The sequence below is a fragment of the Prosopis cineraria genome, unplaced genomic scaffold (genome assembly GCF_029017545.1).
Source record: "Prosopis cineraria cultivar Desert tree isolate PC_DT_omini unplaced genomic scaffold, ASM2901754v1 PC2, whole genome shotgun sequence".
Lineage (NCBI taxonomy): Eukaryota > Viridiplantae > Streptophyta > Magnoliopsida > Fabales > Fabaceae > Prosopis > Prosopis cineraria.
The window spans coordinates 26,995,859-27,140,037 of record NW_026555333.1 but is presented as its reverse complement, the minus strand read 5'-3'; the positions used below and the strand labels follow the sequence as shown (position 1 = coordinate 27,140,037).

The 144,179-nt window shown below is 31.8% G+C and overlaps 1 long non-coding RNA gene and 8 pseudogenes across 2 annotated transcripts; 6 read left to right on the top strand and 3 right to left on the bottom strand.

The window, feature by feature from the left end:
* Nucleotides 1-50,699: 50,699 nt before the first annotated feature.
* Nucleotides 50,700-51,331, top strand: LOC129302690 (50S ribosomal protein L2, chloroplastic-like; annotated as a pseudogene).
* Nucleotides 51,332-51,647: 316 nt separating this feature from the next.
* LOC129302689 (30S ribosomal protein S3, chloroplastic-like) lies at nucleotides 51,648-52,743 on the top strand (annotated as a pseudogene).
* Nucleotides 52,744-57,296: 4,553 nt separating this feature from the next.
* LOC129302688 (photosystem II CP47 reaction center protein-like) lies at nucleotides 57,297-81,587 on the bottom strand (annotated as a pseudogene).
* A 624-nt stretch (nucleotides 81,588-82,211) lies between these two features.
* Nucleotides 82,212-82,858, bottom strand: LOC129304215 (ribulose bisphosphate carboxylase large chain-like; annotated as a pseudogene).
* Nucleotides 82,859-83,468: 610 nt separating this feature from the next.
* On the top strand, nucleotides 83,469-85,089 carry LOC129303098 (ATP synthase subunit beta, chloroplastic-like; annotated as a pseudogene).
* A 13,070-nt stretch (nucleotides 85,090-98,159) lies between these two features.
* Nucleotides 98,160-99,225, bottom strand: LOC129303929 (photosystem II D2 protein-like; annotated as a pseudogene).
* A 7,572-nt stretch (nucleotides 99,226-106,797) lies between these two features.
* LOC129303634 (DNA-directed RNA polymerase subunit beta-like) lies at nucleotides 106,798-109,960 on the top strand (annotated as a pseudogene).
* Nucleotides 109,961-112,755: 2,795 nt separating this feature from the next.
* Nucleotides 112,756-114,015, top strand: LOC129302082 (DNA-directed RNA polymerase subunit beta''-like; annotated as a pseudogene).
* Nucleotides 114,016-129,413: 15,398 nt separating this feature from the next.
* Nucleotides 129,414-141,236, top strand: LOC129302866 (uncharacterized). 2 transcript variants are annotated; one of them, XR_008591334.1, is made up of 5 exons: nucleotides 129,414-129,757; nucleotides 131,296-132,082; nucleotides 140,101-140,340; nucleotides 140,531-140,686; nucleotides 140,770-141,236. It is a non-coding gene; the product is annotated as an uncharacterized LOC129302866 (long non-coding RNA). The 2 variants fall into 2 exon arrangements; XR_008591333.1 differs by lacking the exon at nucleotides 131,296-132,082.
* Nucleotides 141,237-144,179: the final 2,943 nt, after the last annotated feature.

Genomic DNA, 144,179 nt, shown 5'->3' with positions numbered 1-144,179 from the left:
ATCACATACATATTCATATAAATAATTATTCTTACACATATCATTACATTAATCTTAACACATCATATAAAATTACTCATACTACCAATATTTACATCAAATATCGATCTACAAAACATTACTTGGTTTTCAAAAAGTTCATTTAAACATATAATCAAATCACAAGTAAATGCATAAACTAAATTTTTTTCAGTTATCTCAAATCTTTGAGAGGTCAAAGGTTTATCCCTTATTATCTCTTGCTTCCAAGCTAAAGTCAAGCTTTCTAGTGCTTCATAAGGTTAGTCTATAATGAACATTAACACCCATCACTAATAACCATCAAAATCACCACTTCCAACATCTAATTTCATACTTTAGTGATCAAATTTTTTAATTACAAGATCAACCTCACATCCAATGAGTTTCTTAACTCCCATTAACTTCATTTAGCTCTCAACAACTTAAATAATCACTAATATATTATCTAACAACCTAAAATTATCATCAATATTACAAATTACTCACTTCTACCTCTCAAATTTCAACATTTTAATCACCAAAAACTGTCAACTCTTGAGTTTAATCACCATATAAGGTTTATTCACTCCCATTAGCTCTAACTAACTTCATTAAACCCATCTATTACCATTAATGGCTTCCAACAACCTAAACCTTCATCATTAACGGCACGTTAATGCACAAATTCATCCATAATTGAAGATCTACTCTCATAGATATATAAAACTACTGTATCTAGGCTTAGATTACTTAAATAACTCTTACTAGTCCTATTTAGACTAATAGTTTAGATTTATAGTCCTAGGTTCGAAAATCCTTATTTTCCAACCTCAAATCTTACTTCCAAAACATACAGAGAGAAGAATAGATGAGGAATGCATACCTAGGTGAAATCAAGCTCCAATCACCTTTAAAATGCCTAAAAGTTGATACTCTAGCAGAGAGAATATTCTCTCTATCACCCTTTCTCTGTTCTATGATGTTTCTCTTTGTTTTGAATAGTTTTCATGTTTTAAAAAATTGATTTTGGAAATTATACTGCAATATAAATTTTTCTACTGCAATATATTGCACAATAGGCCAAAATCCAATTTTCTCTCTAAAATTTGAGCCTGGATGACTCATTTCACTTCTGAACCCAATCTAAAGGCTAAAGCCAAATCTAATAGCTATCTCTAACCATTCTCAAACTCATTTATACTTAAATTTACATAATTACCCTCTATTAAGTTAATTGATCAAAGGAATAATTTTTGTGATGTTACACACCCAAGTTTCAACAATTAAATTTGATAAATAATTAATTAACAAGAACCTATATAAACTAAATTTCTTTTAATTGCCTCAAACCTTTGAGCTCTTAAGCTTGAATGGTGCCCAAGTGGTTAGTCTATAATTTAGCCATAAAGATAATCATTAATATTGTTATTTGAATAATTTTCATACTTTAATCAACCTTCCAAAATCACATAAATACAACTTCTCATTTTTCAATATAACCATTAGGTTTACTTGATCTTTATAGTCCACATTGTCATTAATAAGCCATGAAACCACTATAATGGCTTCAAAATACTTCCAACAACTCTCATTATGACCAATTTTTAGACATTAATGTCTCTTACCAACCAAAGACTTGTAAAATCATCAATATTAGATTTAAATAACTTAAACGACTGTAATTAGCTCTATTTAAGTTAATGGGTTCAGACACATAACTCATATGAACCTTAAATCATTATTTCAACTCAAGCCCTAACTTAACTTTTCAAGAAGAAGAAGAATAATGAAGGAAGAAGGCATAAGAGACTTACTCTTTAGCGTTTGGAGGCTTCAAAACATTCCTAAGGATCCTCAAACTCAAACCCTAGTAGAGCAAAAGGCGTGCTCTTCATTTCCTCTTTATGTCTTTCTTATTTTAAACACTAACACATATTGGTTTTAGCAAAATTTTGACTATGCACCATGACGTATACACCACATACAGCAGCATATGGCATAAGAGGTCATTCCTTCATTATGTGCCATCTATGTACTGCGACTAATGTGTTGCATATCACATTATGTAGCACAGAGATACTCCTTTTATATATTTTTCTCTTTTTAGATATTTGAGTGACCTGACTTCACTTCAGGCTCGTGTTTAAGGCCAAAATTACAATTAAAATTACTCGCTAGACCTTTTTGGTCACGCACCACACTAAATTACTTAATTACTCTCTTTAACTTAACTTAATTCTATTTGACTTTTCCTAGATGTTACATTCCACTCATAAGGTATTGCTCAATCAAGGCTACTACACTCACTTGTGAGTCACAGTTTCACCTAATATTAATAACTATGAGGTATTATATCCCTAATCTAGTCTCCTCATAAATCAGTGAAACCTAGTTAGGTTTGAGTTTCTTAAAGAACAAGTGAGATGGTCCCTTAACAATAATAGGACAATGCTACTTTTTGATTTCAATGGTTGATAGCTAGGCTAGCTTTCGATTCCAAAGATAAGCAACCGATACCACGTAAATTTAATCACTACTCCTCTCTCTAGGCAAACTTCTACCATAAATAGTGATGCCATACACATAACATCAACACGTAGCATGCAATTTTACTGACATCAACCTATTCATATCATGCTCATCACTTTTACCACAATCATGCTCAACACGTATCTCGATTTGTAACTAAATCGCATATTGCTCATTTCTATGAATACATGCTTTTACTCAATAATAACAATCATGTAAAAGTGTGTGTGTGTGTGTGTGTGTCTATAAATCATTTTCATCAATTTTATGTAACATCCTTAATTTTAAACCAGATTAATTAAGCCCAATTAGATTGATTAAGTATATTAGCGATGTATGTGGCCAGAGAGGCCTAACAGGCATATTTGAATGTGGTTTTTAGCCTTAAACATGGGTTTGAAGGAGAATCAAGTCACCTAAGAATGAGAAGAGGAAGAAATTTGAAAGGTAAGGTTCTGTGCCAATGCCATGACTTACGGATCAGGCCGCCACGACGCACATGTCCTGACACGCTTGGAGGGATGCTCTTTGTGCTAGGCACCACGACACATTATACGTCCTTCGTGGTGCATTGCACGTTTGCCGTGATGCATGAATACTTTTTTATAGTAATAAGATTACAAAACTAATGCAACAGAAGAGATAAACGAAAAAGAGGTAAAGAGAGACGGAAAGAGCAGTGCTGGGACTTGAAGAATCAAAGTTTTAGGAGTATTTGGGGGCTCCTAAACATTAAGATAAGCTTCTTACACCTAAATCCTTCTTCCTTATTCCATTTTCTTAGCATTAAAAGTTAGGGTTTGGTTGATAATGATAATTTTTAGTTCATATAGGCTATGGGTCTAAACCTATTGACTTAAATAGAGTTGATAGAAGTAGATTGACTTATGAAACTTGATATTTATGAAGTTATGATGATTGGTTATTGAGAAGCATTTAATTCGAAAAATTTCCATAAAGAAGTTGGTTAAGAACAATATGGTCTTATTAATAATCATTAAGAAGCTCAATGATGTTAATGAGGGTTAAAGGAAGCTCAATCATGTTAATGAGTAGAAAATTAATCTTGAGTATAAAGAAGTGTTGAGTTTCTAGTGAAAATTAGCTCGAAAGTGGTTATTCATGAACTTTATTGTGAATGCTTGTAGAATGACTATCTTTGGCACCATTCAAGCTTCTTGGAAGCTTTAGGAGTGAGTAATTGAGGGGTGAAACCGTTAAGCTCTCAAAGGTTTAAGGTAACTGAAAAAATTCTATCTTGTACTTTTGTGTGTTAATTATTTTATTGATTGATGTTTGATAATTGAATTGTATAAGATTGATTGAAATGCAAATGTGGTATGAATTGCTTGAAAATCCACTATGATGATTTTTGCACAAAAATGTAATGACATGTTAAATGCAATCTTTTGAAACCATCTTAGTGGATTTTTGTGTTAAGATTGCTTAGGAGTTCAATGACTATAAGTTAAGTGGAGTAAATTGACTTGATATGTGAATGAAATCGAAATAGTAAAGTTCAACGAAATGTGAGGTTGAGGAGTTCAATGAATTTGTGAATGAGAAGTTCAATGAAATAGATAAGCGGAGTTCAATGAATTGATTGGGTGTGTATTGTGTGATTGTCTTATTTATGATTAGGTACAATGATGAGGAAATGTTTGCTTGCAATAATGCATATCTATACATCGCATGATCATGAGAAGTGGGAGTTCACTGAGAAAGAAGAGTAGAGAATTAAATCCACGTGGTATGACTCTCATCTGAGTTGATGGCTTGTTTGAATTATTTATATACATACTATCCCACTTGTTCAATGAGGAACTGTCCTACTAATTCAAGAAGGGACTCAAACCTAGCTAACTATCCACTGGTTCAACGAGAAAGCTAGTTTAGGGAGTATGACACCCCATAGTATAAGAAAACCAGAAAAATTTTAGGTTAGGAAAATCCTAAAGTACAGACTATTCTAGTGTATTATAGCCCACAATTTCATATCAGAGGAATAAGAAGGATATAAGGGAGGTATGATCATGCATATAGTAAAAAGGGCACGTGATTGTATATATTATAACCTAATGTTAATATTACAAGTATAACTTGGTTCTATGAGAAATTATATTGATAGAATATGTAATTAGTTATTCTCTTGAATGAGATGGTGCTCACTAATTATGATCTTTTGAGCATATGCATTTATGCTTGATAATGTGGATTTTATGTTCCAAAGAATGATTTGTTATTTGAAATCTTCTTATAATTAGCCATTTGCATTTAAATTAATTGACATATATTAGTATGAGCTAGTTGGACCTTGATTATTGAGTGGTTGTACTCACCCCACTATCTTTAATATTACAAGAAATAGCTCAAGAGGGCTAGACAAAGGAAAGCAATTAGAGGGTTAGAATTGCAATCCTATTTAGTAGGTTTGGGCCCCATGGAGTGAGTTTATGAAATGTGATATATGTGATAGGGCCAAAATATTAATGCAAGTAAGAGTTGAGCATACCGTGTGATGTTTATGAATTATTTGATGAAAAAGGTACTTAAACTCCCCCTTTAATGTTTTTCGAATTAAAGGGTTGAGTACTGAAATTTTGAGTTATAAGTGTTTGATATGATGTGGTGTATTAATCCCTATAATATATAAGTGATCTACATCACTTATCATGACAAATAGCATTAATGAAGACTATAACTCATACCATATAACTTGAGTTAATGAGTCATAATCCATCATAATGGTCCATATATTAAACTAACCATTTACATAGTATCACTTAACCACCAAAACCATTTATTAGCCATCACTAGGCTAATTTTCAATTTATATAATTTTTAATCTATTAAAAACCTTCACTTAGTGTCACCAACTTTTACCATTAGCCCTTATAATGAAAACCAAACCTTAATTTAAATCTTATTGGGCTCAAATGGCAAAATTATAGCTAAATCAATAGACTTAAATCATTGAAGAGCAAAACCCAACCTCTTGGGGTTTGATTTGTGCCCAAAACACCTCTTTTCATCCAATTATCCACTCAAAACATTAGAACACCATATAAAAACTCAAAACATCCTCCCTATAACCTAAGGAAACTAAAGCTTACAAAAATAAAGCATTTTGGATCAAATTTCAAAAATTTCCTTTTCCAAAATTGAGAAAAACAAAGAGGAAGGGAAGAGGATTGAAGTAGGGAGTTTACCTATCGCGTAGTCGAGCTCGCAACGGCCACAAAGCCTCCTAAATCTGAACCTAACTCCCTCTTTTTCTTCTTTCTTCTTTCTCTCTCTCTCTCTCTCTCACATTCATTTCCTTCTTTTCCTTGTTTCCTTTTCTATTTCTGCGTCTATTTTCCCTTTTAAATTGCTGATATTAGACTTTGAGGAAAATTACAATAAAGGGCCCAACATTTTTTATTATAACACAAAAGCCCGGGTCAACTTTGGTAATTTTTCCATAATTAAAAATCAAATAAAACCAAACTTTTTCTTAGTAGAATTCAAACTTTGGACCTCTATTAAATTATTTTAAATTTTAATTTAATTATAGATATTTTATTTTATTATTTTTTTATTTTTTTATAAATTCGAGTCTTAAAATTTCGGGATGTTACAGAGAGTTAGAAAAGAAACTTATCAAATAGAAAAACTGATATAGGGAGGGTGTGGGGTTTTAAAATAGGCTTTCCGAAGAACTCAAAATACAAGCACTTTGGAAAGCTCATTTAAAAGTGCTTTGTCTTCAATGCTCTAAAAGGTAGAGCCTTTTGAAAGACCAAATAATTAAGTCTCTTAATGCTTATGCATAATTTTCATAAGACTAACATTATTTCATACCTATTTGAAAGACCACAATACCATGTTAACCAACCATTTTGACTGGCTTACCTAGTGGTTATTGAATCATCATTACTAGTAACAACATTGATAAGGAACACGAAAAAATGATAATATCTCATTAAAATATTAATATTTTAATATATTTATATATATATATAATTAAATATTATTATTTTAATTTACAAATCAGTTAATGTGAAACACATTCTTCTATAAATCTCATATATACTACTTGAATTGTTAATTTTTGAAACAAGATTCATCAATTTTGGGGGAATATTTATAAATAAAAATATGTAAATTACTAAATATTAAAGTATTAGTATTTGAATGAACAAAGTGCTACTAAATGTTAAAGTATTGTTAATTTAAGAACAAACTGTGAAAACCTTGAAGGAACCAAGAACATCAAAAAATAAAAGTGTAGGGACTTAGAATATTGAAAAAAAAATGTAGGGACCTATAGCAAAATAAGAGCAAAGTGTAGAAACCTGAAGTTATATTTTTTCAATTATATTTCTTAGTACATTTGTGACCAAATCGTTAAAAGTCAACAATGTTGACCATGATATTGTGAATATGAAATTTAATGATTTGATTATAGATATACTGAAAAAATAACTTCACGGGTAGTTTTGTAATTTTCCTTACTTTAGACTACTAAATGCTCGTAGCCAAGTTAAATTTGCTAGCTTTTCCTAAAGTTTCCATCTATTTTCTGCTAATTTTTACAACTTAAATTTGTAGAGCTATATAATACTCCGTGGCATAATGTGCTTATGTTGTAGCATGAGACACAGTGAGCTCAGTCTCATTCATATCATGCCATCTTATCCAGATCTGACCCAACTTCAACCCTAGCCCTTCCTTAGTGTTATTCAATGATCCAAAATGCCAATTAGCAATTCAAAAATATGGTTAACTTAATTAATTAAGATATAAAACAAAAAAATTGTTAGTGATCAATGTAATAATCATTATTAAATCTCTGACTAAGGGCATGCATAGAAAATAAAGGAATACAAATAAAATGCAAAATATATAAATTCATAGTAGCATCAACAATTCCAACAACCTTTTCCTCTTTAATGACCTTGACTAACATTTACAGCATCAGTTGAAACATATGTGCTATAAGATTTAGCTGATAAGATGAAAAAGAAGAATTTTTATCACAAACTCATTTTAATTTCGACCAAGCATGATTGCAGGTAAATATCAACAATAAATCTGGATGATCTTTAGCTTAAGAATTAACCATGGCATCTTGGTAATTTTCAAGCAAATACCTAGGACCACCCACAAATGAAGATAGCAAAATAATTCTCTTACAAGTTGTGACAGCATTATCTTCACCTCTCAATATGGCATTAGACAAACTATTATACTTATCAACCCACAATTTTTCCTGATTTGATTGAATGAAACAAAGTTAATCAACTTCAATCATAGTATGCCCATCAATAATAAATTGCTATAATAATTTTTCCAAATTTAGTAAAGTAGAATGCTCATTAACTCTGTTCATAAATTGGTGTGCTAAAAACTCCCTCATAGACACCAGTTTTTCTTCCTACCAATATATATAGATTGATGTGCATGCTTAATATTATATTCATACCTACCAATTCTAAATGGGAATAATAGTAGGTATTAAAGAGGTAAATAGGACACATGAAGCTCATGAATCCTCATCAACTCACCAAACTATTTTTTCACAATAATATCCCTAACATGATAAGAATGGTTAAAATCTCCAATTATAAGTGCAACTACCTTAGAAGGCATAGGTGAGTCATAATTCCTACAGTTAAGTGACCTTTAACTAATTGGTTGGATCTTGACATCATCATGACACCTTTTAGAAATAAAGTTAGATGTAGATTTGTATATCTGCATCAAGCAATTAAAACTATCAGACAAAGACATCAATCTCTCTATAATATCATGATCTACTCAATCTTCCTTATCAAGTCCCCTACAAAATGCATTAAATTTAATAATAACACATATTAATAAAAAGTCATAACTAATTTCATGCAATATATATATATATATATATATGAATGATTAAAATTCCTTTAAATTACCTCACAATAGATATCCAATTATCAATCTATTTTTCAGTGTCAACAATATAAAGTTAAGAGGACACATGAATAGATCCATTTTCAAGTGAAAGACTTCCAATATAATAATAATTTTGCCACCTAATGTAAAGGAATAAGGACTTTGACTATTATGATTCCTTATTTTCTCTCCTATAGATGTAAAGGAAAGCATATTCTTATAAGATCTTATATTCTTCAAAAAAATTTTGCAGTCAATTAAATCTCTATCAAAAAACAAATGCTTCAATCCCATAGGTGGCTTCATCTAAGGTGGTAATTAACTTGATATTCCCTTGTATGCAACAAATTGAAAATTGCAACAAACGAACAAAAGGGCTATGTGATAAGTCATATTTGTTATACACTTTTCTTAGGCATTTAGGACCATATTTTATGATAGAAAATCCTAAAATATGCATTCTAGTTGTTAAATTAAGGTTTTGTGCCTCGGTGAGTAAGTGTTCATATTAGGGGTAGTTTGGTCATTTTTGCACTTTCTTGGCAATTCAAGGGCAAATTGGGAATTTTATGTGTGAGTTAGTTTTAGGCTAGTTATATATTTTAAGAGTCTCCATATGCATTGATATCACATTCTTAGTGCAATTTTGTCTAAGTGTTTAAATACATGCATTAGGGGTAATTTGGTCATAAAATGCACTTTTTCACCAAATTAGGGTTAATCTTGAGATTTATGTCTTTTGATGAGCTAAGATGATTGGTTTGATTAGTTTTTATTGATTCATCCTAGGTTGAGATTTATTAGGAAAAGACAACATTTTAAGGTTGTTTCCTCAAGAATTTCTAATTAGCCTTTGATTTTGGTTTAAGTGTGTACTTGTCTACACTTGAGTTTTATGAAGCTTTCGTATTCATTTTCCTTTAGTCATTTTAATACCTTAGATGAATTAAATATTTCCTATCTTAGTCTACTAAAATAAATGTCACACTATGGTTATTTGATTATTTGATTTAATTGTGATTTAGGTGAATAAGTGTGACAAATAAAGACATAACTCAATTGGCACATGGGGAAGCTTGATCATGAAATTTCAGACCTGAATAGGTTTCAAAATGGTGTGATTTATCAGGTATAATAAGGCACACATGAAGATTCCGTGCACTTGCACATAAGGGATCAAGTTGACTTGTTAAAGCTCAAGTTAATTGCAATGTGTTTGACAAGCTTGGAGGCAAATTTCATATCTAAATTTGAGCTTCATTTGGAGTGAATTCCACGGCAATTAAGGGAGCATAAGAACTTATCATATCTATGCACATGTGGGATTAGAAGAGCAAGCATTGGAATTATCACCCAAGTGACTTGCAACCTTGACTACCCTTAACCTTACTTGACCTAATGACTTGTAATTAGTTTTATGGCAACTTGTTTAGTAGGTGAACATTATATTTTCGTCCAATAATGCATTTAGAGAGGATTAAGATCAGTTTTTCAAATCATTACTCATATTTTCAGATTCCAAGCTTCATGTTCTTCATTTTCTCTCACTTCTCTCTCTATACTTTTACTCTCTCTCCGCCATATCTCTCAATTTAACCATCTAAATTTCACCAAACCACCACCATTCTTTTCCTATTTTCTTCTTCTACATAATCTAATAGGTTTCATTAGGATCAAACCAAGCTATCTTTAGACAAAATCATGGTGAAAAAGACCATAATCTTAGAGCTTCATTTTGTTCATCACTTGAAGATGCAAGACTAGATTCTTGAAGGAGCTACTATGTGGAGGAGGAAATCTTGAGTTTATATTATTTTTTGGTTAGATTTTAATTTCTTCTCTCCAATTTTATCTCTCTAAAATTACAAATTTGTATGACTATTTGATGTTGTAATCTCAAGTGACGATTCATTTGATTCAGAGAAGCTTGTTACAACTTGAGTTTTATTATATTTAATGCATAATTTTAGCCTCTTCAATTTGATTCATAATCTTGGCTAGCTTGATGATTTTAACATGTTTTCTTGCTTATCATAATCTTGCCAACTTGAATGCATGTGAATATCTTCATGAATCATAATCTTGAGCATGTTGATTCCTTCATATGTGCTTGACCTAATTGACTCATATTTGTAACACTTTGGTTAGGCTTAATGCTAGCTTTGATTTGGCTCATTCTAAGATCATAATCTTGGATTGGGGTTGGTCAAGGTATTAGCTAAGTTTTAGTTAATATAACTAAGTTACTAAAACTAAAGAGAAGAGAGAAGAAACCAAACTAGCTAAGTTATAACCAAACAGGGATAGGTGACTAATTCCACATATGAGTTCCTACTTCTATTAGGTTTACACATACCCACTTCATTCACCTTATAAGTAGGTTTATTAGCTCATTTAGTTTTAAACTCGAATCTATCTAAATCATTTTTTAACTTGTAACACACTTTACTCTAGCTTGTCCAACTAAGCCTCCTCATAGAAATTGATCTAGGTTTACACTATCACTACACTAGTATAACTTAGTATTATTTTACTAGGGTAGCGACAACCTTAGTCACCATATTTCACCCTTTCATTATACTACATCAAAGCACTAAATTCACCACAACAAAATATTGGATCTCCCTCACCACGATAACTTGCAAGTAAAAATAGTCATTCAAAATAACCCACATGATTAAACAATGTTTACACAAACAAGTTCATAAATAAGTTCCAATGGAATACTATACAACCATCATATTTGTAGGAAATTGATTGATATTCTTTTCTACGTAAGGATATGAAATTTAGGTATCAACAATCATCGCTATTGAAATTGAACATGAAAAAATTCACTGATAGTTAACTTAAAAAATATCTAATTATCAACATGACTACCATAAATAACATTTCAACTTCCATTAAATATCTAAATACTATTACCTTCATGAACAACACATTATAAAAACAATAATGACTCACTTTATAAAACAATTGGGTGAGAGGCATAAATAAGGCTTCTTCTACAATTTAACCTTAAGATACTACTACCTTTGTGAATGAAAAAACTTAAAAACAATAATAACTCACTGTCTGCAACAATAGAATAATTTATATTATAGTCTTAACTATATCTTTCCACTCTATAGTTGCTTCTTTTAGCATTTCAAATAATATTTGACCATATCTCTATACAAATAAGGAACAAAATTAATTACATAACTACACAAACAATCAGGGGACAAATTCTAAGCATTCAATATATAAGAGAACCAAAATACCAACTAGCATTGTTGATAATTGCACCACAACCCAAATTGTAGCTTGATTCACAAACTTTTTTCTTTTCACCTGTTGATACCTGTTCCACATTATTCAATATTCAAAATCTCTTTAAGAAAACCAAACATATAACTTCTCACTAATAACATGAAAGAAACAAAACAACACGTTTAATAGGCACAAACCTGGTAACATACTAAGATTGAGTAAAAAATCATCATGGCTACTCACTTTTTGTTTCCTATGGTGTTAAGATATATCATACAATTAGCAACCACATAACACACTATCTAAAAAACACATCCTTTCAATGATAAAGACAAAACAAATATGCAAATCACTACAACAAACCTCAACTCAAATAAAGGAATGTCATTTGAAGACTTCCCTTGAGTTTGATCTCAATGTTCACTGTATGGGCCCTGAAGTATACCTTACAACTGAAAATCATAATGATAATTTACAACTGAAAATCATAATGATAATTCAAAATTCATTTAAAATGAATCAAATATGTCGTTACAATCTATACACCATTCAACTAATCTTTCATTGTATCATATCCAATTGTTGACGTGGTAGACTATTGCCATATGATATTGACTTGTTATCAACTTGTTAGGCCAATTTTTTGTCCAATGAAAGGAATAGTGAACACATGATCTCCCAACATTATAGGAATCTAACTTTGGATTTGTTTCTTTCTCTAACTTTCTCCCGTAATAGGAAAGAATGACTGGCTTTTATGGCTATCCATTACCATCAATCTACAGCAATAATAATTATTGATTAATTGACTTATTCTTGACAATAATTTACTTACAATGTAGCGAATTAATTAGGATAAAATAGACCAATTTCACCAACGCAAAATGAGGTAAAAATTCCATTGAGACAAATCATCAAAATCTTGAGTACCATACAAAGAAATCTACAACTCACAAGGCGGTAGCTAAGAAACCATGATTAAATTTAGCATACGTACATGGAGTGAAGATGATAAATATGCTATTGTTCAAGTTCACATTAAAATAGATGAAAGCAATTTATCACTGTAACAATGTATGAAAATGCAAACAACCAACAAAATGAAATAAAAATTCCCTAACCTTCATCAATGGATTGACCAAATCTTGCCCCTCCAGTTAGTGCTTCACCAGATTCATTACCCGACGAACTTAAGGACCTAGCAAATTCAAGTCTAGTGCAACCTCTGGAAGACAACAAACTACACGAGGCCTCATCATCCAATTAAATTACAGCAAGATAAAATGCAAAACCCCTATCTTATACATCCCATTTATCAAGGACTGAACCCACCTTAAAATTTCAAAACCAAAATTAAAACAACTATCAGGATAATCAAATTCATTACTGATGCTCGCCAAAAAAATCCTGCATTCAAGACACCAACAAAATAAAATGTAAACCCATTGATAGGTGATTAACTACGAAAATGACCAACCTCAAAAAAAAGAAAAATTACTTGTACAGGCTTCCAAAGATGAACCTATATTGGTAACACATCAATGAAATTTAAAATCTCCTTTCACACCACAAGACACTTGCAACATTCTAACCGAGAAAAAATGGGATCCTGTCAATCAGACATAAATTGTGATATCAACCAAACATAAGAAAATGACATTCCAGAGTATTCCAATAATGAAGGCACATTAGAGTCATATAGCCAAAATTAAAAATGTCGTCCAGCACCAGCCAATACACCAACAAAAGCAAGCATGAACTAACGGGAGTTATAATTGAAATGGGCCAAAAAAGGAAAAATTAGCCTAATGAACACTTACTTGAATGGAACCCATGGCCACAATAAAGTATATAATGCACACACAAAGAAACCAATAATGAGACCTATAATAAGTTAAGATACTTTAATATTTAACATATTTATTAGGGTATAATATAAAAGGAAGATCACTGTAGATGACCAGTTCTATAGTGAAAATTTGATGGGCTTTAAGTAATGTAAAATGCACTAATATACAATACAAGTATAAATATTTACGCTATTGTAGATGGATAACACACATGTCACTCACCCACACTCCATTTAGAAAAATAACTATTTTTTAAATTTTAACTTATTAAATTCATTAAAAAAATTTTGAAGATGAATTAGTATTTTAATTTTTTTATTTTAAAAAATTAATCCTCAAAATTTGCAAAATTACTCTTCATAGCTAAGGTATACAATATTTATAATTAAGTGGATAATTGAAATATTATGTTGAATAAATCATATTGTATTTTTTAAAAATTAAATAAGGAAGATAGGTATAATTAACATATGCATTTTAAAAAAACTAAATAATGGATAGGTATTTTTAATAAGCTAATTTTCCTTCCTTTGTTATTTAACTAATAATAAAATACTAAACCTTTGTGAAATCATAACATAATTTGATTTTATAATTAATAGGGAACTGGTAAATGTTCAACCATTCATACATGGATATCACAAAAACTAAATTAATGGGCAAGATAATGTGTAAGCCATGGTAAGATTTGATTATAATATTCAAGAATTTTATTCGATGATAATATTAACCATTATGTAAGATATGATGGTTACCTAAGAGAGGATAAATTGGGTGTTTTCCAATTTTTCACTTAGAGCTCTTGACCCTAGAAACTTAGAATGTGAATGATGAGAGAATAAATAGAGTTGATGAAGATGAGGGAAATTATAAACTAATACATAGATGATTTATCATGATTCAGTGGCTCAATAGCATCCTGTTCTTCCAAAATATGACAACTTATGGTGCCATATGCCTCAATTATCCCTGTTTAACATGTTGCCTTTGTTCAATTCAATGACTATGTTTTTTGTTACCATTCTTGGTTTTGATATGAAACTATCCCACATTAATAGTTTTCTATATTAAACCAAGAATAAACTACTAATGAGAAATATACAATATTTTATATTTGTATTATTCTTTATTATAATGATAACAATACTATTAAGTCAACAATCAGGTGGTTATGTTTGTATCTTGATAGAACACATTTGTTACCTACTTTTATTTATCAATTAGGACCCTTTTATTAATGATTTATCATCTTCAAGTTCACACATTGCATTAGATTTGGAATTTTACCTAACTTTCTAGGTTCAGTACACAAGGGGTATATTGATCCAAAAATTAAGATTTTAAGCAAATGTACAAGAAAAATTGAAAAAGTGCATTTTATATCCATTTAATGAGTGGTGAATTTAGATTTTTAAAATTTATTTTAGTTTGGGAGTAATTAAATAAAAAAGTCAACACTTTCTTAAGTGCGTTAGTTTGACCTCGGTTCACCTTTATGTGGAAACTTTTATATAATTTTGGGCAACCTGAAACTTAGTTAATTTAATAAATTCTCCCTTTTAATTATGAATTTAATTCTGGACATTAATTAGATTTTATTATATCACATGCCATTTAATTGAAATATGTAATTTATGTGATATAGGTGGCATGTGACTTGTGCATCAATTGGGCAATTGAGGTCAACATTCTTTAAGGTCAATGGCTGATCATTTGCATGTGAATTATGATTACTTTGAGGGATTAAATTAGCTTAAATGATGTGGATGACACATGAAAAATTAGGAACACATTGGAATCATCTACAAACCAATAGGAGGGTGCCACCTTACAAGTATGACAAGGCTCCCATTTTCTTTTTATTTTCTTGTCCCATTTTTCAATTAAGTATTCAGCTGATGGGAAACACTTAGGAGCACGTCTATTCACCCCAAAATTCAGATCCAACACTCATCTCATTCATCTTCCACAATTTCTCTCTCTAATTCATCTTGTTCTTCATTTTCTCCACCTTCTCTCTACTTTCTTCTTTTTTTCAGCACCCTTAACTCCACATTCAGCCATCAAATCTCTAAAAAACCACCACTATTCCATTCCTCTTACTTGGATGAACCTATCCCTATCACTTGTAGGGAGATTCAAAGCTTGATTCCACCATTTTTGTAGAGCTCTACTTGGCCATGTCTAGTTCTTAGAGGAGTAAGATAGTTTTGATGTTTTCTAGCTAAATTCTCTATGGAATCCTAGGGAGGATTTGATGAAAGAGGAGTTTTGAAGTCTTCATTTGGCTAAGATCAATTATTTCTTCATCTTGTTTCAATTTCACTAGAATACTATGACCATGGTTAATTGTAATTCAATTTGACTTTAGTTTCATGATTGGTTGTAATTGTTAGTATTGAAACAAGATTGTTGACTTGAATTTCACTTCCTTTTGTTGCTGAAAATTTCTACACTTAATGATTTTGTATTGTAGTATGTGATTTAATTTGTTGAATGTCTTGTATTAGCCTAACATGTAATTGTATGGTGAATACTTGATGAGTTGCTTGAGCTTTCATAGTTTTAAACTTTGGTACAACTTTGGCCAGTGGCAATTGGAAATGAATTTTAACTAAACACTTGGTTAATTCTTAAGCTAAGTTAGTGAGGTTACCTAAGGGCCTTGTAATAGTACTTAGGGAATTGAATTAGTGAAGCAAGGTTGCTTGAGATAGTTATCTTAAATAAATACATTTTTCAGCTAAGGAAGAAAAGTTGAGTGAGCTGCCATAATTAATTAGAGGCTAAGATTCTTCCATTAGCAACACTTTAGGGTTCCTACATTAAAAGAGAAGTCCATTCCATTCATAATTAGGTTTAGTTTTCTAGTTTAATTCACTAGATAATTGGTTTGGTAACTAAAGTCCTTCAAATTTGAGTGATTTATTCTACTAGATAACTTTAATTTAGACTAAAACCATTCCTTGAGAAATAACCTAAGGTTGGCCCTATATTGCATTAGGGTTAGTTTTAGTTTAAATTTTGAGGATAAATGAGTAAATCCCTATCAAAATTTTGGTGTCATTGCCAGACAGTGGTTTAAGTTTAATTCTAAGGTTGTTTAGTACTTATTTTATATATTTAGGGTTCTAAAATTTTTTTAAAAATCATAAAAATTTGTGTTGTGTTTTTTTTAGTGTTTTTGTGTGTTTTGAGTGTTTTTGTTCTATTTTGGAGAAATAAAAAAAAATTAGTGCAATTTTTGTTGGTTTGGTGTAGAGCTTAAAATATTCTGTTTCTAGTGTCTCTGTCTGAAATTGAAAACTTAATGGGGAACAAGTCTGAGGGAATTTGAACTTGATGTTTATTTGATTGAAAGTTATATATCTTAGCTTCATGTTAACATTTTTTTGGTTAATTTTGGATGTGGGAAGTGTCCTATGGAAATTTTAAAACCTAACAAGGTCCAGGGAGCCTTTATAGAGGATTTCCAAAACCTTGTTTCAACTTTGAGTTGGCATATCTCCCTCTATGTGTGCCCAAATTGATTGATTCTATCTCATTTTTCTTATCACTGTATTATGTTTGTTTCTTATGTTTATAATTTTTTTTTAATTTTTCCATTTTCCTATTTGAAAGTTTGTTAGAAACTCTGAAGGTCTTTTGGACAAAATCTTGTTTCTCCAGACTTGTAGATCAACTTGTAAGAAATTATGGGAACGATTAGGAAGGATTTGTAGTCTGAAAGTTTTATATAATTTTCCTATATATTATTTTGTCTCTCATAAAATTTTCAAGAGAGTTGCTCATGTGGATTGGCTGATAAAAAATCCACAAGTTCACTATCTCCAGATAGCCTACTGTGCAAATTCTAGAATTGCTAAAGCTTCTTGATTGAGCATTCTAACTCTTTCTGCTTGTTTGGTGTTGTTTTTGATTTTTTTATTTTCATTTTGATTTTTGTTGAGTCTGATAGAAAATTTTTGCTTGGATTTTCACGCATACACTTACATAGGATATATCATTTGAGCTTCCTTAGTCATTGCATCATTTTGAGCTTGAATTTGTATCATTACTTGTGGACATAAATTTCATTGCATTTTATGGCTTGGTTTTATGATCATGATTCATTCCATCATTCATTTGACATGCATTCCTATCTATTTCCAGCACTTAACATTGATCATACATCTCATTTCCATAATCAATTTTAATAATATAATTTTGATTATCCACCCCCATATTATGATCATTTCCATCCAAGTCACAATTATGAATTTTTCAATCCCATAAATTTTGAATCTAATCTAAGCACTCACGTTGAGCATACACCATCCATTGGCATTGAGCATCTAGAAAAATTATATGCATAAAGGGGTAAATTTTATTATGTGCATTGTGAGGCTACCTCCCACTTCTATTATCATTGTCCTATTCTGAAAGGATATTGTGAACCACATGGAGTAGCCTGAGCCCCACAAGAGAGAAATTATATGTTTCAAGTTGAAGATACACAAAAAGTTGCTCATGAAGCTATTGAGAACATAAATACACCTCAAGCTGCTCAATCTCCAAAAGAAAAGGAGTCAATCCAACCTTTACTTCAAGAGGTAATTACTCCTACTCCTATTAAGGTTGATTCTTCTTCACATTTGACTTTGTTTAATGATGAGAATAATGATTTAAATGATGATGACATAGATGAAGAAATTATAGTTGAATCACCTTGGATGTTTGAGCATGAATCATATTGTAAAAAAGTATATCCTTGAGAGAAAAATAGTTTAAGTTCACATGATAATTCTCTTGATTTAAATTCAAATATCATTGAAAGTGTTGATTCTTTACTTAGCTTGAATAAAGCAAATGAGATGGATGTTGATGGTAGGGATGATGTATCTTGTGTGGTTGAAATTCTAATTTCTTCTTGTGATATTATTAATAGTGCACATGCACTTGTTCCTTCTAACCATGATGTGTTTGGGAAAGGTTGTTTACCTTCTTTTGTAGGTGAACAAGAGATAGTGACTGAACTACCTCTTAATTGTAATGAGGAACTTACTTAACTTGAAGAAGCCATGGACTTGAGTCAAAATTCTGCACCTTTCCCTCCCAAAACTGTGCCAACTATGGAAGAAGAGCATGAGAAATCTAAGGCCAATCATGAAGTAAAAGAGGCTAATGTTCAAGGCTTACATGAAATTGAGGACAAGTCACAAGAAGAAGAGAGTTTGGAGGACTTAAAGTATGAGGAAATTAAAGTTTAAGGAAATGACTTTGCAAAGCCTAAAGGTAAATTGAATGATGCTGATCTTATGATTGAAGAATTTAGTGATAATCTAGCCTTATTGTCTAGTATTGATTCATACTTTCGTACTTCCATATTTCCTTGTACTTGTTTGAATCATTTTATGTGCCAAAATTGTTTAGAAATTGATCAGTACTTGTATGAAGGTGATACATCTTCTCATGAGTTACTTGATGATAATAAAATGTCTACTATACTTGAGCTTCATGGGTATGAGAAGGGTATTTTGTCTTGTGATGTAGGTACAAACACTAAAGGAGTCAATTTAAAAGAATTTTCTCCACTTGAGCTTGATGTCCATAAGGTTCCGAAGTTATTGGAGGAAAATTCTACACTTTTTGTACCTTTGACCATCAAGATAATAGAAGAGACCGAGAGCTTACATGATGAGAAAGAATAATCCACACCATACATCTTAGAGCCATTACAAATTAATCTTAAGCCTCCACCTTAAATGCTTGGAAAGAAGACCACAATGAGTAGTTTTATGCTACTCCTCAAAAATAAAAATTTTAACTTCAAGAGCTTATGGAGATTTAAATTAGGTTATATCTTCTTCACCCTTTCTTTTTACTTTACTTTTCTTTATGCTTTGATTTTTTGATTTGGTAAATTGCAAGTGTAGGGGAGATGAATCTAGTAAGAAAAGGTAGAATTTAAATTCTTCTTGGTTGTTTGTTTTGTTTGAAAAAAAAAATTCTGCACCACACCTTTGTTATGCATGCATCCATATTGATCTTACCTTATTCTATCATTAGTCTATGCATACATTGAGAACAATACATGATTTAAGTGTGGGGGAGAGAAATAAATATCTTGTTTTGGCTTTTGAAAAAAAAATATTCAAAAAAAATTTAAAAAAATTGATTTGTTTTGTTTTGTTTGAGGTTACTTAATGACCTAGCTCTCGAATGGATATTCTAATGCTTGAGATGTGATAATTTTTAGGATTAAATTAGTGTGAAGTGAACATTCTTTTACCTTGAATTAATGGATTGGAGTGGCACATTATCCTTTCATGAAAGAGGCTAAACACTCATGTGTGATTAATTCCTTAGTGATGTTACCCTCTAGAATTTGTTTCAGTTGTTAATTGAGACCACATGTCTTGCACTTATTTGATAGGAGATGAAAGATGGCATTCATAAAAAATAGCCAAGAGCCAAATAGCCAACCCATTATTATTGATTATCCTTTGTTAGCCACTTTGAGCTTTTGGTTTAATTCTCAAAAATAATTAGTCACCCTATTTTTTCCAAGGAATGCATGTTACACTTTTATCTATCTTTTTAATATTTATTACATATCCTAGATCAAGTAAGTGGATGCCTATTATCATTTTTCTATCAATTACTCTTGATCCTTTGTTGCTACACAATTACATCCATTACTTTCATTGTTTTCAAAGAGTTAGGGGCAACCAAAAGGAAAAAAAAAAAACAAAGAAAGATTTGACAAAATATAGCCAAAAAGAAAAGAAATAAAGTTTCTAGAAAAGGAAATAAAAAGAAGAAGAAAAGAAGGAGAAAAAGAAAAGAAAGAAAAGAATAAAAAGTTGCCTAGATTATCCATTCTATTTGTTTTATTATTTCATGTCATTTCTTTCCATCCTCATTGTGTTAAGGTGTCCACTCAATTGAATTAGGTTGTGCTTTGTATATTAAGGGGATATATCTTGACTTTAGCATTATCTTGATGCTAACCTTATTTTTCATACATGCATTTCTCAAAAATCCTTTCATTACCCATATTACAACCTAATAAAATCCACTTGATTCTTGATTGCAAGTGCTAATTTAGTGGTGGAAATGTAGAAGGGTTACAAACTTATGGTAGGGTATGTCCTAAGAAATTTTGAGTGAAATTTAATACCTTATACACTTTGAATGATGAGAGCAAACATTTAACCTAGAGATACTTACTCTTTGACATTGATTCTTAGTAAGGGTTTGTTTATGATATGCATAATTCTTTCTTAATTATTTCCACATTGATTGATAATTTATAAAAGTTCATGAGCTAATATTTTAGTGACTTTGAACATTGTTTTTCTCTTGTTTCTTTGTCTTATAATTGCTTTTGGGACCTTTTTCATTTGATTTTGCCCGGAATGCAAAAGTTAAGTGTGGGAGAATTAATAGAACACATTTTTTACCCACTTTTATTTGCCAATTAGGACCCTTTTATTAATTATTTATCACCTTCAAGTGCACACATTGTATTAGATTTGAAATTTTGCCTAACTTTCTAGGTTTAATGCACTAGGGGTATTTTGGTCTAAAAATTAAACTTTTGAGAAAATATACAAGAAAAATTGACGAAGTAAATTTTATGTCTAGTTGATGAGTTTTGAAATTATATTTTTAAAATTTATTTTATTTTGGGAGTAATTAAATAAAAAAGTCAACATACTTTCTTAAGTGTCTTAGTTTGACCTAGTTTTCACTTCGTGTTTGTGTGGAAATTTTTATATAATTTTGTGCAACCTAAAAATTGGTTAATTTAATAAATTCTCCCTTTTAATTATGAATTTAATTCTAAAAATTAATTATATTTAATTATATCACATGCTATTTAATTGAATTATGTGATTTATGTGGCACAAGTGGCATATGACTTATGCATCAATTGGACAATTGAGGTCAACACTCCTTAAGGTCAATGGCTGATCATTTGCATGTGAATTATGATTATTTTGAGGGATTAAATCAGCTTAAATGATGTGGATGACACATGAAAGATTAGGCACATATTGGAATTATCTATAAACTAATAGGAAGGTGCCACCTTACAAGTGTGACAAAGCTCTCATTTTCTTTTTATTTTCATGTCCTGTTTTTTAATTGAGTATTCAGCTGATGGGAAACACTTAGGAGCACGTTCATTCACCTTAAAAATCAGATGCAACACTTATCTCATTCATCTTCCATAATTTCTCTCTCTAGTTCATCTTGTTCTTCATTTTCTCCACCTTCTTTCTACGTTCTTCATTTTTCCAGCACCCTTAACTCCACATTCAGCCATCAAACCTCCACAAAACCACTACTTGTCATGCCCAGCAATATGGGAGTGACTGGCATGGGATATGCACCTAAGCACACATCTCTTGAGCCTAATTCAAGAAATATTTTATTTTAAAAATACTTTTCTTTTAAATAAAGCCTTAATATTTTTGCAAAAATTCTGACAAAATCTCGCTTAAAAATAGAATCTTCCTAAGATTCTATAACGCAATAATTTTACATAAAAAATAATATCAATTAGGAGCTAAAGCTCCTTCCAACTAGCAGATAACGTATATCAAATTAGAAACCTAGCTATAAGCTATGTGGAGCAACTAACCTTACTTTCAAGACAAAATACATGAGTTCAAATATTGACATTAAAAGGAGATAATGCTAGGCAAAACTCCATCCAAAATAGATGTATGCCCTTCAGAGGTAAGCAGTGATCGTCAACTACTAAATCTGAGACCAAAATAATTTCCAGTGAATAACATCCCAATAATAAATAATTACATATGAATAAAAGAAAAGTTAAAAAACAATAATGTAAGTTAAAAAGACAGTGATCTCCATAAAGATTCAAATAAATGCAGAATAAAAGGATTCTATATAACTTTAAATGAAATCTTGAACCATTAAATTATCATATCAAATATTGTCATAACTTAATTTTAAGGAAGCATATAAACAAAATAAGTAATTAAAATATATTGCTAATTAAAACCAACGAGATATGAAATCATTAAATAATCAAATTCATATCTATAGGGACTTATCAGAACAATTAACAAACATGGACACACAATCCACGAGAGCAAATAACCAAACGTGGCTTATGCCACGAAAACAAATGTGGACACACAATTCATGAAGGTAAGTAACCAAATGCAGCCAAAGCTATGAAACAAATGTGGACACATAGTCCACGAGGGTAATACAAACCTAGCGCGGCCAGAGCCACAAAATAAACGTGAGTACTATGCTCACGAATAACCATCCATCCATTCTACGTGTGTTGGCCATCGCACGGGGCTAGAACCTCCTATAAACACCCTGCTAGCTAGGTGAACCATGGCGTGCCAAGGGCTAACGAAACTGCCATTAGCAACTAGTGTTTCTTATAAAGTCCCTTTTTAAAACCATTTTCAAACATGCAAGAAAATCATCACTTTCAAGATACAGTTCTCATTTTCAAAATCAAACTCGCATGAATCATTCTCTGTATCAATCCAATGTTCGATAGAATGAAATCTCATAATCAAATTCCAAACTTATATTTGTCAATTAATTAAAATTTTAAAACTAATAAAGGTAATTTCACAAAATAAAGAAGTTTAATAAATAAACTAATCAATAACCACATCGTTATTACTAAAACAATTTTGCATAAAAATATACTATTGTAGTAAAGGAAATATTTATTGAAAAATTAGTTGGGATGCTATTCACTTACCTGTCATTTTCAGAATTCAAATTTTTCCTCTCAACTTTAATCAAATTTCTTCTCTTCCTAACACCCTATAAATCATATTAAGATTTTATTCAATGCTTAGCCATCACAATAATTCCTTTTCCAACCTCACTCACCACCAATATTAAACTATAATACATTTGAAACTTTTGAAAAAACCTCACTGGTACTTAGTCAAGGCACCAAACATACATCATTTCTAATCCGCTCATAAAAATACTAGCATTCGATATTTCATCAACAATTATCCATCTCCAACAACTAAAAAATCATATTATTAATTTCATAGGCAAATATTCTTTTCTAATCCCTTCATAACAACTCTAGTATTAACATATTTTCTTAACAAACTATCGATCTCTAAAAATTCTAATAGTCACACATATTTTTAATTTTGATAGTCAAATATCCTTTGCAACATCCAAATTAATATTCATACTTCCCACAAGAATTAATGAAACTCCATGAATATTCAAAAATCAACTTCAATTTCTTCTAACAAGTACTTCAATGACCATCCTATAGTCATCATTTCTCAAGTTACATATCTCATGTTTTTTTTAACTTAATCCTAACCAAATCTTCACTATCAACCAATTTAAACAAAATGAATTTAACTCAAAAGTTGACCCATATGCATGTCATTATCAAGCTTGAAGATAATTTCCAGCTTAACTTTGAATTTCCTCCTCTCTACCATAGTATGGCAACAATAAGACACAACACAAAAATTTGTGACCTCATGCACAATAACAAAGCACACTCATACTCACAACAAACTGACAATGAAAAAGTTTGAATCTCCTCACCTCAACCCAGCAAAAATAGAACAAAAAAAGAACATCATGGGCAGACCTTGTGCAACCAAACTGAGAAGAGGAAAGGAAAGAAAATCTACAACACCAATAAGGAAATTTGAACATCTATCTCAAGAGAGCAAAAGAAAAGGAGATGAGGAATATCGATGACTAAAGGAGAAGAGAAACTCACGCTCAAGTAACAGACGAAGCTATGATACCTCACCTCGGCAATGATCAACAATAATGTCAATCAAAATTGAAATGAAACAAAAACGGAGAAGAAGGATGCACAGAAGGAAGATCTAGATCTGTTTAGCTCTCTGATAGCAGAGCAAGATTTTGAGGGCGATAGAACACCCCCAGCTGCATTTTATGGTGACTTAAAGCTATAAAGAGAAGAAAAATTTTGTGCTTCGTATCTTGTGCATCAAGAGCCAAAATTACTACTCACGTAAGTCAATGATGTCTGGAAAATGGTGGAGGAAGAAATGAAGGAGACAATGAAGGTTCTAGCTTCCCCTTCTCTTTTTTTAGCATGCTTTCTCCAAAAGAAAAGAATGAGGATAGGAAAATATCAGATTAAGTAGGAGGGGTATAATGGTAATTTTAACAGATTAATAGGAAAATAAGAATTCTCCTTTTGTCTCCAGATAGTTCAAACCTAAGACCTCTCTAAAGTAAGTCTAGTTTAGCTACCACTAAACCAATACTCCTTCTCAGTAATTCTAATCTAAGATTAATATAAGTACTAAAACTTATATATATCTGCATTTTTAAAATTTACTTGAATTATTCGGTTATTACACCACCATTCTATTCCTCTTACTTGGATGAACCTATCCCTATCACTTGCAAGGAGATTCAAAGCTTGATTCCACCATTTCCATGGAGCACTTCTTGGCTATATCTAGTTCTTAGAGGAGTAAGATAGTTTTGATGCTTTCTAGCTAAATTCTCTATTGAATCCTAGGGAGGATTTGATGAAAGAGGAGTTTTGAAGTCGTCATTAGGCTAAGCTCAATTATTTCTTTATCTTGTTTTAATTTCACTAGAATACTATGACTATGGTTAATTGTAGTTCAATTTGACTTTAGTTTCATGGTTAGTTGTAATTGTTAGTGTTGAAACAAGATTGTTGACTTGAATTTCACTTCCTTTTGTTGCTGGAAATTTCTGCCACTTAGTGATTTTGTATTGTAATATGTGATTTCATTTGGTGAATATCTTGTATTAGCTTAGCATGTAATTGTGTGGTGAATAATTGATGAGTTGCTTGAGCTTTCATAGTTTTGAACTTAGGTACAGCTTTGGCTAGTAGAAACTGAGAATGAATTTTAACTAAACACTTAGTTAATTCTTGAGCTAAGCTAGTGAAATCACCCAAAGGGCTTGTAATAGCATTTTTAGGAAGCTAGGTTGCTTGAGATAGTTGTTTTAAGTAAGTACATTTTTTAGCTAAGGAAGAGAAGTTGTGAGCTGCCATAATTAATTAAAGGCTAGGATTCTTTCATTAGCAATACTCTAGGGTTCCTACATTAAAAGGAAAGTCCATTTCATTCATAATTAGGTTTAATTTGCTAGTTTAATTCACTAGATAATTATTTAGGTAACTAAACTCCTTCAAATTTGGGTGATTTATTCTACTAGATAACTTTAATTTAGACTAAGACCATTCCTTGGGAAATGACCTACGGTTGGTCCTATATTGCATTAGGGTTAGCTTTAGTTTACATTTTAAGGATGAGTGACTAAATCCCTATCAAAATATTCCCACATTAATTCTAATAAAACTATTATCATCTATAAGGAAAATTTTACAAATATTTTTATAATCATTATATTTTCTCTTAAATGACTCATCACGTAAGAGGTCCCACTCAAATGAAATATATATATATATATATATATATAAAGCAATAGAAGTCAATTATAATAAAAATTAACATGCTTCATATACATCATAAATCAAAAATGGTCTTAAAACAATATAACATGACAAATCACTAATTCTGGAAAAACAAAAAGATACGTTACAATTTTCAAGGCCTAGAAAGAAAAAACTTAATTATCTTTATATTTTTCTTGCACTCTCATCCCCTTGATGGCTCTATTCTATGGAGGATTTTTGGAGTATGACTTGTTTTACTTATTACATTGCATGAGTTTTTTCCTGAGTTGTTTGAAAATTTTCCCAACAACTAGGGCTTCTTCTTCTTAGGTTATGAAGCTTGAATATTTTCTTGCGATTAGAGAAATATGATCTGGCTTTTTAATTTTTTTAACATCTCTCTTAGCTATGTTTTCAATCACTGAGGTGTGAAAGATTGTTCCAATATCTTCATCTTTATCTTGAAGATTTTCATCACCCTCTAATTTTGGTCCCAATATCATGCGCACCTCTTTTGGCTCTTCTGACAGCATATCTTTAAGATCGACATTAGGATCCTCATCGGGATCAAAATCCTCACTTTGAGGTTTATACTTCTTTTCCTCCTTTTTGAAAGGTTTCAAATCTAAATCCTTACTAAGAGGCTTATAATCTAGCTCATCCAGATATTCAATACTAACGAAATAATTTTTTAAGTTATCAGTACTGTTAGAAGCCTCTTGCTTCATATTTTTCTAACAAGAAAAAGAAATAAATTTTTCAAGAATTTTTAAAATGATTAAACTTATAAAATGAACTGAATAGCTTAAAAATAAATTATCAATTTTCCTTAAATATAGGCACATAGCATATCAAAATGAAGATCTCAAATTTAAAATTTTTTTTAAAACAAACTGCATCTCAAATAGATGTCTCACATACCACAAGAAGCTTTATAGATAAAAATAAAATTCTAGAGAAATAAAAACCAGATAACACACATTCTTAGAGGAGGCATGTGCACTTCACGTACCACCTTCTCATGCCCCAGTGATTACACTAGCCAATCCACGATGCTCCATACTTTGCAAGCTTCTAAGTAGGGTCCATCACACACCTATAAGGCCTTCTAGTGGGCCCCACATGCCTGTGTCCATTTATGTTATAAAAATGGTTTTTTTAAAAAACTTGAATTTTTTTAAAAAATAATGATTGAAACTGGGTTAGGTTTTATGTGCCCAAGCTGTGGACCCATCCTCATCACTTGTTTTTTAATAATATATATATATATATATTAGATTTGGGCTTGCCAGCCTAATAAAAAAATTCTTTTTTTTAAAATGGGTTTGGGCTCACAGCCCAGAATGAATTTTTTTTTAATAATGGCTTTTAGGCTCACTAGCTTAGAAGAACTTTTTTTGTTTTGAATGACTACAATGCACCGTTTTAATTGTCCCTGACTTCTAGTCAAGTCTCTCTGACTCAGCTACATTGTGGGTTGGGGCCGACAGACCTAATTCTTTTAAGGGTGTTTTCTCCATCGTCCAACATTCATTTCTCGTGTACTTGGTGTCCTTTTCTTTTTTTTTTCAAGATCTACATGTTTATGCCATCCATTTGTTTAAAAAACTCTATTTTCAAACACCCATTTTTTTAGTTTTTTTACAATCAATGTTTTCAGCACCAAAACTCTCACGTACAATTTATGGATAACATGTAAAGCCTCATATAATATATATATATATATATACACATCATCAAGAAAGCAAGAAAGCATAATCTTGCAATAAAAAATATGCATGAAAAACGAATAGAGGGAGTCTTGACATCTACTAAATAAAAAATGATAAAGTAGATATGCATGTATGCATAGGATAAGCAAATCATCATATTCTCTTTAAACATGGGGAACACAACCTAGGATCAAGTGTCACTATGATACCAATATAAGGATTTGGAGGAGGAAAGCATATGTTAGATGATGTATCGGTGATTAGAATTGTCGCTTACCCTTAAAATTAAACTAAAGTTAACTCTAATGCAATATAGGGCTAACCTTAGGTCATCTTCCAAGAAATAGTCTTAAGTCTAATTAAAAGTTATCTAGTGGAATAAATCACTTAAAGTTGAAATTTGATTATCTAATTATCTAAACTAGTTACCTAATATGCAAATAATCAAATTGCTAGCTAAGGTGAGTGAAATAAACTTCCCTTTTTCATAAGAGTAGAACTCTAAAGATTAGTTTATTTTGGACTCATTTTCTACTCATGATTAGGCTAAATTTAGCATTCCTTTCCTCTTAACCAAAGCTGTCATGACTTAAGAAAATTATCCTAAGCCAATTATCCTAATTAGCTAGCTTCCCTAGGTTGTAGATTAAAGTTCCTAATTCAATTAATCAATTAGTGTAAAAATTAGTCAAGTGATTCACTCAATATTCTCCCTTAAGTGCCATGGCCAAACCAAGGAATTAAGTAACTATAAGATTATGTCAAGCTACTCAACAGCTCAAGCATTAATATAACAATATTATGCATCATTAACACAAGTAAATCACTAAATGGAAAGGACAAAATTATGTGCCAATCAAGGAGTGACTAAATTCATCATTGTTGTCCAAGGAAGAAATTAAATGAAATAATCTTCTCTCTTTACATCAGCATTAAATTCAAATTAAAATTTATAAGTTAAGATGATCAAACCCTAGATTAAGGAATCTAACCATTTAGTAAAAATAGAAGAGGATATGAAACAAAAGAAGATAGCTAATTTTAATCTCAAGACTCATCCTCCATCTTCATCTCTCTAGGATGCCATCAAGGAACTTAGCCAATCTTCATCATCTTTAAGAACCCTAATACTTGCTTGTGAACGCCAAACTTCATAGCTCTTAAATGATAGAAATGAGCTTCAATCCTTGAGGAAATGGTAGGGATGGGATGAGATTCAAGAGATGAGAAGAATGGTGTATGTATTGTGGAGGTTTGGTGGTTGGAAATGGGAGACAAGGTACTAGAAAATAAAGAACACTATGAACAAGAGAGAGAAAGTGGAGGAGATGAAATGAGAAGAATGGATGATTTGAAATTGAGTGAGAATGATGTGATTCCTATTGTTTCCCATCATATGAAGCCTACTTAAAAATAGGAAAATAAAAAAAAATGAAATGGGAGCCTTGTCATATTTGCAAGATGGCATCATCCTATTGGCATGTAGATGATTCCAACATGTGTGTAATTTTTCATATGTCATCCACATTTTCAAACTAATTTAATCCACTAAATAAGGAAGAAAAATGTCCAAGCATTAGCCCTTTGACCTCAAGGGGTGTTGACTTCTCTTGCCCAGTTGATGCACAAGTCACATGCACTTATGTCACATAAATCACATAATTCAATTAAATAACATGTGATAAAATTGAATCTAATTAAAGTCAAAAATTAAATTTAAAATTAGAAGATATAATTTATTAAAATAATGAAGTTTTAGGTTGCTCAAAATTATATAAAAATTTTTTACATAAAGGCAAACAAAAAACTAGGTCAAAATATGACACTTAAGAAAGTGTTGACTTTTTATTTAATTACTCCCAAACTAAAATGAATTTTAAAAATATAATTTGACAACTTATCAACTAGACATAAAATTTACTTTGTCAATTTTTCTCGTACACTTTCTCAAAAGTTTATTTTTAGACCAAAATACCCCTAATGTACTAAACCTAGACACTTAGGCGATTTTCTATTTCTAATGCAATATATACACTTTGATGTGAGAAAATCTTAATAAAATGGTCCTAATTGACTTAGGTAAGTGTGCAACAAATGTGTTCTATTAATCAAATGAAAAATATTGTATGCAGGAGCAGAGTTATGCAATCAAACTCGGACCTTGGTCTTCATAGCAAATATACTTTTGAAAGAGAAGTTTGAATTCAAAAACCAAATGCAAACAAATTTTTGCACTATGTTATATTGAACTCTTAACTAAGCCCTACACATGCATCATTTTTGAATATGGGAGGTTGTAAAAACTATTCCCACCAATTTAACAAAATTGAATAATAGGGATATTTGCATACAAATACTTAGAGCATACTATGCTTAGAACTTAGACTTTTCCATATTCATGGTAAAGGCCCATGGGCTTATATATTAGGCCAATCTACTAAGTGTGGATAATCTAACAAAATCTATGGGTAATCTTGATGGATTAGCAGGTAAAAAGAAAACCTAGATCTAGAGAAATAGACATAAATAACTAGGTTAAGGATAGTTCTAGAAAGTTATTGTGACCTAAACTATAGATTTATAGTTTAATCAGTTGTTTGAATATCGTGGGAATGAATTCAACCCTAATTAAAAAGTGACTAATAATTCAGGAGAATATTAGGATACTTTAGGAGTAATTGTTACTATAATTGATTAAAGAATCAACTCAAAGGGTAGAAACTAGAAACCTAGAGGATGAATCCTAAACCCAACACTTCAAGTTATTATATTTTTGTAACATCCTAAACTTTTTTAAGACTCAAATCTATTTTTAAATAAAATACTTATAATTAAATTAAAATTAAGAATAATTTGATAAAGGTTCAAAGTTTGAATTTTACAAAGAAACAGTTTTATTTTTTTTATTTTTAATTATGGAAAAAAATACCAAAGTTGCTCAGGACTTTTGTATTAAAAAAAATGTTAACCCTTTCTTGTAATTTTTCCCAATATGTTTAGTTCAATTTTTTAAGAGTATCGCAAAAACAAAAATGAAATAAAGAACCAAGAAACAGAACAAAGAGCGAGAGAGAGAGAGGGGGAGAGAGAGAGAGAAGAGAGGAGGAAGAGAGGGAACTAGAGAGGGGATCTGGGAGGCTTTATAGCCGTTGCGAGCTCAGCTACATGATAGATAAACTTCCTACTTTAATTATCTTCCTTCCCTCTTGATTTTCTTGAGTTTTTAAAAGAGGTAAGTTTTAAATTTTGATCCCAAAGGCTTTATATTTGTAAGCTTTGGTTTTCTTGGGTCTTAGGGTAGTTGTTTTAAGTTTCTATATGGTGCTCTAATGTTTTGAGCAGGAAGTTACACTAAGAAAAAGGTTTTAGGGAAAAAATCAAATCCTAAGGGATTGGGTTTTTATCTTCAATAATTTAAACCTATTGATTAGGTTATAATCATGCTATTTGAAGCAATGAGATTTTAATTAAGCTTTGATTTTCATTATAAGGGCTAATTATAAAAGTTAATAACACTAAGTGAAGGTTTTTGGTTGATTAAAAATTGTATGGCTTGAAAATTGGCCTAATGGTGGCTAATAAATGGTTTTGGTGGTTAAGTGGTATTATGTGAATGGTTGGTTTAATATATAGACCATTAGGATGGATTATACCTCATTGTTGGTCTTTAGGTCTGTGGATCTCAGTGTTCTCATCATCGTGGGTTAGGTAGCTTCTCTCTCTCCCTCCCTACTAAATTCTGGTTTATACTTTACTTCTCTATTTATTCCCAATTACTTGTTTACTTTAATTAATAATCACTCTGTATTCTAGTGATATGGGGCTTAAGTGTCTTGTTGATAAATGTACTCTATTCTATTTCATAAATAAATAAAGAAGGAGCAAAAAACTCTAAAATTAATGCCTTTATGTTTATTTTAGTTTAAGCATACCTACTTCATTTGTTTGAAACTAGTTAAAAGTTAGGTCATTATACAACTGCGAGCATTTTTATTTTTGTCACAAGCATTTACTCTATCTGATCATTGAAATATTCTACTTTGATGGTCTTCATAAGTTGAATAATTTGATTTTAATTGAATTCAATGTGTTTGATGCTTTTTATTTATGTATGTTGGATCATACAATGAATAATCTAACTTAAAGACTGGCATCCCAAAATTTCCTCTCTTTCTCTCTCTCAACTGACATCATCATCATCTCCTATTTTGTTCTTGGTTCATGTTCATATCATTTCCTTAGTAGTGTTCTTTTCTATAGCTATTCAAAGGTTGGTGTTGGTGAAAAATGTATGTTAAGAAATATCATCCTCCTTCCTAACAGAGAGCACAGTGCCTCCTTTCGTCCTCCATTACCAATCTGAAGCTTCAAAACTGATAGCAAAGTACACTATTGTTTGCTTTTGCCATTCAAATTAAGTATTGTTCGTACTCGCTATTCATATCTGGGTTCACACTGCTGTCTGCTTCTCTTGTGTTATTCTTAAGGTTTGATTTACTCTTCCTTACACTCTTGGTTTGATTTTTGTTCTGAGATCTAGAAAAATTGGATCCAAGGTTTGATTTTTGCTCTGATTTTTCTTTTTAATGACTGAGTCCCTATACCTTAGTTTTACTAATGTCTTTTTCTTGAATCATTCAAGCTCTGCATTTAAATTGACTTATTTTCTTCTTTTAAAGCTCTTAATGTCTTCTGGTCTGATTTTAGTTTGACCTCAAATTTAATTGGATAAAAAATTGAAATGTTCAGCTTTGCATTGTCTGCTGTTATAACCACGAACCTATCCTTGTGTAAATTGTTGTTTGAATAATTTAGCTTCACTATGATATGTGACTAACTATCATTTAAATCCTTTATAATCATAATAAGCTACATGGAATGCTAACTCAAACTAATGTAAGTAGCAAGAGCTTTCATTACACAATTGAGAGGTTGGGTTCTTGATTTTTAATCCTTGTGCAAATCTAATTCAAAGGTGTTAATATTCTTGCCCTTGCCTTAAAATAGGTCATGTTCTTTGATTGATATAGGTCGAATGATTGAAGCTGTGGCTCTTTTTTCTTTGGTTTTTGGTACTAAGTTCTAATACACTACAACCATACAATTAAATCTGCAATTCTACTCCTCCTCAAGGACCCCAATTGCAACAAGAAATTAATGGCATGCTATTGATTGTTATCTTGTTAGTTGTATTGTGTTGATATTTTCATTGGTTATATTGTTTTAATATGTTCTATTGTATTGCTCTATAGACTATTATTAATATGATGATCATCTAGACTATAGAGTTTGTATCTTAGATGTAACTATTTAAAATAATTTTTATTAGGATTTATTATAGGTTTTAATTATTATAGAGCACGTCCCTTGAATTTGCTTGTCAATTTATAATATTAATTGAATTTGCTGTAATAGATGTAGTTTTTATATGCGTGAAATTAGAGACATGATTGCTGAAGTTGAACTATGCAGAGAAGAGGCATTTGTAACAGCCTGAATCTCCTTTTTGGCAATCAATGAAGTGGTTTCCCTCCTTCCTAAAATGAATGAAGTGAAGTATTGTAAAATTTAGTTGCAATTGAATGCTTTTGTTGGAGGAAGAAGAATGAGAAACTAAAAGGAATTTTCAGTTTGCCTTCTTTCAAAAAAGAAAAGAAGGAAGAAAGGAATTTTCAACTGAGGTCTCAGATTGATTAGCAAGTTAGAACAGTTTAGATTTTGTTTCAAGATACAGAACATGATGTTTTGAATTGGTAGAGAGCTAGTAGAAAGAAGGTGGAAACAACAACAAGGCAAGGGCCAATAGAGAGAGGAATATCATATTCATTTTTTATCCTACAATATTCAACCATTATTAGCCCAATCATGGTTGTTTTCTAGAGAGCATGGAAGAAGGTATGAACTTTATCTCCTCCCAATATCTAGTGAGATTGATTTGTTTAAATGCTTTGAATCTCAATTTGAAAGTGTTCCCCGCGTCATCTGTTCATTATCAACATTACGTTAAGCACCATGCCTGTTCTCTTGCTTAGTTTTACATTTTTTATTCATTTTGATTAATGGATAGATAAAAAATTGTATGAGTGTTAGTATTGCCATTCTTCAATGGCTTGAAGAAGTTGCCTGATTCAATTGGCTTACTAAGAAAACCTTGTTAATGTATTTGGAACAAAAATTAAAAGGGTCTAATTTCAACTATGCATATTTCAAATATTCAAGTAGAGATAGATTCAAATGCCACTACTCAGTGTAATATAGGCCAACTTATGCCTCCATTTGTGGCACCCAATAATTAAACTATTAGGAGTATAGCAATGTGCTTTGTGTCATTTTTAGTTGTGTATTTCCCTTTAAATTTTTCTCATGGATATGTGCTAGAAGTTTTATTTTTGTGAAATTGTATGTTGGAAATTTTTATTATGTACCTTCCTATCTCATGATTAATGTAATGTTACAGCACCTTAAAGAAAATCTGAGTCTATGAGGTGATCTTTACGTTTGATCTTTTTTCTTTCATCAATTTATTTTAAAAATAGAAAAATGATATATTTTGATTTTCAAATGGAAAAATATATTTTTGCCAATTTATTTTTCATTTCTCTTCTATTTCAAATTGATCTCTCTCTATATGTGTACGCACGCACCCGCTCAAACTATTTTCTTCACATATGATGATTTATCTATTACAAGTTGAACATTTTTGTGATAAATTATTGTTTATTTAGAGAGAAAAAGAAAGCATTTATAGAGTACAAGAGATATGATAATAATAATTTCATATTAGAAAAATAAAATCTAATCCCTAATATCATGCTAAAAAGATAATAACAAATAATAATAAATCTAGGATTAATGTAACAGCCCTCCGCTCACCCCGCCTCCCCGAGGTCTTTTGCGGCGCTAGACACTCTCCCCCCAGGCCCCACAATAGGGCGACCCCACCCCTTATGGTGAGCATCAGGAGACAAAGGCTTCCCCGCAGTAGTATGCGGATTATTCCCCTTGCGGAGAGGCTCCGTAGGTTCGATCCTCCAACCTCTCCTACATAACAAAGTTGAGGCTGAACCTGGTACCATTGAACTAAGTGACTCAATGGTACTAGACTTCGCCTCAACTTCGCTAAGGTGGTAGAGGTTGGAGGTTTGAGTCTGGGGAGGTTCTAAAAGACCCCCGTGAGGGTGGGGTGAGGAATAACCACTGTACCACCAGTGGGAAAGCCGGCAATCATGTGGTGACATGTGTGTTGTCCAGCGCTGGGAAAAGACCCTGGAGAGGCAGTGGTGACCCAGAGGGCTATTATAATTAAGATAACAAATAGGCCTAAGACCTATCAGCCCACTTTCAACACTCCCCCTTAAGATGGCAAATAGACATAATGGAGGCAGTCAATCAATATAGATTGATTCGAAATCTGATTCAAATCTAATATAGCACCTATAGGTACATAAAAAATGTATTGAATGGATTCTTTTTAATGAATCGATCCGATCGTAACTTTAAATATGGAATTCAAAGGTATCAAATAGGAAATGATACTCTGAATCATAGAACTATAATGCAATACACAAAAAAAAAACAAAAAATGAAAAATTCTTCTATTCTTAAATACATTTTAATAAATTTTATAAGATTAAATAAAAACTTAATTAATCATTTGATATTGATATAATTGCTATGCTTAGTGCGTGACTTGTTATGTTGGTTTATTGTTTTAGAATGGTTAGAATTCAATAAAAAAATAAACTAACTTGTAGTATTAATTAATTAACAACTATAGAACTAATAACTAGCTCATCGCTTCGCATTATCTGGATCTAAAGAACCAGTGAAGACATAAGTAAGGATAAAATATATTGATCTTTTTTATTCTCGAAGAATGAGGGGCAAAAAGATTGATTGAGAAAGATTTCTTGTTCTTATTAGAAGATCATGATTGGATCCACATATGTTTGGTAAAAAGAAGAATATTCTCCTTTGAGAATAATCAAAAAAGGAAAGTGTTCAATTGGAACATGAAAACATGACTGAATTGGTCCTAGTTACTCTTTGGGACAGAGTTGAAGAAAGGGGGATATTCTCGAACGAGGAAAAGGATCAAATAACTTTGAAAGAATTGAATGAGGAGTCGTATGAGGTGAAAATCTCATGTACGGTTTTATAGAGTGGCAATAAGCATGACTTGTCTGTCAAGTTTTCCATTATCACCCCTAAAAAACCAAACTCTGCCTTACATAAAGTTGTCAAAGTACGCTTAACCTCTGGATTTGAAATCAATGCTTGTATACCTGGTATTGGCCATAATAAACAAGAACATTATGTAGTTCTAGTAAGAAGGGGAAGGGTTAAGGATTTACCCGGTGTGAGATATCACATTATTTGAGGAACCCTAAATATTGTCAGAGTAAAGGATCGTCAACAAGGGCATTCTAATGCATTGTAGATTCTTATCCAAGACTTGTGTCATTTGATGATGCCATGTGAATTGCTAGAAACAAGTAAAGTGTATGGCTTACCCAATAACGAAAGTTTCGTAAGGGAACTAGAGCAAGCTACCTTGAGACAAAAGATCTTCTTTCTGAAGAGATTCGATTTGGAACTATGATATGTCTAAGGTCCAATATTGAAATAATTTTAAAGGCTTTCCTTGACTTTGTCTATGCTAACAAACAATTCAAAATGCCTCAACTTTTTTAGAACAGGTCCGAGTCAAATAGCAATGATTCAAAGCACTTCTTTTTACACTATTTTAGAAACCTAAGGACTCAATCGTATGAATATGTAAAATACAAAATTTCTAATCCTAGCAATAAAAGGAGGGAAATAGATACTTAATTTTAAGTGAGTAAATAAAATTCCATACTCAATCTCATAGATATATATAGAATTCTATGGAAAGCCATATTCGATGAAAGTCATATATATAGCTTGGAGGGAGATATGAAATATCTTTCGAGATCCACCTTACAATATGGGGTCAAAAAGCCAAAATAAATGATTTTAGTGCTTATAAAAAGAAAATGAATTCTTGAACTCTTTTCATGCTCATGTCATGTCGAGGTACTGCAGAAGAAAAAACTGTAAAATCCGATCCAATTTATCATATTCGATTAGCTAACATGTTGGTTAACCATATTTTAAAACATAGAGAAAAAATCATTGGATTATTAAATTATCTATTGAGCCATGAAAAAGATTCAACAAGAGACAAAAATAAATCCACTATCTATTTTATGTCAAGCAATACGTGGAGTAACTCTTGATATAGCAATACGTGTAGGCAGATCAACTCAAGTTCCCATTAAAGTAGGATCCACACAAGGAAAAGCACTTACCATTCGTTGGTTATTAGGGGCATCTCAAAAATGCCCGGGTCAAAATATGGCTTTCAAATTAAGTTTCAAATTAGTGAATGCTACCAAAGGGAGTGGCAATACCATACGCAAAAAGGAAGAGACTCATAGAATGGCAAAGGCAAATAAAGCTTTTGCACATTTTCATTAATCCATAAACAGGATCTATATAGACACATAGACCTATGGATCCATACATCTCAATTGGAAAAGAATCAAAATTGATTGATATATCTCTCAAAACAAATGAAAAGAAAACAAAAGACGAAACATAAATTATGGATCAACTAAGCCCTCTCGGGGACTTGCTTAAGAATAATAAAGATGAATCCTATGTAAATACCATAGAATAAGGTTTAGTCCTATTCATGGGGATTCTATAAATATTCCATTCTAAAAAGAGAAAATTTAAAACAATTAGAATTTTTTTGGAGATTAGATGTAGTTACTAATTCATGATTTGGCATGTACAGAATGAAAACTTCATTATTGATTCTACGAGAATTTTTATGAAAGCCTTTCATATGTTCTCTTAGATAGAAGTTTTATTTTCCCATAATGTATCCAAATTTTAGGCCTAATTCTTCTTCTGATGATCGATTTAACCTCTGATAAAAAAGATATACCTTAGTTGTATTTTTTCTCTCCAACAAGTTTAGTAATGAGCATAATAGCCCTATTGTTCTGATAGAGAGAAGAACCTATGATTAGCTTTTTAGGAAATTTTCAAACAAAGAATTTCAATGAAATCTTTCAATTTCTTATTTTATTACATTCAACTCTATGTATTCCTTTATCCGTAGAGTACATTGAATGTATGAAAATAGCTATAATAGACTTTTTGTTATTCGTATTAATAGCTACTCTAGGAGGAATGTTTTTATGCGGTGCTGACAATTTAATAACAATCTTTATAGCTCTAGAATGTTTCAATTTATGCTCCTATCTATTATCTGTATATACCAAGAAAGATGTACTATCTAATGAGGCTACTATGAAATATTTACTCATGGGTGGGGCAAGCTCTTTTATTCTGGTTCATGATTTCTCTTAGCTATATGGTTCATTTAGGGGAGAGATCGAGCATCAAAAAATAGTGAATGGTCTTATCAATACATAAATGTATAACTCTCTAGGAATTTCAATTGTACTTATATTCATCACTGCAAGAATTGGGTTCAAGCTTTCCCCAGCCCCTTCTCATCAATAGACTCCTGATGTATACAAAAGAGTGTAATTCGTTCAATAAATTCCTGCCTCTCTATCTATTTATGAGATGTTTAGATTTTTCAAAATTCTATGGACATGTAGAAGAGAAATGCTTTTCCCACTTAGACCAAGACATAACTTTACTTATTGAAATAACAATTAAGGTGAAGTAGAGTCAGGAACAATGACTCCCTTTATGATAAACAGATTCATTTTACAAGTTCATTATTATGGGTAGTTCCTACAAAGGATCGGATTAATGACGTATACAATATTTGAATTCTTGATGAAGATTCTACATAGTTGGTTCTCATCCTTCAGAGACTATGAGTGTAATCAGAGCATCTGTCAACAAAAGGACCACCCTAAGATGATTATCTCGTGGCTATTGAGAATGAATCAAATCATATGGTTCTATTTATCATTCTTTTCAACCTCAGTTTTGTAGGAGCAAGTCATAAAGATTGAGAAAAATTGGTCATTCACAACCACTGATGAAGGATTCCTAAAAAATTTAAGGATTAGTAATCCTTTTTAAAATGAAAAATCGAATGGATTTGGTCTTATACATACACGAGGAAGGTAATAAAAAAAGAAAGAACTCATCTTCTTTCTTTTATCACTTAGGAGTCATGTTATATATTTATTATATAATATATTTAAATAATATATATTTAAATAATATATTTAAAAACATTATTCAATATTGGTATTTCAATATCAATATTAAAAATGAGAATAAAATTCAAAATATAAGAATAAAAAAATAGAAACAAAGAAAATCCTATTTCTTACAAAATAGGATTCTCGGGATAAGGAATAAACAAACTATAGATAAATCTAAGCGACTCTTTCTTAAATCTAAGCGATCTTTTCGTAGACGTTTGCCCCCAATCCAATCAGGGGATCGAATTGGACTAAAAAAGGGAAGGAAGAAGGCGAGTCAGTATGCTAATTACTCACCCTCAAATCAGCCCTTCCCGTGGGTTCTTGTCTGAATTTGAATTAATAAATAATTATAGAAGTAAAATCTTAATAGGATTCGAAAAAGCAAAAGCAGCAAAGCAAGTCCACGAAAAAAAATATATGTATTTGATTTGTATTTTTAGGATTAAACAAAAGGATTCGCAAATAAAAGAGCTAATGCTACAACCAGCCCATAAATTGTTAAAGCTTCCATAAAAGCTAGACTAAGCAATAAAGTATCCTGTATTTTTCCCTCTGCCTCGGGTTGTCTCGCGATCCCTTCTACAGCTTGACCTGCAGTAGTACCTTGACCAACCCCAGGTCCAATAGAAGCAAGCCCGACGGCCAACCCAGCAGCAATAACTAAAGCGGCATAAATCAGTGGACGTCTAAAATAAATTAGTAAAAAAGAAACAAAAAGTATGAAACTCCAATATTTTTTTCTTATCTTAAAATAATAGTATAATGGTAAAGAATGTTAAAGTAAATACAAAATGGATGTATCAAGAAAAAGACTACTAAAAAGTAAAGGAGCAATATTAACCCTCTTGATAGAACAAGAAATTAATTATTGCTCCTTCACGTTCAGTTTAAAAACTCGTATACATTAAGACCAAAATCTTATCCATTTATAGATGGAGCCTCAACTGCAACTAGGTCTAGAGGGAAGTTATGAGCATTACGTTCATGCATAGCTTCCATACCAAGGTTAGCTCGGTTAATAATATTAGCCCAGGTACATGATTTTGAATGAGAGAAAGAAGTGGGGAATCCTCTTTTCGACTTTAACTCTCCCACTCTAGTCATTGCTTTTCTTTCTGTTACTTCGAAAGTAGCTGCTTCAGTTTCAGCCACTCAAATTTTTAATATTCCTTTTTATTTCTCATCAAACAAATGGCATCTTCTTCTGAAAATCCTAGGTATTCTTAGCATGATATTGGGGAATCCCATTGCTATTACCTAAACAAGCATGAAACCTATGCTTACGTATTCGTCCATAGGTTAAATCGGATATATAATTATTGGAATAATTGTTGGAGACTCAAATGCTGGATATGCAAGGATGATAACTTATATGTTGTTTTATATCTCCATAAATCTAGGAACTTTTTCTTGCATTGTACCATTTGGTCTACGTACCAGAGCTAATAACATTTGAGATTATGCAGGATTATACATGAAAGATCCTTTTTTGGCTCTCTCCTTAGCCCTATATCTCTTATCCTTAGCAGGTCTCCTCCACTAGCAGGTTTTTTCAAAAAACTTCATTTATTCTAATATGGATGGCAGGTAGGCCCATATTTCTAGGTTTCAATAGGACTCCTTACGAGTGTTGTTTCTATCTACTATTATCTAAAAAGAATTAAGTTATTAATGGCTGGACGAAACCAAAAATAACTCCTCACATGTAAAATTATAGAGGATCCCATTTAAGATTAAATAATTCCATCGAATTGAGTATGATTGTATGTGTGATAGCATCTACTATGCCAGGAATATCAATAAACCTAATTATTGAAATTGCTCAGGATACCCTTTTTTAGCTTCTAGAATCTATTTCTTAGTTCAAGATCCCTCTTACTAACTGGAATCAAAGAATTAGTAGATCTGTTTCGCCTAAAATGGGAATGGGCTAGGGTTATGAACTTATAATCTATAATCTAATGATTGAGTCGATTCCATGATTATAAGTTCATTCCATACAGGACCAGACCTAAATAGGGTTATATACATTCTCATTATGAGAAGGGGTCATTCACGTGTATCTAAATAGATATTATGTTTACATATAGGTCCCTGCATCGTTCCATTCCATTCCATATAGGATTAAGAATAGGCATAATCGAACTTACTTTTTATATATCTCTCATTATTTGGAAACCTATTCACCTCTTTAGGCTTCTATTGAATCGAGAAATAGGTTTGATTATCTATCTTTGTGATAGAATATATATAAGGTATCCTTTAGATAATTCAAATCAAACCAATTAGATGTTCGACTTGGGCCTATATGACATGATCGATTAATAAAAATACTCTAACACTCCACCTTTGTCATATATTCCATACATCACACTAGATAGATATCATATTCATGAAATACAATTCACTTTCAAGATGCCTAGGTAGTGAAATAGTAGACATGTGAGACTTAAAATCTCATGCTAAAGAGCATGGAGGTACGAGTCATCTTCAAGGCATAATATTGAGATCTCTTATTGAATTGGAATAAGTTCAATAGCGAATCATGAAATCTTAGTGATTTTCTCTATCTATAGAATGGGGAGTCCATTTTGAGATCGTCTGCCCTACACCCATCCCTATATGCTTCAATAGGAATCACACAAGGGTAGATTGATTTAATAGAAACCTTGGGTAAAATGCCCACCTATAACCTAATAGATAAAGTACATTACATAGTCCATTTTAGGGATTAGCGACCTACCAATTCAATGACTTTGGCACCGAACGTTCCCAAAATGGGTACTGTACTCTCGGGTCGGGTGAATTCAATAATAGATTCCTATTGGCATTCTAGCCTTCCTTCTCCTTTCAAGGCCTATCCGAAAGGAAAGAGAATTCAGTACTTCTTGGTCGTGAATATTAGAATAGGACAAACCGCCCGTGGATATCTTTGCTTCAAAACAAAATAATTAGAATTAGGCTTAGTTAACTGGAATGTGTATTATCCATCTAGGGGATCTTTCAATTGAGAAGATCTATCGACCTGAATGTGTATAATTAATTAGAATTAGGCTTAGTCAACTGGAATATGTATAAATAATTAGAATTAGGCTTAGTCAACGAAGAGAAAAAAAGGTCTATCTATTTTATTTAGTTATTTAGTTAAACTAATGATTCATCATTAGAGTAGATAGCAACAACCATTTCATCTAGCATACATATTTTTGATTTTCCAATGGATTTACATCTTTCATTAATGAAAATTTTTGATGTAGTAGGTAATAGCTTTGGTTGTTCGCTCTTCAAGAATTCTTGTTCAAGTAGTTCATACCATCCATACATAATATTTTGATCTAAGATTTCAATTCTTCCACATTTCTGCAATAGCATATTGTTCCATAGAGCTAAGGTCCAAAATATAGAAGAAACAGGTGTTTCCATGACTGTACCACCTAGTCAATTCTGTTTCACTTAATCCATATTTTATGGCCATATATCTCTCCAGCTAAGGAATGGGAAACTCTTCTTTTGTTACATGAAACCTATTTTCATTTCATCCGAGAAAAGCCATCTTTTTCTTAACAATGTCTTTGTCATTTGATCCAATAGTATTCTGTTAGATAGGAACATATTTGATAAATATTAATAACTCTTGAATAGAGTATTAGAATAGAAAAATCCATTTGATAATGAACTATTGGTTCTAAACCATCTCTAGTGATGAATTAACAATTTGAAATGCTTTTCTTGCATATTCTTGATAAACCAATGTTTAGACATAGATGTAGAAGGATCCGTTTAGGAAGTAAGAAGCCCTCTTGACATCTCTTCATTTGTAGAGAACTCTTGATGTGAAAACACAGAGACAAAAGGTTGATCTTTGAATAGGAAAAAGAGTGGATCCACAGGGTCCCAAATGAATTGGCTTATTTAAAAAAAGCCTTGTTCTTTAAAAGGATCTATCCTGTGTCTGTATTGCATGGTTCCACTCTGTAAGAACTTCGAATCATTCTCTTGAAGCTCATCTTCTTCATCATAAATGATCTGCTTGCCCTAAAATGACCTGGCCTAATAGGGAAATCCTAATTCATTGGGCCTTTCGATATACTCAAATAGAAGGTCCTAAGGGCGCCATATTCCAGGAGCCCAAACTATGTGATTAAATAAATCCTCCTTTATTTGTTATGGGTCGAGGACTCCTTCCCATTCTTCAAACTTTGATTCATATTTTTCATAGAGAAATCTCTGATCAATGATAGAACAAGATCCATTTTAAATCATATTTAAGGGTTTCCTTAGTTCAGGCTGAAGAAGCAATGTCACTCGATCATTATCAAACTAGCTGCGAACTTTTTCTGTCTGTGAGGATCCTACCAGAGTGCATTCTACTTCTAATAGGCCATGAACTAGATCAGAATCATTCTCAACGAGTCCATAAGAAGTGATCCCATTTTTTCATCAAGTCCGGGTAGAGACTAAAGGTCTTGAGCGACTAATCCAACAGAACAACTTAAAAGATAAAGATGTATCATTAATTTCTTCATGCTCATTCCAAGTTCGAAGTACCTTTTATACAAATAAGAATCCCCCTCATTACATGATTTCTTCTTTATATAGATGGATATAAGATCTATGGAGCAATTACTTAGAAGTACATTTGTGAAATAGCCCTTCCTATTTGATAGAAATGAATCTTATGATCCTGAACCAATCTTACCTGGGATTGCAAATCCCAAGTTGTCTATGAAGAGCAAATCTAATTAGATTAGTGCCCATAATTGATTTCTTTTGTATAATACTAATTGATAGGGCCTTATTAGTAAGTGCCACAACATCTCGTACATTCGAACCTATAGTTATAGACCCAAATCCATTAGTATGGAACATTTTATTTTCCAAGTGAAATCCCCTAGTATATGAAAGAGTGAAAAAGTGCTTTCATTGTTATGGAATAAGAAGCCTTCATATCTTAATGCATGTATTTAATTTATTCAGAGCTATTAGAGCGGGGTTTCAATTTTTGGGGAATATGAGTCGAAGCAATAACAAGAATATTTCTAGTGTAACATCTTCCACAATCCCTAGAGAGATAGATCACTAATAGATCGAGGGATAAGTAATTCAACTCATTCACATCTAGATCATGAAAGTTTGGAATCCATATTATGTAAGGAGACATTGCTTTTGCTAATTTGAATTAAAGGGTGATATAGATAGAAAACTAGTATTTTTCCAGCATTATATCCATAATTAGTGCATTCATCATAATTAGAAGCTCCAACTCCATATCAATGTCACCATCATTAATATCGTCACTATCGTCAATATCAACAATAAGAAAACCCTTAGGCTTATTATTCAGGAACTTGTTGAAAATACTATAATGAAAGGAATATAGGAGTTTGTCACTAGTTATTTGACTAAATAGGATCATCTAGTTCTTATAGAACCTATCACTAAAATACCCTTAGGGGGGATAGGGCTAAGTAGAGAGAAAAGGGTTTTCCATGAGATGGAAAATGAAAACTATTAGCCCTACATGAGATTTGTGAATAAGTGATTGTCTGATAATGAGCAAGGAATATCTATCTTTACTAAACAGGATGTATTGAACTCATAATTCATTAGATACTTTTTATGAATGTCAACTAAGTATCATAAGAAAATTACTCCAGGTTGTTCAATCATTTGATAACCAGAGTCATTCTTTGATAAATAATCACTATGAGTCAGACTCAATAGAATTTGATCAATCCTTTTTTCTCTCGTTAAGGTAGAGAACTGAACCAAGAATTCTCTTTCTTTATCATCAATCAAATCACTGTTTGAGACCCAAGATTCTATTTTATCATCAATCCAATCACCATTCACGTTTTTTCTTTTTCTTATCAAGGAATAGATTGCTTTACTTGTATGACTTAAATGTCTCATATTTCTCAAAAAAGCAATTCAATTGATAGGATGGTATGATACTTATGAGATCGATGAGACTCAAATATTTCTTCTTAGAACGTATTGATTTGACCCCATAAGTAGGACCACCACCCAATAGCATGTTGCTGCCAAAAACAAAACCCCATATTTTTTCTAGAGAATCTCCTAATTATTTTAGAGAAACTAGAAAGAGATTCTTTAACTAAAAAGAATTCAGTTCAGATATAGGATACCTATCCAGAAGTTTTTGCAACTCAATCATGTATAATGGAATCATCAAAGATTTGACCTTTTCAAACTCTGTCTGTAACTCACTATAGGCTGGAGAAACAAAGAGAATATGTGTATGAATGAGATATCCAGGAACAAGAAGAAGGAAAAGGATTTAATAGAGGAACTCTCGAACATTTAGCGATCTCAGATGTGTCGACATCAATGGTGACTCATTATTTCAATGAATAATTTCTTTGGATAGAAGAAGATTATGTAAACACTTACTCAAAATCTCACTTATCAGATTCCATTATAGAAGACACAATTTTTTTTGAAGAATTTGCATGATATATCCGATCCATGCATAATATCATGAAAAATGGATACAAATTTTTAGCTGCTACTTAGTATTGGCAATAGGTCTGAAAAATTATCTAAAAATAGAGATTTTAGATATTTGTACCCTGTCAAAGTAAGGAACCATTGTATATATATTTGGAATAGATTCCATTTTGAGAGAGTTGAAAAAGCACTATCTCGTTGAAAGGTTCTAAACATCTACCCTTTCTTAAGGCATTTTTTTAGATAAAGACTCCAATTTTTCCTCTTTTTGAATGGTAAATATTTCTCAAAACATAAAGTGTGAATCAAACCCATATTTGAATTGAAATTGAAATACTGATGCAAGTTCTTTCCTTCTAAATCAAATAGATTCATATCTGAAAGAGGTTTTGTCACTTTGTTAGAGGTGTTCCAAAAATGTTCACGATCAAGTAAATAGCTCTACGAACGAATGGATCGGATCGAATTAGAAAATGGAAAGATTTGTACAAGTTATACCTTTCATCACCACTTTGCAGAAAATTGTTAGGTATGAATATGTTAGATACCTATGGCTCGATTGGTGAAATAGTTTCTCTCTCCAAAAAAGCATTTTTTAACTGTCGCATAAAGAAAATATTTTATTGTGAATGAACAAGATATTAAGGAATTGTCTATGCGTAAAATCATAATTATTGATGGAGGCCTTTTCCACAAAAAAAGGAATCTTTTGTTACACTAGAAGCAAAAGTGATGTCGATTATTCAAGAATTGAAGTCGATTTGCTTTAAAAAAAGAGAATATCAATGAACTTCTATAAAATGGTTTCGCGGAATTCAGCCAATTGTCTTGATTGCAGGATATCATTGAGAAATAGGAATTCATGTTATCAAAAGATTTCCTGTAATTCTTTCTAGTATGGAATGAGTCAATCATCTACTTTGGTATCTTATTAAACAAAAATGGTGATATTGTTCCTTGATTGATCAAGAATTTTGATTTTTGGGGAAGTATCATTGTCATCCAATAAGAAGGGTTTCCATTTTTTCAAATGAACAATTTAAAGACTCATTGATTCTAACAACTAATTGCAGAGTTGATCATTCGAACCTTTCAATTCATAGATGTAGATCTCTGACCTATGAATAGGGATACTCCTAAAACTCACAAAGAAAAAAGGAAGTGAAAGACAAAAAGAGAAGAAACTTGGACAAAAAAAGAAGTAACTTGGACAAAAAGAAACAAAGTAACTTAGAGAAATCTTATTGTTGATAACCTCAAATCAATCAATCAAAAATTGATTAATACATAATTGATTAAACACTACTTGAAAACAGCTATTCTACTTAAAAATGAAATGTTCCAAATGTTCCTAGAAATTCTTACTCCCATTGGACCATTTGTATCTATATGTATTAGGATCCTGATTCATGGATCTCTTAGTTTGAGAAATCAAATAAGAGGATCGAACCATTTCTTTTGACTCTTTTTCAAATTTGATAAATGTTGGTTGATCGTGTATTTCATTATAGTTCTATGATTTAGAGTATCATTTCCTATTTGATATCTTTAAATTCCATATTTGAAGTTGCGATCAGATTGATTCATTAAAAAGAATCGATTCAATACATTTCTTATGTACCCATAGGTGCTATATTGGATTTCAATCAGATTTTGGATCAATCTATATTGATTGACTGCCTCCATTATGTTGTTGCTAGCAAATACCACTCTTTTTGGTTTTATATCTTCTAAATCATTCTCGCAAGAGATCCAGATCCATTTTTTTTCGGATCCTTCGATAAAAGATTCATTCTCTTCATAAAAAATAGGAGGTAAAACTAATAAAGAATTCTTTTTCAATTCATCCCTAGAATTGAAAACCTCATTCAAGAATTGTTTTGATCCAATCTGGAGGAATCAATAGGAAAGGTAAATCCCTTATGATATACCAGACCCGGCTCAGTTATTGGTAGAGTGAATAGATCTATCATTTCTTGAAATCTCTCTTTTAATTTAAAATCATTTGTAATGTGTATCCCCCCTGTTTCGGTCACAGAATGGATGAAATAAAATAAAAAATGATTTTTTGTTCAAGAATAAAATCTTATTGGAACTGTCCAGTTCATCCTTTGGGACCATATCACATCCCGGATCTGATGAAATAGGATGAATTGAGATGGTATTTTGTAAATACTTAATCTTCTTGAATATATTAATTATTTCTTTATTTTCTGATTGCCTAGAAAGAAGAAAAGAAACATCTTTTCTTTCTTCAATAATTTCTAATCTCTAATGGACCTTTCAGTAGGATTCAAACCCAGATGAAGTTCTAACCATCTTTCAGAGAAAAAAGAATGAATGAATCTTGTAGGATTCCTTAGAGATTCTTCAATTTCTTCTAGAAGCAGATGATCACATTCTGTGAATAGCCGAGACGTTGAGGAACATCCAGAAAGGCATTTAGGGAATCGCTCTGATTCTTTCTCTATTTATTCCATTTGAAGAAAGGAAGGATCCTAACAAAGAATCGATCTTTCTTTTAGTTGTTGAATCTCTCTTTGATTGATCAATGTGTGATATTCTGAATCCTTATTGCTAATAGAATCAAAATGATCTCTGGATTTATCAGAAGATCTTTTCAATTGGCTAGAATCTATTACTTGAATGAAACTAGATCTTGTGGAATCATATTGAACATTTGACGATACATTATGTACCTTGCTAAAAAATCAATCCTTGTTTAACAACCAAACATTGTCTAACCAAATCCAATTCTCTCTCAAGATATTCCTTAAAAAATCTGATTCGTGTGGATTCTTCCCCTAACTAACGAAGAGGTATTGGCAGAATTGCCACACATGAAATTAAGCACAATTTTGCAACGAAATAGCCCACTGGTTTCTCAAGAAGAGATGGGAAACTTGCTCAATATCATTTGATTGAATAGTTGACCCAGCTCCTTGTTGTTATAAGAAACCCTCCACTTCAATTGGTATTTTTTCATAAAAAGCAAACATGAGATAATAAATCCAGTCTTTCACTAAGATTTTGAATAGCTATCCTAAATTTAACTTGATTATGTTTCACCTTTTCCTCAAAGAAAGATGATCAAACAATTCCCAATCATGGTCCTTGCGAATCAGATCATCCATATAATATACAAAAAGAAACTCCAGATATTTGATATCTTTCTCTTTAATTGAGATCTCAATTCTAACAATGGTTTCATTAGATATCTTACAACTAGAATCCCTCTTTTTTTTTATCCAGTTCCTCTACCACTGCGAACCCCAATTAAATTAAGGCATGATACACTTATTAGTTATTAGGAGAACCTAAGTACTCTCTTTCGGATCCAGGAAAGAGCTCTCAGAGATCTTTTTTCCTTTTAGAAGATATAAGAGTGAAACAATCAACTTATTGATATTGGAAGACTCAAAAGATTCTTCCAATATATCATTTCTGGGTCTGATGGAATTCATAGGTGTAGGAAAAAGCCCTGTCAAATAGAGATTTCTTCTTTCGACCATCTTTCAATTGTTAATACGATATATAAGGACCGCTACTATAAAGAGTACTACACCCTTGATCGTGAAATATCGATTACTTATTGAACCCTATGAATTGCGTGAAAGTAGGATACTCTAAATTCGGGAGTCTATGAGTTTTATAAAATGCTCTTGATGAAAAAAATGTGAATGAAATATCCGACTGAATTGAATTAGGTCCATAAATCTAAGAAATAGTGAGAATTCTTGATCTCTCTCAATTCAAAAATCTAGGATTTGAATTGATGTCCTTTCATTAAGTCCTCCTAAATTGCATTGATTTATCCTAAAGATTTCATTTCAATTGGAATTTGGTTATTCACCATGTATGAGGATCCCTATTAAGCATTTATGGCTGAATGGTTAAAGAACCCAACTTATTATTGGCGAATTCATAGGTTTAATTCCTACTAGATGCACGCCAATGAGACCTTCCAATAAGGCTATTGGAATTAGCTCTGTATCAATGGAATCTTAGCATCCATACATAACGAATTGGTGTAGTATATTCATAATATAATATATGAATAGAAAGAACTAGCATTCTTATTGAGACTAGAACTTATGGGATAGAAAATAGATTTATGGATGGAATCAAATATGTAGTATTTACAAACAAAAGTATTCAGTTATTAAGGAAAAATCAATATACTTCTAATGTCGAATCAGGATCAATTAGGACAGAAATAAAGTATTGGGTTGAACTCTTCTTTGGTATCAAGGTAATAGCTATAAATAATCATCGACTCCCAGTAAAGCGTAGAAGAATGGGACCTATTATGGGACATACAATGCATTACAGACATGATCATTATGCTTCAACCGACTTATTCTATTCCACCTCTTAGAAAGAAAAGAACTTAAATCAAAATACTTAATAGCATAGCGATACATTTATACAAAACTTATACCTTGAGCACATGCAATGGAGCCGTAGACAGTCAAGTGAAATCCAATCCATGAAATAATTTGATCTATGGATAGCATCATTATGGTAAAGGTCATAATACTAGAGGAATCATTACTGCAGGGCATAGAGGGGGAGGTCATAAGCATCTATACCGTAAAATCAATTTTCAACGGAATGAAAAAGACATATATGGTAAAATCATAACCATAGAATACGACCCTAACTGAAATGCATACATTTGTCTCATATACTATGGGGATGGTGAGAAAAGATATATTTTACATCCTAGAGGGGCTATAATTAGAAATACCATTGTTTTTGGTACAGAAGTTCCTATAAAAATGGGAAATGCCCTACCTTTAAGTATGGTTTGAACTATTGATTTACATAATTAGAAGTAACCAATTAGGTTTATGGCGAAACCTAGAAATCAATCACTGATCCAATTTGAGTACCTCTATAGGATAGACCTCAACAGAAAACTAAAGAGTAACAGCAGTAAGTGATTGAGTTTAGTAGTTCCACATATAAAATTATTGACTCTAGAGATATAGTAATATGGAAAAGACAAAATTGTTTAAAGCACTGACAGAACCAGAAGCGCCCCTTGTTTTAAAGAGGGAAGGATGGGTTATTCATATTTCATTTGGTGGTCAAAGGCAAATTGAAAGCTAAGAAGTGATAATTCTAAGGATTCCCCAGGGGGAAAAATAGAGATGTCTCCTACATTACTCATAATATGTGGTTGTACCGACGTAATTTTATAGAGTCATTCAGTTTGAATGCTACATGAAGAACATAAGCCAAATAAAGGAACAAGAAGACCTAGGATGTAGAAGATCATAACATGAGTGATTCGACAGATTTGGATTCCTATATATCCAATCATGCGGTACTTCATTGTACGATATATATATATATATATATATAAGATCTATTTGTATAGATATCATCATCTACATTCAAAAAGCCGTATGCTTTGGAAGAAGCTTGTACAATTTGGGAATGGGTTTTGATTGATCAAAAAGAAGAATCTACTTCAACCGATATGCCCTTAGGCACAGCCATACATAACATAGAAATCACACTTGAAAAGGGTGGACAATTAGCTAGAGCAGCAAGTGCTCTAGCAAATCTAATTGCAAAAGAGGGGAAATCGACCACTTTAAAATTACCTTCTAGAGAGGTCCATTTGATATCCAAGAACTGCTCAGCAATAGTCAAATAAGTGAGGAATGTTGGGGTAAATTAGAAAATTTTGGGTAGAGCCGAATCTAAATGTTGGCTAGGTAAGCGTCCTCCAGTAAGAGGAGTAGTTATGAACCCTATAGACCATCCCCATGGGGGTGGTGAAAGGAGGGCCCTAATTGGTAGAAAAAAAACCCGCAACTCTTTAAGGTTATCCTACACTTGGAAGAAGAAGTAGAAAAAGGAAAAAAATATAGTAATAATTTGATTCTTCGTCGCCATAGTAAGTAGTAAATAGTAGAGTAGAGAAAATAGAATTTGTTTCTTCATCTTTACAAAAAAAAATAGGAGTAATGGACTGTGACACATTCACTAAAAAGAAATCCTTTTCTAGAAAATCATTTATTAAGAAAAATAAGTAAACTTAACACAAAAGCAGAAAAAGAAATAATAGTAACTTGGTCCAGAGCATCTACAATTATACCCATAATGATTGGGCATACGATTGCTATCCATAATGGAAAAGAGCATTTACCTATTTATATAACAGATCATATGGTAGGACATAAATTGGGAGAATTTTCACCGACTATAAACTTCCGAGGACATGCGAAAAATGGTAATAAATCTCATCGTTAATTTAGTGATTAAGAGATTACTAAAATACTAAAAAATAATTCATTAAAATTTGATTTATATATTAATATTCTCATCTTAATTTTAGAATTTATTAATATATATATATATAATATTCAATATAATATTCAAAGGAAAATTATTCAAATATATTATTTTTATTTATTAATAATAATTATTAATAAATAATTATTATTTTGAAATAAAATAAATAATAAAAAAAAGAGTCAAGTCAAACCTTATGAAAATAAATATAAATATAAATATAAATAGAAAGAAGTATACCCTTTGGGTCAACATATATGCATGTTTGCTCATAACACAAACTACAACACAAATAGTAATTGTTGAAATTCGTAAAAAGTACATAGATACAAAGTGTCATTTTATGTATAATAGTGGGGGATTATAGGACAAAAAATAAATCTACTCAGTTTCAAACTTGGTACAACTCAAAGTCATCATTTTGTTTGGTTTGCACAACCAAAAATTATTCCAAGAGTCTACAAGAAGATGAAAAAAAACATGAGATTGTATCAAGAATTATGTACAAAAAAATATGAGAATATCTTATAGTATCGAGGGAATTACATGGATAAAAATTCAAAAAAGAATCGATCTGATTCAAGTCATAATCTATATAGGATTTCCAAAGTTATTAAGAGAAGGTAAACCTCAAAGAATCGAAGAATTACAGACGAATGTGCAAAAAAAAACTTAATTGTATGAATGGAAAACTCAACATTGCTATTACAAGAATTGCAAACCCTTATAGACACCCTAATATTCTTGCAGAATTTATAATCAGACAATTAAAGAATAGAGTTTCCTTTCATAAAGCAATGAAAAAAGCTATTGAATTAACTAAATTAGCAGGTACAAAAGGAGTTCAAGTACAAATTGCAGAACATATTGATGGAAAAGAAATTGCACATGTCGAGTAGATCAGAGAAGGTAGGATTCCTCTACAAACCATTCAAGCAAAACTTGATTATTGTTCTTATACAGTTCAAACTATTTATAGGGTATTAGGCATCAAAATTTGGATATTTGTAAATGACGAATAATAAACTTTGCCTTATCTTTAACGTTCTATCTAGCACAAAAAAAAAAAAAAAAGTGAAAAATTCTTCTATTCTTAAATAAATTTTAATAAATTTTATAAGATTGAATAAAAATTTGATTAATCATTGGATATTGACATAATTGCTATGCTTAGTGTGCGACTCGTTGTGTTGGTTTATTTGTTTAGAATAGTTAGAATTCAACAAAAAAAATAAACTAACTCGTAGTATTAATTAATTAATAACTATAAAACTAATAACCAACTCATCGCTTCGCATTATCTGGATCTAAAGAACCAATCATGATATAAGTAAAGATATAATATATTGGTGATATCATTATGCCAACTAAAATATTGCATAAAAAAGAAAAATGAATCTGATTATGAGTTGTGAAGCAATAAGAATATATGGATAAATGAAAGGTTGAAAGAAAGAGAGAAAAAGAATATCAATTATATAGAATTCTAATATGTAAGGTCTATAAGTCATGTTATAAAAGGTAGTGTAATAAAGCATCAATATTAATTAATTCATAATTAGATGACTATATTAATTGAATAAACAAATCAAGAGCCCTAAGTCACTAAAAACTGAGAAGGTTGACTAAAGACAAAATGGAATTAGAGGCTCCATTGTACAATTGAGACGTAACCATTAAGCGAGAAGCTATGGGAACGACGGAACCTGTGAATGCCTAAGATTTTATTAAAAACAAATCTTAATGATTCATTAGGTGGGATGGCGGAAGGAACCAAAAACTAATCCATTTATTCTAAGGAAGCTTGTTCTGAGGAGTCATGGGCTAACCCTACATCTAAAATAGGTAATGAAAGAGTAAATATTTTCTCACAAAAATCTTGATTTTATTGGATTTCTAAATAGGTGCCAATTTGATATGGTAATAAAAGGAAAAACAAAATAAAGATTCGTTAGAACCTTATAACATAAGAAAACAACATTATCTATTCATATCTAGACAACAAGAATTTTCTATAATAGAAAAATAATATTTGTTAAAAGAATACTTATTTACTTATATATGAAAACAAGATATACAAATTTCCAATAAACTAATAGATTAGATTAAATCTCAAAAAGTCCCACCACGATTCGATATATTATTATTTTCATGAAATCCATGTATATTTATATTCTATTTTAATTGTTTCATTCGCGAGGAGCCGTATAAGGTGAAAATCTCATGTACAATTCTATAGTAGAGATGGAATAGAGAAAAAACCATCAACTATAACCCCAAAAAAACCAGATTCCATAAACAACATAAAGGAAGAATGAAAGGAATATCCTCTTGAGGTAATCATATTTGCTTTGATAGATATGCTCTTTAAGCACTTGAACCCACTTGGATCACATCTAGACAAATAGAAGTAGGGTAGCGAGCAATGTCATGAAATGCCCGCCGCGATGGAAAAATATGGATACACATATTTTCAAATAAGCCGGTTACAGTAAGACCTACAGAAACACATATGGGGCTAGGAAAAGGATCTCCCGAATATTGGGTAGCTGTCTTTAAACTGAGTAGAATACTTTATGAAATGGGTGGAGTTACAGAAAATATAGCCAGAAAGGCTATTGCAATAGCAGCATCCAAAATGCCTATACGAACTCAATTCATTATTTTGACATAATAATTAGAACCAAAGGAAAGAGGTCTTTGGGATGAAAAAAAAAACAATTGAAATTGTAGGTTTTTTTTATACACAATATTTCTTGTTTTTTTTACTTCACCCTTTACACTGAAAGAACAGACAAAAAAATGATATGATTCAACCTTAAACCTATTTGAATGTAGCTAATAATAGTGGGGCCCACGAATTGATGTGTATTCGATTTTGAATCATAGGAACTGGTAGTTGATGATATGCCTATATTGGTGACGTTATTGTTACTGTAATCAAGGAAGTAGTACCAAATACACCATTAGAAAGATCAAAAGTGATCAGAGCTATAATTATACATACTTGTAAAGAACTCAAACGTAACAACAATATGATAATATAATATGATGAACTACAGTTGTCATTGATTAAGAAGGAAATCCAAAAGGAACTTGAATTTTTAGTGTGATCGCTCAGGAATTGAGACAGTTAAATTTCACTAAAATAGTTTCATTAGCACCCAAAGTATTATAAGATGAGACTATGAGATATATGATATATTTATAGAATTTGAATGAAATAGATTAATTAATAGATTGATTATGTCTCACACATATATCTTTTCTTTTGTAATTATTATAAAAAAGGAATTCTAAATCCAAATATTTCAATATTCAATTTCAAATAGAATTCATAAATATAAATAATAATTAATAAAAATATAATAAAATAAATTAGAAATTAATAAATTAAATAATAAGAAATTGAATATTATTAAATTAATAAAAGAGCATGTTGATTATATCAAAAGTCAAAGGCAACAATCATTTTAGTTTATCATGGGTAAGGACAACATTGCTGACATAATAACCTCTATACAAAATGTTGACATGAATAGAAAAGGGACGGTTCGAATACCATCTACTAACATCACTAAAAAAATGGTTACAATACTTTTCCAAGAAGGTTTTATTCAAAATGTGAGAAAACATAGGGAAAGCAATAAATATTTTTTTTGTTTTAACTCTATGGCATAGAAGAAATAGGAAAGGGTCATATAAAACTATTTTGAATTTAAAATGAATCAATAGACCAGGTCTATGAATCTATTCTAATTATCAACAAATGCCTAGAATTTTAGGAGGGATGGGGATTGTAATTCTTTCTACTTCCCAAAGCATAATGACAGATCGAGAGGCTTAATTAGAAAGATTTGGTGGAGAAATTTTATGTTATATATGATAATCTTTCAGGTATCCAAATTCTATAAAAAACTTACATACATTTTTATGCAAAAAGAGAGAGAAAAAGTGAGCTTCTAATATCACTCCACTCCACATATATTAGTTAATACAGGAAAAGGGTTTTAACTGCAATAGAAAAAATTAGGAAGGTTTAATTACTGAACCACTTCCCAATGGTATGTTCTAGGTTTGTTCCTTTAATGAAAATAAGATTCTAGATAATGAAAATATGGATTCTAAGTGGTCATGTTTCTGGAAGGATTCAACATAGTTTTATACGGGGAGAAAAAGCAAACAATAAAAGTAAATCATTTTGATTCAAACGGAGGATTGTAGATTCTGGAACAAAAATTCAAATGATTATACTTTTTTTCAAATTCAACATTCTTTTTTTTTATGGAGATACAATTAGAAGTTAAAAATTTCAGAAAACTCTATTCTCTTCCAATAAATAAATTCAAAATTCAATTAAGGAATAACAAATATGGAAATAAGGGCCTCCGTTCGTAAAATTTGTGAAAAATGTCAACTAACTTGTAGACGCAGACGAATTATAGTAATTTGTTCCAATCCAAGACATAAACAAAGACAAGGATAATCTTTCTAAAAAAACAAATCCAAAAAAAGAAAAGGGGAGCTTGACTGGATGCACAAAAAATGAAAAAAAAATGAAAAAATTATCTTCCAATTTAATTTGGAATATATTTGAATATTTGTGAATATTTGAATATTTTAGATATATTAAGATATATTACTTTCAAATATATTAATATATAATAATATATTTAATATTTTTAATATTTATTTCATTTTTTTAATTTCATATTTTATTTATATTTCCTTTTTTTGATTTTTATAAAAGAAATAAAATAATATGATATTGAATTAAATTCTATTTTTTATTTTATATTTAATAATTAAAAATTATTGATTAATTAATAATAATATAATTAATAATAATAAATATATTGAAATCAAATGAAAAAATTAAAAAATAGAAAGAATCTGCTTTTGACATGAAATGGATATATCCATATATCTCTGACTTATATTTATGAGATAATAAAATATGAAAAAAACCTATACCAAAAATTGATTCACATAAGAATGAGCGTAAAATAACAAAGGGAGTTATTCATGTTCAAGCTAGTTTTAATAATACCATTGTGACTATTACAGATGTATAGGGTCAAGTTATTTCTTGATCCTTCATCGGTACTTGTGGATTCAAGGGTACAAGAAAGGGGACACCTTTTGCCGCTCAAACCACAATAGGAAATGCTATTCGGACAGTAGCAGATCAAGGTATGCAACAAGCAGAAGTCATGATAAAGGGTCCTGGTCTCAAAAGAGATGCGATATTAAGAGCTATTTGCAGAAGTGGTATACTATTAAGTTTCATATGGGATGTAACCCCTATGCCACATAATGGATGTAGGCCCCCTAAAAAAAGACATGTGTAAAAGGAAAAATAAACATTGAACAGATTTCAAGAGAAATAAATAATTCTAATTCAAGAATTTGATCAAAATAGATTATTATGGTTCGAGAGAAAGTAAGAGCATCCACTCAGACATTGCAGTGGAAATGTGTTGAATCAAGAGCAGACAGTAAGCATCTTTATTATGGATGCTTTATTCTGTCTCCACTTATGAAGGGTCAAGCTGACACAATAGGCACTGCTATATCAAATGTGTTCGAAAAAGAAGAACAGAGTAAACGAAACATGTCCAAAAGTAAACCAACCTTTTGGATTGCTGTGAAAAGATCATCAGATTTCTCACCCAATTGAGCACGTCTAGCATATTTCTTCACAATAGCAGGATCACTATAACTGACTCCATTGAGTTCGCGACCATAGAACTCAACAGTTACACCTACTTGTTTGACACTATATTTTGATTCCGCCTTTCAAAAAGGAACATCGACTCTAACAATTCCGTCGCCATCTACTAAAACAACTAGAAATGTTTCAAAAAAAGTAGGCATACGATGTACAAAAAGCTCACATCCTTCTTTATCTCTAAAGATAGGGTGTCATAACCACCTAACAGCTATTCCATCCCCTTTGTCCATTAAGCCTGCTCTAAACAATCTCCTTTTCACCGGATTGTTGCCAATATAATCATAAAAGGCTAATTTTTCAGGAACTCTAGACCAAGCTTCTGATAAACTTTGATTTTCAACTAGCCCAGCACTAACTGTTTGATATATTTCTTGCTAGAAGTATCCTTAATCCCATTGATAATGAGTAAGACTAAATAATTCAATTAGCGTAGTTGCTGAACCATACCACATAGTTCCAGCAACAACAAAAGCTACAAAAAAGAAAGTAGTGATACTACTGGAAAGGATGGTTTCAATATTTCCTATATGTAATCCTTTGTACAGACATTGGGGTGGATGGATAGTAAGATGGAAAAGGCCCACTAATATGCCCAATGTCCCTGCTATAATATGGTGAAAGGCTATTCCCCCTCGAATAAAAGGATCAAAACCTTTCATACCACATGCGAGATTTACTAATTATACCCTTCTAATTTGTCCATAAGGATTATATACCCATATTCCAGGACCATACAACCCTGTTATTTCTAGATCCCAAAATACCCAATGCTAGATAGCTACCAAAAAGCATAAGCCAAAAAACACAATATATGCCTCGGCCACACTTTCGTAACTCTAAATACTTGGATTTGTTATAGTCCCTCCTGTGATACTCCAACCACCCCATGAATTGGTTATTTCTAAACGAGTCATGAAGGGTATAACAAACATACCTTGTCTCCACATTGGGTCAAGAACAGGGTTAGAGGGACCAAAAACAGCTAATTCATATAGAGCCATCAAACCAGCCCAACCAACAACCAGAGCTATATGCATTATATAGACAAAAAGTAAACGGCTGGGATCATTTAATACGATGGTATGAACACGATACTAAGGTAAACCCATGAAAATACCTCTTATACCAACAAAAAATGAACACTATGTAACTTTATTGCATTGTAAAAAAAATATGCTATAGACCCTCTCTTTTTAGTGGATTATCTCAAGTAAAGGATTAATATTTGTTCTAGTTTTTTAGTAATAATGGAAGAATTCTATTCGTAGGAACAAAAGAAGCAGATCTATTCTATATCTAATAAGCAATGATGGAAGGAGGGGTTGACTGTATTTTATGAGTGTTTATATCTTCATATCAGTGAATACAAACATATTTGTTCATCACTCAAAGAACCTATTCGTAAGAATTTTCCTTTAGTCACTCAGTCTTCTTTTTCTTTTTGTATTTAGAATTTTTTTTTTGTAAATTTATTCAATTTATAAATAAAATATGATAAAGACCAATTATTATTAAGACAATAAACCTATTGTTACATTTTTGCATCAAAGTGAGATATACTAGTTAATTCAATTCTTTTATCATTTAATGCCTATTGGTGTTTCAAAAGTACCCTTTTGAAGTCCTGGAGAGGAAGATGCATCTTGGGTTGACGTATAGTGCGACTTGTCAGATATATTGGGTCATATGGGATTACCCTGTTCTCTCCCCTGATTGAGATATCCTCTTTTTCACCCTCTAAAAGATTGATTGATTGAATTAGCAAAAATTTAGAGCATGAAGTATGTAATTGATCTTTTTTGGGAGGGATATCTAAATTAATATTAGAAATTTACGTTAATTTATGGTTGGCGTGGTTGGACCAATAAAATGAAGCATCCAGGCTCTATTTAAAAAAAAAGTAATTGATAATATAATATATTGACAATTACTACTTATATCATATATTTTTATTTACTGGAAAATATGAAATAAAGTGAAGAAAATAAGTCATAGCAAAAACATGTGGTATTGGAGTATTTGTGCTATATGTGTAAATCCAAATCGGGTAGATCTTTACTTGGAGTAGAACAGAAACCTAAAAGAATTGAATTGAAGAAGCCCAATCAAAAACAAGAAAATTACATCACGATTTGGATTCAATCTTGATGAAAACAATACATCAATGAGAAGTTAGTTCAATAAGTGTTTAGTACATTCTTTTTTTATAATTATTATATTCAACTAGAATTATTAAATATTAATATAGAATAATCTAAATATAGATTAATATAGATAAACAGGTCAAAAGTCATCTTTCTTGAAAAATGTAAGAAAAAGACCTTTCGTTAGAAGTTTAAAAAAGTCTGCTAGGAAAAAAGAAAGAGGGTTGAAATCTACGCATTGATTCTTTTTCATAATTTTTGGTGAACCGTTTGGATCAAAAGATGCATGTACGGCTCCTAAGGGATAAAATCTTTTCCTAATCAATTGATTTTATCGAGAAATACTAATTTTTTTAGGCTAGGGGATTGATAGTGCGATATCAAATTAACTTACTGGCCTTATGGTATATCTCAGTATAGAGGATAATACTAAAGATTTGTATTGTTTATAAATTCTCTAGGAGGATGGATAATACCTAGAATAGCTATTTATGATACTATGCAATTTATGCAACCAGATGTACAGACAGTATGCATGGGATTAGCCGCTTCAATGGGATCTTTTATTCTCATAGGAGGAGAAATTACTAAACGTCTAGCATTCCCTCATGCTTGGTGCCAATGAGCCTTTTATTTGAGGAAAAAAAAGAAGACTATGCCTTTGCCATATGAATATTGAGCAATAATAGCATGGCAGTTCGAATTTGATATGTGAAAATTTTTCAAAACCATTCGATTATGTATCAAAAGAGTGGTATGAGAAAATAGGTATTTTTGATTTTATCTGATCTATCAAGAGCCTATTTCAGTGTCACAAACTCTTTTGTTTTTATACCAAAAAGCTTTTAACAATCTTTATGTTATGAAAGAATATGACAAAAAAAGATTTTTTGACTTATACTTATAAAACTATATATATGTAACACTCGCCCCAAGTGTTATTCAAAAATCACATAATTCAAATAAACTATGTGTGGTTAAGGAGTTGATCTTCTAACCAACTTAAGAAATAAATCACTTAAAAACTTTTAAAAAAATTTATAGGTTCTACCTATAGTGCATGAAAGCAAGCTAGATAAAAGTGGAATAAAAAGATACTATCATGACAGCATTAAATTGCTGTCATGACAGGCCTCCTAGGCCAACTTCTGAGAGGCACCGTTCTATCATCCGATCCCCAATTGAAGAAATTTTAAAACTCATGCGTCACATTCAAAGGGTACTATAAGTGTACCAAATTTCAAAAAGATCCAACGGTCAGATTAAAAATTAAACATGTTAAAAGTTTGGTCATTTTTGCTGTCATGACAGCTTATGACAGCTAAAAAGCTGTCATGACAACACCTTCGGACTAACTTTTGGGGTGCACTATTTCATCATTCGACCTCTGATCGGAGCGATTCTAAAGCCCACATGTCACTTTTAAATAGTACTATTAGCATGCCAAATTTTGGAAAGATCCAATAGACGGATTGAATTTCATGGATATTGCAACATCAAGAAATATTGCTGTCATGACAGCACTTTTGCTGTCATGACAGCTCCTCTAGACCAAATTCTGAAGTGTGCCATTTCTCTGTCCAGTATCTGATTGATGTGATTCTAAAGCCCACATGAAGCTTATAAAAGGTTTTACTTATGACCCAAATTTTAGAGAAATCCAACGGTTGGATTAAGATTTGGACACCCGGATGCAAAAGTACAGTTTTTTGGTAAAAACCATTTTCAAAATTATCCAAATCTCATCCTAATGGTCATAAACTTGTAGGAATACTTTGGATACATCAAATAGGACTAAAACCACCTAATAGAACATTTAAATGATAAAAAAATCCTTTATACCAAAATTTGACCACTCAAGTGCTATTTCCCAAAATGGACCCTAAACCCCCAAAATGCACAAATCACACAAGAGTGGCCAAAAACTATTCTAAATATTATATACACATATAAATACACATGCTAAATATTTTTACTTGGCCTAGAGATATCTATAAGGCCCACGCACCCACTCTCTCTATCTAAGGTATATGTTTGCCCATAGCACACCATTTGCAATGCAACCACTTTGTATTTACTTGTGGAATCACATATATACCAAAATAAATATTTGCTTGTAGTGAAAACTTAGTCTACTAAATAAATTCATCAAAACCACACACCATAGCCAAGTTTCCTAGCCATAAGTCTACAAACAAACAAAAATTCATACACAAGCCATACAATCCACACATACTCACTCACATATATATAATCATATCCTACTGGCACCCTAATCCTAAATACATTATAATAGATTTGCTCAAAAGAAAGAGGTTTCAGTTCTTTACAATTCACAAACAACCCCTAACTCTGCTCCTTTCCCCGTTTCCACTGGTTCCTTCGCCTGGACCTAGAAATATTAAAAAGAAAGGGGTGAGACAATCACAGTCTTAGTAATAGAAAAATCTACATTGATTATTACAAAGTAAGCCATAATCGAATAAACGAATAATAAATTCAACATAATATATAATTTAACCATTTAAAATGCATGACATAGGTCGATATGGCCTTCCATGACCAACAGAATGCCCCTTGGCACTCTTTAACTCGCAGGCAACACTGAGTACTGGCAGTGTGCCATAGAATATCAAAAGTCCACACCTTCTCATTGGTGAACTCCTACCGAGATCATGTCTTTTATTCATGTCTACCTTTCTCGAGTATTGACCATTTCAACACTCTAAGGTAGTATAACATTTATAAGTCTCCCTTAAATGGTTCCTTAGCCTATCTAAGGTACCTTATTTAGTAGCACTTCCTTAAGTGCAACTTCTATTCTTTATGATTACAATACATGCAACAAATCTCATTTCCATAAAAACATTGTTGTTAAACAATTAGAAAACATATTTGCACTATAATCAAAGTAGTACCTCATAACCCCTTATAAAGCACATTTAATCTTTTAAAACATATAATGCATGATAGCTAGTAATATTTATTCAAAAATAGCTAAAACAAAGTAATAAGAAATATAAATTCCCCTGTTACCTCAACCCTTTGGTACCAAAAGGGTTCCTCTTGTACAAAATAGGACTCGGCTTGTTTCTTAACTTCCGAACAAATTCCACCAACAATGCCTACAACATATAAGTGATCCACATCACTTATCATGACAAATAGCATTAATGAAGACTATAACTCATACCACACAACTTGAGTCAATGAGTCATAATCCATCCTAATGGTCCATATATTAAACCAACCATTCACATAGTATCATCTAACCACCAAAACCATTTTTTAGCCATTACTAGGCTAATTTCCAATTTATATAATTTTTAATTAATTAAAAACATTCACTTAGTGTCACCAACTTTCACCATTAGCCCTTATAATGAAAACCAAACCTTAATTTAAATCTTATTGGGCTCAAATGGAAAAATTATAACTAAATAAATAGACTTAAACCATTGAGGAGCAAAACCCAATCTCTCAGGGTTTAATTTGTGTCCAAAACACCTCTTTTCATCCAATTATCCACTCAAAATATTAGATCACTATATAGAAACTCAAAACATCCTCCCTATGATCCAAAGAAACAAAAGCTTACAAGAATAAAGCCTTTAGGATCAAAATCAAAAAATTTTCTCTTCCAAAAATTAAAAAAAATCAAGAGGAAGAGAAGAGGATTGAAGTAGGGAGTTTACCTATCATGTAGCCGAGCTTGTAACTGTCGCAAAGCCTCCTAGATCTAAGCCTAACTCCCTCTCTTTCTCTTCTCTTCTTCCTCTTTCCCTCTTGTGAATTTCCTTTCGTTCCTTTATGTTTTCATTTCTATTTTCTGCGTTCATTTGGCTTTTTAAAATGCTGATCTAATAACTTAGGGAAAATTACAAGAAAGGGCCCAATATTTTTTATTATAACACAAAAGCCTGGGTTAACTTTGGTAATTTTTTCTATAGTTAAAAATCATATAAAACCAAACTTTTGCTGAGAAAAATTCAAACTCTGGATTTCTATCAAATTATTCTAAATTTTAATTTAATTATATATATTTTATTTTATTTTTTTAAAATAAATTCGAGCCTTAAAATTTTTGGGATGTTACAGAAGTCCTTTTTAAATATATGTATAAAAAGAACATATTTCATTTAGCTTCTTCATGCCCATTATAACTAATTATTTCAGTTTTCTACTAGCAGCTTTAACTATAACTTCATTTCTATTTATCGTCTGAGCAAGATATGACTTATTTGATTTGAGATTATGAAATTAATTGAATGAACAATTCATAAAAATAAATCTTTTTGGGATATTCAATATATTCAATAGTTCCTTACTGTGTCAATTTCTAATTCTTGGTCATTGGGATTCATAGGCAATATAGATTAATATTTAAGGATATATATTACCTCCCTCTTTCTCCTTTCAAACAAATAAAAATGATTGAAATTTTTTTATTTGGAATCATGTTAGGTCTAATTCCTATTACTTTGACTGGATTATTCGCAATTGCATATTTACAATACCAACATGGTGATTAGTTGGACCTTTAATTAATTAACATTTTTTTATTGACCTCCTATTTATTTGTTTTAATCCTAATCCACAGGAGGTAAAATTAAGACTTTAGACTGCTATCCCATTATTTCAATATCATTCTTGATCTAATAAGAATGGAATCACGCTTTGTAGGATTTGAACCTACGACATCGGGTTTTAGAGACCTGCATTCTATTGAACTGAACTAAGAGCACTTTATTTTGATAAAATCAAGTTATGTGACCCCAATTCATCTTGCAAGCACATACTATCATAATCTATATATATATAGAACTCTCATAATATATAAATAAATAAATATATATATATATATATTGATAGAATATCCATCTATTTCTATTGAGTATGTATGGTCTATTTTTAATTGGTCTCAATTGATCCCTTATTATTGCTCATAAGATAAGTAATAGTTAGGGATAGGGATGATAGGATTTGAACCTGTGACATTTTGTACCTAAAACAAATGCACTACTAAAGTACATCCCTTTCAATTGGTTTATAGTGTCATTGTAAAGAATCTTTATCTTGTTTTCCATATCTTGATTTTCTCTATTGATATATATAAATTATCCTGCTGTTTTTTTTTTCTTTTTTAGTTTCATATCATATAACATATATTATAATAATAATAAAAGTATATGCATATGAAATCCATCTAAAAAAATTGAATATTTTTAGGGAATGCTTGGGTAGAGAAGAAATGGACCTCTTTTTTTTGTTAAAAAAAAGAATATCTAATGAATCATTATACATTTCAATTTGAATTAATAATTTGACGTAATACAAGTCATTATTAATTAAATAACCATCCCATCATATTCATATTTGTAATTATATAGTACAAATTGCAATAAAGAATAAGAATTAAGAATAAAGAAGGAGGATTTTAAATGCGAGATCTAAAAACATATCTCTCCATGGCACCAGTGGTAAGTACTCTATGGATCGGTGCTTTCGCAAGTCTATTGATAGAGATCAATCGTTTATTCCCAGATGCATTGGTATTCCCCTTTTTTCATTCTAGTTAGTGACATGGGAAGGGGTGAAGAAGATTAGAGATATAATCAAATATCCATGATTAATCCTCTTATCTCCTTCTTTTTTCTTTTTTGATTTTTAAAAGTTAGAGAAGAGAAAGAATAAAGTTGGATTCGGCTTTAATAAAACTCAAAATTTGGTCCAGGCTTCAATTGAATTTAATTAATAAGATGAATTTAATTAATAAGAAATTCAAAATTTTATTAATAATCAATTTCATTTCTATTAATCTATTAAATAAGAGGGTGAGAACATAAATGGAAATGGAATGGCTAAGGCAGGGCAAGAATATCATACAGGATACTTAAATGAAAACAAAAATATTGTATTGTGATTCTAAATATAGTTAGAAATCATTGTATTACTTAATTATTACTACACTTATACTATACTGACTATATTGATTATTGATTGGAATGAGATCCTTCATAATTGGATTTCAAGTTAGCAACTTCTATTAGTTTATTTTTTGTTCCTTTCCCATTCAAATCGTAAAATAGAAGAGTTAAGTGAATCAAAAACACAAAGGAGGTTCATGGCTAAAGGTAAAGATATCCAAATAGGGATTATTTTGGAATGTACTAGTTGTGTTCAAAATAGTGTTAATAAGAAATCAACGAGTATTTCTCGATATATTACTCAAAAGAATCAACACAATATGCCTAGTCGATTGGAATTGAGAAAATTCTGTCCCTATTATTGCAAACATACGATCGAAGGGGAGATAAAGAAATAGAGAAAATGGATCATTTATGTGTGACCCCTCAAAGGAACATGAAAAATGATATATTTTTTCATATTGTTCTAAACTTAGAAGAGATTGTTTATATAACATATAATTAGAAATTGTATATTTGTATATATAATTAATAATACTATATATTTATTATATAATATATTTAAAAAGATTTTTCAATATTGGTATTTCAATATCAATATTAAAAATGAAAATAAAATTCAAAATATAAGAATAAAAAATAGGAACAAAGAAAATCCTATTTCTTACAAATTATGATTCTCCGGATAAGGAATAAACAAATTATGGATAAATCTAAGTGACTCTTTCTTAAATCCAAGCGATCTTTTCGTAGACATTTGCCCCTGATCCAATCGGGGGATCGAATTGATTATAAAAACATGAGTTTAATTAGTCAAGTTATTAGTGAACAGGGAAAAATATTATCTAGACGGGTGAATAGATTGACCTTAAAACAACAACAATTAATTACAATTGCTATAAAATAAGCTTATATTTTATCTTCGTTACCTTTTCTTAATAATGAAAAAAAATTTGAAAAAAGCGAGTCGTCCGCTAGAACTATAGGTCTTAAAACAACAAAAAAGAAAATAGGATTAGTCTTTAATTGAATTCAAATTCCAGTTGAAACTCAAATCAAATGTGGATTGATGTTTTGTTCGAAAACTATGACAATCCAATTTTGATTATTGTGTTGTATGTAAGAAAAAAGGAAATCGGTGAAGAAGAAAAATATTTTTTTATTGAATGTGGTTGCTCATTTTGATGACTTTATCATATGATTCTATTTTATCATACAAATCTCTACTCTACCTTCCGGGAGTTCAGTCTCTGGGGAATTTTTGTTTTATGATCCCATTGGAAATCATATAAAGACAATTCTTATTTAATATAGCTATTTGTGAAAGTATTTTATGATTAAAAGCAACTGCCTCTTGTACAGATTATACATCAAACTACTATAACTATATTACACTTTTTCTTGATTCTCTCAAATTACTGCATTTATTCAACTGATCCACAAACGATGAAAACTTTTTTCCTATCTTTATCCCGATGAGCTAAAACTAAAGCTTTTATTTTCTATTGAGTAATAGTTCAAGTAAGTCTTGAATGAGTCCTTTGAAAACTTGATGTAAATAAATGAATTTTTGTCCTATGTTTCTGAGCTATATATCCTCGTTTAATTCTGGTCAATGAATAAATCAAACTTTGATGAATAACTATTTGATTTCTTTTATTTTAGTTATTCTTTTCCTTTCCCTTTACTATAGTGGATTAATAATAAAAATGAATTTTTTCAATTTATAAAATAAAAGATTCCTATGGCTTTTGCTATTATAACCTTCCTAACTAGGGTTTTTTCTTTTTATTTCTAAGCATTTAACCTCGAAATGGGAAATTGTATTGATACTAGGTATCAAAAAAGCATATTTAATTAACAATTAAATAGAAATGGATAAAGAAATAATGGATTCTATCATTTTTATGGTTACTTCTTAAATGGTGAGGTCCTCTCTATACACCGGAGCCCCTTCTCTCATTTAATCAATGTTATTATTAAATTGTATAGTTTACACTCTTTGGCTATACCCATGAAATAGCTAGTAAAAAGTCCTTCACAATGAAAGCTAACTATATAGTGACGGCATTTAAATATGAAGATTAGCTGGGGAGCTGACCCTCTTAGTCCGTTCTTGCAAGAATAAGGGCATAATATTTTCACTTCTTCATTTTGAAATAGAATTTCCCCTACTTAATAGATAAGAATTTGCTACCAATGGCAAAGTCTTTCTCATCTGAAATTTCAAATTGAGATGATTGGATTTGCACCAACAGAAACCATAAATGTGATACATAATAAAAGGATATTTATTATTATTAATAGATTCAATTTTTTAAGTTTTAAGATAGTGAATGGAGTTTTTCTATTCTATCCTAACCGATCAATATTCTATCCTAACGGGGAAAGGTGCAGAGCTAGGGGTTGTTTGTGGATTGTAAAGAACTGCAACCCCTTTCTTTTGAGCAAATCTATTGTAATGTATTTCGGATTAGGGTGCCAGTAGGATATGATTATGTATATGTGCGTGAGTATGTGTGGATTGTATGGCTTGTGTATGAATTTTTGTTTGCTTGTAGACTTGTGTCTAGGAAACTTGGCTATGGTGTGTGGTTTTAATGGATTTATTTAGTAGACCAAGTTTTCACTACAAGCAAATATTTATTTTGGTATATATGTGATTCCACAAGTAAATGCAAAGTGGTTGCATTGGAAATGGTGTGCTATGACAAACATACACCTTGGATAGAGAGAGTGGGTGCGTGAGCCAAGTAAAAATGTTTAGCATGTGTATTCATATGTATATATGATATTTGGAATAGTTTTTGGCCACTCTTGTGTGATTTGTGCATTTTGGGGGTTTAGGGTCCATTTTGAGAAATGGCACCTAGGTGATCAAATTTTGGTATAAATGATTTTTCTATCATTTAAATGTTCTATTAGGTGTTTTTAGTCATATTTGACGTGTCCAAAGTATTCTCACAAGTTTGTAACCATTAAGATGAGATTTGGAGAATTTTGAAAATGATTTTTACCAAAAAATTGTACTTTTGCATCCGAGTGTCCATATCTTAATCTGACCGTTGAATTTCTATAAAATTTGGGTTACAAGTAAAACCTTTTATAAGCTTCATGTGGGCTTTGGAATCATATCGATCAGATACTAGACGAAGAATGGCGCACTCTGAAAGTTGGTCCAGAAGAGCTGTCATGACAGCAAAAGTGCTGTCATGCAATAATTGATAATGTTGCAACATGCACGAAATTCAATCCATCTGTTAGATCTTTTTAAAATTTGGTATGATAATATTACTATTTAAAAGTGACATGTGGGATTTAGAATCACTTCAATCGAAGGTCAGATGATGAAATGGTGCACCCCGGAAGTTAGTCCGGAGTTGCTGTCATGACAACAAAAATAGCCAATCTTTTAACATGTCTAATTTTTAATCCGACCGTTGGATCCTTTTAAAATTTGGTATACTTATAGTACCCTTTGAATTTGACGTGTGAGCTTTAAAATCACTTCGATCAGAGGTCAAATGATGGAATGATGCCTCTCAAAAATTGGCCCAGGAGGGCTGTCATGACAACAATTTAATGCTGTCATGACAGTATCTTTTTATTCCACTTTCATTTAGCTTGCTTCCGTGCACTGTGGGTATAACCTATAAATTTCTTTTAAGGTTTTAAATGATTTATGTCTTAAGTTAGTTAGAGGATCAACTCCTTAACCACACTTAGTTTATTTAAATTATGTGATTTTTGAATAACACTCGGGGCAAGTGTTACAACTTCCCTAAGTTTCCATTTTTGAAAGAAATATAGTAAAATAAAAAAAATACCACTTGAAAAATACAATTGAAAGTTTTTGATTCAACAATCAATCAGTATAGATGAACAAAAATATAGTGACATAGGTAAGAAATCGATTCATCATCTATGACATTTACCCATCCTGTGATTCCAAATCAATAGATTCATTGAACAACTCTTAAGTTGAGTAAACTAATATAATAAGATTCTTTTATTATAAGAATAAGAACTTTGTTGTGTAATTTCATTCAGTTAAAAAAAAAGAAAACTCCTTTTTTCTTTGGATTAATATAGAATAAAATAAAAAAAAATATCTATTTTGATCCTTTTTTATTTTTTATTATTAATTTGCATTATATCTAATCCATTTTTTTAGACCAAAAGAAAAGTGACTTTATAATGTCCTTTACTTTACTTTTTTACTTTGATTTTAACTCATTGTATTTTGTAGTAGGTTCCATTCTCATAATATCTCCAACAAGAAGAAAAAAGGTATTAAATTGCTCGAAACTAGGGTTTTACATTTTTTGCTCTTTCCTTATTTTAATATAAGATAAAGCTCTATCCTTGTAATTAAGTAATTAAGCCAAGAAGGAGTCTTTTAGGTGTAATGCAAGAACAACAATGCACGTGCCACGAATTGAATATTAATAAAACTCTTCTTAAAAATAAAATGAAATTTTTTGTTATTCTTCTTCCATTAAAAACTATCTATTACTACTATTATTGTTACTTTTTATTGGAAAACTAACCCCCTTTTTTTAATAAAAAAAGAGGAGGTTCCAACAAAAAACATCTTTTACAACCACAAAAACTATATTTCTAGATTTCGCATCTAATTGAATTATAGAAATTTGATATGATAATCTCCTCTATGAATTTTTAGAAAAAAATCTGTAATGGCAGATTCACATTTTATTTGATCCTTAATTTCTAGTCCAAAGCTAATAATGTAGAAAACCCTGATCTTATACTATTAAAAATGGAGGAATTCTCTATTGAGTACATTGTGACAAGCAACAAGAAAAGAAGAAAAAAATTATCTAGTACTTGATCTCACTATTGATTGTGAAATTGCATTGCTGTGTCAGAAGAAGGATAGCTATATTGATTCAGTATACTCTAAAGACACCCTTGGTACAACTAACAAAGATTGAATTTCAGTAAATTTCTACGTACTAATCTCATCTTTTATGGAATTGATCCCCCTTTGACTGTACAATAATATGTGGAGCTCGACATGTCTAGAAGCATAGGAGAACATTCTTTTACTGATATTATTACCAGTATTCGATATTGGGTTATTCATAGCATTACTATACCCTCCCTATTCATTGTGGGTTGATTATTTGTCAGCACAGATTTAGCTTACAATGTATTTGAAAGCCCTCATCCCAATGAGTATTTTATAAAGAGCCAACAAAGAAGTCCATTAATAACTGGTCATTTTGATCCTTTAGAACAACTCGATGAATTTAGTATATCTTTTTAGGAGGCCCCAATGACTATAGATAGAACCTATCCTATTTTTATAGTATGATGTTTGGCTATTCATGGACTAGCGGTACCCACCATTTCTTTTTTAGGGTTAATATCAGCAATGTAATTCATCTAACGATAAACATAATCTGAATTATAGAGCTACAACACAATCAAACCCAAACGAACAAAATGTTAAATTGAATCGTACTAGTCTATATTAGGGGTTATCACTCATTTTTGTACTTGCTATTTTATTTTCTAATTATTTCTTCAATTAAGGCAATAGTAAATATATATTAGGAATTCTCTTATCCCCTTCGAAAGGATATCATTTCATAATTATCTATGACTGTTTATGTCACTAGCATGACTACTTGATGAAATGTGGAGGAAAGTGGGATAAATGGCTAATACTACTGGAAGAATTCCTCTTTGAATAATAGGTATTATAACTGGTATTCCTATGATCGGTTTAATTGGTATTTTCTTTTATGGTTCATATTCCGGATTGGGTTCATCCCTATAGTAATTGGGTAATCGGCTGAACTGAGTTTTCAAAATGAAAGCGTAAGCACTCAACAAGACTACCTCTCGTCAAAGTGAAGAAAGAGGGAGTCCTGTTGAGTGCTTAATAATCATAAGATTTTTTATTCATATAAATGACAAAATAGAAAACTTTTTTTGATGTTTCAAAAAACTCCATTTTGTTTAAAAATGAATTTAATTAATTGATTCAAAACATCTCTTCCTCGATAATATCTGTCCATACTTTCAAAGTTAAAATAAAGAAAACGAAAGGAAAACAAAGAAGAAATCACTTGGTTTCCTTTTTCTGGGTGGCATAAACACAAATAAAAAAATAAAAAACAATAGTAAATAGAAAATGCAATAAATATATTGTATTGTAATAAATTGGAATAGTAATTTTTTCATTTTCATTATTATATATATTTCTATTTTTATTTTATTTCTATTTTTATATTTCTATTTCTATTTTTTATATTTTTTCTATCAATCACATATCATGCGAAGTGAACCCCTTCTATGCTAAAAGAATCTTATTTTAAATTGAAGTATATAATATTTTTTGAAGAAGTCCTATTTGTTCTATAAGATTCCTTCTCTTTTTTGTTTGTCGACTACTCCTAGTACTTATATGTTATATGCTTATATGTAATAAAAAAAAGTCTATGTCACAAAGGTTCAAATGAAAACTCAGAAAAAATCTAAACTAAGAAAAGAATAGGATTCTTTTATGAACGAGATCAATAGGCATTATTATATTAATATTTTGGAGAATGTTTTGACATAAACAAGAAGGGTTCTAGGAAGACAAATAATCCCTCCTAAAATCCTGTTTTTTCAATTTCTATTTATACTGTACTTAATATTCCCCACTTATTTATCTTATGTTTAATATTGAGTTGAATTTTCTTATAGTCAAATAGAAAAACAAAAACTATTCAAACTATTAATTGAATATATTTATATTCTATGACATTGAAATCCAAAAACAGTGACATAATTATTGTGCTCCAATTTCTTAGGGGTGAACCAATAAAACAAAGAAACAAAAAATAGGTAAAGTCAAATAGTCTTCTTCACAATATACATACTATGACTGATTAGTACTGTGGTGAATTCTCTAGATATGGTAGAAAAAAAATAGAAACAAGCAAGGGGATTTTCATAATCTTTTTATTATACATAATTACATAATTATCAATAAAAAATCTTATTATTCTTAGAATTTAATATGTTGATAAATCTACAAACCTATAAATTCATTTCAGATAATTGAACCTTCTCGAACTATTTCTTTTTAAGAACCAAAAAGATTTGTGCCAAAATAACAGATGCCACGAAGAACAAGAGACCTTGGACACATAATGATCTTAAAGTACTATTTCCGCATCCCCCTGACCAAATCCACCCACATTAGGATTACTCATTAATGGTTGATCAAGTTTGATAGATTCACCCTTTAAAATAAGAAGTTCTAGTCCTAGAGGTATAATATCAATCACTTCGTGACCATTCAATGTATCTACTATAGTTATTTCATATCCCACCTTTTCTTTTCATATAATTTTGTTTACCATACCTGCTGTTGTAGCATTATAAATATTATTACTACTCTTGCTCTTGTCGGGATAAAGCTGCCCCCTTCCCCTATTCCCACCTATGTATATTGGATGTTTTAAGAAGTGAACATCTCTCTTAGTGGCAAGAATGGGGGAAAGAATAGGAAAGGTGATTTCATTATATTTCTGACCATAAACAGGGCCTACCTGTAACATCCTAAAAATTTTAAGACTCGAATTTATTTTAAAAAAATAAAATAAAATATCTATAATTAAATTAAAATTTAGAATAATTTGATAGAGGTCCAAAGTTTAAATTTTTCTCAGCAAAAGTTTGGTTTTATTTGATTTTTAGCCATGGAAAAAATTACCAAAGTTGACTCGGGCTTTTGTGCTATAATAAAAAATGTTGGGCCCTTTCTTGTAATTTTCCACAAAGTCTTATATCAGCTTTTTTAAACAAAAACCAGACGCAGAAATGCAGAAATGAAACAAGAAAAAGAAAGGAAACGCGTGAGAGAGAGAGAGGGGAAGAAGAAAGGAGAAAGAGAGGGAGTTAGGCTTCGATCTAGGAGGCTTTGTGACCGTTGCGAGCTCAGCTACATGATAGGTAAACTCTCTACTTCAATCCTTTTCCCTTCCTCTTGATTTTTTTCAATTTTTGGAAGAGGAAATTTCTAGATTTTGATCCCAAAGGCTTTATTCTTGTAAGCTTTTATTTCTTTGGATCTTAGGGAGGATGTTTTGAGTTCCTATATGGTGTTCTAATGTTTTGAGTGGATAATTGGATGAAAAGAGGTGTTTTGGGCACAAATCAAACCCCAAGAGGTTGGGTTTTTCTCTTCAATGATTTAAGTCTATTTATTTAGTTATAATTTTACCATTTGAGCCCAATAAGATTTAAATTAAGGTTTGGTTTTCATTATAAGGGCTAATGGTGAAAGTTGGTGACACTAAGTGAATGTTTTTAATTGATTAAAAATTATATAAATTGAAAATTAGCCTAGTGATGGCTAATAAATGGTTTTGGTGGTTAGGTGATACTATGTGAATGGTTGGTTTAATATATGGACCATTAGGATGGATTATGACTCATTGACCCAAGTTGTGTGATATGAGTTATATAATCTTTATTAATGCTATTTGTCATGATAAGTGATATGGATTATTTATATGTTGTAGGGATTATTGGTGGAATTTGTTCGAAAGTTAAGGAAAAAGCCAAGTCCTATTTTGTATAAGGGAACCCTTTTGGTACCAAAGGGTTGAAGTAACACGGGAATTTATATTTCTTATTACTTTGTTTTAGCTTTTGAATAAATATTACTAGCTATCATGCATTACATGTTTTAAAAGATTAAATGTGCTTTATAAGGGGTTATGGGGTACTAGTTTGATTATAGTGTAAATATATTTTCTAATTGTTTAACAACAATGTTTTTATGGAAACAAAATTTGTTTGCATGTATTGTAATCATAAAGAATAAAAGTTACACTTAAGGAAGTGTAATTAAGTAAAGTACCTTAGATAAGCTAAGGAACCGTTTAAGGGAGATTTATAAATGTTATACTACCTTAGAGTATTGAATTGGTCAATACTCGAGAAAGGTAGATGTGAATGAAAGGCATGATCTCAGTAGGAGTTCACCAATGAGAAGGTGTTGACTTTTGATATTCTATGGCACACTGCCAGTACTCAGTGTTGCCTTACGTATTGTGGGCTCAGTGTACTAAAGTGGTTAGTGTATTGAGTGTTCGACACCTCTCAATAGGGGAGGGAATCTGACATATGAAGTGTGAGGTTGAGTGCCTAGGCCAAGGTAGCCCTTACATGGAGAGTAAGTCAGGCTGGCTCTGGGAGGGAGTTAGCTTTGACTGCTTAAGATTCATGTCGAAGGGGCATAGGCGGTTCGGTGGATTGGATCATGCCTTAGATTATGTTTTGTGCCTGTGGAGGTACAAGTAGGTATAAGGTTTACCTGCGAGTTAAAGAGTGCCAGGGGGCATTCTGTTAGTCATGAAAGGCCATACCGGCCTACGTCATGTATTCATGCATTTTAAATGGCTAAATTATATACTATGTTGAATTTATTATTTGTTTATTCGATTATGGCTTACTTTGTAATAATCAATATAGATTTCTCTGTTACTGAGACAGTATTTGTCTCACCTATTTCTTTTCAATATTTCTAGGTCTAGGCGAAGGAACTAGTGGAGGACGGGGAAAGGAGCAGAGCTAGGGGTTGTTTGTGAATTGTAAAGAACTGCAATCCCTTTTTTTTTGAGTAAATCTACTACAATGTATTTAGGATTAGGGTGCCAGTAGGATATGATTATGTATATATGCATGAGTATGTGTGAATTGTATGGCTTGTGTATGAATTTTTATCTGCTTGTAGACTTGTGGCTAGGAAACTTGGCTATGGTGTGTGGTTTTGATGGATTTATTTAGTAGACCAAGTTTTCACTACAAGAAAATATTTATTTTGGTATATATGTAATTCCATAAGCAAATGCAAAATGGTTGCATTGTAAATGGTGTGTTATGGGCAAACATATACCTTGGATAGAGAGAATGGGTGCGTGGGCCCCACAGAGATCTCTGAGCCAAGTGAAAATGTTTAGCGTGTGTATTCATATGTGTATATGATATTTGAAATAGTTTTTGGCCACTCTTGTGTGATTTGTGCATTTTGGGGGTTTATGGTGCATTTTGAAAAATGGCACCCAGGTGGTCAAATTTTGGTATAAAGGGTTTTTCTATCATTTAAATGTTCTATCGAGTGTTTTTAGTCCTATTTGACGTGTTCAAAGTGTTTCCACAAGTTTGTGACCATTAGGATGAGATTTGGACAATTTTGAAAATGATTTTTACCAAAAAAAATTGCACTTTTGCATCCGGGTGTCCAAATCTTAATCTGACCATTGGATTTCTTTACAATTTGGGTCACAAGTAAAACCTTTTATAAGCTTTGTGTGGGCTTTAGAATCACATCAATCAGATATGGGATAGAGAAATGGAGCACTCTAGAATTTGGTCCGGAGGAGCTGTCATGATAGCAAAAGTGCTGTCATGACAGCAATAATTGATAATGTTGCAACATGCATGAAATTCAATCCGTCTGTTGAATCTTTCTAAAATTTGGTATGCTAATAGTACTATTTAAAAGTGACATATGGGCTTTGGAATCACTCTGATCGGAGGTCAGATGATGAAATGGTGCACTCCTGAAGTTAGTCCGTACGTGCTGTAGCTGTCATGACATGACAGCAAAAATAGCCAATCTTTTAACATGTTTAATTTTTAATCCGACCTTTAGATCTTTTTAAAATTTGGTACACTTATAGTATCCTTTGAATTTGATGTGTGAGCTTTAAAATTACTTCAATCGGAGGTCGAATAATGGAACGGTGCCTCCCGGAAGTTGGCCTAGGAAGGCTATCATGACAACAATTTAATGCTGTCATGACATCTTTTTATTCCACTTTCATCTAGCTTGCTTTCGTGCGCTATAGGTAGAACCTATAAATTTTTTTTAAGGTTTTAAATCATTTATGTCTTAAGTTGGTTAGAGGATCAACTCTTTAACCACACTTAGTTTATTTGAATTATGTGATTTTTGGATAACACTCGGGGTAAGTGTTACATTTGGTATCAGTTTTAGGTTTATGATTCCTCTTTCCTACTTGGCACCTTAAATACATTACTCTTATGCTCTTTCCCTTCTCCCACTAACCTGGACTAATATTGTTTTTCTTTCTCTGGCTTATTCCTTTAGGAGGGCAGAAAGGTCCATACGCTTATGGCCGTACACCTTTCAGTTCTAATATGGCTTGAAGGGGAAGGGCTAGATCGAGGAATGAGGAATGATTACCACCTCTACCTCCTTTGCCTCCACCTCCACCACCACCATAGGGGACGGATGCAGTCATGGCTAGGCTACTTGAAGTGATGGTGGATATACAATAAAATCTTAGAGGTCGTACTATTCCAGATCAACATGTTGACCTAGGTGCTGGGCAGGGATCTTCTAGTGCTGTGGGTAGGGGTGAGCATAGGTCGGTTCGGTTCGGTTCGGTCTCAAAATATGCAGAACTGATCGATCGAATAACACTGAAAATGAAAACCGAATCGAACCGAACAAGCCAATCGAACAGAACAAGGACCGAACCGAAATTTGATAATTCGGTTCGGTCGGTTAATTCGGTTTTTCGGTTTGGGCCTAATTTTTAAATATTAAAACAAACAACACTATAAAATTGGGCCTTTTTTTCTTTTCGTTTTTTTCAATATGAGCCCATTCTAATTATACTCATATGACATAAAGCCCAAATATTATAAAGACATGAATAATCAAATAAACAACCATAAATAAACACCGATGATTAAATAATAGCCTCATAATTCAGTCACAATACCTACTGATGAGAGTGACTGATTGAAATGGGGTTTCAAGTGATGTTATTATTTTTTATTCTTTATTAAAATAAAAAATAAAAATAAAAATAAAATAATTTATAAATTAAATATAATTTATAAATTAATAAATTATATATAATTCGGTCGGTTCGGTCTATTCGATTTTAAATTTTACTAACCGAATCGAACCGATCAACCGAAATATTTAAAATAAAAAAACCGAATCGAACCGAAAAATCAAATAGACCGAATCAAATAGACAAAATTCGATTCGATTCGGTTCGATTTTCGGTTTCGGTTCGGTTTTGCTCACCCCTAGCTGTGGGAGCTCAGGGACCGATTGCTGATAACCGAGAAGATGAGATATCCAGACCTTGGAAGGAATTCTCTTGCTCTAATCCTACCATATATGATAGTAGTATGCTTAATAGGAAAGCTGAGGAGTGGTTAGATCGAATGGAGCAGTTATTTACTGTTGTGAGGTGTACATCTGAGCAGAGGGTTATCTTGGCTACAATGCAGCTTGTTGGTGAAGCCAAGTATTAGTAGGATTCTGTTAAGCCCACAGATGGAAGATATATGTCTTGGGCTGAATTTAAAGAAAGATTTTATGATTTTTACTTTCCACCAGCTTTCAAAGATGAGAAAGACGCAGAGTTTCATGCATTTCAGTAGGGGGTCTTAGACGAGGAGACTTTTATGAGAAAATTCAATCAGCTGTCTAAGTTCTCAACATATCTGAAGGCTTTTAATGATAGCAAGTGGAAAGCAAAGAGGTTATTAGAAAAGATGAGGCCAGAATACCACCAGTAGCTATTTTTGTTGGGCGAGGTGACATATGATGAGATGTGCAATTGTCTGAGGATTGCCGCTCGCCGAGGCCGAGACATAGAGAGTAGTCAGAGTAGGGATACACGAGGTCGATTTTCTTCTGGGTTGGCTCCTACTGGTGGTGTATCTAAGAGAATGGGTTTTAGCTCTAGTTTTTCTTCTGGTGGCTCCTTTAGAGCCGAGTTTTCTTCTGCTTCTGGTAATCAGAATTTAAATAGGGGTTCAAGATTTTAAGGTAATCGAGGTGGTAATATGAGATCTGGGGGTTCTTGTTTCTTTGGGAATGCTCCAACACGTTCTTTACAGGCCAGTCAGGCCCTAATTCTAAACACAGCGAGGTTACCTTGCGATAGATGTGGTAGGGTCCATTTTGGTCGCTGCTTTGCTTGCTACAAGTGTGGAAAGTTAGGCCATTTGATCTATGACTGCCCTGATTTGCATGAGAGCTCGGACTGAAGGAATGTGATTCTTGATTGAGTGTATACAGTATCTCAGGAGGAGGCTAGGAAGTCATCGAATCTAATCACTGGTATGGTTTCTATCTATGGCCTCGATTTAGAAGCTTTATTTGATTGTGGTGTGACGCATTCTTTTACTTTTATCGAGCGCTTAGATAGAATAGGTATGCCTGTTGACCAGTTGCCCCGTGATATAGAAGTTTCCTTTACTTCTGGTTTGGTTGGTCGATCCAGTGTGGTGTGTAGGACTAAGATAACTTTTAATGGGCAATCGACTTAGGTAAATGTGATCAAATTACCTATACAAGGGATTGATTTAATTATTGGTATGGATTGGTTGATAGCTTATGGTGCTGTCTTAGATTGTGTGGCTAAGACAGTGACTTTGGTAGAAGTATTGGAGGTAATTGAGGAATACCTTGGTCATTCTTGTTTTATTTCTTCTTTACAAGCTGAAAGGTTGATTGAGCAGGGTTGTGAGGCTTACGTGGTAGTGCTCACTACCCAAGGGTCTGAGACAGGTGTAGTGGATGAAATTGAGGTTGTTAGGGAGTTCTCAGAGGTGTTTTCAAAGGATGTGTCAGGATTACCTCCAAAGCATGAGGTTGAATTCTTGATTGACCTAGTATCGGGGACTCAACTAATTTCAAAGGCTCCCTATAGATTGGCTCCTTTAGAGTTAGCTGAGTTAAAGAAGCAACTTGAGGAACTGTTAGATAAGGGATATATTAGACCCAGTATTTCTCCTTAGGGATCCCCTGTCTTATTTGTGAAGAAGAAAGATGGTAGTTTGAGATTTTGTATCGATTACAGGCAGTTAAATAAGGTTACGGTGAAGAACAAGTACCCACTTCCTCACATCGATGATCTCTTAGATCAGTTGGTTGGTGCCACGATTTTCTCTAAGATTGATTTACGTTCAGGGTACCATCAACTAAGGGTTAGTGAGAAGGATGTGGCGAAGACGGCTTTCAGGACTCGATATGGTCATTATGAGTTTTTGCTTATGCCATTCAGGCTAACTAATGCCCTATGGTTTTCATGGACTATATGAACCGCATTTTTTGACCTTTCTTGGATCAGTTTGTGGTGGTTTTGATTGATGATATATTGATCTACTTTAAAGATGAGGAGCAGCATGCCAGACACTTGAGGATTGTCCTAAGGTTTTTGCAAGATCATAAGCTATATGCCAAGCTCAGTAAGTGCGAGTTTTGGATGAGAGAAATTAGGTTCTTGGGACATATTATGTCGACAAATGGTATTGTAGTTGATCCATATAAGGTTGAAGTGGTCTTGCAATGGGAAAGACCAAAATCAATAACAGAGATCCGTAGTTTTTTGGGATTAGCAGGTTACTACCGACGTTTTATCAAAGGTTTCTCTTAGATTTCTATGCCTTTGACTAGACTCACAAGGAAGGATAGGCCATTTATCTAGGATGATAGGTGCGAGACAGCTTTTCTTGAGTTGAAAGAAAGGTTAACAACAACTCCAATGTTGGTGATTCTGGATCCTCAAAAGCCCTATGATGTGTATACTGATGCCTCTCATAAGGGTCTTGGTTGTGTTCTAATGCAAGATGAGAGGGCAGTGGCATATGCATCTCGACAACTTAGGGCACATGAGAAAAATTATCTGATGCATGATCTCAAGTTAGCTACGGTGGTCTTTGCATTGAAGATCTAGCATCATTATCTTTATGGAACAGAGTTCAAGGTAATGAGCGACCATAAAAGTCTCAAGTACCTGGTGGATCAAAAAGAGCTAAACATGAGACAGAGACGTTAGATGGAGTTTCTTAAAGATTATAATTTTCATTTTAAGTATCATCCGGGGAAAGCAAATGTGGTAGCAGATGCTCTTAGTCACAAGACCTTACATGTAGCCTATTTAATGGTTCGAGAGCATAGATTGATGGAGTCTTTGGTTGAGACTTCTCTGGGTATGACTGAGTTCTCCTTGAATGGTCTTAAAACTACGGTTATTTCCAATGAAATTTGGAAAGAGATATGAGATGCTCAGCTTCAAGATCCAATTTTATTAAAAATAAGCCAAGACATCGAGAATAGTGAGATAATGGACTATTAGTTTAGTGATGATGGGTATGTGGTTTTTAAAGATAGGGTGTGTATTCCTAACAATGAGTCTATTCGGAAGAAATTGTTGGATGAGGTGCATCAAAGAAGCTACACCCTTCATCTAGGTGCTACTAAGATGTATCATGACATGCAGCGTCATTGGTGGTGGCCAGGCATGAAAAAGGATGTCACAGAGTATGTTAGTAAGCTACACCCTTCATCTAGTTTCTTAAGTTGTTTCATCTTCTATTTTGTATTTAAGATCTCGTATATCTAGATAAATAGTTATCTATAAAATAGAAAATTTAAAATATAAATAAAGCTATTAAAATTTAGATTTCTTTTTTCATTTTTTAATATTAACTTATATTAATATAAATTAATATTCAAAAATGAATATAAAACAAAAATCTAATCAAAAAATATACACTAAAAAATATACAAATATATATACAAATATATACAACAAACATATATAATAATATGCAATAGTGTCTTTGTATTGCATTCAGCTCAATCCTTTTAGAAAAAGATTGGGCCGAGTTTAATTGCAATTCAATTAATAGAACAAATGGTAATTATTGGATTACAAAGTATACATTGCTTTGAATTCAAATTTGATTTCTTTCCATACTTCACAAGCAGCAGCTAATTTAGGACTCCATTTGCTAGCCTAATGAATAATTTCATTACCTTCACGAGCAAGATCACGTCCCACATTACGAGCCTTTACATATTCTTCTAGAGCTACTCGGTTGGCTATGGCACTGGGTGCATTTTCCCAAGGGTTCCTTAAAGTTCCCCCCCCCCCGAATTGTAGTGTGGAATCATCTCCAAAGATCTTGGTAAGAGCAGGTATATGCCAAACGTGAATACCCCCTGAAGCAATAGGTAGAACACCTGGCATAGAGACCTAATCCTGAGTGAAATAAATACTGCATCTATGATCTTTCTCAATATAATCATCACATAGTAAATCAATAAAACCTAAAGTGATTTCTCTTTTCCCTTCAAGTTTACCTACTACGGTACCAACGTGAAATATAATCTCCACCAGATAAATGTAACGCTTTAGCTAGTACCCAAAAGTGCATACCATGATTCTTCTATCTATTGATAACTGCATGCATTGCACGATAGATATAAAGAAGTAGACTATTACCCTAGCAATAATGAGCCAAGCTAATATTTGTAGTGAATCCCCCTATTAAGTAGTCATGCATTACAATAGGAACACCTAATTATCGGGCAAATGTAGCTGTTTTGATCATTTCTTTATATATACTTATAATTGCATTCAAGTAATGCCTTTTGATTTCAACTGTTTCATCTTGTGCTTTAAAAAGTGCTTTGACACAAAATAAGAAACGGTCTCTCCAATGCATAAATGGTTGGGAATCCACATTCTCATCATCTTTGATAAAATCAAGTCCACCACAGAGACATTCATAAACTGCTCTACCGTAATTCTTAACAAATAACCCCAATTTTGGTTTAATAGTACATCCCAATAAGGGACGGCCATACTTGTTCAATTTATCTCTCTCAACTTGGATGCTGTGAGGCAGACCTTGGAAAGATTTAGTATAAGAAGGAGGGATTTGCAAATCCTCTAGATGTAGAGCGTGCAAGGCCTTGAACACAAATACATTATCCATAATAGAAGTAAACATATTAGTAACAGAACCTTCTTCAAAAATGTCTAAGGGTTAAGCTACATAAGTAATATATTAATTGTCTTCTCCAGTAACGAGCTCGATGTGGTAGTATCATCCTTTGTAATGATCAAGACTGGTAAGCCCATCAGTCCACACAGTTGTCCATGTACTAGTAGAAGATTCAGTAGCTACCGCAGCACCTGCTTCTTCAAGAAAAACTCTAGGTTGAGGAGTTACTCAAAATGCTGCCAAGATATCACTATCTTTAGTTTCATATTCAGGAGTATAATAAGTCAATTTATAATCTTTAACACCAGCTTTAAACTAAACACTTGCTTTAGTCATTGTTTATGGTGACATAAATCCCTCCCTACAAATCATGAATTAAGAATTCTCGCAACAACAAGGTCTACTCGACATGACTTAGGAGTTAATGAAACCTTTCATAAGAATCTTTCACAAAATTATCACCTAATATTATCGTATCAATTAATCAGAATGGTTCGTTATTAAACCACAATATTTGATTTGTCAAATACATCATTATTATATACTGTTTCATATGTATGGCGTAACCCAATCCTTGTTTTTTTTTCAAATTTATAATCTCTTGTAGTTTATCCCCTTTTTTTTTAATAGAAAAACGTAAATAATAAGAAATTCACTCTTGATAGTGATATATGTTGTATATGTAAATCCTAGATGTGAAAATATGCAAAATTCGACCACAAAAAGAAAGAATATAGGTAAAAAAAATATGTTTGGTATAAATCGTATGCTGAAATAAGGGCTAATGAGATAGAAAAACAAAATCGTAAATAAAGTTCAGGTTCAAATTCCATAGATAATATAGAAGTTATTGTCTATATTGATAGACAAATGAAAGACTTTCTAGAGATTTCATCCACTTGATATTTTGAAAATGAGTTAGTTGAACTTGAGAATTCACTCATTGAAATTGAAAAATTGAATAAGTAAACAATTGAATTGGTTAGATCGTACTAATAAAATCCAGTACTAACTCCCATTTCTTATTGAATTCTTAGTGAATTAACTGATCAACTTGCTCTATTATCAAACACTTATTTTGGATTTCTAAATTTTTTGCAAAAAAATTAATATATTTTATTATGAGAATAAATCCTCCTACTTCTGGTCTTAAGGTTTCTGCATTTGAAAAAAAACCTAGCACATATCGCTCAAATAATTAGTCCGGTACTAGATATAGCTTTTCCACTAGGGAAGATGCCTAATATTTACAACACTCTGGTAGTTGAAGGTTGGGAAACTATTGGTCAACAAATTAATGTGACTTGTAAAGTACAACAATTATTTGGAAATAATCAAGTTAGAGCTGTAGCTATGAGTGCTACAGATAGTCTAATGAAAGGAATGGAATTGATTGACACGGGAGCTCCTCTAAGTGTTCCATTCGGCGGAGTAACTATAAGATGAATTTTCAATGTGCTTGGAGAAACTATTGATAATTTAAGTCCTATAGATACTCACACAGCATCTCCTATTCATAGATCCGCACTTGCCTTTATACAGTTAGATACAAAATTATCCATTTTTGAAACAAGAATTAAAGTAGTAGATCTTTTAGCTCCTTATCACCGTGGAGGAAAAAATAAGACTTTTTGGTAGAGCTGGGGTGGGTAAAACAGTACTCATTATGGAATTGATCAATAACATTGCCAAAGCTCATGCAGGTGTATTCATATTTGGGGGAGTAAGTGAACGTACTCATGAGGGAAATGATCTTTACATGGAAATGAAAGAATCAAGAGTACTTAATAAACAAAATATTGCAGAATCAAAAGTGGCTCTAGTCTACAGTTAAATGAATGAACTACCTGAAGCTCGTATGAGAGTTGGTTTAATTGCCCTAAATATGGCGAAATATTTTTGAGATGTCAATGAACAAGACGTACTTCTATTTATCGACAATATCTTCTGATTTGTCCAAGCAGGATTTGAAATATCCGCCTCATTGGGTCAAATGCCTTCTGTTGTGGGTTATCAACCCACCCTTAGTACCAAAATGGGTTCTTTATAAGAAAGAACTACTTCTACTAAAGAAGGGTCTATAACTTCTATTCAAGCAGTTTATGTACCTTCAGACGATTTGACCGATCTTGTTCCTGCCACGTCATTTACCTATTTAGATGCTACTACCATACTGTCAAGAGGATTGGCTGCTAAAGGTATCTATCTAGCAGTAGATCCTTTAGATTCAATGTCAACTATGCTACAACCTCAGATCATTGGCGAAGAACACTATGAAACTGCCTAAAGAGTTAAACAAACTTTACAACATTACAAAGAACTTCAGGACATTATGGCTATCCTTAGGTTAGACAAATTATCCAAAGAGGATCTCTTAACCATAGCAAGAGCACTAAAAATTGAGCATTTCTTATCACAACCTTTTTTCATAACAGAAGTATTTACTGGTTCACCAGGGAAATATATTGGTCTAGCAGAAACAATTAGAGGGTTTAAATTGATTCTTTTTGGAGAATTAGATGGTATTCCTGAATAGGCCTTTTATTTGGTAGGTAACATCAATGAAGCTATTGTGAAGGCTATGAACTTAGAAATGGAGAGCAAATTGAAGAAATGACCTTAAATCTTTATGTACTGACCCCAAATCGAATTGTTTGGGATTCAGAAGTAAAGAAAATTATTTTATCTACTAATAGTGGACAAATTGGAGTATTATCAAATCACGTGCCTATTGCCACAGTTGTAGATATCGATATTTTGAGAATACGCCTTATATGGAAAATGGGTAACGATGGCTCTGATGGGCAGTTTTGGTAGAATAGGCAATAATGAGATCACTATTTTAGTAAATGATGTAAAGAAGGGTAGGGACATTGATCCACAAGAAGCTCAGCAAACTCTTGAAATAGCATAAGCTAACTTGAGTAAAGCTAAAGGCAAGAGACAAACAATTGAGGCAAATCTAGCTCTCAGACGAGGTAAGACACGAGTAGAGGCTATCAATATTATTTCATAACAAGTTGGTGCATACGAATAAAATAATAAAAAATCCAAATAGGTTATATAAATAGAGATTTTTTTGTACAGCCTATTTGGATTTCTGTTAATTGAATAGAATCAAATAGAGCAATTGAATTTTAATGCAATGAAAGAAAATTCAAAAAATGAATAAATAAGATGGAAAAGTACAAAATCAATAAAAGAAAAAGGTGAGTAAAAAAATTATTAGATACCCATTGACTTTGGGAGCTAAAAAGTTCTATCTATACCTACTATTGGATTTGAACCAATGACTCCCCCCATATGAAAGCAATACTCTAACCACTAAGTTAACTAGGTCATTTATTATTCTAAAGAAAAACAAGTAGGACCTATCATATCGATGGATTATAAATGGAATATTACTTATAAGCAATACCAATCAAAGAGATTAGATCATGTAATATTCATCTTGACAATAAATTCTCTACATAATATGATAAAATATGTATAAAAAATACAAGGGCTATAGCTCAGTTAGGTAGAGCACCTTGTTTACACGCACACCAATGTTTTTTCAGAGGAGTCCATCATGTAATCAAAAGAATTGATCTTATTAAGAAATCAATGTTTTACTCTATAACTTTTAGGGAACAAAACAAGAGAACAAAGGGTTTGGTATGATTAGAGTGTAAATTTAATTTAGACAAAAAATAAAACCCATCATTAATTTGAGATTTTGAGATATTGATAAGGTAAACACCTAGTCTATTCAATGCTAGGCATAATGAGTATAGGGACCTTAAAAAATTCTCTTTTCGTCTTTTCTTATGAACATTAAGGTGTATGAAGTTTCCTATTTTATTCTTTAATTTAATTTAAGAAGGTTGATAAAGACTCTATTTAACTTAAGTTGATTCAGGCCAGAAGCAAACCTTCGTCAATATAACCCTTCTTTGAAACACTTTAGTAGTGCTCTTGGATTGGAATAAAAACCAAATCAAATCATATAAAGCCATCTCCTTATCTTTCTCTTTCTGTCAAGAAAAAAGATAGTCGATTAACTGATCTTTTTATTAGTTAATGAAAAAGCCCAATGCAAAAAAGATGCACGTTGGGTTTGTAAAGCAATTCAAATCATTTTGATAATAATAAGTTTAATCTGTTTTACTGAGAAGGCCTATTGTTTCAGTCCATATAGCCTTAATATTCCTACTAATACTACTAATGTTTCTATTTACTTATTTACTTTTATTAATACTACTAAATAATTAAATATTAGTAGTAGTCTAAATTCTTTCTTATACTTATAATAGATAATATCTTAACTTAAATAGATTATCTCACTTTTCTATAGGTTATATATTCACTTATGCAGCTTTCTTGATTGCTTTGACATCAGGTAAATTTGGTTAATTCTTTATTGTATCCATGAAAATATCATTTCTTTCTATAGAGAAGGGGGGCCGCCTTTTTATATTTCTACATCTAAGATCTGAATTCTATCATTGATAGTAATAGGAAATGAAGCATTATGGCAAGGAAAAGTTTGATTCAGAGGGAGAAGAAGAGGCAAAAACTAGAACAAAAATATCATTTGATTCATCAATCCTCAAAAAAAGAAATAAGCAAAGTTTCATCGTCAAGTGATAAATGGGAAATTCATGGAAAGCTACAATCACTACTGTATAATAGTGCACCTACATGTCTTCATCAACATTGTTTTTTGACCAGCAGACTAAGAGCTAATTATCGAGATTTTAGGTTATCTGGACACATACTTCATGAAATGGTTCATGAATGCTTGTTGCCCGATGCAACAAGATTAAGTTGGTAAGGATGAAAAATTCTCTTCATTTTCTATTCATTTTTGTGATCATCGATCATAAGAGGGTCCCTTTACCATTCTGTATAAATAGGTTATTCTATTTGTATAGATATGGTGGAGGGGCACTTTCAATCCTTGTTTGTCTATTAGTTCTTAAATCTTCTCTTTATTGTGGGGTAGAGCAACTTGGTAGCTCGTAAGGATCATAACCTTGAGGTCATAGGTTCAAATCCCGTCTCCGCAACATTTTTTGACAAAAAAAGGAGGTTTGATTTAATTAACTAGAAATTAATTAAAAATGAATTCCTTTTTTTCTTTTGAGGTTCAAGGAGAAGGAGGAGGAGGATACACTATACTATCAGAGTCAACTCTATTTAATCCCTTATACTATTAAATACATAAATAGGGGACGCGGGGCGAATAGCAGGAATCGAACCCGCATCTTTTCTTTAGCAAAGAGAAATTTTACCATTCAACTATATCCGCATTTTTATCATCCTTGATACATTATATATAGATTATATTTGGGCAGAGCTGAGTCTGATACTCTGTTAGGGGTAATTTGAAATTAAAAAAATAGGAATTCTATATTCTATATTTATCTATCTATATCTAGAAAATTGTATAAGTAATAAGTAATTAAGTGACCAATAAGGAATCAAATTGTATTGTATATAAAATTTAGATATATAAATATTCTATTTATATAATAATATATATTATATATTTCTATATAATTATATATATTTCAATAATAAAATAATAATAAATTCTATTTAATTATTGCTATTGTTTATTTTTTTTAGTTTTACAATATAAGATATAAGATTTTTCTAGAAGTTCGACCCTTCCCTATAATTTTTTTAGTTTTCTTTATTTGAATTTTGGGGACTCATATTCCATTTTAATGTGTCTCACAATTAGAAAAAATTTGGGGGAGGGTTCATTTCACTTTTAAATCTAGAACAAATAGGTTCAAGAGATGAGAGAATTAAGAATACCTATTAGAAAGACTAATCCAATCCATAATGATGAACCAAAAAATACAGCATTTTTGTTACTCAACCAACCATTAGGAGAAGCAAATACAACAGGTACACCAATCAGTAAAATTGATGAAGTAGCAATTAATGCAAAAACAGGCAATTGGAAAGCAATAGTCATGTTTCTAATCCTCTAATTTACCAACAAAAGAACTATGCCATTTGATCCCCTTATCAAACCATTTGATCCCTTTATCAAAAAAAAAATTTGTAATAAAAAAATGTATCATTATCATAGAGGGTTTTACCATGAATGACTTATTACCACCCCTTTTCGAGCATGGATCAAGGGTAGTTTTTTTTCCTTGACAAAAGGGCATGCTGAATCCTGTATGTATATATATACAGATAGAAAAATAGATCCATAGTAGATATCTTTTCGATATATAGGAAGGGTATTAATTCATATGATCATGTTTTATTCGGTGGAATAACGATAAAATAGAAATAATCTTTTGCAGAGATGGCTGAGTGGTTGACAGCTTCGATCTTGAAAATCGGTATAGTTCAAAACAAAGAACTGTCAAGGGTTTAAATCCCTCTCTCTCCTTTTGCTTAGCGAATAGATTTGTTTATTTTATTAGTTTTAGTTGGCTCATTTGATTTTCTAAAAGGGAATGGCTTGGCTATACCACCACTTAGCCGAGCCTAAAAACAAAAAGATTAGATATAAATGAGTTGAAAAGAGATGAAAAGGGAATACTTTTTTTAATATGACTTGCTCCACTCAACCTAACATTTATGCTAAGATCAAAATGATTCCTATTTCAAGAATTGGATCTCATATCTCAATTAAGAGGAGTCATGAAAAGAACAGGTTCAAAATCCCAATCAATGCCTTTTTCAAATCTCGCTGTAGCTGCACGAGCTCTTCCCGCATGCCATAAATGACCTACAAAAAAGAAGAATCCTAAAACTAAATGAGAGGTAGCTAACCAACTTGTAGGAGATACATAATTGACAGTATTGATCTCTGTAGCTACGCCACCCACAGAATTTAAGGAACTTAAAGGAGCATGAGTCATATACTCCGCGAAGTGACATTCTTGCCAAGGCTATATGTCTTTTTTAGTCTACTCAAGTTCAAACCATTAGGACCCCTTAGAGGTTCTAATCAAGGAGCACGTAGATCCTAAAAACACATAGTTTCTCCCCCAAAAATAACTTCTCTAGTCAGGGAATGCATTAGATATTTACCTAAACTTGTAGGTCCTTAAGCAAATCTTATGTTAGTCCCAAGACATTGGTCTCTAACAAGAAAAGTAAATGCTTGAGCTTCAAAAGCTTTTAGTCTAGTAGGCCCGTAAAACTTACTAGGATAAGCAGTATTATTAAACCAGACAAAGCAACAAGCAATAAAGCTAAAAATAGATAAAGCACCTAAACTATGAGATAAGTAAGCTTCTCCAAACCATACAAGTGCACAGTGAGCCAATGCAAAAGGTTTAGTTAAGATATGCCAGATTTTACCAAGTATACAAATGGAACCTAACTATACATGTCCTCCAATTATATCTTCCAAATCGTCTACACTAACAATCCACCCTTCTCATCCAAAAGGTGATTTTAGTAAATAACCAAATATAATACTTAGACTAAGGGTTAAGTTAGTAATTTTTCTTACATCTCCATCCCCTAGAGCTTAAGTTTCATATACACCCCCAAAATAAAGAGCCTTAAATACTAAAAGAAAAGCACCTATACCTAACAAGATTAAGTTAATACCTGAAATTGTGGTCATTTTATTTCTATCTTTCCATACATAACCAAAGAATGGAAATGATTCTTCAAGAGTCTCAGGTCCTAGAATGGGATAGAAACATTTTTACCCACTTTTATTTATTAACTAGGGCCCTTTTATTAATGATTTATCACCATCAAGTACACACATTGCATTAGATTTGGAATTTTGCCTTTTCTAGGTTCAGTGCATTAGGGGTATTTTGGTCTAAAAAATAAAATTTTAAGAACATTTACAAGAAAAATTGACAAAGTGCATTTTATGTCCATTTGATAAGTGGTAAAATAATATTTTTAAAATTTATTTTATTTTAGGAGTAATTAAATAAAAAAGTTAACACTTTCTTAAGTGTCTTAGTTTGACCTAGTTTTCAGTTTGCCTTTGTATGAAAATTTTTATATAATTTTGTGCAGCCTAAAACTTGGTTAATTTCATAAATTCTCCCTTCTAATTATGAATTAATTCTGTACATTAATTATATTTTATTATATCACATGCCATTTAATTGTATTATGTGATTTATATGATATAGGTGGCATGTGACTTGTGCTTCAATTGAGCAATTGAAGTCAACACTCATTGATGTCAATGGCTAAGCATTTGCACGTGATTTATGCTATGTTTGGGATATTAAATCAGCTTAAATGATGTGGATGACACATGAGAAATTACACACACATTGGAATCATCTACCAACCAATAGGAGGTTGCCATCTTGCAAGTATGACAAGGCTCCCATTTTTATTTAATTTCTTTTCTATTTTTTAATTAAGCTTCAGCTGATAGGAAACACTTAAGAGCACATCCATTCAGCCCCAATGGAGATCCAACACTCATCTCATTCATCTTCTACATTTTCTCTCTCTTGTTCATAGTGTTCTTCATTTTCTAGCACCTAAACCTCCATTTTCAGCCACTAAACCTCCATAAAAACTCATACCATTCTTCTCCTCTCTTCATTTTCATTCCATCTCTTCCATTTTCACATATTTTCATCATTCAAGAGCTATGGAGTTTGGCCTTTATAAGCAATTGCTAGGGTTCTTGAATATGATAAAGATTGGATAATTTCTTTGGTGGAATCCTTGAGATAAAGATAGAGGATGAGTCTTGAGCCTCAAATTGGCTAAATTTTTTTGTTTCCTATCCTCTTCTCTTTTTACCAGATGGTTAGATTTCTTAATCTAGGGTTTAATTATCTTAGCTTGTAAATTCTAATTTGAATGTGATATTGATATAAAGAGAGAGAATTGTTTCATATAATTTCTTCCTTGGGCAGCCATGATTGAATTTTGCTATTCTTTGTTTGGCACATAATCTTGTGTTTTCAATTAGTGAATTATTTATATTAATATTGCATAATCTTGTGGTGTTAATGCTTGTGTTGTTAAGTAGCTTGGCATAATCTTGTGGTTGCTCACATTATTATTTTTACTATGGCTATTAAGAGGAGATTTTGAGTGAATCACTTAGCTAATTTCTTCACCAATCGGTTAATTGAAATAGGGACTTTAATCTATGACCTAGGAAAGTTAGTTAATTTGGTTAATTGGCTTAGGATAATTTTCTTAAATCATGACAGCTTTAGTCAAGAGAAAAGGGAAGCTTAACTTAGCCTAATCATGAGAAGATAATGAGTCCAAAATCAACTGATCTCTAGGGTTCCATTATTATGAAAAGGGAAGTACATTTCAATCACTTTATTTAGCATTTTAATCATTTGGTAGTTAGTTTACATAATTAGATAACTAAATTCCTACAACTTTGGGTGATTTATTTCACTAGATAACTTTTAATTTAGACTAAGACCATTCCTTAGGAGATGACCTAGGGTTGGCCCTATACTGCATTAAGGTTATGTTTAGTTTAATTTTAAGGATAAGTGACTAAATCCCTTTTAAATTTTTGGCGCCGTTGTCGGGGAGTGGTTTAGGTTTAATTCTAATGTTGTTTAGTGCTTAATTTACATTTTTAGTGTTTCTAAAATTTTTTTTGAAAAAATATAAAAATTTTTGTTTTGTGTTTTGTTTAGTATTTTTGTGTGTTTTAAGTGTTTCTGTCCTATTTTTGAAAAAGAAAAATAAATTAGTGCAATTTTCGTTAGTTAGGGGTAGAGCTAAAAATACTCTATTTCTAGTGTCTCTATCTGAAATTGAAAAATTAACTGGGAACAAGTCTGAGGGAATTTGAGCTTGAAATTTATTTCATTAAAAGCTCTATATCTTGTGTTTCTCATAAAAGTTTCAGGGGAATTGCTCATGTGGATTGGCTATTAGAAAATTCACAAGTTCACTATCTCTAGAGAGCCTACTGTGTGAATTCCAGAATTGCCAAAGCTTCTTGATTGAACATTTCTAACTCTCTTTCTACTTGTTTGGTATTCTTTTTCATTTTTTTTCTTTTCATTTTGATTGTTGTTGAGTCTAATAAAAAAAAGAAAAAAAATTCTCTTGATTTTTATTTGCTTGCATTTCCACTCATACATATCATTTTGAGCTTCGTAGGTCATTCCATCATTTTGAGCTTGAATTTGTATCATTACTTATGGATATAAATTTTATTGCATTTTATGGCTTGGTTTCATGATCATGATTCATTCCATCATTCATTTGACATGCATTCTCAACCATTTTCGACACCTAACATTGATCATATATCTCATTTTCATAATGAATTTTAATCATATAACTTTAATTGTCCATCCCCATATTATGTTCATTTCCATCCAAGTCACAGTTATGAATTTTCCAATTCCATGAGTTTTGAATCCAATCTAAGCACTCATGTTGAGCATACACCACCCATTGACATTGAGCATCTAGAAAAATTATATGCACAAAGGGGTAAATTTTATTGTGTGCATTGTGAGGCTATCTCCCACTTCTATTATGATTGTCCTATTCTAAAAGGATATAGTAAACCACATGGAGTAGCCCAAGCCCCACAAGAGAGCAATTACATGTTTCAAGTTAAAGATACATAAAAAGTTGCTCATGAAGCTATTGAGAACATAAATACAACTCAAGCCACTCAATCTCTAAAAGAGAAGGAGTCAATCCAACCTTTACTTCAAGAGATAATTTCTCCTATTCCTATTTAGGTTGATTCTTCTTCACATTTGACTTTATCTAATGATGAGCATAATAATTTAAATGATGATGACATAGATGAAGAAATTATAGTTGAATCACTTTGGATATTTGAGCACGAATCATATTGTGAAAAAGTATACCCTTGGGATAAAAACACTTTGAGTTCATATGATAATTATCTTGATTTAAATTCAAATATCATTAAAAGTGTTGACTATTCATTTAGCTTGAATAAAGAAAATGAAATGGATGTTGACAGTGGCGATAATGTATCTTATGTGTTTGAAATTCTAATTCCTTCTTGTGATATTGTTGATAGTGTACATGCACTTATTTCTTCTAACCATGATGTGTTTGAGAAAGGTTGTTTACTTCTTTTGTAGGTAAATAAGGCAATGTATCTAAACCATCTATTAATTTCAAGGAGCAACTTGCTCAACTTGAAGAGGCTAATATGCAAGGCTTACAAGAAATTGAGGACAAGTCACATGAAGGGGAGAATTTGGAGGATTTAAAGCATGAGAAAATTGAAGTCAAAGTAAATGCTCTTAAAAATCCTAATGGTGAAAGCATCAAAGGAGCTAATATTGAGGAATTTACTCCACTCGAGCTTAATGTCCAAGAGGTTTCTGAGCTATTGGAGGAAAATTCTACACTTGTGGTACCCTTGGCTGAGCACCCTATTAAAATGCTTGAAGAGGCCATGGCTCTTACTGAGGATTTGAACAAGGAATTGAAAATAACTCAAGATGATAAGGAGGTTGGAATTCAAGAAATTGATTTTACAAAGCCAAATGGTAATGAGAATAATATTAATTTAATGCTTGATGACTTTGATGATGAGTTGGCTTTGTTTCATGGTACTTGTTCTAATTCTCTATTCACTTGTGATTGTTCACATAATTCTCCATGCCTAATTTTTTTAGAAATTAATTCATTTGTTTTTGAAAAGAGCAGCACTCATTTACTTGATGAAATAATTGATGATGTATGTTTGTGTGAAATTAATCATGAGTGCACTTCTTTGGAACCCAATATGCTTGAGGAAGGGTTCTTTGTTGATTTTATAGGTCTAAATGATATAGCCAAGAACCCACACGTATTTAGACAATTTATCATTGCAATGAAAGAGAACTTGGCTAATCATGAAGCTGATCAACCACATGAAGTTATAGAAGGTTCTACGCCATACATCTTGGAGTCATTATCAATTGATCCTAAACCCCTACCCAAGATGCTTGGAAAGAAGATCACAATGAGTAGCTTCATGTTACTCTTCAAAGATGAAAATTTCAACTTTAAAGGCTTGTAGAAATTTAAACTAGGTTGTATCTTCTTTACCCTTGCTTTTTACTTTACTTTGCTTTATGCTTTGATTTGTTGATTGAATAAATTGCAAGTGTAGGGGAGATGAATCTAGTAGGAAAAGGTAGAATTTTATTATTTTTTGTTTGCTTGTTTCTTTTTATTTCTTTGTGTTTTAAAAAAATTCTGCACCACACTTTTGTTATGCATTCATTATTGATCTCATCTTATTTTATCACTAGTCTATGCATACATTGAGGATAATGCATGATTTAAGTGTGGGGGAGAGAAAGAAACATTTTATTTTGTTTATTTGGTTTTGAAAAAAAAATTAAAAAAATTAAAAAAATTGCTTTGTTTTTTTTGTTTGAGGTTATTTAATGACCCAGCTCTTGAATAGATATTTTGATGCTTGAGATGTGGTAATTTTTAGGATTGAATAGGTATAAAGTGAACATTCTTTTACCTTGAATTAATGGATTAGAGTGGAACATTACCCTTTCATGGAAGAGGCTAAACACTCATGTGTGATTAATTTCTTAATGATATTACCCTCTAGAATTTGTTTCACTTCTTAATTGAGACCACATGTCTTGCAGTTGTTGATAGGAGATGAAAGATGGCATTCATAAAAAATAGCCAAGAGCCAAATAGCCAATCCATTATTATTAATTATCCTTTGTTAGCCACTTTGAGCTTTTAGTTTAATTCTTAAAAATAAAAATTCACCCTATTTTTCCCAAAGAATGCATGTTACAGTTTTATATATATTTTTAATATTCATTGCATGTCCTAGATCAAGTGAATGGATACCTATTATCATTTTTCTATCAATTACTCTTTATCCTTTATTTCTACACCATTACATCCATTACTTCCATTGTTTTCAAAGAGTTAGGGGTAACCAAAAGAAAAAGAAAAAAACAAATAAAGATTTGAAAAAATATAGTCAAAAAGAAAAGAAATAAAGTTGCTAGAACAAGAAACAAAAAGAAGAAGAAAAGAAGGAGAAAAAGAAAAGAATAAAAAGAATAAAAAGTTACCTACATCATCCATTCCATTTGTTTTATTATTTCATGTCATTTCTTTCCATCCTTATTGTGTTAAGGTGTCCATTCAATTGAATTAGGTTGTTCTTTGTATATTAAGGGGATATATCTTGACTTTAGCATTATCTTAATCTTAACCTTATTTTTCATAGCATGCATTTCTCAAAAATCCTTTCATTACCCATATTATAACATAATAAAGTCCACTTGATTTTTTATTACAAGTGCTAATTTAGTGGTGGAGATGTAGAAGGGTTGCAAACTTATGGTAGGGTTTGTCTTAAGGAACTTTGAGTGAAATTTAATACCTTATACACTTTGAATGATGAGAACAAACACTTAACCTAGAAACACTTACTTTTTGACGTTGATTCTTGGTAAGAGTTTATTTGTTATGTGCATAATTCTTTCTTAATTATTGCCACATTAATTGATAATTTGTAGAAGTTCATGCGCTAATATTTTAGTGATTTTGAACATTGTTTTTCTCTTGTCACTTTGTCTTATAATTACTTTTGGGACCTTTTTCACTAGATTTTGCTCGAAGTGGAAAAGATAAGTGTGGGAAAATTGATAGAACACATTTGTTACCTACTTTTATTTGTTAATTAAGACCTTTTATTAATGATTTATCACCTTCAAGTGAAAATATTGCATTAGATTTGAAATTTTACCTAAGTTTCTAGGTTCAGTGCACTAGGAGTATTTTGGTCTAAAAAATAAAATTTTGAGAAAATGTACAAGAAAAATTAATGAAGTGCATTTTATGTACAGTTGATGAGAGGTTAAATTAGATTTTTAAAATTAATTTTAGTTTGGGAGTAATTAAATAAAAAAGTTAACACTTTCTTAAATGTCTTAGTTTGACCTAGTTTTCGATTTGCCTTTGTGTGAAAATTTTTACATAATTTTGTGCAGTCTGAAACTTGATTAATTTATTAAATTATCCCTTCTAATTATGAATTTAATTCTGAACATTAATTATATTTTATTATATCACATGCCATTTAATTGAATTATGTGATTTATGTGACATAGGTGGTATGTGACTTGTGAATCAATTGGGCAACTGAAGTCAAAACTCCTTGAGGTCATTGGCTGAGCATTCACACATGATTTATTCTATTTTTGGGATGTTAATCAGCTTAAATAATGTGGATGACATATGAGAAATTACACACACATTGGAATCATATACCAACCAATAAGAGGTTGCCATCTTGCAAGTGTGACAAGGCTCCCATTTCCATTTTAATTTCTTTTCCTTTTTTTAATTAAGCTTCAACTAATGGGAAACAATTAGGAGCATATCCATTCAGCCCCAGTGGAGATCCAACACTCATCTCATTCGTCTTCCACATTTGTCTCTCTTGTTCATAGTGTTCTTCATTTTCTCCCTTTTATTCTTTATTTTCCAGCACCGTAACCTCCATTTTCAGCAACTAAACCTCCACAACACTCATACTATTCTTCTCCTCTCTTCATTTTTGTTCTATCTCTTCCATTTTCACAAGGATTAAAGCTCATTTCCATCATTCAAAAGTTGTGGAGTTTTGCCTTCATAAGCAATCGCTAGGGTTCTTGAATATGATGAAGATTGGCTAGTTTCTTTGGTGGAATCCTAGAGAGATGAAGATGGAGGATGAGTCTTGAGCTTCAAATTGGCTAAGTTCTTTTGTTTCCTATCCTCTTTTCTTTTTACTAGATGGTTAGATTCCTTAATCTAGGGTTTAATCATCTTAGCTTATAAATTCTAATTTGAATTTGATGTTGATGTAAAAAAAGAGGATCATTTCATTTAGTTTCTTCCTTGGACAATCATGACTGAACTTTACCACTCTTTGTTTGGCACATAATTTTGTGTTTTTCAATTAGTGAATTACTTGTGTTAATATTGCATAATCTTGTAGTGTTAATGCTTGTGTTGTTGAGTAGCTTGACATAATCTTACAGTTACTCACATTGTTGTTTTGACCATGGCTGTTGAAAGGAGATTTTGAGTGAATCACTTAGCTACTTTCTTCACTAATTGGTTAATTGAAATAGGGAAGTTAGCTAATTAGGTTAATTAGCTTAGCATAATTTTCTTAAGTCATAATAGCTTTAGTTAAGAGGAAAAGAAAGCTTAACTTAGCCTAATCATGAGAAGATAATGAGTCTAAAATCAACTAATCTCTAGGGTTCCATTATTTTGAAAAGGGAAGTGCATTTCAATCACTTTATTTAGCATTTTAATCATTAGGTAATTATTTTAGATAATTAGGTAACTAAATTCCTATAACTTTGGGTGATTTATTCCACTATATAACTTTTTATTTAGACTAAGATTATTCCTTAAGAGATGACCTAGGGTTGGCCTTATATTGCATTAGGGTTATCTTTAGTTTAATTTTGAGGATAAGCGACTAATTCCCATCAAAGTGCATGATAAATACCACCAAAGCCTAATACTACAGAGGAAATTAAGTGAAGCACTCCAGACATAAAGTATGGAAAGGTGTCTATAACTTCCTCATTAGGACCTACCCCCCAACCTAGAGTAGCTAGATAGGGAAGTAAGATTAATCTTTGTTCATACATGGGCTTCTTTGGCATGAAATGAGCCACTTCAAATAGGTTCATTGCTCTATTGCTCCAGCTCAAAATACAATTAATTCAACATGGACTGCATAAGCCCTTAGTAGTTTACTAGATAAATTTATAAGTCAGGAATTCTCAACCTACCAAGCGAAACTGGTAGTTTTTTGGTCACGACTAGTTAAAGCTAAAGCTCTATTAAAGAGAATTTCCATATGGTAGAACCTCCTCAGGGAATATAAGTTTTTCATGAGGCTGATCTGCCATCCAAGCACGAATACCTTTATTTAAGAGAACATTTTTGGTGTAGAAAGTCTCAAATTCAGGATCTTTTGCTACGCAAATTTCTTAAGAAATGAAGTCATAGGCACGTAGGTTCAAGGCTAGACTGACTACTCCAAGAGCACACCCCTATAAACTGGTTACTGGAATAAATAACATAAAGAAATGTAACCAATGTTTATTGGAAAAAGTAACCCTAAAGATTTAAGACCAAAAGCGGATAGTGGTGGCCATTGAATAAGTTTCTTCAGCTTAAGTTGGGTTAAAAGCATGGAATGTATTTGCGCCATCACCATCTTCAAATAAAGTATTTTCCATGGTAGCACCATGAATAGTGCATAGTAGAGCAGTGCCTAATACACCAGCAACTCCCATTATATAAAATGGGTTTAATGTCCAATTATGAAATCCTTGGAAAAAGAGAATAAATTGAAATATAGCTGCTATACCAAAACTAGGCGCAAAGAACCAACTAGACTAACCCAATGGATAAATCAGAAATATAGAAACAAAAAAATAATTGGACCAAAAAAGGCGATTGTATTATAAGGATGTAATTGAGCAGATCGAGCAAGTTCAAATTGACGTAACATGAAACCTATTAGTTGGAAAGTACCATGCAGAGCAACAAAAGTCCACAGACCACCTAATTAACACTAACGAGTAAAATCTCCTTGTGCTTTAGGACCCCATAGTAACAACAAAGAGTGTGCTAAACTATTAGCAGGAGTAAAGACTATAGCAATTAATAAGTTGCAACTTCCAAATAAGAGCTTGCCAATCCATGAGTATGCCATGAAGTTATAAAGGTTGTACCTGTAAACCAACCTCCTAAGGCAAAATAGGCACAAGAAAAGAGCAATAGATTGAACCAAACTAAAAAAGCGAAATGGTCCCTCTGTAACAAGTCATCCATAATATCAAATAAATCATTTTCATCTCTGGTAAATTTACCAAGAGCTATAGTCATTATGATCCTCCTATTCAACTACTTCAACCATTTCCGAGCACCTCACAACATTTTCAGGGCCAAGGCCTTCATTATCATTTCTGTATGATTTGATTTCTCATTGATTGTCCCTTTTTTTCAAATGGGTTTCAAATAAAAAAAAATCATTTATTGGTATCTTGACTAAGGTAAATCCATTAACTCAATTTGGTTATTCCTTTCTATTCTTGAAAACCCCCTGAAGCCATGAATTATATTATTGCTCATAAATCTGGTGGATTAATTTTTTGAAAGAACTGTTCAAGAAACAAAGGATCCCTTTTTTCGTTGCCAGTTGATTCCCATACATACTCTTCTCGTTTCATCAAAAAATCTTATTCTTGAATCTTGTTCGTGAAATTGAGAAAAATAAATAGTTTTATATATTCTTATAATTTCTATGTGTAGTAAACTACTACAATATCATATCTTTTATTTCTTTCTTTTTTATTCTTTCTTTTTTTTTCTTTTGTTGGTATTGTCTTCTTTGTTATATTTTCCTTTCTTTCCGATTAATAAAAAAAATTCCAAAGTCTTTTTTTTTTTGCGGACCGAGGCAAGAAAGACACTTTCAATATTTTTTCTAGTTACTTTTATTTTTCATAAAAAATCAAATTAATTTTATTAATATTGTATTGAAAATATTGTATATTGCATTGAATTTTCATGGTGATGCATACGATATCTTTTCCAGTAATAGATGGACGTGAGAAAGAGACTTTCACTTACAGTCTATAAATAATATATTTATATAGATATATCATATCTTATATAAATAGTATATCCTATCTAAATAATATTAATCTATAAATAATAGAATATAGAATCCTAATTTATAATAGAGTAAATTGATCTTTTCTTATGTTGTGTTCTGAAAGATATTGAAAATGAGAAATTATTTGTATGTTCGAACTTGGAATAAACCTTTCTCCATGGAGGAAGGGAATAGCAATTTTTTCCTATAGAACCTCTGGGAACAAGAAGATTTAATCAGAAATATCAACAGATTCTTGCAGAGTCCAAATCAAACAAATATAAAAAATGAAATAAAAAAAGATCCACTATTCTAATTTCATCTCTATTGAATTTGATTATCAGAATAGTTGATATAGTTCGATTCAATGGGTTAGGTCTACTTACCTTTTCTTTTGCTGATTTATAATCTTTCTTATTGATTTTGATTGGAATAATAGAAAATATGAATATCTGGCAATTAAAGGGGATGACTTATCATTATTCATTCTAATGAAATAATAAAAAAAATGTTCTACTTTCTAACTAGAATTACTATATTCTAATTCATTAGAATGATAATGATAATTTATTAGAATTCAAAATTCCATTTTCTAATAAAATTCTACGATTCCTTATTTTATTACAAATATCAACAATATCTCTATTCTCTGTTCAAATATGAATACTACCGTTGGAGTTTTATGAAAAAAGAAAAAAGCCTTTTATTGGATTTGAACCAATGACTTATGCCTTACCATGGCATTACTCTATCACTGAGTTAAAAGAGCCCCATTTAATTCAATTCTTGAATAAGGAACTAGCCATTATGAGCCTAGTACATATATTTATTATTGCATATACTTATCATATGAAATTTATATGAAATTAGAATATATATACATAGATATGTTTTATCTGCGTAGCGGCTCATTAAGGAACTATAAATTGGATTTACTTAGTGAGTATAATATAGGTAAAATGGGTTTATTGATATTGGATATTCTAAAGATCAATGCAATGAATTATTTCAAAATTGATTCTAATTGAATTGATCCTCATCCTAATGAAATTCATTTGATTGATGCATGTATCCACCAATTCAACATAGATATAGGATTTTTCATCGAATCATTGATAAATGGATTCAATTTATCTCTCAACCAAATTCTTATCAAAAAAATATTTTTCAATAACTTGTTGATCCCTATCCCTCTTCCCAAATTTCCAGATTAATTATCGTTTTTTAATTTCCCAGCTTAGTGTGAGATAGAAATATGCTTACCGAATCCTTCTTAACAATAAATGGAAGTGAAAGAAATGAAGTTTAACCCCCTCACCTTTTCTTTTTCGGTAAATCAATCATTCCCCGAAAGGCTTCTATCTCTCTTTCATATTCCATTTTTTATATTTTTAGAATTATAAAGTAGTGATTGGAATGAATAATTTCAAAACGAGAATGATGAATCCAAAGATTCTGTGGAATTATGAAATACGAAAAGATCCTTCTGATTGAGTTATATCATTCCATTATATTGACAATTTCAAAAAATAATTCATACTATGAACATACTATTATGGCAATTGAGAAAGTATGCCCCTATCATCTAATGGTTCAGGACATCTCTCTTTCAAGAAGGTAGCAGGGATTTGACTTCCCCTGGGGGTAGGGTACTATGAAAGGAATTTGATCGTGGATTATCAATAAGGACTTAAATTGATTTTTCTTGGGTCAATGTCCAAGTGATTAATGGAGATGAATTGTAAATTCGTTGGCAATATGTCTACATTGGTTCAAGTCTAGCTCGGCCCAATAATTCATCGATCAACCATGAGATAACGCAACCAGTTGTTCTCCATAAATGCCCAATGAGCTTTGACACACAAGACTAAAAATCTGCTACATCCCTACTTATTTTATTACGTATTTTTTTGACAAATTTAGATCTTGCTAATGTTCTAGATTCATATCAAGATTTGTAAGTATAAAGTCTAAATAAAAAGACTCTTTTTTATTTTCATTGATTTATTGAAAGATTGATTTTCAATCAATTGGAAATTACAAATAGATTACTAGTAATCTGTGTAGATCTGGCTAAAGTGCATATCCATATAAATATCAATATATTATTCCCACCTCTGCCAGTTAGAACAAGACAATTCAAATCTAAAATTGAAAAAGAAAAGATTTGAATGAAATCATTAGAATATTCATGCTGTACACTTTTTTTTCCTAGGATTGTAGTTCAATTGGTCAGAGCATCGCCCTATCACGGTGAAAGCTGCGGGTTCGAGCCCCGTCAGTCTCGATGGTTAGAAATCTAATAAAAAAATACATCAATTCATTTCTTTTGTAAAAAGGAGTCAAAATAATAAACATAATCTCATTCCTAACAGGGATCTCTCTTTTTTTCTTTTTTTTTCACATTTCTTATCAAACCAATAGGGAAATTTCCATTTCTTCAACTAATACTGATTGATGGAAAAGAAACATATGTGGATTAGTGCAATTATTAGTAGCGTTATATCTAAGATTCCAAGAGAAGGAGATGTCGTACTACTAGACGTGGCTTTTTCGATTACTCCTGATCTGTGTAATGAAATAAAATACTAAAGTACTATAGAATACGTTTACAATGAACATACACATACACAAATGGAATTTTCATGATACAAAAAAAAGGAGTTCCTTTGATTTTGATAGAACATTTTAGGATTCAAAGTTTATCCTTTTCTGGCTCCGATTTTTTTATAACCTCAAGTACTAAGTACCAATTTCAATTCCTAATTATTTGCATTTTAAACAATGTATCTCATTCAAAATTCACACTTCACTTTTGATATATGTTTATCCTATTACTAATCAAAAGATGAGAATATTAAAAAAAGGAAAGGAATTTTTTATTAAATCAGAAATCCATTTTAATCCATTTTTGAATTTGGTATGGATAAAAGATCTTCCTATGTCATACTATTCAATTCTTGACGATGAATCGATTTGATAGTTTAGATATTGTTATTCATGATATTAATCCAATTCGATATCATCGAGATGTAATTTATACCAATGAATTTACCGATGAAAGATTTATCATCTCTATGGGATTAAATCCCAAATTATTGTGAATTAAAGAGAAATCTAATGATGAGATTATGAAAGTAAATATTCTTGCATTATTGCTACTGTATTGTTCATTCTAGTTCTTACTGCCTTCTTACTTATAATCTACATAAAAACGGCAAGTCAAAGTGATTAATTTGACTTAAACTTGACTTCTTAGTTCTTATCAATGCAATGATGGAAGAAAAAATGAAAAAGGATTTCCATTTCGCATCTTAACTCTTCTCTTAAATGAAATGATTGGACTAGAATTAGCAGTATTCTATGAAATCTAATAGGATGTCTATTTCTTTCTACCATGCTATCTATTAGTGTAGTGTATAAAGTTTTACTCTAGAAAGATAGAGGTTTAATATGAATCAATTTACAATATCTATCTTCATATATATAGAATATCAATCACATATGTGTAATGCACATAGTGTCCTAATTTTTTTTTCATCTATTTGATTTGTATTAGTTCTAATCAATCTGAAATAATCAAAAGGCAACTCTTTTTCTTTCGATTTGAATTTCTAGATTTCTAATTATTTTCAAGACCAATCCCAATATCATATTAAAAAAATCAAATAATCTTTTTAGCATTCCAAGAAAGTAATTGATTTAAGAAGAAATAATTGATTAAATAGTTAACATTGATTAAATAGTTAATAGATGATCTAAGGGTTCTATGGGAAACTTTTTCCTATTTCAAAAATATTAGAAAAACCCAACTGATTTTTAACATTTGAACCATGATATGGAATGAAATCAAAAATCCAATTTCAAAACTCAAATAAATAAAAAAACTAAATAATAAAAAAAGCAATAAGCATGTAATATGTGACTCACCTAAGGCAACGGCAATATCTTATTATGTGTAGTATCTCCTTAGACAACTACTATGTCTATTTTGTTTACTATAGAAAGTGTGTATCCGCGCTTAATAACTAATAAGAAAATGAATTTCTTTTCTCTTTGAAAAAAAGTAAAAAAGGGGGATAAAAAATAAACAAAAAATAGGTTTTGCAATTCCTCATTGTCCATATATACCTTTGGTAAGAGGCAGTTCGTTGAAATTTTAGAAAGAATAAAGAATTTGGTTGGAATAAGTTTTCGATTATTTGTATTACCTTGACTTTCAAAATACAAACATAGGAAAAAGTCAAATATTTGTTTAATTGAAAGAGTATTTTCTATTTCTATATTATCCATAGAATACATTATTCCATTCGAATACATTAAAATTCCGAAATGTAGATATTTTTTTATTTCCATTTAGAAATTAAATTAATGAATTAAATAGAAAAATAAGATTTCAGAACCCATCTAGAAAACAATGGATACAATTTGATTTGCATTTTTTCCCTCAACTCAATTAGTAGTATTTTTAGAGTCTACTTCTTCCCCATACTACTAGGGAAAGAGAAAATGCAACGACTACCATTAAAGCAACCCAAGCGAGACTTACTATATCCATGTAAATTATGTCTCTTATTTCCATCAATATGAAGGAATTATTTCATTTTTGTTATTGTTCACTAATAATAAATAATAGTGGAATCATTGGCACAGAGTCAAAAAGGGATTCTGGCCTAACATCATTGATGAAAGAATCTAATAAATCCAATTATAACATCTAACAAGTTCTTATATGATTTCTAGTATAATCAAAAAATATTAAGTACAAATACAATATCTGAAGACACCCTTAGTAGTATTAAGGGAATGAATGTTACTAATACGTAAGAATAATAAGACCAATGCTTTATTTTTGTTGCCCTCAATTTCATTAAGTAAAAAAAATATAAAATCAAGATAGATCACTTCGCATACTCTTATTTCCATTTAATCTAATCCTTACCACCTCCCGATTGTCTCTATAAAACAATCGAAAGACAGCCGAATAAATTCTTTCACTAAGGGTTGCCGAAAAGAAAGAATTCTTTTTTCTTTTCAATGAAATTTCAATTTTCTAAATATTAATAAATATTTTCATTTTTCAATTTATTAGAATATTTAATTCTAATATTCTTTTTGAATAAAAAGGAATATAATGAATATTTATTTATATATATATATATATATTAGAATTTTCTCTTTATTTTAATTTATTCAATAGAAAAAGAAAAAAAAAGAAAGCCAATTAGCTATTCAATCTAACTAATATTGAATGAATGCCAGAGTGCTCATATACATTTAGGAGTCTATATACAATTTTTTTTGTCCCTTCCCAACTAAAAATGGAATTCAATTCCCTGTCCAATCTATATCTATCCCTATCCAATCTAATTCAAGACCCAATCAATAGACAGACACTACATGAGTAGTGGAATGGAAGGACTATGATATCAAGATTCACCGATTCCTTTTCACTACTAGAATCTTTTTTGAATTATTGAATCCAAGACATAAGGATTTATAGAATTTTAAAGAATAAAACTTGGGGATGCTTAGAATTTAGAATCAAGGAAGTCTCAAGAGTCCCTTTCTCCCGCTTGCTTTTGCTAGAAAAAAAAAACTGTCAAGTTTTATATCAACAAAATGGAATAAGCTATTTTGTCAATCAGGCAACACACAAATTTGAACTGGGGAAAAAGGATTTGTAGTCCCCCGCCTTACTACTCGGCTATGTCGCCAAAATGATACAAAAAAATATATGACAATGCCCCCCAAAAACTAAAAAAGGGAGTTCTAAACTTCTTTTTTTTATTTGTTTGTATCTTCGATTCCGTCTTCCTTAATCCCATTCTTAAATCTTAAAAGAGCCCCTCCCCCCCACCTTTTTTCTTTTGAAAAAAACAAACGTGCATTTTCAATCAAAAAAGTGAAAATTCAGGACAAATCAGAACCATTAACTATTAATTTAGTTCATGAATGATTCCTCAATTTTAATTAAAAAAATGGTTTTTTCCTAATGAGATAAGAAAATCCAAATTGAAACATAATTAATGAGTATTTATTTTTCAAGAAAAAGATCCCATTTCAATTATAACAACAATTATCAATATATGTAAACCCTAGAACATAAATTGTTACATAGATATTATTTAATTGGATAGCTTATCCATCTATAATGCCTATAAGAAGGGAATTTTCAAAAAGAAGGGAATTTTCCAAAAAATTTCTTACTTGCATTTTTTTTTACAATTTTTCATTAAATAGATTGAATAGAAAATAAAAATTTAACATGACAGACATGTGCTATTCCGAAACAATAGGACTGCAATAAAGGAAGAAACATTTATATAGATAACTATAGCTAGACCAGAGTTATATCTACACATGTTTAATAAATCCAAGCCTTATTACGTACCTTAATCCTATTCTACGAATTCTACTAAAAAAAATAGGTAAAATTTTCTCTCTTCTTTGCAAATTCAAATTCTTTTTTGAACAATTGAATCAATGAAAAGTTTAAGTGCTAAAAAAATAAATTCTATATTGTTTATGATTATTAGGTCTTTATCTCATTGAACAGATCAAATTCCCAATTCATTTATTTTTCTAGTATCCAATCGAATTAGATTGGAATATGGAATATCATAATAATGGTAGAAATGGAATTCATTTTTGATTCAGATATTCTTTAAAAAACTCCATAAGTCAATTCCTTTCCATTTAAAATTTATATTCTATCCGTTTGTTAAAAAATTCCAATTTTAGTATAAATTTATTATTCTATTTATTCCTCTGTTCATAGGTCTTTCATACATTCCATATACAGAGTTAGGTAAAATTTCATGTAATTTAGTAAAAAAATAGAAATTCCATTATTTCTAAATTGATTCATATGATTCGATGAAGAATGGGAGAAAATAGTGGGATATTTTCTATAAATGGGGAAAGTTAAAATGCTTGGGGGTGTAAATGTAGGAATGTCTACAATACTCAAGTTGAATCAGATACAAATTAAAGGGTTTTGTAGGTTCATTGATCAGGGCTTAATAGAAGAACTTTCTAAGTTTTCAAAAATTGAAGATACAAATTAAGAAATTGAATTTCAATTATTTGGTAAAACCCTTGATAAAGAAAAAGATGCTATAGATGACTCACTCACATATTCCTCTGAATTATATGTATTTGCAGGATTAATTTGGAAAACCTGTAGGGATATCTAAGAACAAATGATTTTTATTGGAAACATTCCTCTAATGAATTCCCTGGGAACTTCTATAATAAATGGAATATACAAAATTGTAATCAATCAAATATTGCAAAGCCTCGGTATCTATTACCATTCAGAATTAGACCATAATAGAATTTCAGTTTATACTGGCACTATAATATCAGATTGGGGAGGTAGATTAGAATTAGAGATTGTTAGAAAAGCAAGGATATGGGCTCATGTGAATGGGAAACAAAAAATTTCTATTTTAGTTCTATCATTAGCTATGGGTTCAAATTTAAGAGAAATTCTAGAGAATGTTTGTTACCTTGAGATTCTCTTATCTTTCCTAAATGATAAGGAGAAAAAAAAAAGATTAGGTCAAAAATAATGCTATTTCAGAGATTTATTAACAATTTGCTTGTGTCGGTAGAGATCCAGTATTTTTTGAATCCTAATGTAAGGAATTACAAAAAAAATTCAAGATGTGAATTACGAAGAATTGGTTGACAAAATATGAACCGACAACTAAATCTTGATATACCTTAGAATAATACATTTTTGTTACCATGAGATATATTGGTAACTACAGATCATTTGATTGGAATGAAATTTGGAATGGGTATACTTGACGATATGAATCATTTGAAAAATAAATGTGTTCATTCTGTAGTAGATCTCTTACAAGATCAATTTAGATTGGCTCTCGTTCATTTAGAAAATATAGTTAAAGGAACTATATGTGGAGCAATTAGGTATAAATTGGTACCGACTCCTAAAATTTGGTGACTTCAACTCCATTAACAACCACTTATGAATCTTTTTTTAGATTACACCCATTATCTCAAGTTTTGGATCGAACCAATCCATTGACAGAAATAGTTCATGGTAGAAAATTGAGTTATTTAAGCCCTAGAGGATTGACAGGGCGAACTACTAGTTTTCAAATACGAGATATCCATCCTAGTCATTATGGACGCATTTGCCCAATTGACATGTATGAAGGAATCAATGTTGGACTTATCAAATCCCTATCAATTCATGCAAGGATTGTTCATTAGGGGTCTATAGAAAGTCCATTTTTTGAAATCTTTAAGAGATCAAAAAGAATACAGATGCTTTATTTATCACCAAGTAGAGACAAATATTATATAGTAGCAACAAGAAATTCTTTGGTACTAAATCAAGGTATTCAGGAGGAACAAGTTGTTCCAGCTTAATACCGTTAAGAATTTCTGACTATTGCGTAGGAATAAGTTCATCTTTGAAGTATTTTTCCCTTCCAATATTTTTCTATTGGAGCTTCGCTCATTCCTTTTATCGAGTATAATGATTCGAATCAGGCTTTAATGAGTTCTAATATGCAATGTCAAGTAGTTCTACTTTCTCAATCTAAAAAGTACATTGTTGGAACTGGATTGGAATGCCAAGTAGCTCTAGATTCAGGGGTTCTCGCTATAGCCGAACGCGAGGGAAAGATCATTTATACTAATACTGACAAGATAATTTTATCAAGAAATAGGGATACTCCAAGGATTCCATTAGTTATGTATCAATGTTCCAACAAAAATACTTGCATGCATCAAAAACCCTAGGTTCAGCGAGGTAAATGCATTAAAAAGGGACAAATTTTAGTGGATGGTGCTGCTACAGTTAGTGGTGAACTCACTTTGGGAAAAAATGTATTAGTAGCTTATATGCCGTGGGAAGGTTACAATTCTGAGGATGCTGTACTCATTAGTGAGCATCTAGTCTACAAAGATATTTATACTTCTTTTCATATATGAAAATATGAAATTCAGACTCATGTGACAAGCCACAGTCTTGAAAGAATCACTGATGAAATACCACACCTAGAAGCCCATTTACTTTGAAATTTAGACAAAAATGCAATTGTGAGACTAGGATCTTGGGTAGAGACGGGCAATATTTTAGTAGGTAAATTGACACCTCAAATAGCAAAAGACTTATTGATATGGTCTTCAATCCATTAGGGGTACCTTCACAAATAAATGTAGGATAGATATTTCAATGCTCACTTGGGTTAGCAGGGGGTATGCTAGATAGACATTATCAAATAGCACCTATTAATGAGAGATACGAGCAAGAGGCTTTAAGAAAACTAGTGTTCTCTAAATTATATGAAGCCAGTAAGCAAACAGTGAATCCATGGAAATTTGAACCCGAGTATCTAAGAAAAAGCCTTATATCTTGAAAATAATTCATCAAGTTGATGATAAAATACATGGACGCTCTAGTGGACATTATGCACTTATTACGCAATAACCCCTTAGAGGAAGGGGCCAAGTAAGGGGGACAATGGGTAGGAGAAATGGAGGTTTGGGCTCTAAAGGGATTTGCTGTTGCTCATATTTTACAAGAGACTCTTACTTATAAATTAGATCATATTAGAGCTCATCGAGAAGTACTCGGGACTATGATTATTGAAGGAACAATACCTAAACTTGAAGATGCTCCAGAATCCTTACGATTGCTTATTCGAGAACTACGATCTTTGGCTTTAGAGCTAAATTATTTCCTTGTATTTGAGAAGAACTTCCAGATTCATAGGAAGGAAGCTTAATCAGAATGAGTCATAATTTTTCTTCTATGATTGATCAGTATAAACATCAACAACTCTGAATTAGATCAGTTTCTCCTCAACAAATAAGTGCTTGGGCCAAAAAAAATGCTACCTAATAGAGAGATAGTTAGGGAGGTAACAAAACCCTATACTTTTTATTACAACACCAATAAGCCTGAAAAAGATGGATTATTTTGTGAAAGAATTTTTGGGCCTATGAAAAGTGGGATTTGTGCTTGTGAAAATTATCAAGTAATCGGAGATAAAAAAGAAGACTAAAAATTTTGTGAACAATATAGAGTAGAAATTTGTTGATTCTTGGATATAGAGATATCAAATGGGATATATTAAATTGGCATGCCCAGTAACCTATGTGTGGTATTTGAAACATCTTCCTAGTTATATTGCAAATCTTTTAGATAAACCTCTTAAGGAATTAGAGTGTCTAGTATACTGCAATGTGTGATTTGATCCAAATTCTCATTTTACAGATTTAGAATGAAAAATTGTCATTCCATTCAATCAAATTAGGATGCCCTAGATCTAACATGTCTCTTGGGGTGAGTAACATGAAGCTCAGAATTATGGGTGTATTTAAGATTCCCAAATAAAAAGGGAATAGGTCTATGGTCAATTTAGTAACAAATAAATATGAATTTATAGTTGTACCTCATTAAAAAAAAAAAGAATTCTTCATTTTTTTGAATTAATTATTCCATTTCTTTTAGATAGAATTAAAATTATGTTCAAATCAAATATGCAAATATATCATGATTTTGAAAGTCTATCCATCACATATAGGCTTAAAGACATCGTGGCATAACCGTCGAGGCAAAGTATAAACCTAAAAGATCAAATGGAATGATACATAGATAAGGAAATCTCTTATAAATTCCAAGGTTAAGAATTTTTCTTTTTTTTTTGAATTAAGAAATTAAGAATTAAAGAGATTCCTTATTCAAAGGGAGGTAGACTACTCAAGAATTTCACATTTCATTTCTTTTATCTTTTATGTCGTAATTGATAATTGAATAAATAATTCAAAAAATCTAAATGGAACAGAAAATCTGAATAGAAATAAAAAGTAGAATAAATCAATGAAATGTTGCTGGTCTTTATTGAGAACTTGAGTAAAGGGTAGAACTTTTAGGGGTTTTATAGAATTTGAAAGCGAGAACCCCTACTTATTTGATGTAACTACTTGAGCGGATGAGAGGAAACTGTCATGTCCGATTTTAAAAGGGAAAATCCTATTGGATCCTATCCAAATTTTTCATTTGCTTGGCCCGTAGTTAAAAAACCTACTTTCTTATAATGACGAGGTTCATTCAAATATGAAATCCAATCCTGGAAATATAGCATCCCACTTTTTTTTACTATCTAAGGTTTTGATACATTTTGAAATCGAGAAATTTCTACTGGAGTAGATTCTATCCGAGAACAATTAGCCGATCTAAATTTGAGAATTCTTATTGATTCTTCATTGATAGAATGGAAAGAATTAGGGGAAGAAGGATCCACAGAAGATCAAAAAGTTGGAAAAAGAAAGAATTTTTTGGTTCGACGCATGGAATTAGCTAGCTAAGCATTTTATTCAAACAAATATAGAACCAAAATGGATGGTTTTATGTCTGTTGCCAATTCTTCCTCCCAAATTGACACCAATTATTCAAATAGGTGGAGGTAAACTAATGAGCTCAAATATTAATGAACTCTATCGAAGAGTTATCTATTGGAACAATACTCTTATCAATCTATTAACAACAAGTAGATTGACGCCAAGGGAATTAGTAATGTGTCAGGAGAAATTGGTACAAGATACACTTCTTGATAATGGAATCTGCGGACAACCAATGAGACAATCATAATAAGGTTCACAAGTCATTTTTAGATGTAATTGAGGGCAAAGAGGGAAGATTTCATGAGACTCTGCTTGGCAAACGGGTTGATTATTCAGGGCATTCTGTCATTGTCCTAGGTCCTTCACATTCATTATATCAATGTAGACTGCCCTGCAAAATAGCAATAGAGCTTTTCTAGATGTTTGTAATTCGTGGTCTAATTAAAAAACATTTTGCTTCAAACACAGGAGTTTCTAAGAATAAAATTCAGGAAAAAGAACCAATTGTATGGAAAATACTTCAAGAGGTTATGCAAGTGCATCCCATATTGCTAAATAGAGCACCTACTCTACATAGAAGGCATACAAGCATTCCAACCCATTTTAGTGGAAGGATGTGCTATTTGTTTACATCCATTAGTTTGTAAGGGATTCAATGTAGACTTTGATGGGGATTAAATGGCTATTTATGTGCCTTTATCTTTGGAGGCTCAAGCAAAATCTCGTTTATTTACGTTTTCCCATATGAATCCTTTATCTCCGGCTATTGGTGATCCTATTTCCGCACCAACTCAAGATATGCTTATTGGGCTTTACATAATAATGAGTGGGAATCGTAAAGGTATTTGTGCAAGCAGGTATAATCCATGTAATCGCAGAAATTATAAAAATGAAAGAATTTATGATAATAACTATAAGTATATGAAAGAAAAAGAAACTTTTTTGCTAATTCCAATGATGCAATTAGAGCTTATCGACAGAAAAGAATAAATTTTGATAGTCCTTTATGGCTTCAGTATTGACTAGATCAATGCATTATTTCTTCAAGAGAAGTTTTTATCGAAGTTTACTATGAATCTTTAGGCATCCATCATGAGATTTATGGGTACTATCTAGTAGTAAGAAGTAAAAAAAGAAATTCGTTATATTATATTTCTTTTTATCAAGAAATTAAAGAAGCTATACAAGGCTTTTGCAGGGCCTATTCATATAGATCATATTTAAGCCAAGTAAATTTATGATACTAATGTCAATTTGAGTTTCTCTGGTTCAACTAGGATCATAGTGCTTAAATTTCTACATGAATCAAGATGAAGAAAAGGAAGTTTTCCAATCATTGACTCAAACCCATTGTCAAACCAAAACCCACTAAGAGGAATATGGAGGTACTTATGACAGAACAAGCCAATCTAGTCTTTCACAATAAAGTGATAGACAGAACTGCCATTAAATGACTTATTAGCAGATTAATAGATCACTTAGGAACGGTATATACATCACACATCCTAGATCAAGTAAAAACTCTAGGGTTTCAGTAAGCTACTACTACATCCATTTCATTAGGAATTGATGATCTTTTAATAATACCTTATAAGGGACGGCTAGTATAAGATGTTGAACAACAAAGTTTGATTTTGGAAAAACACCATCATTATGGGAATGTGCATGCGGTAGAAAAATTATGCCAATCCATTAAGATATGGTATACTATAAGTGAATATCTGCGATAAGAAATGAATCCTAATTTTAAGATGACTGATCCTTTTAATCCAGTCCATATAATGTCTTTTTCAGGAGCTAGAGGAAATACATCTCAAGTACACCAATTAGTAGGTATGAGAGGATTAATGTCAGATCCACAAGGACAAATGATTGATTTACCCATTCAAAGCAATTTACGTGAAGGACTATCTTCAACAGAATATATCATTTCTTGCTATAAATCCCGCAAAGGAGTTATGGATACTATTGTATGAACATCAAATGTTGGATATCTTATATGTAGACTTGTTGAAGTGGTTCAACACATTGTTGTATTTAAAACAGATTGTGGCACTATTTGATGGATTTCTATGAGTCCTCGGAATAGGATGATGCTGGAAAGAATTTTGATACAAACATTAATTGGTCGTGTATTAGCAGATGATATATATACAGGTTCACGATGCATTGCCATTTGAAATCAAGATATTGGGATTAGACTTTTCAATCAATTCATAACCTTTCAAACATAACCAATATCTATTCAAACCATCTTTACTTGTAGGAGTACATTTTGGATCTATCAATTGTGTTATGGCTGGAGTCCTACTCATAGCGACTTAGTGGAACTAGGAGAAGCTATAGGTATTATTGTGGGTCAATCTATTGGAGAACCGGGTACTCAACTAACATTAAGAACTTTTCATACTGGTGGAGTATTCACAGGGGGTACTGCAGAACATGTACAAGCCCCCTCTAATGGAAAAATCAAATTCAATGAGGATTTGGTTCATCTTACATGTACACGTCATAGACTCCCTACTTTTCTATGTTATATAGACTTGTATGTAACTATTGAAAGTGAAACTATTCTACATAATGTTGCTATTCCACCAAAAAGTTTTCTATTAGTTCAAAATGATTAATATGTAGAATAAGTTACAGAATTTTTTCAATTCCAATCGACTAGGCGTATAGTAATAATTAAGTAATACAATGATTTCTAACTATATTTAGAATCACATTACAGTATTTATGTTTTCATTTAAGTATCCTGTATGATATTCTTGCCGCACCTTAGCCATTCCATTTCCATTTCTATTCTAACCCTCTTATTTAATAGATTAATAGAAATGGAATTGATTATCAATTGAATTTAATTAATAAGATGAATTTATTTAACTAGGATCATAGTTCTTAAATTTCTACACAAATCAAGATGAAGAAAAGAAAGTTTTCCAATCATTGACTCAAACCCATTGTCGAACTGAACCCCACTAAGCGGAATATAGAGGTACTTCTGGAAGCATTGGTTTATACATTCCTCTTAGTTTCGACTTTAAGAACCCCACTAAAAGAAATATTGCATTTCAAAAATAGAGACATTAAAGAATTTGAATTCAAAAAAGCTAACAACATGAGGTCAATTTTCTATTGAACATTTCAAAACATTAACAAATATAGATTTTTACTTATATCTTATCTCATTTTGATTTTTAGTTTGTATAAAAATAAATATAAGATATATAAAGGAAAAAAAAATATCCAAAAAGATATTAATAATTAATATATAATATAAAAGACCAAAAAACCAATAATCTTCAAACTTGGCTTGTACAAGAGGCTTTATCATCATATTTGCAAACTTGGCTTGTACAAGAGGCTTTATCATCATATTTGCAACTTGGTTTGCTAAGGGAATGTATGCTAGATCTATGATCTAAGCTTTAATTTTTTCTTTCATGAAATATCTATCAATCTCAACTTGCTTAGTTTGATCATGTTGAACCAGATTGTTTGCAATCTTGAGAGCTATCGTACTATCACACCATATTTTTATAGGAGCTTTCATTTCAACACTAAGTTCCTTTAGTTGTTATACAACCCATATACCTTCCCAAATTCTAAGAGCTAGTGCCCTATATTTAGCTTCTACCGAGCTTTTAGTTATGATTGGTTGTCCCTTACTTCTTTAAGTTACCAGATTACCTTACATAAAGGTGCAATATCCTATAGTGGAGCATCTATCATGGATAGCTCTTGCCCAGTTTGTATCGGTGTAGATTTCTACATCTGTTACACTTTCTGATCTGAGAGTTCTCTTATTTCCATATGTATAAATTTCTACACTTTGCTTATTCCCCTTTGAGAAGAATAAACCCTTTCTAGGTGTATTTTTTAAATATTTAAGGACTTTGTATACAGCTTCCAAATGCTCCCTTTGAGGGTTGCCTACAAACTGGCTTACAACTCCTACTACAAAGGATATATCAGGCCTTGTGTGAGATAAGTATATAAGTTTTCCCACTTGCTTCTGGTATCTTTCATTATTCACTGTCTTCCTATCAAGTTTCACTTTCAAATTTGCAATTTAATTCCATTAGAGTATTTGCAAGTCTTGCTCCCAATATTCCAGTTTCCTTGAACAAATCCAGGGTGTATTTTCTCTGTGATACATTAATGTCCTTTGATAAGCAAGAACCTCCAAACCTAAAAAATATCTTAGATTTCCAATGTCACACTTGAAAATGCAATGTAGATGGTGTGTGAATAGAGGTTTCGACCTTTGGGGTGGGAACCGGCTGAACAGGAGTCACCACTAAAATTTAAAGGGAAATCTTGGGAAACCAATTAAAGGAGAATAAGGATGGTTTGTGAAACCAGAAAATAGGTTCAGGAGTCAATTGAGTGTGGGGAAGGTGTTAGACACCCCACATCACCTATTCATTAGAACAGTTACTTAAGTTTGTTATGTTAAATTAATATGGTTTTAAAGTTATTTTAATTATCCCTTTCTTATTCAAGCATTTAACATAAAAATGATAATAATTAAGTAAGAAATATTTATTTATTTATAAGGGAGGACTTGACTCAAAATCAGACTCTGAGGCCTACGTAACCTGTGATGGGGATCAAAGTCTACATAGTTCGAGATTAAAAATTATTGGTGAAAATATTTTTTTGAAGAGAAATTAATTAGAAATAATTCACCATTTTGAAAATAAAATAATTTTTTGAAATTTGGATATTTGTATTTTAAATTGTAAAAAGTAATTTAATTTTAATTATTTTCTCAATTTTTAAAATTATGAAATAAGGAAAGAAAAGATTTTAATTTTTTTATGTTTTATGATTGAGAATTTAACTACTATACTTATAGAACCTTATTGGTTCATATGATAATGTAATTGTTCTAAATATCTATGGAGATTTTAAAATCTCACACGATAAAAGAATTTAACAACTTTATTTATTTATTTATTTATATTCTTATGTATATTTTTAAGTATTAATAATCATTTTTTGAGCATGTATGTACATATACACTTTTTTCAAAAAAATCTTAATTATTATACCTGCTTATTGACTTATACGATAATATGATTATTCTAAATATCTATGAAGATTCTAAAATCTCACACGATAAAAGAACTAAATTTATTTAAATATATTTCTATTAATTTACTAGATTTATTATGCATTTTTTTATATGAAATCCTAATCATTATACCTACAAAGCTTTATTAACTCACATGGTAATATGATTATTCTAGAGGCCTAGGGAGATTCAAAAATCTCACATGACTTAAAGATCTCATTAGTAAATATGATTATAATTTAAATACATTAATTTAATTTTAGTAAAAAAATATTTATTTAATATATACAAATTAATAATCACAACATCTGTGAGAACTTATTATCCTATAAGATGATGTGATTAATTTAAGTTTTTATAAAGATTCTTGAAATCTCACATGCGACTTAAATATTTTATTTATTTAAATTGTAAAAAGAGAGTTAATTTTAATGATGGGCCTTTGAAACCCATATAAATATATACAAGATTGATCCTCATACCTATAAAATTTTATTGATTTACACAGTTTAAGATCATTTTAAATTTAAATACTTGTAGAGACTCTTGAAATCTCACACTACAAATAAACCAAATATATATATATATATATATATCATTGTTTTTTCTTTTTATACTTTAGCCTCTTATAAGGAAATTGTGACAACATACGGAAATAGAAAGCACTATGAGGTATATGCATGTTATTAGCCACGATTACCGATATGCATAAATAAACTATCACAAATGAACAAAGATTAATATAAGGATCAAACCATACCACCACACGTTGCATTTTTCTAAAACATAGTAATTAAAAAGATTGAAAGGCAATTTGAGAATGAATCATGCAAAACTAAACATACCTAGATTAGACACGTTGGATATCTTATAATACAAACCATCACAAGTCCATTTTGTGAACACAAACATCACAAGATGAAGAACTTGTCAAATTTTCAAAATTAGTAGGCAAGCTTAGTGATTAATTTTCAAGTGTCAAGAATCTCAAAACTTGAATAGAACTATGCCTTTAAACCATTAAGAGATGAAAGATTACACAGGATATTTTATAAATAGCTAGTCAAGGACTCATGCAAAATTATGCCCACCAATTAGCTTGGAAAGATTAATATAAGGGAAAAGAAAAGGGAAAAGGAGAATAATATTATTCAAGCCATAATAATTACCTTTTGACAGTTATCTCCAATCAACTTGTTCTTTTTCTTCTTCATTCTAATATACCCCCTTTCATGGTTCAGTCTTCCCTCCTACATCTACTAGTCTCTGCTTCATTTATGTTCACGATACTCCACGTTTTCGGATTCAGATCCCCTTTGAAGATCAACCCTAAATCTCTCTCAGTCTCTCTCCATCTCAATCTCTTTCTTTTTATAACCTCTAGAAATCTCTGATATTGCTCTCTTACTCTTGGTCTCTCTCATCCATTTTTCCCTTACTGTGCTCAGTTCCCTCTTCTTTCATCTATCATAGTTTGACTATGACCGAGAAAGAGAGATGAGAGTTTTGTGCGACGATGAATGAACTCGAACTAGGAGGACATGAGGCAAATGAACTCAAGTAGCTTTGGTAAATTCTCTACCCATACCAATGCAACTAAGGGAAGAAGATAATGATGATCTTATTCAGTCCAATAACCCATGTGCACATGCATGCTACTATTTCTGCATTTTCTTCTTTGCTATAAATGTGCCGTCAATCCCTTCATTCCTTCACCTATGTTTTTTGAATGCTGATACATATTTGAACACCTTTACATCAAGGTGCTCAATCACTCTCCTCTCACTCTCTCAACTCCAACCTCTAGAAGCAAAAATCAAGTACTGTTTAGATTCTCCTCCAGAACCCATCTCTCTCATTCTCCATTTTTGTCTTGTCTCTGTGCTCTCTACTTCCTCTTTCTATGCTCTATTTTTTCTTCTTTTTGTGCATCCTTGCCTGTTTTTTCATACGTCTCTAACTCCTTTTCTTTGCATGTGTGCATGCTATGTTTCTACTGCTTTTCTTTACATGTTCTAGCATTCTACTCTTTTTCTCTACATGTGACCTAATGTTTTGGTCTTCTTGGTTTGTAGTTTGTTTTTTCTTCTACTGGTCAAAAGTGTATGTGTGTGTGTGTTCTAGTTTTTATGTGTACTGTTTGCTCTCTTCTATCCTTTTTTTTCTACATTTTCATCTGGCCAAATGAGTTTGGGACTGTGGTTGCTTACTCTAAGTTTCTCTCTCTTTCCTTTTCTTCTTTCCTCTGTGTGCATGACTGCATTTTCTGCTTCCTTCATTTATGGGTGTGTCTGCTCTACTCTGCTTGCTTTCTTCATATGCATGTGGCCGGATGCTTGATGCTTTCTTTCTCTTTTTTTTAATGCTTAATGCCCCTTTTTTTAATGCTTTCTTTTTGTTTTTTATGTTATGTTAATCATAATTTTGAAAATCAGATTAAGAGAGAAAAATCTAATTTTGAATTAAGCAATAATATCCCTTTTTTTAGAAAATAACAAAATTTAAAGGAAGAAATTTAAAAAAGATAACTCTCAAAAAGTTGGTTCCTAATATCTTGAATGGTTGGGATAATTTAGGAAATATTTTTCAAAGATTGAAACAAGAATATTTATTATTATTTTTATTATTTTTTAAATTTTGTTAGATTATTATTTTTTAAATGTAATCCTAAACAAGATTAAATTTTTTTATATTTTTATATTTTTTTGGTTATTTTAATGAACTAGAAGAAATAAAATTCTAATCAACAAAAGATTATCTAGATTAAAATAAAATTAAACCCTATTAATTAAAGATTTTTTTGTTTTGAAAATATAATCCTAGAAAGGATTAATTTTTTTTTTGTATTTTTATATTTTTTTTGAATTTATTATTTTCTATTAAATTTAAAAATGCCCAGACAAAATATAGTGTTCACATCTAAGGTCTTTAATCTCAAATTCGTTGGCCAGTCATTGTTTTAGCTTTAAGATCTCCTCTGCATCATTTCCTATTAGTACCATATCATTCACATTCATGATTAGGACAGTTATTTTCTAACCAGACTGTCTTACAAATAGTGTATGATTAGCATGACATTGAACATACCCAAATCCCTTTACAACACGAGTAAACCATTCAAACCAAGCCCTAGGTGACTACTTTAAGCCATGTAGTGACTTGTACAATTTACATACTTTACCTATATTATCTAAACCTCTCAGTCTTAATGGAATCTCTATGTATACTTCCTCTTCCAAGTCCCCATTTAAGAAAGTATTCTTAATAATGGCTAGTATAAATTAGAAACAAGAGAAAGAAGAATGTTTATGGTATTGAATTTCAATGCAAAAGTTTCATTGTAGTCAATGCCATAGGTTTGGGTAAAGCCTTTGGCAACTAATTGAGCCTTATATTTATTGAGGCTACCATCTAAATTAAATTTCTTTGTAAAAACCCATTTACTTCATACAACTAACTTTCCCTTCAATAACTCCATAATCCTCCATGTTTGATTTTTATTTAGAGCTTTCAACTCTTCATTAATAGCAGCCTTCCATTTAAGATCAACTATGGCTTCCTTAAAAGTCTTAGGTATATTCCCACTATTAACAGTAGCAAGAAAGTGCTCAAATTGAGTATTGAGTTTGTTATAAGAGACATACCTATTGATGGAGTGTCTAGTACAACTTCTACCTTTTCTAAGAGCAATAGGCCATTGATGGTCTTCAAGATTACCCTTAGATTGAGAATCATGGCTTTTCCTTGGAGCATCAATGGGATCTTCATTATTCATGTGTTATTCAAATTGATCTATCCCTTATTCATCTAAGCATGGCTCAGAATCAGGCTCAGTTTGGGTTAGTTGAATTTCAAGTTCAGAGATAGGTAGTTCAAAATCTGGGATAGGTAGTTCAAGACTTGAAATATCTATAGAACTAGAGTCAATAAAAAAGGGTCTAGTGATGTATGAGGACTCACATTAGGGCTGCCAATTTATTTATTATTTGAATGACCATTATTAGTAGTACAAATTAGCCATCCACCATCATTCTCCCCTTGAATGGGTAATTTCTAAAAGAAAGGGAGAGATTCAACAAAACTGACATTGGTTATGACACAGAACTTGCAAGTATCAGGAGAATAACACTTATAACCCTTTTTCATAGATGAATACCCTAAAAAATACATTTAATGGATTGAGATTTAGGTTTGTTGCTTGCATCATGAAAGATAAAAGCAGTGCACCCAAAGACCTTTTTTAGAAGAGAGTTAATTAAATGTGAATGAGGATAGGATGTCAAGTACAAGTCAAGAGGTGGTTGGAAGTTGAGAACTTTAGAGGGCATGTGGTTAATGAGGTAAGCAACTATAAGGCATCGCCCCAAAATTTGTGTGAAATATTATTATCCAGTAAGAAGGCATAGCAACTTCAAGTAGGTCTCTGTTTTTTGTCTCGACCACTCTATTTTGTTGAGGAGAATGTACACAAGAAGTTTGGTAGTGAATCCCATTTTTAGCAAGGAAGGTGTAAAGAGTAGAATTGAGATATTCAGTTCTATTGTCACCATGAAGAATCTTTATAGAAGTTTGAAATGGAGTTTAAACAAATGCATGAGATTTTTTGAAAATAGTATAAACTTAAATTTATCTTTCATTAGAAAAATCCAAGTCAACCACATATGATCATCAATACAAGAAACAAACCACCTGGCCTTTATTTGAGTTTCAATTCATGATGAACCCCATACATCACTATCTATAAGGAAAAAAGAGGTGTGGAGGGGATATAAGAATTAGTAAGGAAAAGATTGCAAGTTTGTTTAGCAAATTGGTAAGTATCATAATGAAATTCAATTTTATTCCTAGAGTTGGGAAAATTTTTTTTCATATAATCAAAACTGGGGTGGCCTAAATAAGAACGCCATAACATAATGTCTTCTTAAGAGAAAAGAGAACAAATAGAAATAGAATTGGAAGTAGGATCAATTGAACAGCGTTAACTGATAAATTTGCCTTCCAGATAGTAGAGCTCATTGCATTCCTTAGCATTGCCAATCATTGTCCCTGAGGCCAAATCTTGAAAAGTACAATGAGATTTGTCAAATGTGGCAAGGCAAGATAAGTGGTAGGTAATACATGTGACAGATAATAAACTAGATTGGATATCACCATATCAAGGACATATAAAACATTCTTCAAAACAATAAAGTTAGGGACAATGACAATGCGATTCCCATAACCCGAGCATATGTGTTATTGGCTACTTGTACACGAGTATACTCTGAATGAGTGCTAAATTCAAAACATAATTCCCAAAAACCTGTAATGTGGTTTATTGCCCCTAAATCAACCACCCAAATGCTGTTACAATGAGACATAGTACTCAATATAGTTAATGAGTCTTACCAATATGGGCTGAGGTAACGGAGGGAGTAGTTTTCTCACTTGTCTCATCACGAGAGTATTTCTCTAGAATGCATTTCATCATAACAATTTCCTTAGTATTGAGTATATAATCATAAGTAGGGTGGGCAGTGAACCATTTGCTATAACCTTTATGCTCCCCCTTGTTATCACCCCTGAGGTTGGACTTTAAATAAGATGGCTTACCATGAATCTGCCAACAAGTTTCTCGAGTATGACCTTTTTGTTACAATGCTCCCATCGAAAAGACTTTTTTCCTTTGTGATCCCCCCTTTGATGACCATGAGCCATTATAGCAAAAGTTCTAATGCTAAAAAGAGGTAGAAGAGGTAGAAGAAGGAAGCTGTACTAGGAGTTTTGCATCTTTCTTCATATATAATCATGTTAAATGTGTCTTTAAGATAAGGTAGAGGTTTTATACCCATAATTCTTCCTTGAAGATCCTCATAGGAGTCATTAAGGCCAAGGAGAAATTTATAGCACCACTCTTGTTCAACCACCATCTTGTAATAAAGAGCATGAGCCTGATAAGACCATTGGTGCACCTCATATGGATCTATATGCTGCTAGAGACGCATAAGAGTAGTGCAATATAAGGTGACCAATTTCTCCCCTTGTGTAAGGGTTTGAAGAGTATGTATTGCTTGAAAAATTGCTGCTGTATTTTCTTTGACAAAGTAAGTACACCGAGAAGACTCCCAAATTTCTTAGGCTGAGTTGGCAAGGAGATAATTTTCACTTATCTCTAGGTTCTTCAAATAAATCAACCAAGTCATCACCATATTATTTTTTGCACACCAAGTTTCATACTTGGGGTCACCAACTTCTAGTGCTTTCAAAAACCTAATCAAATAACGCTCCTTATTCTGACCTTGTATGAATATAAGGACACTCTTAGACTACTACAGGTAATTATTCCCATTCAACTAATGGGTAAGAAGTAGATGAGAAAGTGAATCACCATTGCTGCTACCACTTGAGGAAAGGACACTATCACTATCACATTGACTAGAGAGGTTATTTGTAGGTTCCTAAAAAACCCTAGTCATAAGAAGCTTCTCAAAGAAATTAGAATATATTTAAGTACATCCTAGGTCATCAAATCCCAAGAGAGCAAGCTAAGTAAACAAGTTTAATTCATAAACCATCTTGACAACTTAAAATCAATGTTGGCTTAACACAAAAAGAAAATCAAGAAAAGAAGTATTTTTTTAGTTTTCTAAATTTCAAGTGAAAGTAAATAGAAGTAAAATTGACTTAAACAAGCAAGTGAGTGAATTCTCCAAGTTTTGAATTTATTCTACAATCATAGACTCCTTAATTGCATGAGCTTAGTCCTTATGTGACTCAACTGACAAAATAAAAGCCTAGTGACCGCTAGGACTAGGTAAATGTGGTTTAGATGAAGACATATAACCCTTGAACAATTGCCAAACTTTGATAAAACAAATTACACTAAATTTTGCCTTGCCAAAACCTTGCTTTAATATTTAGAACAATTGAATTTAGACAATCATCTCCTTATTAAGACCTAATAGAAGTTGAATGGATAAGATAAATTAAGCAAGAATCAAGAAGAATTTGAATTTAGCAAGTAATAACCATTAAAGCATTGTCGCACCCGAAAATGCGACGTGAACGGTGCGAGAGCAGAGGTTCCAGCCTTCAGAAAGAAGACTGAAGAAATGGGAGTCGCCACCAAGATTTTGAGAAAATCTTGGAAAACTATTTAAAGGAGGATAAGGGTGGTCTACAAAAACAGAAAATAGATTTGGGAGTCGGTTGGGTGTGGGCAAGGTGTTAGGCACCCCACAACACCTGTTCATCAGAACGGTTACCTGAAGTTTGCTGTGCTCTATTAATATGCTTTTATAATTATTTTAATTATCCCCTTTTTTATTCATGTATTTGATATAAAAATGATAATAATTAAGTGAAAAATATTTATTTATTTACGAGGGAAGACTTGACTCAGAATTCAACTCTGAGGCCTGCGTACCATGTGATGGGGATCAAAGTCCATATAGTTCGGGCTTACAAGTTATTGGTAAAAATATTTTTTGAAGAGAAACTAATTAAAAATAATTTACCATTTTGCAAATAAAACAATTTCTGAAATTTTGATATGTGTGTTTTAAATCGTAAAAAGTGACTTAATTTCAATCATTTTCTCAATTTTTGAATTTTTTGAAATAAAGAAAAGAGTTTTAAAATTAGTTTTCATGTTTTATTATTTTCTTAGAAAATTTAACTGCTATACTTGCAGAGCCTTGTTAGCTCATACGATAATACAGTTATTCTAAATATCTGTGAAGATTTCAAAATCTCTCACAATAAAAAGGTGAAATAGTGTAAATATTTTAAGTACATTTTTAATGTGTAATTATACAACTTACATTTTTAAACATAAAAATTTTAATCATTATACTTGTAAAGTCTTATTGACTTTCATAGTAAGATGATTATTCTAGAGGTCTATAGACATTCAAAAATCTCATATGATCAAAAAGTTTAATATATTAATTTAATTAATTAATTTTATTATATAAAAATATTTAACTTTATTTACAAAAATTCATTTATTTATTTACTGTATACAAAGTGATAATCACATCATCTACGAGGATTTATTATCCCATACTATGATGTACTGAATTTAAATCTCAATGAAGATTCTTGAAATCCCTCATTAGACTTAAATATTTTATTAATTTAAATTATATATAAAAAAGAGTTAATTTTAATGATGGGTCTTTGAAACCCATATTATTATATACAAAATTAATTCTCATACTTGCAAAATCTTATTGATTTTCACGATATTGGATCATTTTAAATGCCTATGGAGATTCTTAAAATCTCACACAATAAATAGATAATCAAGATATTTGCATTTGCAATCGATGCATAATATTATGATTGGCTAAATAATTCATGCAATAAAGGCAATGGAAAGAAGAGAGAAATAAAATATTTTGACATTCCACTCCCTCTTTTGACATAAGAATGTATTCTTTAAGGTTTTTTTTTCTTTAAATAGGCTTAATGCTCAAATAAGGCTTTTGAAAGGAAATAATGAGAGTAGTGGTAATAGCATCGAACAATTAAAATTAACAAGATCCACATGTCATCATTACCATCAATCACCCAATTTATCTTCCATAGAAATCAAAATCAAGCTGATGTCTCGACTTTAAGAAATAAAGAGATAAAAAATTAGATTCGGTTCATATGCTCTTTTATGCTATAAAAAGTATATTTTAGATCTAATTTAACTTGGTCTAATAAGAATATGAATTTTTTCAATTCTCCTTTTATATATTTTAACAAACATCTTACGGGAAACAATATTCACACAATAATACAAAGCTATTTTCTCTTCAAATATTTTTTTTAAATATCCATTATCAATATTTAAACTTTCAAAGCTTCCAAATCTCCTGGTTTTCAACACGAGTGAATTCCTCTAAAGAATTAGTCCCTTAATGGCATAATCAATGCAGAAACTCAGGCACATATCTATTGCAAGAAGAGAAGGGAGGAGGGGTTCAGCTTACTAGAAAAGAAAACCTAAACAGACAAATGAAGGATAAGGACTGAAGCCTCTTCACGCACTCCATAGATGATCCAGCAGAAGGGAGAAAAATCCTCTTCAGTCTGTCTCTAATGCATCTCCTACTCTGTTTTCACTCAGTTTTCTCGTCCTTATTTCTCCCTCACGGTCTCTCTCTTCTCTTCCTCATTTTTCTTCTCCTTTTCCATTGTTCTCTAATCCATTTTTTTCATGCTCTTTCCTTCTGTGCTCTTTTTTCTGATGCATTTTCTCATCCTTGTTTCTCCCTCTCGGTCTCTCTCTCTTTTTCTCCTTCCTCCTCTTCACGGGCTCTATTTCTCGTATGGTCCATGCTCTGTTTTTCTTGCTCTTTATCTTTTTCAGGTCTCTCATGCTTCTTCCTCATTCTCGGTCTCTCTTCTGATCTCGGCCTCTTCTGCTCCAAGGCTTCATGCATGCGTACGCATGCTTCCCTCTTCTTTTAGTCTCTCTTTTCTTTTCTCTCTATTTCTCGATCATTTTCCATCTTCTCTCTTTCTCCTCTCTGTCTTTATTTTTTTCTATCTCTCCCTCTCTTTAGAAGAAAAAATCTCTTTGCCCAGAATCAGCTCCCCTCTCCCCAGTCTCTTGTGCTCTCTCTTATATTCAAAACTAAAAGAAGGAAAAACAAAACAACTTACCTTTTGTGTGGCCGAAAACATGCTTTACTCTTTGTTCTTTCACGTGTCTAGCAGGCTCTGCCTTTTCTAGCACTTCTCTAATCCGGCTGTGGTTGTGTGTGTGTGTGTGCTTCCCTTTTTTTTTTGTTTTGTTTTGTCATGTCTCCTCTGATCTTGTTGAAAAGGTTTGAGTCTTTTGGCTATGTGTGTGTGCTTCCTTTCTTTTTTTCTGTTCTGTCTTTTCTTGCACTCATCTACTTCCTTTCCTTTTCTTTCTGTCATGTCTGGTATTCATGTGCTTTTGCTTTCGTGTGTATGTTGTTGTTGCATGTTTCTGTTTCTTTTCTTCACCAAAGGTGTGAATTTTTTGCTTTGGCTGTACCCAGCCTTGTATATTTTTTGGTTTCTATTTTCTTTTTTTTAAATTAAAACACACACACACACACACACACACATGTATATTTTTAGATGAAAAATAAGATTTAAGAAGAGAAATTTAACTTTCAAAAGTTGACTCCCAATATTTTAAATGATTGGGATAATTTGTGAGAGATTTTAAAAATTTAAGCAAGATTATTATTATTATTATTATTTTGAAAATATAATCCTAAAAAAAGGATTAAATTTCATTTTTGCATTTTTATATTTTTTTTGGTTATTTATTTTTATTTTTGTTAAATTAGAAAATGCCCGGACAAAATATGATGTTCACAAGCATAAACTTAAATACTTGAGGTGCATAAATTCAATGAAAAATGTAAACCAAAGCAATTTGATCCTTAACAAGATATATGACATCAAATTAATTTAGTTAATCTAATCAGAATTAATGAATGAAATTTGAAATCATAACAAGAAACAAAATCAAATTTGAGCTACACAAAATCAAAATCACAAAATCTAAAACTCAAGTGAAATTTCATCATCTTGGAGAATCCTTGAAGGTTTAGCCTCTCGTCTCACTCTCCATAGCTACTAACTAAAGGAAAGAATCAAAGAAGTTGCCATAGATGAATGCTTTGAAGAAACTAATCTAGACAAACCAAAACCAAGAGGAAAATTTGTGTGAATAGTATGGCCGAACTCGAATTAAGAGAGAAGCTATAAAATGGTGTGCGACAAGCTGAACTGAGATAAAGATGTGCGATGATTCTGTGCAACTGAACTAGAGGCAAGAAGAGGTATGTGTGGTGGCGAGAATGAATGGCCGAACTCATCAAGACGATAATGTGTGTGCTCAAGCTCCTTTTTCCATTCATGTTCTGCTTCTTTCTCTTTTCTTCTTCTTCTTCTTTTTTTCTCCTTTCTGCATTCCCTCCTCTTTAAAAAGTCAAAACTATGATTTAAAATAAAATTGATCAAATTACCAAATTGGCCCTCTAATGCTTAAAGATGCAAAATAAACAAAACTAAATTAATCTAATAAAATTGAACTAAACAAAATCTTAAAAATGAGAATAAAAATTGCCTAAGTAATAAAATGTGTCAAGGAATCAAAATTTCAAATTAAAAATAATTAATTTTAATAAAATGTGCAAAATGACTGAAATGCCCTTATTATCAGAACTCAATGCAAATGAGCCTATGATCAAATTCAATGCTAAAATAATTCATATAAGGGTCTAAACTAATAAACTATGGTCATAAATGTGAAACAAGTGTGCAATATATGTGATGTACTAGTTCCCTTTTGGTATTAAAGGTCTATAAGGTAGCCTTTAAGGTTGCCTTGTAAGCCATGATAGCAAACAAAGAGGAGCAAAAACAAGGGTACTTCTTGATGGAAATAGAGAATACAACTGAGGAAGAGAATACTTTGGGAGGATCTGAATGATGAATAGTAGAGTGCACCACCTAATAGATGAGGGAGGCTTGTTTTAGTGCCAGACCCTAAACATTAGATGCATTTGTGCATCTTGGTATAAAGTGGTAGGTCATGATTGGAATTAAGGACCGAATAAAGTCGTACTACTTGAGTAGGGGAAGATTGAGACGCATGATTAGAGTGTTGAACCCTAGTTTTGATTATTACAAAATAAAGAAAAATTTTGTGTGCTTCAAGCTTTCATAACTAAAATCTAGTTAATTGGCTTAACGTTAATCAAATTTGACTAAGTGAGAGTCTATACATAATAGAAAGCATGCTATTTTGTTAGTTAAGTATTTGACTTAACTATAATCTTTATGCTTGAAGTTATCTTGTTCTAAAGTGTTTTTATGTGTTGTTAGCACTGGTATTGAAAGCCTTAATGCTAATGCTACCTTAGTTAGCACTGGTAAATCACTTGCGTCAAGCTCTGCTCATTTAACTCTCGTGATTGGTGATTTCATTCCTTCATGTCACTTATTATTACTGCAATTCATTTAAATTTTTAATTAGCTTAATTCACCCCCTCTTGGGGCATTTACATGAAGCACAACTTGAGAGAGCCAAGATGCACTTTTTAGCACCTTGCGTCTTAAAGAATAAAGTTGCACAGAGTTGCACACTGTTCAGGATGAAGTCACATGAGCGATAGAGATTTAGGTACAGGCCGATGGCAGATTTGATACCATGAACATTTTTGTGATAAATTGTTGTTTATTCAAGAGAAAAAGAAAGCATTTATAGAGTACAAGAGATATGATAATTATATCATATCAGAGAAATAAAATCTAATCACTAATATTATGCTGAAAAGATAATAACAAATAATAATAAATTTAGGGTTAAGATAATTAATGGGCTTAGGACCCATCAGCTTACTTTCAACACAAGTCTCCTTCTAAAGGATAATTATAGAATTTTTATTTTTAGTTTTTGTTGTATTATGGTGCATCTGATGGTAGAGGCACAGTCACCTAATTTAGGCCTTGTTTGTTTAAGAGCTTTAAGATGTGATGGTATTTTTTTATTTGCTTTAGACTTTAGTAATTCTACTTATGGTTTCCCCTTTGTCCCTATCTTGTTTCTGTTTCAGTAATGATGTGGTATATGATTGCATTCCAAGATGTTTTGATTTGTGTATTTCAATGATTCTTTTCCCTTATGATGATGACCCTAATTTTTTTTAATGAAATAATTTTTTTTATGAAATAATTTATCTTACAATTGATATTTTAATTATTTAATTTAGTTCTATAGAAAATGGAGAAGAGTGGCTTAGTGAAACTTGTGTTGGTTGTTTGCTTGACTCCAGAGTAAAAATAAATAAATAAATACTTTATTTTGTCTTAGAAAATTACCAAAATGACCATTTCTTTTATATTATTACAGAAAAATTTTGGAAACTTTCTTATAAATTTACCAATTATTTATTAGCAATAGATTTATTTATTTATTTTTCCTCCCCTGCCATTCGAATGGGAGAGGCATCAGATGAGAGTGAGTGGGCATCGACAAAGAACCCTGTGCCAGAACCTTCGATTCCATCCTCCTTCCTTCACTGTTTCGACGGCCGCCGGTGAGAGTTGGCCGAGTTCCAGTGCTTCTATGGTGTCTTCTTCTCGGCTGTGATTTCTCGTTCTTCCCCATTCTGTGATCGCGTGAATCTACTGTTGCAGAGGTTTGGGTTGCTAGTTAGTGGTTCCTTGCGTTGCCATCGGGCGTTCACTGATTCCTCTTTGCGTCGCCGGAGCTCCTTCCTTCTTCATGTCCGATCTGCAATTTCTCATTCTTCAAGCTTCTGGGTTCAAGATCGGAGGTGAGGGTTCTCGATTCCCTCCTCCTTGTTGGTTCTGTTCGTTGGTGGGTGTGGGTCTTAGATGGGTGTGGGTCTTAGATGTTGATGTTATAATTCTTCTTGTGTGATGGTTGTCCGTGTTTGTGTGGGGAGTAGGAGTTGAGTCAAGCTGGAAATTCTGTATTAAAAGTTCAGTGATGATAATATGTTTTTGAAATTTTTCCTTCGATTGAAATTAATTCTTGATGAGGAATTTGATTGAGTTCAATTGTGGATGTTTGAGAATCTAGTGGGCAAGAGATTATAAGTTACGAAGCCTTATTGAGTGGGTTAGGAAATTATGCACACTAGGTGTTTGATATAATGTCTAAGAGGAAGTTATATCCTTATGGAATAGTTAATTATGGTTAAAGTATTTTGGAGAAACTTTGTGACATAGATGTTCTTCCATAAGTTTGTATCCGATTTTTTTTATTTAGAAGTAGCAACATTTACAAGTCAAATGCTGAAAAATAAAATGAAATAAACAATATCTTATTTATTTTGGCATCTATGCTTGAAATCCAACTTTCTCCATTAATAATGGTGGCTTTCAAATTGTTTTTGTTGCTTTCGTGATAATATGGTTTTTGATTTGTTATTTTACTATCTTGTTTGGTTCATATTGAGGAGTATTTGGTTAGTAATTTCTGAATCAAATTGTTTGTTTTTATGACAACTTTTGGGACACATATATAATGACTAATGAAAGATTTGAGAATCTTGCCTTGTTTTCTTTAACAAACTAAATTGTAAGACTTTGAGTATTTTGCCTCTTTGAACTTTTATGTGAAGTACGTTGGATTTGTGATCATCATCATCATCATCTTCATCTTAATCATTTGTTAGTAAGTTTTAAAGTAAGAGCTTATACTGCATTAGACCTGTCTGCTGATGATGTGATTGATGGATGATTAAGTAATTAAACATACATTATTAAATTATTAGAGTAGAATAGTGGAAGCGTGAAGGGACGCGTTGAACTTTATGGGTTTTGATAGTAATGAAATGTTCTACTTTTTTTTTTCTTTGGAAGTTTGCAAGCATTCATTCTTTTGAATTTCTTTGATTCAATTATGTGCTGAATAGAATTTGAGAATATCAAAAGTTGTTGTAACATAATTATGTTGTTTCCAAGTTGTTAATTTGCTCTTTAGCAAGAGGATAGTCATCTCTTGGCTCCTAGCATATCTAAATGTTAATTCATATTGCGGTATTGTGAGAAATATCAATCTATTGAAGTTTATCATGCAATTATTATTATTATTATTATTTTTACTTAATGCAATGCTTGTTGTGATGTTTATCTTGGGTTAAGTGTGACAAATTCAGTTTTGAATTTGAGACTTTTGCAAGTATTTTTATAGTGATGAGAATCTTTTTATTTCTGAAAGAAATTTTCTACTAGCATACAAAAGTCTACAGAAGAAAGTGTGGAAAAATAGCTTATAGACATGTTTGGATTCTTTTATAGTAAAAACTTTCATATATTGAAAAAAATTGATTTTTGACATGCTCAGGAGAGGAACCAAACAAAGCACGCTTGTTATTTGTGGCCTTCGAGCTCTGCCTGTTATTCGTAGCCTTCTAGCTGCGCCTGATATTCATGGCCTTCGAGCTGCGCCTGATATTCATGGCCTTCGAGCTACGCTTGTTATTCGTGGCTATAAGTTGTGCCGGATTTGTTACTTACCCTCGTGAATTATGTGTCTATGCCTGCTTCTCATGGTCTACGAGCCATACCGGATTGGTGATTTACCCACATGGGTTGTGCACTCGCGACAAAAATCTCGTGCTGTGTGAATTCCTTTAAGGAACTTGTTTTAAAAGAAAAATAAAAATATGTTTTTTTTCTTTTCTAAATTTTTATTTTTGGAAGGGAATTCTTATTATGAATTTTTGGATAAGTTTATCCCATGATTACTTTTACAAAATTTATCTTGTTGCTATAATGAGTTTGAAAGCATGTTTTATACACTTGTTGATAAGAATATATATATATATATATATTCGGTTTATATTACTAGTATTGTTTCAGTAAATATTTATCTATGTCTATGTTTATATATATTTGAAGTATTATCTTATGGTCTTGAGAAAATGACATGATTTGGAATATATATGTGTGTGCATGTTGCTTGATTATGTACTTATTGAATTGTTTGTATTTCAGAGATTAGAGACCATCACCTCCTTCATCTGTATTATAAAGTGGATTCCCATGATGAATAATTGTAAAGCTGAATTTATATTAAATTTGAATTAAAGGCTTGTGGTATTTGATAGTTGTTCCAAGCAAAAGGCAAGGTATCCACATCTTTGTTTTTATTATTCATTAATTAAGGAAATGATTCTTATATTCTATTTGAATTGATTGTTTAATTGTTTTAAATATTTTATTTTAAAGATTTATTGAAAATCTTAAAAAAAAAGTTACAAGTATTATAATATTATTTGAATTTATACTGCTAAAGTGTATAATTTTTTCCAAAAATAATTAGGAACATGTGTTTTGATTAGGCTTGCGAAGCAAGGTTAACCCTGTATTTTGTGCCAGTCATGTTTGATATTTTGGGATGTGATAGTTGTGTTGCCATCTATTATGATTTTTCTTCTTAAAAAATGTTTCTTTCTTTAAAGACCAAGTGCATCTTTTCTCTTTGACGTTTATAGTTAATTTAGATCACTCTAATTTTGATATGGCAGGAGCATTCCAACGAAGTGTGGACTTTGATGAATAAGATCATTGTCTATTAATTGCTATTTAGAGTTAATGCCATACAATGTTATGTTGGTTGTTTAATGTTGCTAGTTTGTGGTTTCATCCATGGATATCAGCAAGGATTCATTTGTCAGTAGAAGTTTAGTCTGGTAAATATAAAGTTGAAATGGGTAAATGATAGGGCATTGGATTTTGTTGTTACTAGTCATAGAGGTCTTAAGGTAGTGGAGATTCTTGTTTCGGTTATTTTTTCTTCGGGATGTCTTCCCATTTACCATTTATCTCGTTATTATGGACAGCTTGGTCTTCCCCATGACCTGAAGCCCTCCACATTTATCCAGAGTTATCCTAATATATTTATTGAATCCTACATTTTTGATAGTAGGGGTTCTCGTGTCCCATGTTTCAGCTTAAGTCCTGGAGTGTTGAAAGTCTATCTAAGAGAAAGTTAACATCTATTAGCAAAATCAGTTGGAATTTAGGGATAGGCTTTGCAAATTGCTTATGCTCACGAAAGATAGGGTCCTTCCAATACAAACCATTGACTAATTAAAATGGGATTTGGGGTTACTATATGATTACCAGCATTCTTTTGTTCCAAACCATCGTGAAAGGTTCTCCGTTGTTTGCCTCCCTGATGATCGCATTGGCTTAAAGTTGTTATATTGGGATGAATCGCTTACTATCTCTAAGTTACAAAAGAATGCTTCTATCCAACAAAAGGAAGATGACATAAGAAAAGGATCATTAGCATTTCCAATTAGTTTTTACTAGGGGTTTTAGGTTGAGAAGGAAATGCATGGAATGGTTGAATGAGTGGCAGGAACTTCCCTTTACTTCTTACTTGGATGTCTTTCATTTGGATCCTCGTATTGATGTTTGTGAGAAGAGGATAGTTGGAGTTTTTCATAAGCTCCTTTACCTTACAGTTCATTAAAAAAAAACTGAGCGTAAGAATTTTAGCAACTTCCGAAAATGCTTGGGATTACCTCAAAAGTTCACTAGAGTATTTGACCATCATCTAGGAATTTTTTTTATATTTCTAAGAAAGGCAACACTCAAACAATTATTCTTAAGGAGGCCTACAATAGTCCAAAACTTATGTGGAAACATTCCCTTGTAATGATTAAAGAGGATGAAATGAAAAAATAAAAGAGCAGAAGCAGAAGTCACATAATGGAGCGCAATAAACTCTCCATAACCTCCCCTTCATTTGTGTAACCCCCTTTTTACTTGTATGCTTTAGTTTCACGATCTTAGTACTATAAATAGGGCTTTTGTTGCCTATACAATGCACCTCAGTTTGAAAAGAAAAAAGATGTGTTTGTTTTCCATTCAGTTTCTGTGCCATTTTGGTATCAGAGTTGGTTCAGGGAACGAAAGAGTAAGATAGAGTTGAGGAACTGTCGGATGGGAGAGCAACTCAGAGGAAGAGTCGTTGACTTATTTGAAACATACATTTTGGACGTTTTCTCCAGAAACTAACGTCACCATCGCACTCAGGAGGTTCAAAAACATGGAATAAGAGGTTCCCCGTTGTCGAAAAAGTCTACACGTGCCTCCACGCGTCGTTGCCCGAAGACCACGCGTGGTTGCCGTCTCCACACGTGCCGCATGCGCCAGTCGAAGGTAGAAGACGATGACGTCATTTGCCACGTCATCAATCTGATCGGTCAACGACAGGTCAAACCAATCACTTTATGCAACGTGTCATAGTCGCCATGTCATCTTGCCCAGTCAGCCATATCTTTTGAAATTACATTTTTTCCCCAAATCTTTCCATAATCCCATATTGACCTCTTAAGTTTATGAAATTTCATATTGACCCTAAAAGTTTTTGAAATTACACTTTCCCCCCTCAATTTTACCTAAATTTTGTTTTGACCCTTATATTTTCTAACCCCCACACATCCAGAATCTCCATTTTTACTTCTAGAGTGTCTCGAATTCCCATTCTACTCCTATAACTTTTTTAACATTTTCATTTGCACCTCAATCATTCTAATATCCTTAGCCTTGACACTTATCAAAATGCCTCCAAGACGCCGATATGTGCATGAGATTGAGATGGAAGAGATGAGATGTAGGATACAAGAGTTGAAAGCCATTGTGGAATTGCAGCGGAACTTTGTTAAACAACAATAGAGAAAACATAGAGGGAGATTCGGGAAGCAACAGTTCGTCATCCACTAACAACCGTCGCCGTCCACGATAATAACAATTCCGCCCTAGTGATATCAAGGTAGACATTTTTAAATTTGAGGGAAAACTCCAGTCAGACGAGTTTGTAGATTGGCTGCAAACAGTTGAAAGAGTATTTGAATATAAGGAGATTCTAAATGCGCAAAAAGTCAAAATTGTCGCACTTAAACTCAAGAAACATGCTTCTATTTGGTGGGAAAACCTCAGACGGAAGTGGGAACGTGAGGAAAAGAGCAAGATTAACACTTAGAAGAAAATGAAACACCAACTCATTAGGAAATTTCTGCCAAATCATTACCACTAGGATAATTTTATCCAACTGCAAAATCTTCGACAGAAATCTTTATCCGTAGAAGAATATATTAGAAAATTTGAGTAACTCATGATGAAGTGTGACATTCAAGAGAAGGAGGAGCAAATAATAGTCAGGTACCTTGCAGGCTTAAACACAGATATCAGTTGTCTAGTCTAGTTTTAGCAATATTGGACCTTAGATTATGTCATCCATCTAGCCATGCGTGTTGAGAAGCAAACACCTAAGAGATCCACTTTCCAGCCTTTGTTCTCTAGGGGTTATTTAGAAGGCTGTAAGGCGGAATTTCAGCAGACCAACTCCTCAAGCAAGTGGCAATCTATTACTATGTGCAAACTACCATTCAATACTGCCAAGGTATCTGACTCTAAAGTAATCAAATGCTTTAAATGCCAAGGAGTTGGCCACATTGCTATGGACTGTCTTACTCGAAGGGTTGTCAACATTAGGGAAGGACCCGAGTATGAAGCACTTGAAGGAGTTGAGGAGGACGTCGAGTTCTACGGCACCCGTATATGATGAGGAAGTCACGCTTGCTGATCAGGGAGAAGTATTGGTGCTTAGATGAAGTCTGCATACAACTATAGTCAAAGAAGAACCTTGGCTACGACGCAACATTTTTCACACTCGTTGCACAGCCCAAGAAAAAGTTTGTAATGTCATCATTGGCAGTGGAAGCTGTGAAAATGTAGTCTCTGACTACATGGTGGAGAAATTGAAGTTGCCAATACAAGATCATTCGCAACCTTACAAGCTTCACTGGCTTAACAAAGGGAATGAGGTAAAAGTTTCTAAACAATGCCTTGTGACCTTTTTTATTAGGAATTGATATTGCGATGAAGTTTTATGTGATGTTCCCATGAATGCATGCCACCTTCTCTTGGGAAGGTTATGACAATATGACCGACATGCTATGAACAATGGGTGAGCAAACACCTATTCTTTTATGAAAGATGGTGTCAAGTTTACACTAGCGCCTCTTTCGCCTAGCGAGATTAGCTAATCTTCAAGGGAATTTAGCGCCTTTAAGCCATTAGTATCCTTGATGACTAAGGAGGAATTCAAGGTGTCGAAGTCCGAAGCCCAAATGATGAGCTTTATTCTGGTGGTTGAGGTGAACGATGAGTCAGCCAATCCACCAGAAGTTATTCCGTTATTGTTGGAATTTTCAGAGATATCTGATGAAATACCACCAGGGTTGCCTCCCGTGCGAGACATACAACACGCCATTGACTTCATTCTAAAAGCAGCCATTCCTAACAAGCCTGCTTACAAGATGAATCCTCAAGAATATGTCGAAGTCCAATGACAAGTTGAAGAGTTGTTGAAAAAAGGGTTAGTTTGAGAAAGTATCAGCCCTTATGCTGTACTTGTTCTTCTAGTACCTAAGAAGGATGGGAGTTGGAGAATGTGCATTGATTATTGAGCCGTCAACAAGATCACTATTAAGTATCAATTTTTGATACCTTGGCTTGATGATATGCTAGACCAGTTGCATGGTGCCACTACTTTCTCCAAAATTGACCTTCATAGTGGATACTACCAAATCAAAATTCAGTCAGGAGATGAGTGGAAGATTGCTTTTAAGACAAGAGAAGGCTTATACAAGTGGAATGTGATGCCTTTTAGGTTAAAAAATGCCCCTAGCACATTTATATGCCTGACGAATCAGGTATTGAGACCCTTTATTGGCAAATTTGTTGTTGTGTACTTTGATGGTATTCTTATTTACAGCAAAAATCAAGAACATTTAGATCACCTGCGATAAGTTTTGCAAGCCTTGCGTGAACAGAAGCTTTATGCAAATCTCAAGAAGTGTACCTTTCTCACCAGTGAAGTTGTGTTCTTGGGCTATATCATTATAGTAGAGGGCGTTCGAGTTGATCCAAGCAAAGTTGTAGCCATTGACAGCTGGCCAATTCTAAAATCTATCCAAGAGGTTCGAAGCTTCCACAGATTAGTTTCTTTCTATAAGAGGTTTATCCGCAATTTTAGCTCTATTGTTGCACTACTTACAGATTGCACCAAAGGAGAGAAGTTTCAGTGGACAGAGCAAGCTCAGAAAAGCTTTAAGGAGTTTAAGAAGAAGTTGATTGAAGCTCCAGTCCTAGCTCTTCCTAATTTTGACTAAGTGTTTGAAGTTAGCTGTGATGCTTCTAACACCGGCATTGGTGCTGCCTTAAATCAGGAGGGCCATCCCATTGCCTTTTTCAGTGAGAAGCTCAATGATGCCAAGCTTAGGTATTCTACCTATGACAAAGCATTTTATGCCATTGTTTGAGCTCTCCAATATTGGAGTCATTATCTCCTGAATAAAGAGTTCGTACTTTTTTCTGATCATGAGGCTTTCAAGTATTTGAATTCTTAGCAGAAGATCAACCGCAGACATGCCCATTAAAGTGAACTTTTACAGTCTTATTCGTTCCTTATCAAGCGTAAGGCTGGAACTTTGAACTCCATAGCTGATGTTATTAGCCATCGACACATGCTACTCACAACACTGCAAACTAAAGTTGTTGGGTTTGACCTTGTCAAAGAGTTGTATCAAGGTGATCTTGATTCCGAGGAGTGTGGGAAGCAACTGTAAATCAACCTTACCACCAGTTCTACAGACACAACGGGTTTCTATTTTGAAACAAAACTCTATGCATTCCACAGGGTTCTTTGAGAGAAGCCATAATTTAGGAAGCACATGACGGTGGATTAGCTGGACATTTCGAACGGGATAAAACAGTTGACCTAGTGAAGGAGAACTTTTACTGGCCTCAACTTGAATAAGATGTCAATAGGTATATATAGAGATGCAAAATTTGTCACTTGGCCAAATTTAAGGGTCAAAATACTAGATTAGACATGCCTTTGCCAATTCCAAAAGCACCTTGGGAAGATGTAACTATGGATTTTGTTCTGGGTTTACCACGAACTCAGGGGCAAAAAGATTTTGTCATGGTGGTTGTGGATCGTTTTTCAAAAATGGCCCATTTCATTTCATGCCAGAAGACTAATGATGCTGTTCAAGTAGCAGACTTATACTTTAATGAGATTGTGCGTCTTCATGGCATTTCCAAGATTATCACTTCTGACTGTGATGTGAAGTTTCTTAGTCAATTTTGGCGAACACTATGGAAGAAGATGGGAATTAAGCTCCAGTTTAGCAGTGCTAGTCATCCCTAGACAGACAGTCAAACTGAAGCTATAAATAGGATTCTTGGTAATCCTCTTCGCAGTTTCGTGAGGAAGAATTTAAAACAGTGGGATCTTGTTCTTACTCAAGTTGAATTTACCTACAATAACTTTGTTAATTAAGTAACTGGGAAGTGTCTGTTTAAAGTTGTTTACGACACTCATCCTATTAGTCCACTAGACTTAACCACTTCACTTGATAAGCAGCAATATAGTTCTGATGCTAACCAAAGGGCTCAGGAAATCAAGAAGTTGCATAAACAAGTTCATGCACGAATACAGAAGCAGAACTTGAGAGCGAAGACTCAACGTGACAAGCATCGAAAGTATTAAATTTTTAACGTGGGCGATTTGGTTTGGATACATTTATGGAAGGAGCGATTTCTTAAACAACCAAATGCCAAGTTATCCTCGAGAGTTGATGGTCCGTTCAAGATAGTGCAAAAGATCAACAACAATGCTTACAAGATGGAATTATCTGGTTCTTATGGTATATCTGCCACCTTCAATGTCGCTGATCTATCTCCTTACATTGATGAAGATGATGAATTTGGCTCGAGAGGGAGTTCTGTCAAACTCGAGGAGGATGAAGCGGAAAAATAAAAGAGCAGAAACACATAATGGAGCATAATAAACTGTCCATAACCTCCCCTTAATTCCTGTAACCCTCCTTTTGCATGTATGCTTCAGTTTCACAATCCTAGTACTATAAATATGGCATTTGTTGCTTGTGTAATGTACCTTAGTTTAAAAAGAATAAAGAAATGTTTGTTTTCCATTTAGTTTCTGTGCCAGAGGAATTTGCAATCATGTTAAAGAAAGGGTTGCTCTAACGGGACAGCAAGAGCATAAAGTTGGAGTAGCAGAGATGAGAATGTTACGATGGATGTGCGGACATACACGTAAAGATAAAATTCGAAATGAGCACGTACGCGAAAAAGTGAGGGTGGCACCTATTGAGGAAAAAATGGTAGAAAATCGGTTGAGATAGTTTGGGCATGTACAAAGAAGACCAAGGGAGGCACCAGTGAGAAGAGTGGAACATATAACTCTGAGTCCGATTAAGAGAGGTAGAGGAAGGCCTGAGAGAACACTCTTGGAAGTTGTTGAACGCGATCTCTTAATTAATAATATTCCTAAAAGCTTGATAAATGATAGAGCACAATGGCGTCTTGCAATCCATGTAGCCGACCCCACCTAGTGGGATAAAGGCTTGTTGTTGTTGTTGTTGTTGTTGTTGTTGTTAAAGAAAGGGTTGCTCGATACGAGTAGGGGTTTTTATAAAAAAGATGTAATTGTTGGGTAGGAGTAGAGGTTTATACAAAAAATTGTGAAAAAGGATTTCCAATGATAATGAATTTATTCTACACAGTATTGAGGATGAGGTAGAGTTTGGTATGCTTTATGCTGTGATTCAGATATGCATTTTTGTTTACAGTGTTTGTATTTAGGATTCGCTATGTCCAAATAATTTAGGAATGCTCCATCTTGCTTAGCATGTGACCTAGTTTAACATCACAAGTTACTATTATTGGGCATGCTACCAGGTATTCAGAGATATGTGCAAGCTCTAGTAATTACCATCTATTCACAATATTTAGTCCAAACCTTTCCATATGCTTTGGTGTGTTATATGCTCACCAATAATAACATCCATTTCTTCTTCTAAGTTTCTCATCATAGTGTTTGTGATATGTTGCAAATTGCAAGTTCCCAAGTTTCTCCTGTAAATTCTTATCAGCTTTTGAACAATTTATTTGTTATTCTTTTAAGTTGATTGGTTGATTGATTTTAATTTCTGGTGTGTTTATGAGTTTCGAAATGTTAGGAAATTGCTATTTTTTGTTTTGCTGTTTGACATTTATGTTGTTACTAAATTCTTTGTTGATGTGTGTTATTTTACAGATTACTTATGATATCAAGGAAACTTTATTTTTAAAGGACAAGTGGCTAAAGTATGTTGGGGATCGATGGAGGGGCTTTAAGTCCAAACTTACTAGAAAATATGTGGTTCCTAAGAGTTGTAACAAAAATGATGATAGTGATAATGATGTCAATATGAAAAAACCTTGGAAGAAATATCCATTCATTGCTTATGACACGTGGATGAAATTTGTTCATGGTAGACGCAATCCTAAATTTTTTGTAAGTGAAACAAGAATATCATAATTTATTTAGTATTAATAAAAATTCATTTTTAACAAATGCTTTTCATTATTTTTTAACAAGAAAAAAGTCAAAAAGGGTAAGAGTGTTGAAGGAAAAATCTATGCAACCATATTATGTCTCAGGGAGGATATGCATATATTTTAATATTTATAATATAATGACTTAGGAGAAGTGAGAAGCGAAAAGACAAGCGGTGGGGGTTGATAATATTGAAGATGTTTCTCCATCTCCTATTAATCGTGCTCAAGCATGGAAGAGAGGACGGATAAACGAAAAGGGAGAGTTTATTTCCCTAGAGGCTAGAGAAGTGATTGAGAAAATTGTACGTATCTTTACAGTCAATATCTTTATCATATGATTAAAATTTTTTAACTATATTGATTTCTATTTGCTTGCATGTTCTAGGATGCTCTTACAGAAGCATCTTCTGATGGGACCTTTATGTCTACTAGTAGGAAGGATATATTGACCATGGCCTTAGGAAGTGAAGAGCACCCCGGTCGTGTTAGGAGGTTCCGAAAGGTGTGGGCTTAAGAGAATATTTTGGACCTCCACCATCTAGTTTTGTGCTAATACGACAAGTGCAAATGATGATAGTAGAATGTAAGTCAAGCATGATGATGGAAATGTAATCAATGATTAGCAATCTGCAGATGCAACCACAACAAGCACCGAAATATGATGGTGTTACAGAGCTAGTGTGTGATCCTAACCTATGAAATCAAGGAACTTCATACATACTTTATGTGGAGGATCAATGGCAAATGAATAGTTGCATATGGAAAAGTGTATAACAATGCAATTATAATCTACCACCAGCAGATACAACATAACCAAGTAAAAGTAATGGTTAAAGAGGTTGTGGATGCTAATGCTCTTGTTCTATTCTCTACTGGGGAGGTGCAAACAATAGGACAAGCTCAGTATAATTTTATTATTTGGTTGAAAAAGCTAGTCCGACAGGTTACTGAAGAGGTATAAAAATATTACAATTTTTTATTGTTAATTAATATCATAGGTATTTCTAATTTTCATTATATATTAATCATAGAAAGTTTACAATTAAAAGAATCTTTGGGCTCCAATCCTCAATCAGTGCAAGATAATTTGAAACGATTGGCTTCGGTGGTGGTTGACATGGATGAATTTTCTAATGAAATAAACATAATCAAAAAGATTTTTGGGAAGCATATTATGTTTAGAGTCGTCAGAAAAGACATTAATAATCTTATTATTTTTGAGTGGTTAGACTTGGGAATAATTCAAAGTTGTATCATGTAAGTAGTCATATTTATTTCTAAATTAATATTTAATATTTGTTTATTGCTAACGTATTTCTTATTATCAAAGGTACCTCTACAAGATATGTACTAAACTCAGTGTTGATAGTAATTATGGGTTTTTGTCTCCACTTTTAACTGCATGTGGCAAAGTGAACCAAAAAGCTTCTTATATTAGAAAGATGATGTGCAAGCAAAAGAAAATGTGCTAGTTTTTACCAATTATTGAGAGGTATTAAATTTTAAATTCATCCCTTAGTTTATAAAGAAATTTTCTTAATGATGTAATATTAATATAAATTAATATATTATAGTCATCATTAAATGTTTCCTATCATTTGCCTATATGAAAATACTATATATTAGTTTTGTTCACTACAAAGGAAAATAAACGACGATATGAAGACTTTGATCGAATTATAAGTTTTTGAATAATTTTATTGTGTTATTAATAATATATATTTAATATTCTTAAAGTTTTCTAAGTGTGTATATTTGGTAAATAGACCTTTAGTGACATGTTGGAAATTAGCAGGAATGGTTGATAAGAAAAAAAATAAAATCAAGTGGGTGCCAATGCAAGTAAGTAGTTCAATTTTATTTTCTAATTACAGTAAAGATTATAGTATTGATATAATAAATTTAATTATTTTTATTTTCTTCATAGTGTCCTCAACAACTAGGAAGTATAGAATGCAGTTATTATGTGATGATTTTCATGTATGAAATCATCACTCAGGGTATCACTCACTCATTTGGTCAGGTAATAATTTGTTAATAATGATTTATAATTATGATGTTTGTTGTATACTTAAGTTATTATTCATACATATATTACTATTTAATTTGCAGCACTTCTAAAGTTTAGAGCCATATTTTAATCAAGGGTTGAGACATATTCACAATATGTCGCCTAGGTTTTTCTTAGAATTAATAGGATTAGGGTAGAAACTTTCTAGATATTTGTATTGAAAATGTAGACTTTTAGTTCATATATTTGTACTAGTGTCTGGAGTTACTGTTTATATATTAATGCAAGTTTTGTAATCAAAGGAAGTATATATTTATTTGTGATCTGTAAAAAAAAATACAGTATTTACAGCCACATTTATTGCTATAACTATGGTAAAAGATGATATATGGCGACAGTTATAGAAACAACTATCGCCATATATGAATCTCTAAATGCATCTCTCACCACAGGTGAGCTCAGACTTATGGCGAAAGATGATATGTTTTACTACTATATTTTTCGCCATAGATGAGTTGAGAATTGTGGCGAAAGATATCATTTTTTGCCACAGTTGAGCTGAAACCTGTAGAAAAAAATGATATTTTTTATCACTGTATTTTTCAACACAGGTGAGCTTAGACTTGTGGTGAAAAATGATATGTTTCGCCATAGTTCCGCTTGACCTGTAGTGAAAAATGTCTATTTACTACCACATAATTTTCTATTACAAAGCTTCTTCTGTTGTGAAAAATGTGTTTTAACTGTGGTGAAAAATGTTTTTTGTACTAGTGGATCCAACTGTTGAAAAGGATGAATTGGATGTTACAAACCTAATGACCAAATTTAAGCCCAATCCAACAATGAAAAAATTCAAACACATTGATTTACCAAAACTGCTTTGTGAAGATGCGAAAAACAACTGTTATGGATGATAAAGTTAATAACCTTCTAATCATGAACCTAATCAATGATCTAACAATTGAAAAGCACGATTTGGATGTTATGAATCTTATGATCAAATTTTAGCCCGATCTAAATGAATGAATTCATAAAGATTGATTTATCAACGTCACTCTATTTAGATGTGAAATAATTTTCTCTTTGCTTCTCTCTCAATTGGTTGTAGCTTAATCTCAAATATAATCTTTCTCTCAGGACCTACTTCAATGCATATCTTCTCTGCTTAGTGAAACTTACAATAGGCTTCAATATTAGGCCCTTCTTCACATAAGAAGTGTCCAAACTCATTAACCTCAAATTTTCTTAAAACACAATTTAATTATTAATTAAACCTTATAATTTTTTTAAATTTAATTTCTAAACAAAAACTGAATCTTATAATTTTCTTAAATTAAATTATCAAATAAAAATAGGATGTTGCATATAACTGTTAACATCTTTATAAAAAATAGTCTCAAATTATATATTATATATGTAAATTGTTCAAAAATAAAGTTAGCTTTTAGTATAGATCTAATTTTTTAATTTTTGAATTTTTTTAAATTTTTTAAAGATTTTTTATTATTATGTTTGAAACTATTCAATTTTTTAAAAATTGCTCCAGTTCTTTGTTCAACTAGTTTTTGGCTTAATAGTGACTCAACTTTGATCTAATTCGGCTTAGTTATCAAAACGGTGTTAATGGCTTTAGTCGACGATCGAACTGATCCAACCATTCTATTTAGTCTCTAACCTTTCAAGATCCTCAAGGCAACATTACCATCATGAATACCTCTCTTCAATTACTATGTCCTAGCCTTTAAACCATGATGGAAGGAGCCAAAAGGAACCCAAGTCCTCTC